Source organism: Pelmatolapia mariae, linkage group LG20 (assembly GCF_036321145.2).
Source record: "Pelmatolapia mariae isolate MD_Pm_ZW linkage group LG20, Pm_UMD_F_2, whole genome shotgun sequence".
Taxonomy (NCBI): Eukaryota; Metazoa; Chordata; class Actinopteri; order Cichliformes; family Cichlidae; genus Pelmatolapia; species Pelmatolapia mariae.
The window spans coordinates 16,106,486-16,208,852 of NC_086244.1; the positions used below are offsets into that span (position 1 = coordinate 16,106,486).

General features: G+C 40.2%; 3 protein-coding genes across 4 annotated transcripts in view; all 3 read left to right on the top strand.

Moving 5' to 3' along the window:
* Positions 1-1,137: 1,137 nt before the first annotated feature.
* dpm2 (dolichyl-phosphate mannosyltransferase subunit 2, regulatory) lies at positions 1,138-8,529 on the top strand. Its single transcript, XM_063463894.1, has 4 exons — positions 1,138-1,244; positions 5,333-5,422; positions 7,077-7,179; positions 7,262-8,529. The coding sequence occupies exons 1-4, from the start codon at positions 1,242-1,244 to the stop codon at positions 7,315-7,317; spliced, it is 252 nt and encodes an 83-aa protein (XP_063319964.1). The 5' UTR covers positions 1,138-1,241; the 3' UTR covers positions 7,318-8,529.
* Positions 8,530-31,681: 23,152 nt separating this feature from the next.
* pip5kl1 (phosphatidylinositol-4-phosphate 5-kinase-like 1) lies at positions 31,682-76,332 on the top strand. Of its 2 annotated transcripts, XM_063465367.1 has the most exons (10): positions 31,682-31,788; positions 43,961-44,164; positions 56,424-56,474; positions 56,563-56,717; positions 59,315-59,439; positions 67,246-67,280; positions 67,374-67,429; positions 67,764-67,876; positions 68,057-68,219; positions 74,437-76,332. In XM_063465367.1, exons 2-10 carry the CDS (start codon positions 43,961-43,963, stop codon positions 74,876-74,878), a joined length of 1,344 nt encoding a protein of 447 aa, XP_063321437.1. In that variant the 5' UTR covers positions 31,682-31,788; the 3' UTR covers positions 74,879-76,332. The 2 variants fall into 2 exon arrangements, with proteins under 2 accessions (XP_063321437.1, XP_063321438.1); XM_063465368.1 differs by lacking the exons at positions 31,682-31,788; positions 43,961-44,164; positions 56,424-56,474; positions 56,563-56,717; positions 59,315-59,439 and adding an exon at positions 65,969-66,691.
* Positions 76,333-100,550: 24,218 nt separating this feature from the next.
* The window catches only part of LOC134618831 (uncharacterized), a 3,237-nt gene continuing 1,420 nt past the window's right edge, over positions 100,551-102,367 (top strand). The window contains exons 1-3 of the mRNA XM_063464412.1: positions 100,551-100,873; positions 101,586-101,640; positions 101,857-101,910. Coding sequence (XP_063320482.1) covers positions 100,631-100,873; positions 101,586-101,640; positions 101,857-101,910 — 352 coding nt within the window. The 5' untranslated portion in view covers positions 100,551-100,630. The remainder of the gene's footprint in view (positions 100,874-101,585; positions 101,641-101,856; positions 101,911-102,367) is intronic.

The window sequence follows — 102,367 nt, forward strand, 5'->3', positions numbered from 1 at the left end:
TTGAATTTAACCTGGACAAGATCAACATAAGTCAAACAGTACAGTTGCCTACAATACCACCTTGGATACTCCCTGATCCAGTAGTATGTTTCGCACTATTAAACAAAAAGACTAAGGATAGGGGTTTTTACCCTTAGTCTATATTATTCACATACAGTGCAAGAATATATTACTCAGCATTACAGTTCTGTTAAAATCTACAGAGATGCATCAAAGAATACAGCCAACCAAAGCGGGATAGCCTTTATTGTTCCTGAATTTAATATCAAGGTAGGGAAAAGGATCAGTGATAGTTTATCAGTATACACAGGAGAAATGGTTTCAATAATGTTAGCTGCCCAGTTGATTGAAGATACAAGACCACTAAGATATGCCCAGACTCAAGTTCATCATTGGGCAGTTTGCAAGACAGTCACTCAGACTGCAGACCTGACATTCTGATACAAATTCAGCAAACATTATTCAGAGTTACTATGATGGAGCTTATGGTCACCTTCTTATGGGTATCAGCACATCATGGAGTTAAGGGAAATGAAATGGGAGACAGAACGGCAAAGGAAGCTACAAAGAGGCTGTTGGTGGATGTGGATATCAAAGTCAGTAGGATGGAGATCAAAAGTAGAATATGGCACAACATGAACTAAAGGCGGCAGAAGTAATGGGAGGAAGAGAGGAAAGGGCAATGGTTTTACAAAATCCAAAGGAAAACAAGAGAAATGAGAAGCACGGGAAGAACGGTTATATCTCGACTTAGGTTCGGACACACTGGTTTGAATAGCACCTTGCTTTTATTAATAGGGAAACACTGCACAGGGGAGTGTGACTGCATTAGAGAACATGTTTTATTGGATTGTTAGAAATTTGATGCTGAAAGAAGACAACTGATGAAAAAGCTTGACGATATAAAAGTGAAACTGGACTTGGTTGATTTATTTCGCAAGAACTGTAAAAGTGAAAGTTATCAAGACATATTTTGGTCTTTAAGGAAGACTTGTTTCGGAGAATTTGAATGTTTTTATTTTGGGGGGTCATTTCGGTCCACACTCCATACCAATTGGTGACGGTAGTGCACAATTATGCTGTTTGCCAACCGCCAATAAACAGAAAAGAAGAAGAAGAAGAAGAACCACGAGAGGGCATCAGAGACCATTAGATGAATTGTATCAACCGGATTACTCAACAGGAAGAAGAGCACCAGGATACGTCAGCAAATAACAACATTACCTGTGTGTGAGTGAGAAATGGTAAGAAAGCTGCTGTGATTACTTTTAAACAGCTGATAAACGAGCAGAGACAAATTAATACTTTAATGAAATTTCATCAGTTTAAGCGTAATTAGCTTCAGAGCTAATCTTTGCTGTGACATTTATTTCTTTTAGCTTCATGCTAGCAGTTAGCTTCATGGTTGGGGTAAAACTGATTATAAATTAACCGACCTGGTAACATTTTTCAGCACCGAATTTACTGACAGTGTTTTTTTATTCGTATATTGCATGTTTATGAAGTTAGGAGATCAAATATCTTTGATAATTATCAAATTGACTGAAACGGTGAAGGTTTGAATGAAGTTTGGTGCGGCTGCGCAGTGCCGTTGCAGCTTAAAGGGGATTCCCTCGATTGTCTCCTTTTAATGCATCTTATTGTGGAAATGGGGGAACACCTATAGGCAGCTATACAACGGGAGATGGAGAGACCAGTGTCGGAGTGCTAAAAAACAGCTCGAAATTCTTATGAGTTGTTGGAAAACAAAATCGCCATCACAATGCGGCTACCCCTCCGGCGCCAGCTGTGCTCAAGGCTGGAGCCGAACAAAAACTCCCTGATAACAAGTGTGTTGAGACTGTTCCTTCCCATTCCATGCAAGGCCACCTGGGTTGGCTGGTAGACTGTTTAGCCTGGCAGGGCGAAGGACACTGTCTCCGCTGAACTATGGACACGCACACACATACACTTACACTGATAAGCAAACACTCATCCCCCCTCCCTTTCCAAACGCCTTCGATGCTTGTTTCCTGTGGGGGAACACGGCGGGTCTACGTGCGGCGCTGGGAAGATAGCGACGTGCGAGGCGGCTGCTGGGTTCGCTTCATATTACTCCTCACCCAACACCCAACCCTATGGCTTGTTATGTCTTCACAATGTTGTGCTGTGGACATTTATGTGCTTTTTTGTGCAGAGGAGTTTTTTGTTTCCTGTTCTCGTGCTGTCCTACCATGGAAGCACAGCATGAGAAGGGGTCTCTTTTTTTTCCTCTTGTACTTTCCCATTGTGATGTACATTTCAATGTTTTTTTTCTCTCCAACGCTACCAATCTCCGACTTGTATCCCCATGTAATGTCTGTGTTGTGTATGTAAGGTCGGGGGGGGGGGGGGGGGGGGGGTACGTCCCATTTCAGGTCCCATTTCACCGCAGGGCAACCTGCATGTGACAAATAAAGCTTCTTCTGATTCTGACCTGGTGGCTGCAGATGCTTCTGTCGGTTTAGTTGTCAGAGTCGCAGGCAGCGTTGTAGCTCGAGCTGTTAGTTTAATTGGCAGGTGCTGATGGAGTTAGTGTGATGATGCAAAATGTATACACGCGTCAATATTATCCTAACACAACAATTAAGTTATTTAAATTTAAACAAATAAATAAACCATTAAGTCTTCCGTCTGGTCTCCTAGCTCTGTCTTTCTTTCTAAACAAAGACCCTCGAGTTTACCTGCGAAGATCCTTTTCACCTGTCAGCTGTTTAGCGCCTGCTGATTCAGGAAACACGCCCCCGTTACAGTTTAACGTGGGCAGCTGCTGCAATATAACGTGACGTCATCACAATATTGTGCACAAAATAAGTAAATGTAGTTTGTTTTTTCAGCGCAGAGCTGCTGGGGCTTGTTCCCCCTCAGAGTGACCGATCTGGATTACAGATTACAAACAGGATTTAAACGGATGGAGCGATGGACCACTTTATAAGCAAACCTGTTGCTTTAATGAGAATTTGGGCTGTTTGGATATGAAATAAATAGAATTAATGACCCACACTGTGTGGATTAGTACCCTTGTACGTCAGTAATATAGCTGCCACTGATCTGCTGAAACGACTAAAAATCATTGTGGTGGAATTAAGGCACGGCGGGACCACATATCGCACTTATGAGCCGTTTATTTAGATCACATCACACCACAACGCACACCAACCCCTGCGTCCCGGGGCGTTTATCAATATGCGTACTTGTGCGTACTTGCGTTCTCGTGTACTCGTGATACGTCATCAGTCGGAGACCAAGTACTGTTCCAATTCGAAGTACGCATCACGCCGAGAACGCGAAAAAGTCCCGGATGTGTTCTCGATCCGCCCGTTTTATCGAGCATGCATCGGTGTAGACTTGGGACAGCTAAATATCCCAGAATGCATTTCGTCCAAAACTCAACAGCGGACTCCCGGCACATCGTTTCCAACCCCCCCCCCCCCCCCCCCCCCCCCCACCGCTCGCGGACTTCTCACTACTCAGGTTAAAGAAACCCCAGCAGCTGTCTATAGTATTGAGTGTCCACTAGAATAGAAATAAAAGCGTTCTAACATCTCACCTGCTTGTTTTTATTAAGGTATGTACACGTATGTACATGTACACTATTTTTATTAATAGAGGTTTCACTACTGAGGTTAAAAATGATATATAAGTCACTTAGATCACTTCTAAATGTTAATGTTTGGTTTATTTCAGTGTTTTATTTGTTCCTGAGTAAATCGGTTTGGCTGTGATTAAAGTTAAGCTTCATAACATGTTACTCACAGTTAAATTAGGAGGGGACGGCAGTAAAAACTCCGGACCTGTGACATCATCACGCACGCAGGTGTTCCGACTGTACAAATCACGAGTCCGTGCTCGCGTTCTCGGCAGGTACGTACTCCCGTGCGTTCTCGGCGGGTACGTACTCACCGAGAACGCGAGTACGTACTCGCGTACTTGGGCATTGATAAACGGCCCCGGTGTTTTAACTCGGCGAGCGTGATTAAGGATGCAGTGCAGGTGCGTCCGCCCTCCCTGCACGGCACCGCAGACCACGCCCCACCACAGTCATCCTCTCAAGATGCGAGTATATTCAGAAAACACACCGAACTCACAGCTGAATTACAAAGCACTTAGCAGCTTATCAGTCAGATAAGAAACAGGACGTAGGTTTAAGTGTGTGTTTTTGATCTGCTGCTCAGCATCCATCGCTCCTCCTTTAAATCCCGTTTGTCATCTTTAACCCAGATTAGTCACTCAGAGGGGAAAGTGGCGGTCAGCTGAGCTGATCGGTGGTGTCCTGAGAAAATGTCAGCTCGTTATTTTTGTTAAAGAAAGACAGGGGTACGAGACCAGGCAGAAGACTTTATGATTTATTTATTTTTTATCAAAATAATTTATTTGTTGTCTGAAGATAATTTTGATGTGTGTATGCATTTGCACAAGCTGCAGATGGAGACTTTTTTCCCCAAGGTCTTTAATCTTGTCAAACTGCAGACCCACTGACAGACAGAGGAGACAAATCTGCCGATCCAACATCTGGAACACGGAGAGTAGAACATGTAAACAAATCTAACCAGTTAACCTGGAGCACCGGGGTTAGTTGCAGGTATAGTTGCAATGGTGAATTTAGATGATGAGTTGGTTTAGAGGTTGATTTAGTTGCAGATGAATGATTGAGTTGAAGTTGCTGTAGTGTCAGTGGTTGTTTTAGCTGCAAAGGTTGTCATGTTTAGTTGCAATTGACCTTGTAGATGGAGCAGTTGTTTTCGTGACCTCGTACTGGAGATCTTTTGATTCGAGATCTATTGAATCAGCGTCTTGTTGAGTTTTCATTTATTTGTTGATTGTTGCTCGTTATTTTGACTACATGACTTCCTTTGAAATGCGGGTTTATAAAAGTACCTGTAAATAAAGATAACTATTGTTACTGATCCAAATTTTTTTAGTAAAAGTTTACCTGCAATTTTTGTTGTTATTTACTCTTGTTGCTGTTTGACATTTATTTAAAAAAGGTAGAATCACAGTTTATTGGTCAGGATGTGATGTAAAGTCTTAATGAGTATTTTTAATTTGGCCAAAACTGACAATTACAAGGCTGATGTTTGCCAGGGGAGGATGGTGCCATGAAGTGTGCTCAATATCCAAGTAACAACAAGGAGGATCTCCTTTCCAGTTGTTTTATGGGAAATTTAGTGTCTCACCTCTGACGACAGCCTGACGTCTGGCTTTAAACTTTTAACCACATTGACATTAGTCTGCATAAAGCTTCAAACGACCACCAGTGCCATGCTTAACACCGACGTCCTCGTGCTCAGTTTTTCTGTGGATGTGTTTTCAGGCTACTGGAGTGGATCAAGCGGCTGGCATGAGTCTTGTTGTCTTCAGCCTCGTGCTGTTCACGTACTACTCTGTCTGGGTCATCGTCCTGGTAAGTTCTCTTAAGTTCACTGAAATCACATCAGTCACATGGATTGAAAGCCTTGAATACGGCTCTGACAGGTTGGAAGATTCATTTATTTCAGCCTCACTAAAACTGCAGGTTACACATATGGAAGCTGGTGTTTTGGGGGGGGGGGGTTAAATTGTTGTTTTAACTGTGATTGATGTTAACTAGCCTGTGGCACAACAAAGCAAATTCCCGAGCTGGCGCTACATAAACTACACCGGCACATGCTACAAGTCGAGCACCCAGCTCATGTAACTGATTATGTCACCCCAATCTTTTTATTTATTAGAGACTTCCGTGTATTCTTTGATTTAGTCCAGGTTCCAGCCAAAAGCTTTTAATTGGTGAGTTTGTTGGTTTGTGCACTGTGGAAGCCGTGAGATACAGTCGGTTAGAACAATCTCATTGTAGAGTTTATGTAATGTCCTGACTTTGCCGTGATCCTCTCACCATCCTTTTCTTTGTTTAACATGGCTCCAGCCCAGATGTAGTATAAAGGTCACCAGAGGAAACAGGAGAGACTGAAAAAGAACTTCGAATAACAAGCACATTAAACTAAAGTACACCAGTCTGTTGCCTTTGATAGCATTGTGATTCACTTCCATCCTATTCCACCTTCCCCTTTTTTTGATTTGCTTTTCCCATTCACATAAAAAAATACTGAACTAGATCTCCGTCTTGAGGGAATTACTGGTGCCGTGGATTACAATAACGCGTTACAAGTAACGCGTTATTGTAATCCGATTACTTTTTTCAAATAACAAGTAAAGTAAGGGATTACTATTGCAAAAACGGGAATTACTACAAGGCTAGACTACTGCAACTCCTTGTATATGGGCCTACAACTCTCCCTCCTTCAACGACTGCAGCTAGTTCAAAACGCCGCAGCTCGCCTTTTGACTGGCTCAAGAAAGTATGACTCTATTACTCCTGTCCTCGCAAACTTACACTGGCTCCCTATTAAATTTAGAATTGATTTTAAAGTTTTACTGTTTACTTATAAAATTTTAAATAATATGGCACCTGATTACCTAGCTGATCTTCTCTGCCCATATAGCCCCACAAGAGCACTAAGATCATCAGACCAACTGCTCTTAGTGCAACCCAGGTCTCGCTTGAAAACCAGAGGTGATCGTGCCTTCGCCGTTGCAGCACCTAGATTATGGAATACACTTCCTTTCCATATACGCGCATCGGATTCTATTCAGTCTTTTAAATCACGTTTAAAAACATACATGTTCGACATTGCATTTAAGGTCAATTAGGGCAAACTGCATCCGGATTGCATTGGATTATGTAACTATTTTATTGTATTTTCATATTTATAATTTTATTATACTTGATTTTATCTGTACTATGATCTTATGGAAAGCACTTTGGTGTACTTCGGTCTTGAAATGTGCTATATAAATAAACTTTGATTTGACTTTGATTTGGAATGGGGGGAAAAAAAAAAAAGAAATCCTGTCCAGAAACTAAACAGATTTTTTTTCATAGAGTAGCCTTCTATCTGCCTTTTAGTGCACCATTCCTCGTGTTGCTTTTTGTAGTCTCAGGTGTGGAACTGGGTCATGTGACTCGCAGACAGTAATTTTGACACCACATATTAACATGGTTGTTTTGGTCGTTTTTCCAGCCTTTCGTGGACAGCGATCACTTCCTGCACAAGTATTTTCTTCCTCGGGAGTACTCAGTCATTCTGCCTGGAATCGCAGCAGTAATACTGCTCATCTGTATAGGTCAGTCCACCATGAGAACTGCAGGCCAAGTTATCTGCTTATCTAATTCAATGAACGCTAATGCCTGTTATCCTCTCTGCAGGAGCCTTCACTGTTGTCATCATGTGGAAGAATCGCAAGCCAAAAAAAGTGGACTAATGTCATAAAACATCACCTTCTTGCACCTTACAACTAAAATCCAGCCCTATTTTGTAATAAATACTCCTCATGATCACTTTTACAAGTATTTTTGTTCAGAGGAAAGTTTGTCGGTCTTAATTCTGCATTTTAAAAAATCAGCTTTGGTGGCCCCAAGTGGCATCATTGAATGCACTGAAAGAAACTCATTGAAGAAGGGAAGCTTGAGGATTTTTGCCTTGTCCTTTTAGAAAATGCGACCTAATCTTCAGCTAATTCACAGTTATACTCATTGTATAACACTCATAGTTCTTTGTGTTATTGAGAAGCCTTTGTGCTAACAACTTCTCTCAAGACCATCTGGAAGTTTCTTGACTTTTTAAAGGTATTGCTGCGTGGACAAATGAGACTGTGAAGCAAGGTGGAGGGTGGAGCCACCTTGAGGTCCTGGACACCTTTACACTCAGTGAGAGATCAATGATTATAAAACTTTACAAAGACATTTTCAAGTGAACATCAAAGCAGGAGTTCATGAGCAAAAGCTTTTGAGAGATGGGGTGATGCAACCCAGCAATAACTCAAAGACGCCAATGAATAAAGTCCAGGGATGTTGTGGTAGGACCTGAAAGGGGCTGTTTGGTAGGAGGAATTGTTCAGAATTCCTCTTCATCATTGTGTAAGTCTCATACGAAGTTACAGGAAATGCCAAAGTCCTTATAGAAGCAATTCTGACCCCTCAGCAGCTCCCCCGAAGCACCTTTGAGCACTTACTTGGGCAAAAATTGAAATAAAGTTTAAAAAGACGACCCTCTAATCTGTTGATTTGTATTTCTGGGCACAGTTTTCCATTGTTTTTGTCATGTTCCTGAACACAGTTTTTCATCTGTCTACTAGTATATGTATTTGTATGTACAAAATTATTATTTTCACTTAAAAATTGGAAAAGTCTGCATGTGGAGGCTGGAGCAGTAGGTGGTGGAGCTGCTCACACACACTCAAGTTTGAGTCCCACATGTCACAGATTTTACAATGAATTTTAAATATTTGAATGATTTAAAATGCATTAATTATCATTTGAAACCACTTGGTTTCAGTTAGAAAAAAGGTCACCGCGTCCATGTCTTTGAGGTTAATTTACACTTGCCACGAGACCATGCTGCTCTGTTGTAATGAGAAACGTGATGGAGGATGTTGTTGCTAAACAAGCTGTTATTGTGTTTAATAAAAAATTTGAACAACACAGCTGTTTTTTTTGTTTTGTTTGTTTTTCTGTTGTGTGATCAGTTTTGTCAGGTTGTTTGTTTACAATTTTGGCTCAGATTGAAATCAAGGCACATTTTATACAGAAATCCTGATAATCTCACAGACTGTTTAGAAAGTATGGACGTAGCCAGCAGGACCCCTCTGGTGTGTTAAGCTCCGCCCTGAAGCCTCATGTTGAATGTTTTCACATGCCAGATATCAGATGTAACAGGACACACAGCTTTCAGAAAGTTCAGCTTTTGTTTCGTCAGTCTAAAGATTATTTTCCCAGAAGTCTTGGGGATCATCAAGATGCTTTTTGGCAAATTTGAGATGAGCCTTTGTGATCTTTTTGGTCAGCAGTGGTTTTCTTGAACTCTCCCATGTTGTTGCCCAGTTTTGCATTGTTGAATCATGAACTCTGATCTTACTGAGACACGTGAAGCCTGGGGTTCTTTAATGTTGTTTTAAGTTCTTTTGTGACCTTCTGGATGGGTTGTTGATGTGCTCTTGGAGTAATTTCAGTCGGCTAGTCATTTCTGGGAAGCTTTCCCTATTCCCAGGAATGTCTTTGTAACCCTTTACAGACTGATAGATGTCAGTTACCTTGTTTCTCATTTGATTCTTCTAGCCTGCTCACTGCGTCACACAGGATCTATTTACATGATTTCTTGATTCAGCAGGTCTGTGAGCAGAGATGGGCAGTTACGCGTTACTTGTAACGCGTTATTGTAATCCGATTACTTTTTTCAAATAACAAGTAAAGTAAGGGATTACTATTGCAAAAACGGTAATTAGATTACCGTTACTTTCCCGTAGGAACGCTGCGTTACTAAAGCCGTGATTTTTTTGCGAGAATGTCTCATGACAGTGACGTAAGCAAATGCAACGTTCGTGACAACAGCTGTGTGCAGATCAACAATGGATACTATAACGAGTGCGGGAGAGAGTATGAGCATGCAGCGTTTAAAGCGTGGAAGTACTGACCTTACTTTGAGTTTAATTCCGTAAAAAGTGACAAAAACATTAGCGTCCGTTGTGCGTGGGAAGAAAACTTCTTTTTACAGCGAAAAAAACCCCCCTAATCTTCCAAGCAAGCACCGAGTGCGCTACAACGTAATGGGAAATTCACAGAGAAACTCGCGGATTCTTCAACTGACCGCTGCGGCACACCTGCACCAGGGCAAACCTCCGCCTGCTATACAGGTGAAAATAGAGCAACAGGACCGCTAGTCTTTGATTTTATTTATTTTCTGCTGTGTTTTACTTGCATCTATTTGAAAGAGTGAGTGTAAACACAAAAAATTATTTTATTTTATGTGCTGGAATGTGCAGAAAATAGGTTTAAATGTTAAACAAATTTCTTCCAGTCAGAGAATGTTGCATATAATTTAATTTTTGCTTGATGCATAAAGTTAAAAAATTAAAACTAATAAAACAAGTTTTAAAAAGAGACTTTTCCATTTGATTACATTTTGCATGATGGATTATGCAGAAAAAGTAGAATTGGGCTGAAAGATCTATCGCTTTATCACCTATTCAGGTTGTAAATCGTGGTTTTAAAAGTAACTAAGTAATTAATTACTTTTGAAATAAGTAATCAGTAAAGTAACGAGATTACTTTTTGGGGGAAGTAATCAGTAATTAGTTACTGATTACTTTTTTCAAGTAACTTGACCAACACTGTCTGCGAGTAATCAGGCCTGAGTGTGTCCAGTAAAACTGAACTCGACTTTCCAAAAACTGTGATTAATAACAGTTAATTCATGATTCAACAAGAGGAGCACTTACTTTTTCACAGAGAACCACGTAGGTTTGGATACATCTTCTCGGTTAATCAATGAAATCATCATTTAAAAACTGCATGTTCTATTTACTTGTATAATATTAAAATTTGGATAATGACCTGAAACATGTAAGTGTGACAAATATGCAAAACACTAGGAAATCAGGAAAGGGACTAAACACTTTTTTTCACCACTGTAGTTGGAGGGTCAAAAGCACAAAAAACTTCATTGCAACTGCAAAGCGTGGGGAAGGCAGCATTGTGGTTTGGAAAGGGTCGAAGCAGCATGGTGAAAATTCCCAAGCTGATGCTACCTACGTGCCGCTCTTATCCATCACACCACATCTTACAGGTTTAAGACTTGCTCGTTCAACAATATGTAACCGCCATGCTTTTACTACCATTCATTTGTTTTGCTCTTCCCACTATCTTTTTCTTTGTTTACATCCTGTGTTGCTGTACAGTTTTACCTGTGCTGATGTGTCATTAGGGATCCATCACCTTTATTTAAAGGGCAACAATACATTTGGTAAATTGCGCAAACCAAACACAGTGGGCACTGTTTCATAATCATTTTAAACATCTTACAAACAGAGTCAAGACTCTTTGGAACTGATTTCAAACTTAAGACTTGATTTTTATCTTTTATTGTGTTGCACTCCTCTCTCCCCCAAATCACATTAACTCTACTGGAAAAGATAACATGGCTTTAACCCAACGAGTAAAAAAGTCACCAGAGGAAACAGGAAGGACTACATATCAGCATATTTATATTGAAATACCAGCTTGCTGTCTTTGTTAGTGTTGTGATTCACTCCATCCTGTTCCACTGAACATTGTTTTAATGTCCTTTTCCTATTAACATGAAAAAATACTGAAGACTTCTCTCATGAAAGGATGTTTAAAAAATTTTCTTTTTAGAATCTGAGAAATTTTTAACCTTAGAGGAAATTCAGTTGTATCCGCTCGTTTGTTCTCCAGTCCTCATGTTATTTTTGTAGTATTAGGCATCACATGAGAAATCCTGGGTCACAGGAAATCCACTCTTCTAACACCACTTATAAAGTTGCTTATTTTGGTCCTTTTATAGCCTTTTGTGGACAGCAACCACTTCCTCCAAAGTATTTCCTTCCTTGGAATTTGCTCATCCACATGTGCCAGAGCACAAACAAATACACATTTTGATATGAGACCAGACTGCCAGAATTTCAGGATATGTTATAGTTTGGTCAGATTGTGTTTGCAGATAACTGATTTCGATTAAAGATTTTTTGACGATGCAGAAATCCTGACAAAACATAGACTGTTTAGAAAGAACGGGCCTAACCACCTTGACCCACCTGTGTGTGAAGAGCTGTCGTGAAGCCTCATGCTGAAATATCTGGCCATTTCACTTGACTGAGGTACTAAAAGAATTTGCATCTTAACAGACCAGCTAATGGTCTTTCCAGACATCTGGTCATCTTTCACTTTTCAGAAAGAATGCAAGTTTATGAGACTTCGGGTTGAGCTGTCACACTTGGGGGCGGCCTCAGTAACTGAAAACTGAATCCAAGGCCAAAGTCCAAAATCTGAAGTTCCTTTGATGTCAAAAGTGAGTCAGTCCCCACAGACTCCAATGTTAAAATAAACTTTAATCATTCTCTGACTCATTCATCTGGATGGCAGAATTAGGAATGTCTGCAACACCTCATCTACTACCCAGACACTGGGTTTTTTCACTGTGTGTGATGTTTTGGAATCTTTGTGGTGTTTTTAAAGGATTTTCCAAATAATATGATGGTGTTTGTGATACAGACCAGAAGAAGTTTGTGCTTCAGTACTGATGAGTGAAATTATTAGTTTGATTAGTTTAGCCCTTCTTGGCTGATTTGTTTCAGCACTCAGACGGTTTATGAATGCAGCTTGGTGTCTATACCAGCGGTCCCCCACGGACCGGTTTATGTCCGACAATATTTTCACGGACTGGCCTTTAAGGTGTTGCGGAGAAATACAACAAAATAAAACCAGTACCGGTACAAAAAAATTAGATTTATTCATAACACACGGGAAAAGACCGAGGGAAACCGAGTTAATGATAAAAATGATAAAAAAAATAAAATAATAAAAACGCTAAAAACCCTGAAAACTTTGAATTTCACACCAGAGCCTCAACTCTCATGGCCTGGTACTGGTGGTCCATGGCCTGGGGGTTGCGGATCGCTGGTCTATACCATATGTATAGATGGATATAACTATCCACATGCGGTAACTTCTGGCTTCAGAAAACCGTACAGATGGTGATAGGTTCGTAGCATAAACCTATTTGCTGGAACGTTCAAGACAATTCTACTACACAGCAAAAGCAAGACACAAGTCACCAAAGTTCTTTGTGTTTCTCATGCATGAGGGAAAGAACCAGACAAGCGCCGTTCCTTTGCTTGACCTCGGTGGCTCTCGTCCGCTCCCTCGTAACACTGCTCTTTTATTGAGGTTACATGAATATGCATAGGCTCATTAACATAGGTACACATGTGAACAAAGAGTACCGTCTGTGTGCGTGTGTAGGTGTGTAGGTGTGTGTGTGTGTGTGTGTGTGGGGGGGGGGGGGGGGGGGGGGGGGGTCAAGATGTGACCCCATAAACGACTTCCCTAAACCTGCTGGTCTGGAAGTCCAGCAGTTCATCTAAACAAAAGGCACTTATACTAGAAAATCAGCTCTGTAGTTCTGGAAGGAGGAAGGGAAAGAAGCTCTTTAGGTAAAGTCAGATCAGCTGTGTGATTACAAAAGAGTGTCACACAATCCTTGGAGAAGAGAAGGTCATGGTTCAGCTCATGGCATGCCAAAACCATAAAAACATACTTCTACATGTCTGCTAGTCCTCATTGACCTTCTGAACCATTAGAGATCCAATTTAACCCTGGAGAACCCATGGGGTCGGCTCTGACCCCATGGGTTCTCCAGGGTTAATGGATCTTTCTTTAAAGGTGATCAACTTAAAAAATAACTGACTAACTAATAAACTACTGCCATATATGTGTCTGGGAATAAAAAGGGCAGACAGAGGAAAGAGATCTCTTGTCCATCCTTTCATGTTTACAGGCTATTTTCAAATTTGGGTAGGAGCTGCATAAACGATCCTAAAGCTGACTAGGCTTTCCATTGGAAACCCTTCTACACAAGCCAGACCTGTTCCCTATTTTTCAAATTTCGCTGTCATGAACTTTAACCTTTGACATGTTACCTGAGTCCTTTAGAGTATGAGGTGTAGCTTTTGGGGCCAGACCCCATGGTCTGACCTTGGGGTGAATTTGCTCTGACGTCTACCCCAGGGAAGATTATGATACTTTCTTAACACACAGCTGAATGCGCCACAACTACAAACTGCCAAAACTGCTGCACCCTTATGAAAGTGCTCACACCTGCTTATAATTGAGTAACCAACACATTTGATTATCAGCACTTGGCTTCTGCTTATTTCCTTTGGAAGCAGTAAGGGTGAGTAAGGTAATGCATCAGTTTTTTATCTGTTTTTGTTATCTTTCGTAGCTGTGACGCATGTCGATAATTCAGATTTTTTATAAATATAGCTGTGACATAGAGAATACAATTTTCAGGGAAAAAAAATTCCAAACATTTTGATTTGTGTGTTTGATTTTGTAGTTTCATTTTGCTCTTATCAGTCTGGCATATGATTCAGCCCATGGCTTTTCCCTCCTTTCCCTTTTTGTTGGTTATGCTTTTTTCTACAGAAGCTGACAAGGAAAATGATTCACAAACTTTTCAAGACACCACTGGAAAAGGCCAGTAAGTTAAAAATTTAGTAAATGATGTAAATTGTTTTAAATTCATGCCAGCATTTCACCTGCGTCCTGCTGACATGCTAAGGGCTTATGCACAGGAAATAGAGCAGATTTACAACAGTATAAAAGAAACACTTTTTTTTCTCCCACTTATTCACAGCTCAGGTGTGGAATTTCCACTGTGCTACATTTATCCAAAACACTTCTAAAATATAAGTTTTGGTTGACAATTTAAAAAAAAAATTGCATTTGACAAAAAATTAAGTTATGTGGGATTATTCTGAAGTGGTTCAGGCTTTACAGGGTTAAGCTGGGATTTAGGCTCCAGTTACATCAGGTTTACATCTTTCTTTTTCCAAGACACAGCCAAAAAGTTTATAACATAACAGGTTACTGCATGCACATCACACCACCAACATAACTAAACTAAACTTCCTACCAAAACATGATCTGGCATCTTGACATCCATCAGGAAAACAAAAAAGTCACAACCTGTACTCTCCTCCAAGATAGCATCTCAACCTGAAGGGTGTCACCTCAGTTAGAGATCCAGCTTTTAAAAACCATGCAATATAGGCCCTATGCATGATTCAGCTGTGATGGTTGTGAACATAATAAGTAAGGAGTGTAAGTGAGAAAGATTGGACCAGCATGACCCGGATTCCGGTGCTCCTGCTTGATGAGATTTCGTCATACAAATTCCCTAAGCCATGATTATTCATTATTAGAAAGGAAGAGTCCGGAAAAAATAATGACAACAATCGCAAAAATGTTTCTTAAGACGTAATTTTGGAGATCTTATCTCCTCTGGAAAGTCATCCTAAAGTCGAGGACAAAAGCACAGTTATTTACAATAAAGCTTGAACCCAGCGAAGGGTTGAACGTTTTAAAGTCAGTTCTAAAATGTAAAAGGAGTCATGGGAGAGAAACCAAGACTGTAGGACGTGAACATTTTCAACCAGTTGGACTCTCAGATTATATCAGATAGGAGGAGAGTTGCAGTAATCGTGCCTGTAGATGAAATGAAAGCAGGACTGCACGGCCTTGTCCCACTGCTCAGCATCCTGCTGCTGGATTCACGTGAACACTGTCAGAATGAGTAAACACACAGAGAAAAGTAACCACAGTTATGAAAGCACACATATCTGTCCTTGCAGGAGCAAAGATCAACGAGCTCACCACACAGGGCTCAGGTGGTAGAGCAGATCAGCTACTGATTGGAAGATTGGTGGTTCGATCCTTGGCTTCCCCAGTCTGCATGCCACATATCCTTGAGCAAGATTCTAACCCCAAGTTGCCCTCCAATGCATTCATCGGAGTGTGAATGTGTTTGAATGTTGGTTAGTTTGCACTTGAGTTTAGAAGCGCTTGTATGAGTGCGTGTGAGTGGATGAATGAGGCATGTTGTATACAGCGCTTTGAGTACTCCGGGAGAGTAGAAAAGCGCTACATAAGAATCAGTCCATTACACTCAGACATCTGAATGTGAGTGCACAGTAATCTCAGCACGTTCCATTTGTTTGGCAGTTCTGAAGGCTCGTCCTTTAAAACTAACACCACAGGCTCATTGTGTTGTGATTGGCTGCGCTTTGAGAGTCACCACCATTGCTAAGCAGTCATTACGTTCATGCACATTACTTGCATGCTGTGTGGTCAAATGTTTCCTGCTGTTGGGGTATTTCCCCTCTTTGCTGTGATCGGTGTCAGGGTTGTTATTTAAAAAATGAATTCTTACACAGAACAATTTTCTGAAAAGTAATGCACCACGTTACTTAATTACACCTAGGAGAAAGACATTTTTTATACTCCTCCTACACAACTTTCAAGTTACTCTGTAAAATGACCTGAAACTGATAATCACCATTTAATATAAACCTGAAGCTACAGTCCTATAGCAACACAAATATCTGTCCTAATGAGGCGTTAGGACAGGGCCACATAAGATCTTTGTCTTAGTATTTAGGTATAAACACAAAGCCGACAGCACAAAGCAAAGATGAAAACTGATGAGCCTGACTGCTCATCAGTTTGTTACCTGTGGAAGTTCAGGGCGTGGCTGCTGGGCTGGGTGTTAAAGTTTTTCATGCCCAAACTGTATGAATTGGTACTTAAAATTCAGCTGAGGGAGCACAGTGACTGTTCTGGGCAGGCCCGGACCCTGGAGTCAGTCCATAAAGCTGGCGCTGGATTGATGAGATTTGCCGACAGTAGAAGAAGTGGAGTTCTGATTTTAAGATGTTTGACTGAATAAGTGTCCTCTGTGTAACAGTGAAAGGACATGCTGCAAGCTCGGACTAACTCCCCATAATTTGCAGTGTAGAGCGCTAAGCTGGCTACTACTGCTGATCTGCTTGTAGGCTGAAACCAGGTTGTGGTTACTGCTGGGAACTGTCGTCTATGACTCATGACATATAACAACGAATAGTGGCCGGTGGTTTTATCAGATCTGAGAGATGTGTTAAGTGTCAGCTTACTCCACACACAAGCACATTTCCTGTGGGTAGATTTCCTTGGAGATTGTATCATTGCTTGGCTTTTGTTAGAAAAGGATATTCCACTTCAGTAAATTGTCCAATTCCAGTGATTAATATAACCTTCAATTTGGTCTAGACATCATAATGTGGCTTCATTATGTTCCATCACTGTTAGCAGTTGGCAGCACGGTGGCACAGTGGTTAGGACCGTTGCCTCACTGCAAGTTTGGCTCACAGCGATGACTACAGTGCTGCAGCCTGACTGCTCATCAGTGCCCTTGTTTAACTGATGAAGATCAGCCTCTGGCTGCTGGGCTGGGGTCAGCATGCCCTCAGCTGTGACATCACTCTGGGTTCTTCGCTGTATTTGTGTTAGCATTGGGTGTAACATGTTACTTTGTTAACACATTATGTTACACATTACATTTTACAGTAAAAGTGTAATGTTAATGTTAAATTCAGCATTCACAATACAGTTAGAACAATGTTGTTACTTGTGTTAGAAAGGTTCTCCAGTCATCTGCGTGCTGGGTCGTTATAAATTTGATTAATTGATTGGTTTATATGTTTCAGGCCATCTTGCACAGTACTGTGAAAGAAATGTAACAAATAGTGTAACAAATTACTTTCTGCTGGGAGTAATTAAGTAACATACTGCATTACTCTTAATAGAATAGAATAGAATAGAATAGAATAGAATAGCATCCCTTTTATTGTCACTATACACATGTACAATGAGATTCAGAGGAACTGTTACCAGGTGCAGAGATGTAGAAAAAAGGGGGATAAGGTCAGGTGCACCTTTCTTAAGAGTAAAGCAATGCACACGAACTGAAATCAGCAATACAAAACTGAGTATGGAAACCAGATATTCAGAGATTTATTGTTTAAAAAAAAACTTTGGCAAGGGATGACAGCACAACCAGCACTGATACAGACATGAAAGAGCAATGGCTCCTTTATACTCATGGGGATAATCTTTGTTTGATCAGTTGTCGGGCGTTTTCTTTTCACAGTCATGCAGGCATTTGCCTGATAATGAAGAAAGTCCATCAGGCCTTCAGCAATTATGGTTTGTTTTTCTCTCATCTCAAGAAAGTTACACATGTCTGTGTCCTCTGGAAAAGCTGGAGGAGGTGGCCAGAGAGAAGTTTAGAAGATAATATGTATTGTGTAGACTGAGTTTTCAGCTATTGACATATCAATTAACTTCTCTCATCACCACTCTATTAGAAGAAATATAAAATGCATTAAAATGAATGTTAAATGTAAAGAAATATTGTACAGCTTTACAAAGATTTACACCCGCACCTTTTTATTGTAACTGACTGGAAATGGCTAACTGCCTCGATGCATGCTCACTGAAAACGCTAAATCCAGATGAACAGAATCAACTTTTTGGGAAGCACTAACTGTGATTAGGTTAAAGGTGGATGCTCGTTAAATCCACTATCCAGGTTAAGTGGCAGTGTACCATCTTTAGTCTGTTATAAATATGTTACTCTTGATTCTCATTGTACTGTCTCTCTGAGGTACAGTGAGGTTATTGTGAGGAGATTTGACTTCCTAAAATCACTGCCCTCACTATAATAAAGCAGAATTTTTTCCATGCTTCTTCTCAGCTGACTAAATCAAGTGAGGTAACAATAGCAGTCACTGTGCCAACAGCCGATCTAAAAGCTTGACTGCTGTGGCTAAAGTACAGTATTATCCTCCAGGAAGCCATGTAGTGGTGAATTGGCCAGGCATTTAATTAGTGTAGATTTTGATATTACTTTCATTTTTATGTTACTAAAAGACAAGAGTGTGATGGGTGCAAAGTGCAAACTAAAGGACAGAAACTAATCACTGCTGCCAGTATGACATTGGCTATTTGCAAACATGTGCATAGACAGTGAAGGTTCAGTAAGGAATTTGTCTGTCAAACCCAAACAAGCAGCCAGAGCCTGCACAGTTGCAGCAATTGTTTCTAACCATTCCAGTTTCTGCATTGTATCATTGCTTGGCTTTTGTTAGAAAAGGATATTCCACTTCAGTAAATTGTCCAATTCCAGTGATTAATATAACCTTCTATTTGGTCTAGACATCATAATGTGGCTTCATTATGTTCCATCACTGTTAGCAGTTGGCAGCACGGTGGCACAGTGGTTAGGACCGTTGCCTCACTGCAAGTTTGGCTCCACTACCTGGTCAGGGTCTTTCTGTGTGGAGTTTACATGTTCTCCTCGTGCCTGCGTGGGTTCTCTCTGGGTTCTCCGCCTTCCTCTCACAGACATGCAGTTAGTGAGGTTTGGCTAACTGGTGTTTCTAAATTGCTGTAGGTGTGAGTGTGAATGGTTGTCTTTCTCTCTGTGTTAGCCCTGCGTCAGGCTGGTGACCTGTCCAGGGTGTACCCTACCTCTCGCCCAAAGGTAGCAGGGATACCCTGACAAGCATAAATGTTAGAGAATGGATGGACTGTTATCTGTGTTGGAGTTGTTAAACAAATAAAGGGATGTATTAGACATTGCTCGTCACTTTAAAGTAATGCATTATGTTACTTAATTACAGAGGCTACAGTCCCATAGAATCTCTTAATTTTAGTGTTAAAGTTTTAATAAAACCGCAAGGATGAAAATCTGCCCAAAGAGACTTCACAGCGATCACAGCGACGACTACAGTGCTGCAGCCTGACTGCTCATCAGTGCCCTTGTTTAACTGATGAAGATTAGCCTCTGGCTGCTATTCTTAATAGAATAGAATAGAATAGAATAGAATAGAATAGAATAGAATAGAATAGAATAGAATACAGGGTAGGCCATTTATATGGATACACCGTAATAACATGGGAATGGTTGGTGATATTAAAGCCCTGTTTGTGGCACATTAGTATATGTGAGGGGGCAAACTCCTCAAGATGGGTGGTGACCATGGTGGCCATTTAGAAGTCGGCTATCTTGGATACAACTTTTGTTTTTTTCAATAGGAAGAGGGCAGGGCTGGACTGGGACAAAAAATCGGCCCGGGCATTTTGACTAGAGACCGGCCCACCAGGATAGAGATTGAAAATGTGACGTCATTCAGGGGTAAAACCGCAAAGGATTCTGGGAACTTGAGGCAAGAGGTACTAGCGCACGCAGGCTTTCAATTGAACTCAGTTACACAGCGATAAAAAGAAACACAAAAAATGGCAAGAAGCTGTTGTATTATTAACTGCAATAGCCGGTCGCATGACAGCCACGGGAAGCCGATGGGTAAAGAGATCGTTTTTTTTATCGGATTACGTCGTTGAAGAGAAATTTTTTAAGCCATGTTTCCGAAGTAAGAGCCGACGGATGGTCTGGATATACCAAATATAACGTCTCAGAACACTCCAGCTCACATGTTAGTCTGTTAGGTCAGTGTTTTGTAGTAGTTAATACGTCATTTTTCTTAACATAATTGGTGATATAGGTTACAAGCAAGTCTGGCGCTGAACAGAAATTGTCGCGCTATGCTCCTTTGTGCATTGTGCATAAATAGTGAATTGTCCTGACAGAATATTGCATTTCGCTTCTGTTATTACCATGGTACATTGACAAAAACGTATACTTTTATTCACAGGATAAAACAGTTGTTTTGTATCACTAATTGCCCAGTGCGATTACAACATACAATATTATTGTCACTGCTACATTTCTGTAATGCGTACCAGAAATTATTTCCACTACTAATTAATTACCGTTGAGCTCAAAGGTTATATTAATAAACGGTTAACGAATGTGTATTTATGACGACGATTTGTGAGACTGGTAAACTTACCTTTGTTCGTACGATGGTCTTTCGTTCTACACAGTGCATTTCAAGGTCCTGTACCCATCCGTCGGTAAACTGTACCTGGGCTTGTTGCAGTGACCTGAAGTTACTAAAAACTTCATGAGTGTATGCACTCACTCCAAGAACCGTATAATTATAAATCTGAGCATGGTGAAAGCTGGGCAGCACGCTGACGTCTTTTGTCCACTCTGTGTGCTCCTAAGGGTCTGACCCTTTCACTCCTTTGATTTTTTCCTCGTATCTTTTCTTTGCCTTTTCGTCGAGTCTGTCTTTGTACGGACCGGCATTGTTCTCCTTAGTTTTGTACATTCCTTTTTTGTGCGGCAAAGAAAAACCAAGAAGGTATTGGAACCGGAGAATGAACGTTTTGCGGTGCTGCAAATGCTTGCATTTGATGCAGTACTTGGATTGTTTTGCCTCGAGTTCCCGGCATGCAATGCGCGAAAGTCACGTGATCTGTCAATCGCTATAGGAAAAACCTTAAATTAAGACCAAGAACACTAGAGGTGAGACATGATCATTAATTAATATTAAAATTAATAAATGACAGATTTAGTGATATTTTCATAAACACCTCCTTTCCTTTTTTTGTTCTCCATTTTCTTTAGTTCGTCTATAAGATTGCTAAACAAGGGGGAGGGTGCATCCGGCCTCCTCGGCTGTAATTGGTCCAGCCCAGAGTCGATCATGACCAATTGTCCAATCCAACACCTTTCATTATATATACCCTTCCTAAAAAAATAAAAAAAATAAAAAAAATCCATCGGCCCATAAAAACAAAAAATCGCCAGCGGCCCACCGGGCAAAGGCCCAGTATGCCCGATGGCCAGTCCAGCTATGGAAGAGGGTCATGTGACACATCAAACTTATTGGTAATGTCACAAGAAAAACAATGGTGTGCTTGGTTTCAACGTAACTTTATTCTTTCATGAGTTATTTACAAGTTTCTCTTTGTTCACAGCCATTGACATGTCGAAGAGGTTAACACGTGAGGAGCGGATCGAAATTGTGTTAATATCTGGTGAACGCAGTGACCGGGTCATTGCAGCAGATTTCAATGCAAGACACCCTACGAGACCACCCATCTCCCATGCTACAGTTAGCAAACTGCTTGCTAAGTTTCATGAAACTGGTTCAGTGTTGGATTTGCCAAAATGTGGACGTAAGAAAACTGTCACTAATGAAGAAACATTAGTGGCTGTCCTAGCTTCATTCAGCAAGAGCCCACAGCGTAGCACTCGCCGCATGTCACTGGAGAGTGGCATTAGTCGAAGATCCCGTCGGCGGATATTAGTTACTCACAAATGGCACCCTTACAAACTCCAGCTACTGCAGCATCTCAACGAGGATGACCCAGATCGGCGCACAGAATTTGCAGAATGGGCAAAACAAAAATTGGAACAGGACCCTCAGTTCACACAGAAGATTTTGTTCAGTGATGAGGCAAACTTTTATGTGAATGGTGAAGTTAACAAACAAAACCACCGCTATTGGTCTGACACTAACCCACATTGGATGGATCCCTCCAAGACTGTTGGAACAACAAAAGTGATGGTTTGGTGTGGTATATGGGGTACAATGATAGTGGGTCCATTCTTCACCAATGGAAACCTCAAGGCCACTGGATATTTGAAATTGCTACATGATGATGTGTTTCCCTCTTTATGCACTGAAGCTGGCACGTTCCCTGAGTTTTTCCAGCAAGATGGTGCACCACCACATTATGGGTGCCAGGTCCGAGCATTCCTAGATGAACAGTTTCCTGGAAAGTGGATTGGTCGTCGTGGGCCAGTTGAATGGCCACCAAGGTCTCCCGATCTGACCCCCTTAGACTTTTATCTTTGGGGTCATCTGAAGGCAATTGTGTATGGTGTGAAGATACGAGATGTGCAGCACCTGAAACTACGGATACTGGATGCCTGTGCTGGCATTTCTCCTGCGGTGTTGCTATCAGTGTGTGAAGAGTGGGAGAAGAGGGTTGCATTGACAATCCAACACAATGGGCAGCACATTGAACACATTATATAAGTGGTCAGAAACTTGTAAATAACTCATGAAAGAATAAAGTTACGTTGAAACCAAGCACACCATTGTTTTTCTTGTGACATTACCAATAAGTTTGATGTGTCACATGGCCCTCTTCCTATTGAAAAAACAAAAGTTGTATCCAAGATGGCCGACTTCTAAATGGCCACCATGGTCACCACCCATCTTGAGGAGTTTGCCCCCTCACATATACTAATGTGCCACAAACAGGACTTTAATATCACCAACCATTCCCATTTTATTACGGTGTATCCATATAAATGGCCCACCCTGTAGAATAGAATAGAATAGAATAGAATAGCATCCCTTTTATTGTCACTATACACATGTACAATGAGATTCAGAGGAACTGTTACCAGGTGCAGAGATGTAGAAAAAAGGGGGATAAGGTCAGGTGCACCTTTCTTAAGAGTAAAGCAATGCACACGAACTGAAATCAGCAATACAAAACTGAGTATGGAAACCAGATATTCAGAGATTTATTGTTTAAAAAAAAAACTTTGGCAAGGGATGACAGCACAACCAGCACTGATACAGACATGAAAGAACAATGGCTCCTTTATACTCATGGGGATAATCTTTGTTTGATCAGTTGTCTGACGTTTTCTTTTCACAGTCATGCAGGCATTTGCCTGATAATGAAGAAAGTCCATCAGGCCTTCAGCAAATAGTTTGTTTTTCTTTCATCTCAAGAAAGTTACACTAACATACCAACAGTACAGAGAGAATAAATGAGATGAAACACAATTTTCCCTCCTTTTGATTTGAATTAATTCCTCATAGCATAAAATCTAAAACCATCAGTGCTTGCACACCTGGGGTTTAAGTAAGCACCCTAAACTGAATCAGGCCTCACAGATGCCTCATACATGACGCACAGTGTGACTAATGAAGTTTCCCATATTCTCAAAAATCTGTCAAACTGCTTAAACACTGAACTTTCTTTGTGATTACATTTGGATCAGCTTTTGTAAACAAGTCATCAGCTGAAGTATTGTTAGCTATAAATGTAGAACATGTGTCACCAAACATTGTGCACACACCTCCTTTTCCAGCTAAGAACATACTAGAGAAAGAGTTAAACGCTTCTCCTTGAATCACTCAGACAAGCTTTTTCTGTATCTGTGGTGTTTGGAGAGTCATGTGGATGTTTTGTCAAAAAGGCCGAGTTGGCCGGAGCAAAGAGGCAGACCCAAAAGCTGACTCAAGCAGAAAGAATATTTCACAAGAAAAGCAATGTTTTTTTTGTTTTGTTTTTTTCTTTTTTAATCTTTTCACAGGAGACTTGACCACAGGGGCTGGAGGGCAAACTAGAGTCACTCTTCACTTGCATACCCACCACGGAAGCAGTGGAGACTGTCAGAAAACGACTACAAGAAGACAGCTCCTTGGAAGACAGGACCAACTTCACACCCGATCAGATCTGCACACTGTTAGACCTCTGCCTCACCACAACATACTTCAAATACAACGAAGGCTTCTACAGACAAAAACATGGCTGTGCCATGGGCTCCCCCGTGTCACCTATTGTAGCCAACCTTTACATGGAGGAAGTGGAAAGAAAGGCTCTTGGCTCTTTTAAAGGGAGAGTACCCAGCCACTGGTACAGATATGTAGATGACACCTGGGTCAAAATCAAGACACAAGAAGTGGACTCCTTCACTGCGCACATTAACGCCGTGGATAAAAACATCAAGTTCACCAGGGAAGACACAAAGGATAACTGTTTGCCTTTCCTGGACTGCGCCGTGCACATTGAAGAGAATGGCAACCTCAACATCGAAGTTTACCGGAAGCCCACACACACGGACCAGTACCTCCTCTTTGACTCCCATCACCCTCTGGAACACAAACTTGGAGTAATCAGGACCCTACACCGCCGGGCAGAACATGTTCCCTCTAAGTCTGAGGGAAAAAAGAAGGAACACACACACGTAAAGGAAGCACTCAAAACATGCGGTTATCCTAACTGGGCGTTCATAAAGTCAGCAAAGAGGCACAGAAAAGAAGATCAGACACCAGCGAGGGAGGATAAGAAAGACAGACGCAACAACATTGTTATCCCCTATGTAGCCGATGTATCAGAGAAACTCAGGAGAGTTTTCTCCAAGCACGACATCCCAGTGTACTTCAGACCCAGCAACACACTCAGACAGAAACTGGTTCACCTGAAAGACAAAACTCCAAAACACAGACTTAACAACGTGGTGTATGCTGTACAGTGCAGCGAGGAATGCCCAGACCTCTACATTGGAGAGACCCAACAGCCACTTCACAAGCGCATGGCACAACATAGAAGAGCCACCTCCACAGGACAAGACTCAGCAGTCCATCTGCATCTTAAGGACAAAGGTCACTCTTTCGAGGATGCCAATGTTCACATTTTGGACAGAGAGGACAGATGGTTTGAAAGAGGAGTGAAAGAGGCCATCTATGTCCACTGTGAGCGACCATCTTTGAACAGAGGCGGTGGTTTACGACACCAACTGTCTGCCATCTATAATCCAGTTTTGAGTTCCCTCCCCAGACGCGTTAATGCCCACTCACATCCTGGGCCATCTGACCTCAGGACAAGGTGGGGCCAGGTTTCACAATGAGCACACCCGAAACCCTGGCTGATTAGGTCCCACACCCGCTTTCACACCTTGGCTCATGTGATTAGAGGATCACCAGGGGGTCCTTTGTCCCTCTTTGGGGGGACACTCCCACTGGGTTTAAATCTGGGACTCTCGGCCATTTGACCTTAGAACTGCAGAAGCTTCTCGGATGAGAGGTGAAACGTCTTCAAGCAACTTTAATTAGTCCAGACGCTTTTCTTTGCTAACTCCTTTGACTACGATGACCTGGATGACTGAGAACCTTCACAGACAGTCACTGGTGAGGAGTTCACTGAAAAATGTTTTCCTTACTTTGTTCTGCAGAGTTGAGAGGCAGGTGAGAGGGAAACATCCAGGTAAGATATGCAGATAGAAGAGGATCCAAGGGAGGAATTCTTTCAACAGGTGTTTCCAGAAGCAGAGGGTCAGGCAGGTGAGTGACGGGGAAAATCCCGAGCTTTGAGAGCAAGCGGGCAGGTGAGATGTTGAGCAGCCGCTGATGTTGCAGGGATGTTCAGTAGGACGTTGAGCCAAGAAGGTATGGAAGCGTACAAGTATTGGTCATTAGGCATGGAGACTGCAGGAAAGGGACACAAATATTAACAATTTGATCCTTAGGCATGGAGACTGCAGGAAAGGGAGACAAAATATTAACAATTGGAAAAACAAATGTGAGTTCAGACAGGGAGGTGGATTTACCACAAAGAGTAGCAGACGACCTGGCGATATGGGCCGGTACAGCTTCACCTGCAAGCCATACCGGCCCATATCCTCCTTCACAGCATGAATCTTCTCTAAGGTCTTCCTCTTCTCCTCATGCCATGCAGCTCTATCGTCATCATCCAACTCTCCCTCCTCTGTACATGTGCAAACATTCTCAAGCTGGAGTCCTTAACTTTGTCTCTAAACCTGAGCTGTCCCTCTGCTGTACTCATTTCTAATCTTGTCCATTCTGCTCACTCCCAATGAAAATATTAAATAGGGGGTGAAATATCTTCATTTCGTTTTGTACTAACCTCGTATTTAGTATGTAGTTGTGTGGTTCACCATCTGCTTCTGTGGGAGGAGTGAAGCACCACAGTGTGGTGGCTTAACAAATGAGCAGATACATTTGTACTTTTGGATTTGGAGGATCAGTGACACAGAATGTGGTACCTAAAGAGTTAAATCTGAGGAGCCCACAAAGATACCTGAAGCTATAACAGCTCTTGCTAGCTTAGATGATGAACATTGGTGTTTGTCATTTCCCACCATCCCGCAACAACACTGTCCGCGTGAATTATTTGTCAGGATTTTGTTTCCTAGATTTTGTCTGCATCATCAGTCCACATGTAGTTTATCATGTGTTGTCAGTCCCCTCCCAGGCGTCATGAACAACGACGCTTCTCACGCAGGATAGTTGGGTGTTAACAGACAGCAAAATGACATCAAAAACTTTGAATTTGTTTCTTTGTAACTCAGAATGGATTTAATCACTGCGACTCTTTTTGGAGAGAGAGATTTACCGTCTAACGTGATTACAAATTCATGACAATGTTTTTCAAACATGAAGTGTAGTTTTGATCTTCTTTTGCTGTTGGTTCAGTGAATTTTGGTCAGAGAGTGATGAAACCTGCAGCTTCAGAATCTGTGAGATGTCGGCTTTCAGCACTCGACGGTGTGTCCAGGTCTTTAATCCTTTGCTGTTTTAGCTGTTTGATGGTTGTTGAAATAGTTTTGTGAGCTTTAACCTGAGATTCTGGCGTGTCTGGCAAAATACATCTATATTTAAAACTCGATTCAAGATTTAATGAATTGATATCACCTTGTTCAAACTAAAATTGTTTTGAATCGGGAAATTGATTTTTTAAACCCACGCCTACTTCTCACCATCATGCAGACACCTCCCTGATAACGAAGACACAGGAATCGCCTTGTCACCATGAACGCAGCTTGCAGTTTGTTTTTATTCCCGTCATCATTCCCGCTCTTTGTACAAGAAAGTTACACTCACATACTAAAAGTACAGAAGATTCTTTGTAACACAAGTAATTGTAACATAACTGCAACTCTAATGTGTTTAACTGAGTACAGCGATGTGATTGTTACTGTTTCACCGAAAAATGTAATGTGATTACAGTTACACACAGTGAATGGCTGTTAATACAAGTACCCACACAGCAAGCCTGAATATTCACCAGATGATTGCATTTAAAAAAAAAAAAGAATAAAGGTCTCAAACAGCACAGAGTCCAAGGTCAGCTTGTGGCTCCAGCTACCAGGAGTGTGGCTCTAAAGCTGCAGCCACCTGCATCAGACTAGTCAAAGTGGCAATAAGCCTTTAATTTAGTTTATAGATGCTTGTTATAGAAAAATAATCCGTGTGCAATTTTATAAATCTCTAAACAATTCATATTGTGTAGAAGCACGTTTATATCTGCTGTATAGCTGGACATGAGACTCTGCGGGCACTGCCTCTGTTTAAAGAAATGCAGTTTTGGTTATATTGTCCAGTCCCATTAGTCACTCCTTTGCTGTCAGATTAGAGAAAAAAAATCTTTACCTGAGTCCTAAAAAGTGAGATCAGCTGTCCACAGCCATTTCAGCTCACTGAACTTCATATTTTTTCCACAAGCTGGGACAGCATTTCTCCAATCCATGGATGCTTTGTTGATAAAATGGGTTATGAAACATTTTCTCCTCTGTTCTCTGTTCACAATCACTCCCTCTTCTTCAATTAAATCTGTAATACGCAGCGATTTTAATTGGAATTGGGTACATGGCACTCTTTTATTCCCCAGCCCAACATCTTCAAGCTTGTTCTGGCAGTTTGTCATGCGGGTGAGTGGCTACGATCTCCGAGGAAAAAGTGCATTCCCAAGGACACATTCCCTAGAATGCGTTCCCAAGGATGCATTGTCAAGGACGCCGTGAGTAGAGCTCTGGAGATGTGAAGCCTGGCAGCAGGGGAATAGAGGAAGCTGCACAGAGTCAGGAGGAAGAGGTGCGAGCTCAAGGCTAACATAACCGGCAAAACCAAAAAGATGAAGAGCTGCTGGGTTTTCTCCTGACTGAACCGTGGCTCAGTAACAGCTTATCAGACTCATTTAAACTGGATACATCCTCTCTGAGCGGATCAAGAATCCTGGCTACACATGAGAGGACTCTGAGCCCACAGACCATTAGGTTGGTACACTTACTACTCTGTTATTAACCAGTATTGTTCAAAATTGTTTGGTATTTGGCTTTTTGCAAAGGTGTCGGCTCACTAATTGTTGATCCAAAGTCAAATCAGTCTATTTCAGAGGATTTTTAACTGCTAGACAGACATCAGAGTGGAAAGACAGAAATACTGGGAAATTTGCAGATTATACCTGCAGGAGCTTTCAAGGCTTCCACTCTTCTGCGAAGGCTTCCTACAGGATTTTTGTGTCTGTGGGAATGTTGTCTATTTATCCAGATGAGCATTTGTAAGTTCAGACACTGATGTTAGACGCTTGCACGCTCCCTTCTGGTATGATCAAAGTGTTTGATGGGGTTGAGATCAGGGCTCTGTGCAAACCAGTCAAGTTCTGCCACATCTAACTCTGTCAGTCATGCCTGTTTGGACCTTTCTTTGTGCAGAAATCATTTTTTCAACCAGTTTCCACAAAGCTGAAAGTTCCAAAATGTCTTGCTGAGCATGATTTACAGGTGTGGACTAATGCTTTTGTCTATAGCGTGCTAACTTCTTCATTCGGGACGGTAATAAAACATCTAACACTTTCTTCTACTGCATTTTATGAACAGGGTTTGATACAGGAATGACATTTTTCCTTCACCGCTCTGAGCCAGTATCCTAAAGTTTCGATCGTTCATTGTGAAAATTCAGCTAATGAGTTGCAGTTCTTCCCCTCGAAGTGAAGGAGAACTGGTTCTGTTTGTTTGCAGTCTACAGTTTTCAAGATATAATTTTCAAATGTTGTGCGATAGTAAATATCAATAACGAACTCAAGCTGATTTAATTTGTTTGAAAATCAGTTCATAGTCAAGATCAAGGTCACACGAAATGTGCAAGTCAGTATTCAAATATCAGATATCAGTAAATCGGTAATATGACCTTCATTGTTAGCACCCAAAGTCAATGCTGACTGTGAAAAATAATTGAGTATAACATCATATGAAAGAGCATGGTGAGAGCTGTACAACACACTTTTTAGTCTAAGGAGCTTGGAAAGAAAAGCGTCTTGACTTCTTAAAGTTGCTTGAAGACGTTTCACCTCTCATCCGAGAAGCTTCTTCAGTTCTAAGGTCAAATGGCCGAGAGTCCCAGATTTAAACCCAGTGGGAGTATCCCCCCAAAGAGGGACAAAGGACCCCCTGGTGATCCTTTAATCACATGAGCCAAGGTGTGAAAGCGGGTGTGGGACCTAATCAGCCAGGGTTTCGGGTGAGCTCATTGTTAAACCTGGCCCCACCCTATCATGTGAATTCCTGAGGTCAGATGGCCCAGGATGTGAGTGGGCGTTAAGGTGTCTGGGAAGGGATCTCAAAACTGGATTATAGATGGCAGACAATTGGTGTCGTAAACCACCGCCTCTGTTCAAAGATGGTCGCTCACAGTGGACATAGATGGCCTCTTTCACTCCTCTTTCAAAGAGGCCATCTATGTCCACTGTGAGCGACCATCTTTGAACAGAGGCGGTGGTTTACGACACCAATTGTCTGCCATCTATAATCCAGTTTTGAGATCCCTTCCCAGACACCTTAACGCCCACTCACATTCTGGGCCATCTGACCTCAGGAATTCACATGATAGGGTGGGGCCAGGTTTAACAATGAGCTCACCCGAAACCCTGGCTGATTAGGTCCCACACCCGCTTTCACACCTTGGCTCATGTGATTAAAGGATCACCAGGGGGTCCTTTGTCCCTCTTTGGGGGGATACTCCCACTGGGTTTAAATCTGGGACTCTCGGCCATTTGACCTTAGAACTGAAGAAGCTTCTCGGATGAGAGGTGAAACGTCTTCAAGCAACTTTAAGAAGTCCAGACGCTTTTCTTTCCAAGCTCCTTAGACTACAATGACCTGGATGACTGAGAACCTTCACAGACAAACACACTTTTTATTTTTTCCAGTATGACTCCCTACGACATGACAATGACACCACAAGTTTCACAATCTCACACATACGATATGTAGTATCTTACAATACTGGACATTAGGAGACTTTTTTACAGCTTGTAGAAGCCAACAATTCAGTTCGTTCTGCTCCAGTTATCTTGGTAAAGGCCAGTATTTCCTGGTATTTGTTCTCTTAATGTCTTTGTATTATCTGAGATCCCAATCTCAGTGAGACAAACGGGTAAAAGCCCACATCCGAGACTTATTTGTTTTTTCACACCCTGAAATCTGAGGCAACGTTTGATCGTGAATATCTCAAAGACTTTTAAAGAAAAGGCTGAAAATTTCACTTGTCTTTCTTACCATCAAAATAAATCAGAATCTATCATTTGGGACAGATAAAAGACCACTTACTTTCATGTTAATACTTTTATCATGAAATCCTTTGTCACAAAAATGAAGAAAGACACATTTTATTCAACCTTCACTGCATCCTTGAACCTCCTCCGAGGTCATCCTCTTTTCCTCCTGCCTGGCAACACCATCTTCATCATCCTTTGTCCAATATATCCACTCTCTCTCCTCCGTACATGTGTCACCCTGATATTTAACTAGCATCCAAATTAGACTACTGTAATTCCCTGTACTCGGGCCTCCCATCTTCCTCTATCCACCGGCTCCAGTTAGTTCAAAACGCAGCTGCGCGCCTCTTAACTGGTACTAGAAATTATGCCCACATCACACCAGTTTTAGCCAACCTACATTGGCTCCCTGTTGAATATCGCATCAATTTCAAAATTCTCTTGCTTACCTTTAAAATTTTAAACAATTTGACTCCCAGCTATCTATGCAAACTCCTCCATTTGTATATCCCTAATAAGGCACTTAGATCTTCTATGCTACTGATGCAACCGAGGTCTCGTCTGAAGTTTAGAGGTGATCGGGCCTTTCCTGTCGTAGCTCCCAGACTCTGGAATAACCTTTTGATTCAAACTAGTATGCTATTTCGTGGCTAGTTATGTGTTGTTGTTTTTTTTACTCATATTGTTCATATTGTTTCCTGCCCTCCTTTTAACTGTTTCTTTTATGCTGTCTTATGCTATTGCTCTGACCGACTGTGAAGCACTTTGGTCAACTTTGTTGTATTATTATGTGCTATAGAAATACATTTTGATTTGATTTGATCTGAAAGAATGTGCAAAAAAAGAAAAAAAATGGAGAAAAAGCTAATTAAAATCCAATAACTCTGGTGTCTCCCAGTGAGAATCTACGTTGAAGGTATTGTATATGTTTGTATATCGTCTGAGAGGAGTTGGGGTTTCTTGTCTGTGGAGTGTTGGGTGTGTTTTCAGATGGATGAAGACTCGAGTCCAGTTGGCTGGAAAACCTCCAGCAGTGAGTCAGCAGAGTTTGCGCTGCAGTTGCATTCCCACCTCGCCAACAAACCTTTTATTTCTGCGCCTCTGCTCGCTTCGTATTGACTGCAGTATCAGAGCTGCAGCCGCTGGCGGTCGTGTCTGCCTCAGACAGTCAGTGCCAGTGTGGGTGTGACCGCTGGGTGAGCCGGGCTATGCTCCGATGTCATCACACGGTCATTCTGCAGGCTGACATGTGACACACACGCACTCAGTGAGTGACACACACTGGGAGAGACACGGACAGGCCGACCATCAGCTGCTGTACAGAGGCAAGTAAAATGCTTTGAATCTGATTGCTTCCATAATGCGTGCAGTCACTGCTAGAGATCAACTGTATGAGGGTTTCACCCAAGTTGCTGATGTGTAGTCACCTCCCCAGGCTGCTGTGTGCAGTTATTAGACACTGTCAGCTTTGTTTTTGTTACAATCATCAGATTCTCATTTAAAGATGAAATGTCCTCAATTCATTTTGAGTTGGCTGTCTGCTCACAGCCGTATAGTGACCAAATCAGTTGTTGCAACTTTGCTGTCCATAAAAACAGCATCAACTTCTGTTTGTTTGGAAGTTTCACCATCACGCTGTGACTGCTTTTGACTGTAAAGATGCCTCTGTGGCCATTAAGTGCCATAAATGTTGACCATGCATTGACCGCGTTAATGGCTTCCATCATGACATTAGTGAGCGGTTACTTCCCCATCACATTAATCGGCTAATCAATCCACGGCCGGATTTACTGGGGTTGGGATTGTATTCTGAAGATTGCATAAATCAACAAATGTAAGATAATGTGCACGCAGGATTATGGGCGTCAGTGTTAAGGTTGTTGTTTCAGTCTTTGGCTTGGATGAAGTTAAGTTCTTAATGTCATGGTCCTGGGTGGCTGGGTCTGTGACCCAGTGTTTTGTGTTGTTTATTATTAATAGTCTTCTCTTTTGTGTTATTTAGAGTTCTTAGTCTATTGGTTTCTCTCTGTGTTCCATGTTTGCACTGTAACCCCTTGTCAAGTCCACGTCTGTATTATATTTCCTGTTTTACTTTGACAGTCTGCATCTTATGTTAATGTTTCTAGTTTTGCTTCCCTTGTCTCGTCCTGCCTAATTACTTTCAGCTGTGCTCTCCTCCTGTGTCTCATTCCCCTCGTTATCCCTCAGTGTAGCCCCGTGTTTCTCTTTATCAGTGTCACGATCTCCCTCATATATGTCTGTGTGTTCTGTTTGCCAAGCCTGCCAAGTTTAATTTAGTTTTTCCCCAGTGTTCAGCAATAAAGCTAACATTTTGAGTTTCAGCTTGGCCTCTGCATTTGAGTCTGGATTTTGGGACCTTTCATGCCTCCCTGCACACAGACCATGACACTTAACAGGGTCGTACTTTATTTTGGCCACATGTTAACTAGGCAAGCTTTCATAACTGGAAGATGTTCCCTTTCATCCACTCATATTGGTGTCACAGATTTTCTGCAAAAATAAATAAAACTTTTTTTTAATAGACTAATTATTTATTAGAAGGGTTGGAAGAAAGGTTAGATGCTAACTGTACCAAAACCCTAATCCTTGATCATTGCCAGTGTCATGGTAGATGTTAGGAGTTTAAAACCCTGCAACACAATAATTCATACAGGAAAACAGGGAAAAGCCCAAACTAAGCTGTGCCCTGCTTCTCTGCAGGTTTTAGACTTTTAAAAGCCATCCAGTGGGGTGGATTGGGTCTTTCAGTGAGCGAGTTCAGGCCCTAGGGCCACGTATTTAACTCACTCTCAGAAAAATTATGGTTCTTAAATGGTTCTTCAGATGTCTTCATGGTTCTTTAAAGAACCATCATACGTCAAAGAACCTTTTTATTTTGTAGATGGTTCTTTAGCTATTACAAATGGTTCTTTAAAGAACAAAAGGTTCTTCATCCTTAGCTATCTAAGTTTGATGGTGTAAAATGGCATAAATATTTATTCACTATAATTAAAGTGTGAATTATACTGTGTGTTTTGTTTGTGTGCATGTGTGTGCGAAGGGGGAGGGCGGGTTACCTGGCAATGACCCTTTAAGAGCAGATGGTAGGAAACTGAGTATTCAAATAAAAGTTAGAAATACTTGCTTAAAAATATACTGGTGGCAAGGGTGGGGGGGCAAAGCCTAAAGAACCCCCCCCCTCCTCCAATATTTACTTGTATTTTATAAAGTCAAATTATAAAATACAAATAAATAACAATTGCACACACTTACTTAGTTTTGACAAAGCACACTGTTTAGATAAATGATGCGAGTACTTGCTCGTCACTGAGCAATGTGTTGCTATGTGTTTCGAGCCAAATGACAGGGAGAGAGAGAGAGAGAGAGAGAGAGAGTGACGTTAGAACACGTCATACTATGGCAACGTCCCGGGAGCGGACGGAGGGGGTCAGTCGTTGGGATACGCATGCGCAGACAGATTGCGCGAGCGACGGGCCTTGAACTTTCTAAGGGAAAAACCACTTTCTCACGGCGGGTGGCAACGAAACGGATAACAGTCTTCAGTACCTGCTGGTCTTTGAAGCTCTGGAAAAGGTAAAACAGTTTCATTAAAACCTTTTTACTCTTTTGTTTTTTGTTACTCGTCATTGTAGCTTGCTGTTAATGTTGTGCTAACAATAACGGTTAGCTATGTTAGCCGCTGACGTTAACGCAATTTAGTATCGGTATACAGAACTGTTTTCCTAACAAAACCACTGTTATAATTAAGTGAAGGTGCTCCCAACTAATTTGAACCTTTGGCTTCTAAAATATGTGGTTCTATTGCGTGCTGCGTACATAACGTAATGTCAGCTAGACCGATATTAAAATTTATACTATTGTTAAAGTCACTAAAATGGCGCCTAAAGCCTGTTTTGACATGAGCTCTGTGTCTGCTCTAGAAACTCAGAAATTCAGTAGATATGAGCCGTACATTAAATACTCACATGAGCCTGTACTTTGAATTCTTCAAGAGCAATGCATAAGTGTTTTGAATGAATAGAAATGTGATACATGAGAAGGTCTATAGGTCTAGGACTAGTTGAAAATTATGCTCCGGTCATTAGATGTTTCCAAGATAATGTCCTTTTGTAATATAGTTAAATTTTCTTTGTACATTTATCCACCATCATACATTAAGCCAGACCTTCCCAAAGTGTGGGGCCCGCCCCCTAGGGGGGGCGCGGCATGAAAAGGGAAACAAAACAAAACAAAAAAAACAACAACGCTTGGACACTGCTAGCACGGGGCATCTACACAAACGCAAAGCAGGAGATGAAGCATCGCTGAATATGTTTCCAAACCAACTTCATACTAAGCCAAAGACTAGAAAATCTGGTGAAGCATATCTTCCCTTTGGTTTCACCTGCACAAGTGCCAAGGTAGGTCTCCCTGCATAATTGGTTTTCCCTTCGTTGGGAGCAGCGCTCGGCTCTCCAAATCACGGACAAACAGTATCCCATATTCTTGATTTTTAGTTCACAAACACTTGTTGTAACGACTAACTACTCCTGGCATTTTGGAGATGTTAGCTCTTTATACAGTAAAGTTACAGTGGGATACAAATAATATCAGGCTCATCCTGCCACAATTTGTTCCCCCGGTTCAAATCACGGACAAACAGTATCCCACAGTTGTTTATGTTTTTGAACCCATTTTGCAGAGGGATTTTTTGAAAAATGTATTGATAGCAATGTTGAACATTATTACACAGGAAAAAAAAAACAACTACATGTAAAATAATTACACCGTGATGCCTCTGCCTTTCTAAATGGAGGGACAGTAACTGCGTGTGTGTATGTAAGCGTGTAAAACCTGCAGATAGTCAGATTAACAGTATTTTGTCTCTATCTGCCATTCTGCAATTCATCTCATGTAAACAATAACGTGCACACAGCGTGACGTGAAAAAAGGCACATACCTTTGACGTTGCGTGACGAACTCTGTATTCCTTGTCCACACGTAAACGCAAAAAAGAAGTTTTAAAAAATCTCCGTTCTCGGTGATTCGAAACGCCGTTTACGTGTGGACGAAACAGCTGCGTTTTCAAAAATATCCGTGTAGGTGCGGACGGAGCGTAAAAGAGTTGGTAGTTTATTTTCTTACTACCTGTAATTTATTGCAGATTACTTGTATTTGCTTAATTGTTTACTAAATGTTTGAGGTGTGAAATAAACCGCAAAGGAGCAAAATATGGGTGTGTGTGGTTGGAGGATGTGTTTGTGCATGCGCGCGTGCACGCGCGGGGGGTGGGGGGCGCGAACATTTTTCTTGTAAAACAAGGGGGGCCCAGCAAAAAAAGTTTGGGAACCACTGCATTAAGCCAAGAAGAGGTCGTTATACTAACAAGAAGTATCAACGCTGGGCCAAAGTTCAGCACGTGGTTAAAGTTTGTAATCCAGCCAGGGTGTAAATATCACTCAGCAGCCAGTCGCAGAGATGAAGCAGGCAGCATCAACACAAAAATCTACTCTACCCGGCTTAAATCACAAGACCACCTCTGACCGAAAAGCTGTAGATTTTTCTTGTTTGCACAAATTAATTCAGATTCACTAATTCTGTTCACAGCTCCAACAAAATGAGGAAGAGGAGGGGGAGAAAAACAATTAGATTGAATAACAGTTGGATGGAAGTCGAGGACGAGGAGAGGGAAGCTTAGGATGAGGAGGAAGAGAAGCAGCAGGAGCATCTTTAGGGATCTCTATGATGTCATCGAGGTTTGTTTCATTAATATGGTCCTCTCACAAAGAAAGATGACTTGTTTTAGTTCACCTACTTCCTGTATTAAATAGTGATGTGCAAAACGTTGTGGAAAACCACAGAGCAGGCACGTATAGTGGATCTGCAGGTAAATGAACATCAAGTCTCTCAGACTAAAATCTGTATTATACTTTTAGTCTTAAGACCATATGTTGTATATTTATCACCCTTATGATAAAACCCATGTCAGCCATTGGTTTATGGACTTTGTATTTTGAAGCCTCAACATTTGCTTTATTGCTATGTGGGTTTTTGTGAGCCTTTTGGGACCATATTAGGATGAGGGATCAGAATCTGGAGTCGTGCACACTACTGTTTCATTTAGCGTGTATCCATAAGATTTGTACAGCAGATCCAAGTTGTGCCTTAAAAACAGGAAAGTTGTCTGCATAGAGGAGAACTTTAATAGCAGGCTTGTACAAAGTGAGGCTTTGTGCTCACATTTGCTGCAAACTCTCGTTTTAATTCTGTCACGCTGTTTTGATGCAGAATTCAGTTGAAATCAGGCAAGAACTGGACTTGTTTTATTTTATAACGTGTTCTTGTGAATTGATTGTGTATCGCATACATTTGATTTGACTTTCTGCGAGACAACAGTCACAACAGATTCTGTTGATCGTCCGCTGGTCAAAAAAGTTTTACAAATACCTCCACGTGATCAAGCCTGGATTTAGAAAAGAATAGCAAAAAAAATCTGCACCTCCTGCTTCACATGCAATTTGTGTTTGTGTGTTCAGAGGCAGTGGCGAGAGGGGAGACCTCGGCTCATCCAGCTGGAGAGCCTGACCAGGAGGATTCGAACATTAACTCGGCAGACTCGGCTGCTGGCATTGGCGAGGGAGTGCGGCCGCCGCTGGGATGACATGAACGCCAAACTGGAGTCCATAACAGGTCGACTGCAGGTATGCGAGTCAGACCTTCTGAGGAGGATTTCACTTTTCTCTCTTCTTTATGATTGACTCTTTTCTGTCTCTCTCTCTCAGCTCTTTGTCTCAAAGTGGGAGGGGTTTGAAGCACAAAGGGAGGAGCTTGGTTGGCTGATATGCATGTCCACCTGAGTGAGGTTGACCAGCTGAAAGGAAACACCTGTGAAAAACTGAAACAACTGCAGGTGTGGGGTTGTTTTGATATGACATATATTTGATATGATACATATGTCAGAGACATTGTCCTAAACTGGACTAACAAAGGACCATGAGTCCAACATGAAACTTGCCTTACACAACGCTGAAGTTCATTGATCATTTTAATCATAAACTTGTTGTTGAAATATTTTTACTGAACATGCAAACATCTGCTGATGAAAATTTGTTGATTTATTGGTCTGTTATGAAGCTATTACTATTTCTAATGTGTTTTTATCACTTTCTGATGTTTTATTAATTAAACAATACATGTATTAATTGTTGTGTTATCTATAGATATAGTATTTATATATATTTATTTATAGTACAGTAAAAATATTGAATTATTACTGTTTAAATGACTAATATGTGACATGTATTAGTAGTGATGTTGTGCTGAGGGTTAAAATGCCTTTTTGTCTTTTGGTATACTACGAAATGGCAATAAACCATTAATATATGTCTATGCTGTGCTCGTATTTATTTTACCCTACTCAAATTCAATTTATTTTGAAAGATTTAAAATGGTTCTTTAAAGAACCATTTTTAAAAAGGTTCATTGAAGGACCATTAAAGGTGCCCCAAAGAACCATCAAGAAATGGTTCTTTGGGGCACCTTTAATGGTCCTTCAATGAACCACTGAAAGAAATGGTTCTTCAAAGAACCACTGTTTGAAAGGTTCTTTGTGGCACCAAAAAAGGTTCTTCTATGGCATCAGTCTAAAGAACCACTTTTGGTTCCAGTTGGCACCTTTATTTTTCTGAGTGACCTGTCTTAGCAGTGGGACATGGATTCTGTGCTAATAAGCAAACTCTGTGGTAAGTGCACCTGACCAGTTTGGACTGACAAGAGGGTAGAAAAAAATGCAAATCAGAGTTCAGTGAGTGTATTAGTCAGCAGGTAGGCATCTATTATGATGGGTTTATTCTTGTTGTTGCACCAAAGAAATCTTAAAATATCCACCAAGATCTTGGCCTGATCAGTAACACTGCATACTTACACTGTTCATATGAAAGATAATCAAAACATTTTAATGTTGATAATGATGGTTTTCACACATTTTTATATCCTGACTCATCTCCATCAGTTTAGCTGTTTTCATTGTCGTGCTGTGCATTACTCTGCAAAACATCACAAGACCAGGGAAATTAAAACTGACTCAAATCCTATGCTGGTGTTAAATTTTTTTTATTTGTTTCCTGGGTTCCCACACAACCTTCCACCTATCATCTTTACCACAACAATGGGCCTGGAAGCCTGGAATGGGTGGACTTCAAAAATCACCAAAACATGTATTAGTATTTATTTTAATCGAAAAAGATTCTATGTACCATAAATGTTTTATGGTACATAAAAAAAAACAGCTGGGGTAAAAAAAAAGTGACCTGACGGTTAAAATCTTTTCTATACTTGGGTTTATAAAAAGGGCAGTATGTTTGCCAAATCCAATCTCTGTCTGTATCGTTATTATTTTATTTAATATTTAATTCCTTTAATTTGTTTTATATTTTTTTATTGGCCTGTAATTGGCATGCACTTCTGGGTTTTATCCTTTCTATTATTATCATATGGCTGACGTTTTGCTCACTTGCGTTGCTTTGCCACACTTTTATTTTCATTGGTGAAAGTGAAACTCTCTGGAAGGGAAAGCTGCTATGAATTCCACTGGAACCCGTGTTTGTCACAAACAGCAACCGCCAACGTACGGAGCAAGTCCTAGCACGATCTAATAATAATTTATGGCAGGCTGGTGTGCACATCAGCTGCTGTGATACTGAACATCATTAATTTCAGGGATTTAATAACCGCTGCTTGCAAAGTTCAGACGACAACAAGCTGCTAAGACAGAGCCAAGGGAAAGTAAACCAGACAGTTAAACAGTCTGTCTGCAAGGTTTTCCAATAAAGTCTGTAGCAGAACTTCAGAGGAAATCCAGTGACAGATGTGACAGCTTGGCTAGTATTCTTTTCACGATGTGGGTGTGTGATCATGTTCGATTTTGGCTCCAGAGTCACCTTCTTTATTGGGGACTACCACTTCATTGTCCTCCTGTCTTCTGCCTATTCAACATGGTTTCATAGCAAAAATGGTCACAAAAAGTGACCTATTTCTTCAATGCAATTTCAAAATAAGTGACAAATTATTTTTTGGATCTATTTTTAATTAATAATTTATTAAAATGATAAAAAACTGAACATTATGCAATGCAGCTAAGTTGTGTTTTGTCAAAAAGCAGAAGCAAAGAGCAGAAAACAGCTGGCAGGTTTAAAGCATTGTTTATTGATAAGTAGATAAGGAGTTAAGGACTGATTTTTATGGTTTAAAGGCAGTAGGTGGGGAAATTCAGCAGCATAACGGCCTAGTACATGGAAAGTCTGTTTGAGAGGATACAAGAAGATGAGGAAGATGTGATTCACATGAGAAAGCCAGCGGGTGTTTAACACTCTTACATGAGTTGGATGTGGTGTGCCGACAAGTTTCCAGATAAGCAAGTTTCCAGATGAACCTTCTCCTTCTGTGGAAGTTTGGAGCAGCTAGCTTGGAGACGTGAAAGCACACTGTGTTACCACAAAAGCGGCAGGTAACAGAGGTGGCCTAATTTTCGCCATATAACGGTGCAGAGAACTGCTACGACCTGCAACTTGTTGTACTCTACACTTGATTACCAGATAGAGGACAGGTGTTGGAAGGACTGCTTCAATGGAGAAATTCCAGGCAGGGGGTGGAGCAGGAGATAGAAGCCATCACTGCAACTCCGCCTGAGGCTCCAAAGCAAGGAAAAGGTTAAGAATCAAAAGAAAAGACTTCCAGACACCTGCCTCGTGACATAAATCAAATAATGCACTCCCTCTCTACTAGCTTTCCTCTTGGGTGTAGATTCACACTTCCTACAAGTTTATCCAGATCCAAGTTTTAGGCTTCACTGGAGTTTTTGAAATCGCTCTAGGTCTAATTAATCTCCCTGGACCAGTTTGCCTTGGGAGACTACCTGGGGTTATACAGTTCATCAGTTTGGGGTGTTTGTGGTGGCTTATCAGTTATTTAGAGTTTACACTTGATTGTAATGGATGTTTGAAGGTTTCCAGTCTTGCTGTAATCAAGACTGAAACTTAGTTAATGGTTCTTTTAATTAATTGAATACAGCACTGTTTCAGTTACAGTTAAATAAAGGTATAAAGGTTATATCTTTTCATAGTAAAAAACTAATTAGTAATTAATTAGTAAAAACGCTTATCATCTACACAGCACCATAATAAAAAAATTGTTTGCAGATTTCAGGAGGTCGAATGTAAAGTAACAGTTTATTGCCGGCACATCCAGCTGCCAGTACTTATTGTGCTTTAACTTCCAGAAGTTGCTCAAAAAAAATGGATCGCCCGTGATTTATCTCCCAAGAGATAGAGACCAGCTCTACCATCTCTGCAGCTTTAATGAGCTCAACACTTAAACCAGTTCTCCACATGCTGCGCTAAATACTTTTTATAATGTTAGAAAACCCAGTCTACCCAACAGACAAAGTCTCTCCAGCATGTCCTGAGTCGGGCCTGAGGACTCATACCAAGACACTTAGAAGGCATCCTGATCAAACTACCTTAAGTCTTGCGTTTTGATGTGGAGGAGGAACTGCTCTACTCTGACCGATCTCTTCCTATCTCTGAAGCTGAGCCCATCCTGCCTTCAGGGGAGGCTCATGTCTAGCACACGTACCTCACCCTCATGCTTTCAGTCTGTACCCACAGCACAGATGTGGAGTGTAAATCAACCAGTAAATCTAAAGCTTTGCTTCAACGCTCAGCTCTCCACCACAGCAGATCGTTAGAACGGGTTCGGCAGATGCTGCATCAATCAGTCACTCTTCCACTCAATCCTTCCCCGGACTGTGAACAAGACCTCCTGTGTCTCGTGCTGCTGTTCTGCAGCCTCGATGAGCCTCGATAAGGTTTCAAAATAAGAGCGACAGATTGTCCACAAGTAAAATCACAAGACGTCGTTGTCCTCTTAAACAAATTAAAGATACATTCTAAACTTCTTTGCAGAATATAGCTGTTAACATACCTGGGTGACTAACAGACATGGGCAGTAATGTGTAATCCGATTACTTTTTTCAAGTGATGAGTAAAGTAAGGGAATACTAAAGCAAAAAAGTAATTACATTACTGTTAGTTTCCCCTAAGCAGGCTCCGTTACTGCGTTATTAAGCCGTGATTTTGTTTGTGTCTCATGACAATGACATACGAGTGTGCAACATCCATGGCAGCAACAGACGTGTGTAGATCAACAATGGACAAATGGAGTGCTGGAGAGAGTGCGACCATGCAGTGTTTAAAGCGTGGAAGTTCAGACATTACTTTGAGTTTGATTCCTTAAAAAGTGACAAAAAGATTAGTGTAGGGGGCGCTTTGAGTGTACTGGGTATCAGGCCCGTGTTATGGGTCATCTGGTCCCTGTAGTGAGAGCCTGGTTTGCACTGCCAGCAGTAAATCCGATTCATTGAGGGTGGGCGTTGGACTCCAGTAGGCCTGTCCTGTCGCTGTACTTTATTATGTATTTGTTTACAGAAAGTTAAAGCAAAAAAAAAAAAAACCCAGGAAACTTAATGAAGCAGGACACCTGTCCATTTTTACACCCTGTGAAATAATAATATGTCAGTTTCAGCATCAAAAGAGCCAAGTAAGGTTGAATGATGAATAGATTTGCAACGTTCTATAAACATCAGTTGCAACTTTACCAGATGATGTTCTACTAATCAATTATGTGCCAGTTATTAAACATTATTAAATATAATTTACTGCAATTTATTATTTTTTTACCAGTTAATAACGATGGTTATTACAATTTGTCACCATTGTTAAAGACATGCTGAAGCCGAACAGTCAGACCATCAAACAGCATCAGGAGAGGCTGTGATCAGACAGGAAGCTTTTGTTTCTCAGTCAAAGTGAAGAACAGAGAGAGGAGCTCAAAAGGTCCAAGGAGCGCAGCGTCATGCATGTTGCTATGGACGCGTCCAATGGCATGGCAGGCTAATTTACAAAAGGAAGGTAACGCTGTGATGTGAGTGCTGAGGCACTGTTTTCCTTATAAAGCACCAGCTGATAAAAATGGTAATCTCAGGCGGGTTTAAATTGCAGGATAAAGACTCTGTAATAACAGATCTTAATGTTGTTTCTAAAATGAAGGTTTTATTACTGGTGAAGTGACTGTTTATTTGAAGCCAAGTACAAGTATTTTAATGAAGTTATTTGTTTCTTTAGTTTCTTTGCAACACTGAGACTGCTCAGACTGACACCTCCTCACATGTAATCACATCATCAGGACCCACTGTGCTTCATTGGTCACTGAGCAGATATGAAGTTTTCCAGGAGTGAATTATAACCCAAACCACCATCTTCATAAAATAACACCAAGTGGTTTTTAGTGTCTATTTTCATTCATGAGTCACTTTATTAGATACACCTGTTAAGCTGAATGTTAATGCAAATATATAATCAGTCAATGACATGGCAGCAACTCATCATATAAAAAATGGTGAAGATGAGCTGCTGACATTCAAATTGAGCATCAGAATGGGGAAGAAATGTGATTTAAAGGTTTTTGGATATTGTTGGTCAGCTGGTCTGAGTATTTCAGAAACAGCTGAGATCTCTAGGGTTACAGAAAATGGTCAGAAAGAAAAATAGAAAACCTTGTTGATGTCAGAGATCAGATGAGAATGACCACACAGCAAGCAGAAGAGCTTCTCTGAAAGCACAGTAGCAGAGCAGATGGGCTACAACAGGAGAAGACCACCCAATGCACCATTTCGTTAGCTAAAAACAGGAAACTAGGACTACAATTCCCATAATGCTTATCAAACTGGACAACTAAAGCCTGGAAGAACTTATGAGTCTCAGTTTGTGCTGTGACATTTGGATAGTAGGGTCAAAATTTGGTGGAAACAACAACAAGAAAGGGCGGAGCCATCCTGCCTCTATCAAAAAAGCTGCTGCTGACCATGTCCACCAGTCAACCTTTCTACTTATCTTTTGGCAGTTGTTTCCAGCAGCATAAGGTAGTGTTTTTCTACTCAGTTTGAGCTCTCAACGGCCTTTCTTGCTACAAGTACCTCATTCACGCATTCACACATTTATACAAGTGCTTTTTTTTTATGCCTAAATGCTGATGAATGCATCATTCACCATCAAAAACTATCAGTTACTATTTATTCCATAGGAGTCTTTTTGTTTCTCTGAAAACAAAGGCTTAGTACTGAGTGGCTCGGGTGTGTAGAGCTCACAGGGTCAAACATTTACTGTAAAACACGGTTGACATGACCGTGCAATTAAAGTGTTTTTCTGTGGCATTCAGAGGAGCAGCATTATGGCATTATCCACAGCACAGCCCATGAAGCTTTTATCCCTTTGTGTTGGTCTCCATAGTTACTCTGTTAAAGACTCAACTGACAGTCAGCTGTCTTTTGTGTTAGTCGCTGGCCTCTCTGGCCTCCACTCACACTCTGATTTCTTTTCTCCTCTGCGTCCACAGTGGAGCAGTCACATTTTTTCCTCATCAGGCTGTTTTTCTCTATCTCAGATGGAGATGTCGACAGCCGGTCCGGGGATGTCGAGTCACCAGCAGCGCTCCATGAAGAGAAGGCGGTGGGGAGGTCTGAGGCAGCAGTGGAAACTTCTGGGCCTGTTTGAGATTGACCAACAGCATGAGTTCTACAGCCTGACCTGCATGATGAAGGAGGGCTTGGCTGCAGCCATCCAGAACACCATCGATAACGCACCCGCAGTGAGTAGCTGTCAGGAAACAGTGCAGCCACTTACACATATTAAAAAGCCGCCTGCTTTGTAGTGAAGTGGAGGCAGTTAGCAAAATAAGCTGAAAGGTGTCACTAACACATATACTAACAGTTACCATAGAGTAGTTGTGGGCGTTTTGAAAGGAGCCCATTTAGGTCTTGGGCACATGAATTTTACCTGTCATAAGTTTATGTTTTTGAAACTAGAGATCATAAAAAAGAGGGTTTGAGCTGACTGATAAATGGAAAATACTACATTCTCAAACAACTTCAGTAGTCCTTTTTTCCTCTAAATGGGACATTCAATTATAAACTCATTAGGAAAGTGATACTGAGGTCATAAATCAAGTGACTTCAATACAATCAGACTTTAAAAAAAAAAGAAGCTTGCGTCTCTCCCCATTAAAAATCACACACTCTTACTAGGGGTGCAACGATACTGGTATCGATATTGAACCGTTCGATACAGTGCTTTCGGTTCGGTACGCATGTGTATCAAACAATACAAAATTTTTAATTTATTTTATCAACTTTTCTTCTGACGATGCTGTCTGTGTTGAGCGCTCAGTGGATCTGCGTTCGACTACTATGCCTAGGCTGCACTGTCGAGCACAGATCCACTGAGCGCAGTGCAAGCTAGCAAGACAGAAGCTAAGCTCGTTGCAACATGGCAAATTGAACCTCCCCCACCCTCATTCAGATCTGGCCTTTGGAACTATTTTGGTCTTCATGTGAAGTATGACCCTGAAGGTAAGCGCGTCATGGACAAAAGTAAAACAGTATGTCGGATGTGCCAAGCAATGCTCAATTACATGGGTGGGAACTAGTGCCTTAGCGCAGTTTGCTCGTTAACGTGTTGACGCCGTCCAGCCCCACGCACGGGGCGATCCGCGGTAGCTCGTTAACGGAGATTTGCCGTGTTGTGGCGTTAACGTCATTTCAGATTAACGCTGACAGCACTAGTGGGACCACAATGAATATGACTGCACATTTACTCCGACATCATCCTAGTGCAAAGACAAGTGGAAGCAGACAAAAACAACAAGCACGCATGCTACAAACTTTACCCGAGTCATTTAGACAGCCGTTAGCACATGATTCTCCTTATGGGGACCTGATATGTTTAATATGCTGCTGAGAGTATACCCCAGAAGAAGCGTATAGAATAGCTTTTATTTTGGAAAGAGCCATTTCTCTGTAATAAACTCTCTTTTCCAAAGATGAGTGATTTCTCCATCAGATATTTTTTTTTATTACTTTGTCGTTTCAGCAACATTAAATTTAAAAACTGTACTTTTGAGTTAAAATATATATTTATAATTTTAATAAATGACAAATTAAAAAAGCATGAACATTTTTTTGTATCGAAAAAATATCGAACCGTGACACCAAAGTATCGAACCGAACCGAACCGTGAATTTTGTGTATCGTTGCACCCCTAACTCTTACGTACTAAAACATTAGCTTTACTTTTGTATATGAAAGATGAACAATAAAGCCTTTATGGCTGTTGTCATGTTACATGTCATGTGTCATGTTGTCAGTAACCAAAATTAGATGGTGAGTAGAGAGTAACCATATGGCTACATCACACAGACAAAGATACCTGTTAACTGGTGCTGAGTAAACTCCAAATAAAGATAAAATGAATATCAATAAAATTTTACTCATTTGCCTTATTACTTGTTGGATAAGACAAAGTGGTCCAGTTCTAGGATTTCAATTAAGTAAGGTGAAGCCTAGCAGCTACAGTCACCTTTGTCACATCCACCTCTGAGTCAAAGAGGCTGCACCTCTAAAATTGTGAACTTAATATAATCCTTAATGTTGCGGCTCCTCCAACCTACGGCCGCGGCAGGCTAAACATGAGGACACAGATGACTCGCAACAATAGACGCATACAATACGCTTCTGAAACATTTGCTCCTTTTATTTCACATGCAACTGTCCAATATACAAATCAGCACATGGTATTAACTATTAAACAAATGCACAGAATGCACAAACAAATAACTGCAACTCACAAATAACTGCGCTAATTACAATGCCAACTCACAACTTGGCCTATGGCATCAACCAGTGCACAAATATACCTAAACCATCAAGTTACAGTCTTGATACATCAAAATCATTCAAGCTGCACTCAAGCTGCGCTAAAGCTGCGGTCAACAGAAGGTTTTGCCTCATGCTCACCCTACCTTTCTGCTCATCAACATCAGGTGCTGTGAACAGGTGAGTGCAACCACATTTATCATCTACCACACCCATGAGACACGCCCCACACCCGTGCACCAATACAGTGAGTCCATTTAAACCAACCCACTTAGTCAAAAAAGAGCAACTCATATGGCTCCTACACTTAATAACATTTGGACTGGTGAGTTGTTGTACAGTTATTATAAGGGAAAAATGAGCTACAGGGACCAAAATCGTTCTTTATAACAGGCTGTAACATCTTTATTTCTGCTCTAAAGCTGCAAAGGTTCATATTTTAACAGTTTTTTCCTTTTGAAGCCTCTAGTGGACATCAGAGGAACTGCAGTTTGTGGTACGTCCATGTTAGCTCAGATTTCTGCTTGGTTTTGTGTTAGTAGCAGTAGTAGCAGAGTTAGTGAATCCTTGGCAGTATATTACTTTTTGTTTACCTTCCATAAATTAAAAAATAAAAGCAGATTACCAAACTGAAAATTCTCTCGTTATATTGCATTAGTGAGGCCTGATTATCCTTGTTGTCTTTTGTCTTGTCTGTTTAGTTTCATGTGAATGAGCCATAACCCCCCCCCCCCCCCCAACCACCAAAAAAGCCTTATTATCCATTTATATTATGCAGTTCTTCCAAAAAAAATGTGCTGCCTGTGTAAATGTATTGTATTACAAGTTGGTATTACATTAAAGTACCACCGAACTGTGACACTGGACTGTTGACACAATCTTCAGAGTGCCAACAAAAAGTCATGAGAGAGTGAATGAAAGCTGTTGCATAATATTTCTACATCGTCAACTATAATGTGTCACATGGCGTAATCAGACTACAAAGGTCATCTGTAATGGCATCTACAGCGACACCACAGCTGTGAAGGCATTGATTATTGGATTACTGCACAGAACCTGTGAGCTGCAAAAATCACAGCTTCACGCTCATTCCAAAGTGAGGAATGAGGGCTGAGGAATTTCACTGTGCAGATTCACACAAAAAACTAGTTCAGAAAAAAATAATTAACAGTTTAAAGAAAATATTTATGTGTAGCTCAACGGGTGGTGCAATGGTGTAATGGTGTTCTTGGTAATAGCCGAAACAAGGCCAGGCATTGTTGTTAATGTAGGGACACCAGAGCTACAGTGACTGAACAGCTTGTCTAAACCGAGAGACAGATGAAACCGCTTTCAAAAATATAAAATATAATATGATGAATGCTTACATAGCTGAAAAATATAAATGAATATTTTGTTGAAGTTTAGCTGATTAACATGGGCTAAAAACGGTTAGACTTTGAATATAAAAGGTCATTTTTGTAATTACCCTCTGCAAACCTGTACTATAACTTCCACCACAGGAGGGCAGTATTGTAAAACCGAGATCTGAAATCTAAGAAAATGTAATATTGTTGAGACTGAGGTGATGAAGTGTTACCTGAAAGCAAGAGGGTTAATGGTTTGACTGTCTTGCTTGGTACATGTGTTCTTTTGGTTTTCCAGCTTCTCAAAGAATTGCTCAATAATGCACAGAAAGTTCAAGAAAATCGAAAACTTGTTTCCACTCTGAGGTTGAGTGAGAGAAGCTGACACTTACACTGACACTTACATAGTGTCTCACCAATTCTGGGAAAAGGCGGATTTTGGAAACAAGCAAAAGGTTAAATACAAGGGAGGTTTAAATAAGTAGAAGAAAGAGGATGTAACTGATTCTAAATAAACGGAAAGAAAGACAGGGAGTGTGGATGATGAAATCCTCTTTTCTCTGATTCTTAGAATGACCAAAGTTTTAAAAATGAATCATGTTTTAATCAGTTTGACTCGAAATGAATGAGTCAGACCATAAAGTTGTAAGAAAGTGTTTACAGAGGTCAGGGCTGATGGTTCCTTGGACTTCTGTAGGACAGGAAGTCGTTTTTTGAATTTGTCCCTGGTGGCCTTTAAAAAGAATGCAAGTTTAAAGCATTTCTGCATTTCCTTTACTTTTCAGACCTAGAAGCTAGGTCCATCTTTTATATTGTTTATGATTCCAGTGAGTATTTCCTCACTGACACACTCAAACTGAGACTGGCAGAGTGGATGCTGTCATGAGTCACTGGGCCTTCTTACTGTATGAAGTCATGTTGCTTGTTTCTTTGCATTTTGTTGATCAATTTAGTCATTCTGAAAGGTTCTTTACTATGTGTACACACTACATTTTCCAATGGCTACCTTTTATTAAATGCACTGGAAGGTCAGTTTCCTAAATATTAATTCAACAGAGTTCGTTTTTCATGTGCTGCAGTTTGAGGCCACAGAGAAACGCTTACAAATTATAAAGTAATATTTTCCTATGTTCCTGCTCCCTCACTCAACAATCCTTTTTTTCTTTTTTTCATTCCCTTCATGTTGAAGTCAAAGTCATGGTTGCAATACTATCATCAGCATATAGCTGATTATATTATATCACTTTTGGAAAAAAACAAACAAACTTCAGACATTACTTAAAAAGTAAAAACTCGATTAAAAATTTTATCTAATTAATAAGAGGTGTTGTAAATAATTAATCTCTAAAATCTAATTAAATTAAAATCAAAAATGTTTTTTTAATTTAAAAGGGTTTTAGTATGCGACAGAATAAATAATAGTCATAGACATGAATATAGTAAACTCAAGCTCTTTTAATTTCTGCGGAAAAAATTAATAAAAAGCATTTAAACTGCATTTCAATTCAAAACAGAGAAACAAAAATAAGATCCCTGGCCAAAATTGGGCAGACTTAAAAATAAAGTCCTATTTGAAGTACCTTAAGTACATTTTCAAAATGGCATTGTCTTTAAATAATAATAATAAAAATGTCATAAAGTACATAAAGTGCAGTTTTTCTTCTTTAAAAAACTAAGGCAGAAACATAAAAGTTTATTTGACCAGGTTCACCTTTAAACTCTGAGTAACCGTAGCCAAAATTATTTTGTACATTAGGCTAAAACAGTGTGATCATTGAACGTTTTAGTGCAAAAAATAACAAACCCATTGGACTCACAATACCTGCATGCTTATTTATTGTCCGTCTCTTTCAGCCAGTTACTTAGACAAACTAGCCTGTTCACATAGGTAGAAGTGGCAGGACTCATCAAATACTGCTCAACTGGACAACCAAAGCAGCTGTGGTGGATTCTGCTCTGTACAAACTCAGGGCCCTGTTACACAGGGCTTCATCATCTGAATCAGGTTCCGAGGACAATGAAGAGAGGAGGCTCTTTGTCTTTGCTGGCTCCTTTGTGGTGGCATCTTTACACTGTTCCTGCAGCAGGGCCTCAAGGCTAGTCCAAACCTCTTCTCGCTCTCCCCTTGCAAGACACAAATCCTTAAAGCATGTGTCAAGCACAGTAGCTAACTTGAACAACTGATGGTTGAGTGTAGCTACATGTGGGGCTAGGTCCTTTGTGAAGGCAGTCTTAAATTTCACCATGTAGTTTGAATCATCATCAGAGACCTCCATGGTGTGATGCAGGTGGCAGAAAGCAGGTAAAACCACTGAACATGAGACATATGTTTCACCTCCACGAAGCTCAGTCACAAACCTGTAGTAGACTGTTCAAGAAAGTAATTATTAATCTACACAATAACTGAACTATAAAGCTTTTTGAAGAAACAGTAACAATAAGTTAAAAAATAGTTTTATTTACCTGCATGGCTCAAAGACAGTTGCCAGCTTTGGAGTTTTACCAGCTCTGATGGAGTTAAAATGACTAGCTTGTGCTTTTGTTTGTCTAGCGCAACAAAAACAGCCTCTTGATTCTTTAGTAGATGTGAAACCATATCCAGCGTTGAATTCCACTGTGTGGAAACATCCTGTATGAGTGGCTTTTTCTGTTGCCTCAGGCTTGTTTGCTCATGTGTAGTTCCTCCATACTAGCAGGGTTGTCTGTAAGGCATCTAAACCAGAAATAAAGAATTTTACTAGAAATAGTCTTTCAGCACAGCAGTTCGAAAGTTGGATCACCTGACGCTAACTGTTGCACATTTTCTCACCCCCTATCTTCTACCACTGATAGTGGTCTACAGTCCAGAGCAATTAATTTTGCAAGAGAATCTGTAAGTTTGTCCGATGTTGACTTACTAATTTTGGTCCAGTCATTTCATCAAGTTTGGGCTACCAACACCTTTTGTTACTACGAATGTGTTTAGGACAAATTAGCTGTTAGCTACCACTAACAGCTTTCACAGTTTCTGTGCTCGCTGCAACATGTTTTGCATTTAGATGCTGCCATAAGGTTGAAGTGCTTTGGTGGTATGCAAACTCCTTTTTGCACAATTTGCACAAAACCTCTCTTTTATCAAATCTTCCATCGGGTAGTGTTTTGAAATGAAATTTGCCTCTGATCAGTCCTAGCAACGCACTTTCTTCTGATTCTTTGTAGGTCTGATTTGTGCATCAGTGTAATTGGTATACCAGGAGATCATGCAATGACAAACTTTCCCCTTTGCTTGGAATGCAAAGTGTGATTAGATGCGTTATTTTTTTTAACGTGCTATTTTTTTTCAATTAATTAATCGCAAACAAAGCGTTAAATTCCCACCCCTATTAAAAAGCCTGTACTTGACCCACCTGTCTTAGGTAATTATAGACCTTAAAATTTGTAATTGTACTTGTAAAACAGCAGACTGGTCATCTGCAGAGGAATGGCTGTTCCAGACAAATGTATTAAAATTACAAAAATAAAAGAAACAATAAAATAAGTAAATTTGTCTAATGTACATAGTCATACCAAAGACAAAAACAAGTTCCCAGTGATGATTTCACAAAAACATTTGTACGTCTTTTGAAGTCAATTGAAATCAACTGAATGAGCTTCAAATCCTTCTTTAATGTCTTCTTTCCAAGCTCAGTACAAACTGATGGAACGGTGAATGTCCTGAGACCGCAGTCTATGAGTAAAATGTTTGTGTAACATGTACTCTGATGAATAAGAGGGCATTGAAGTTATTTTACTCAGCCCTGAAAATCTTATCTTAATGACCTTATAGTACTGTATCACCCCATTAGAGCACTTTGCTCCCAGACTGCAGGCTTACTTGTGCAATATGAATACATTTAATTGAATTGAACTGAGTTTACAGGTTGCAGAGCAACCATGTTACAGATGTGTTTAGTAAGTCTTCATCTGTTATTGTTTTATTTTTAGCTCACTTTCAGTATTTCAAGTCATTTCATGGAAACAGTAAACACAGAAACATATGATCTCTGAAATTATAGAAATTTCCATCTACAGTCAACAATTTTTTAGCAGTTCCTGTAAGTTCCAGTCTTTGTGGGTCATGGTTTCTGTTAGCTGTCCTCTTATATTAGTCGATGACTCAAAGAAGGAAAGGATCTTCCCACCGTATCCGATTAGCTTACAGTAGGTGCCTACTCATCTCAGTTGTAGTGCCTCACCAAAATGAGTCTCTCCATCTAATGATATTTTCGGTTGCGGTTGATTTAACATAGCAACTGCAAACTGGTCTCCCAGTTAGGAGCCCGGTTTGAGTAGAGTTCTTTTTTTCTCCTCTTGTCCCTGATATGTGTACTTTCATAGTTTTTTGGGGGTGCGGCCACAACTGCACCCTGCCCCCCCTCGGACACAAGCATTTCACTGCACATTGTACTTGTATGACTGTGTATGTGACAAATAAAATTTGAACTTGAACTTGAAAACATTAATTAGCAGTTACCTGTCAAGGGTTAGGGTAGGGTTAATGTTTTGTTTTAACCACACATTAAACAGGCATATTTTTGGAAATTAAAAACAGTTCTGAACTCAAACTATTCAGAGGTGGAGACTTCTTGGTCAATTGGTTGGTTAATATGATACCTCACTATAGCTCTTCTAAAGTAATTAATGGCTTTAGTGAGAACTGTCTCTGTGTAGGTTCTCATCCACTTAAAACTAGAGAGGGTGTCTGTCTCCCAAACCAGAAGCTGCTTCCACAGAAGCAGGGGCCTGAAAGCTGAAGGCTCTGCCTCCCATTCTACTCTTAAATATTCTAGGAATATTTAACAGCCTCCAGTCCTAGAGCGAATTGTTCTCAGACTGCATTATAAGGTCATTAAGATATGACAGAGCCAGATTAGTCAAGATTTTGCATATGAGGAAAAGGATTTTCTGTGCACCACAAACTGAAAGAATGTCCTGCAATTTGAGCACTTTGGGCCAGACAGGGTAGATTGGGGTTAGTAGGACCGACTGAAAAACTAAGTGAATGACTTTTAAGTGTGCGGTTGTACGTCAATATATGGTTCTACAAAAATGTTTGAATAAACATGGTAAACATGGTGTTTAGCAGTGTTGGGGAGTAACGGAATACATGTACCAGCATTACGTATTTAAAATACAAAATATGAGTAACTGTAACTGTTAAAAAGGTGGTATTCAAGATACAGTTACTTTGTTGAAGCCGGTGGAAACCCAAACAAAACACGCATTAAGAGGCTCTAATGTCTGTGTCTCAATCTCGCAGCTCATGTCACCTCTACTTGCAGCCCGCATAATGACGTGATGAAATATTTTTTAAAAATGATTGTTCAAAAAATTATTTAATATGAAGGCAATAGGCAGTGTTACAGGCATAGCCCTAAAGAATGTAGCCTCATGGGCAGTGTAGCCCAGTTGTAAGTAAACTATTAAGACTCAACTGTACACTGTGTTCCTGTTTTCCTCCAAAACAATAAGTTCCGTTGGAGCAGCCTTTCAACGCCTCTCTCTGTCTCTCGCTAGCAAAGTTGACCCAGACAACAAAGTAAAGCTAGTTTTCGGCTACGAGCCCGACACGGAACCCGATTACGGTGTATATTTTAGGACATCCAATTGAATTTAGGATTCATTTTAAACTCCTTTTATTGGTTTTTAAATGGTCTGGCACCTGCATATTTGTCTGATTTGCTGAAGCCCTATGTCCCCACTCGTTCACTCCGGTCAACTGAGCAGCTGTTGCTCTCAGTCCCCAAATCATGGCTGACACTGAGAGGAGACCGAGCATTCTCTATTGTGGCTCCAAAGCTTTGGAATAATCTTCCTCTTCACATTAGGCAATCGACATCAGTGCTGGTTTTTAAATCCAGATTGAAAACGCATTTTTATTCGCTGGCCTATGACTCAGTGGTTAACTCACTTGTAAAGAGGTCCCTTTACTACGGTTCGGAGCCGCTGACCTGTTTTATATACGCGTGGAAAAGTTTTCTATACGAGATCGCTGCAAAAAGTGCAGCCTTACCCTAATGTCAACCCTACTGGACACGATCAAGTCCAAATAAACACATACAGACCAGCTGGACAAACTCCTAAGCATACTTGAACATTCTCAAGAGGATGAAGAGCGGGTCCAGTGTTCCTCAACCAGGACCAAAACCACATTATTTCTTCTGCATCCAAGCTTTGACTAATACACACACTCTCCTTTCCAGTACCCTGGAACAGACTTTCCCAGAGCAGACTCTCGTGTCCCCCTTTTTAAAGATGGGAACCGCCAGTCTGATCGGCTAATCCAGAGGTGCAGCCCCAGATCTCTGAGCAATGCTGCAGAGGAATGGCAACCAAGTCAGCTCTATAACATCCAGGGGTTTAAGAAGCTCAGGGCAAATCTTGATTGCATTTTTTCTGGTAGTGTTAGTGTTTCTGCTTTATTTCATGAGACATTTTTTGAGTCTTTCATTCCTGTTTTTACTTTATGATTACCCACCCCTGTTGCACCCCTTACCCACCCCTGTTGCTTGTCACGTGCTTCATGATGTTGTGATGTGGACATTTATGTGCTCTTTGTGCAGAGGAGTTGTTTTGTTTTCTGTTCTGAGTAGAGGTCTCTTTTTTTCCCCCTCCTCATCTTGCCCATTGTATTGTACATTTCAGTGTTTTTCCATAATACTACTGGTCTCCAACTTGTGTCCCCATGTGATGTCTGTGTTGTGTATGTAAGGTCGGGGGAGTCCCATTTCGCTGCAGGGCAACTTGCATGTGACAAATAAAGGCTTTCTTGACTTGACTTCTTCTTGACTTCTAGTGGTGAACTTCAGGTTTGCATTCTGAGTTTTGGTTCCTGTCTTCGTTTTTATTAGCTATATCAGTGTCTCTCGTTGTGTCAGCATCTCTTCCTTCCTCTGTCTCATCTGTTTGTCTTTATCTTTTTCCATTGTTTTCTAGTTTCTGTCTGTTACTCTCTATGAGCTCCTGCTGTTTTTGGATTTCTGTTTGTCGTTTTGGGCTTTGTCACCTAAAAAAACACGGTCCATTGTTTGTTCTACATTCTGCTCCCCAAATTTGAGTGAGATCAGGGAAGTGAAGAGTCTGCTGCTAATGTGTTACCCAAGTACACTTTTATATACTGATCGACAAGACTGGAGAGAACACATTTTGACTGGCTCAGGTTAGAGTAATGGTTGAAGTTGGGTGCATCACCAATGACTATTTAGATTGCTCAGAGTGTTTTTGTGAAACTGCAAGTTGATGACCTTCAGATGAGGTGTTGTACATTTATTTTTCCTTTACAGGTTTATCTTAAAAGTTTTTCCATTTGGTTGTTCGGTAATGTCCGTAAAAAGTATGAACGTTACTGAACTCTTACCTAGGATGGGTAGCCAATGAGCTGCAGATGTTCCACGGGCAAAGTTACATAACTTTATGATCACACATTGTGTATGTTTGATGTGGAACATTCGCCCTGTTATTCATTTCTTTTTAGGCCAGAACAAGTCCAGTAAGTAAAATACACACAAATCAAGCTCTGACAGTGATGACAGGAGTTTTGCATACAGAGAACATCTCATCAAAGCAAAAATATTAATCCAGAGGTGCTGGAGGGTTGTCCTGGTTTGTAGATTCACAGTTACAGGTGTGGAATACTGCCTCCAGTACATATTTGGCACAAAAATGTAAAAACGCTGGTCCAGTCTGCTGAATATAAAGTGCTCTTTTTTTCAGATTTTGAAAGGCTTGTGTTTTGTTTTTGGTTTTGTGGTGAGTGCCTGTCTCATACTCTTAAAGCCTGTAAGTGAGATCTAAAATGGTAGGTTAAACAAATGGCAGTGATTTTCCTTCCTCATGTGAAAGTGTGTAAATAACACACCCAAAACTCAACAAAACCTTAAACCACAGAGAGCTCTGCAGTGCCCGCTGTGATGCAGCCATTTGCTGCTGCTTCACCCTAATCCCATTTAAACACAGTATGCTGGCTCAGCAGGTAGAAGTGTGGCAGCTCTGTTTGTGTTTCATCCACAGGGTCTCATGACATCATTTTGTTTTTGTAGCCCTTTGGTACAGACAAGTCTCACATGATACAGGTGTAAATGTGAGCTAAAACAGGCTGGTGTTTAGTTAGGGTCATTGGTGATCTGCTGGCGGTATTACAAGAATTTGTAATACAGACATTCTAAATAAACACATATTCAAAAACTAGTAGATTTTCCTTTCAAATAGACTCGCTAATACAAAACAAACAGGCTAGTAGGGGGACAGACAGCAGGGTGTGTGGTGCATAGTCTATTTAAAGCTGTGTGAGTACGATTAATTGCATCCTGACAATAACTGAATGAGATTATCGAAGGAGTACAAATACCAAGGCTCTTGTCAATGTTAGTGTATGCAATAAGAATTTTCCTTCAACCACGGTTTGACGGCTCCGAGCTGTTCCCAGACCTGATCATAGGATGCTGGCTCACGGCATGACTGCCATGAAAGCAGCCTGCAGAACCTGAGGTGGGGGGCTGCTTAAATGGTAGTCAGCATGTCCAAAAACAAACACATACAAATGTAACATAAATAAATAAAAATAGTAATAATGATATCTAAACCACTTGAATATTTTAACTTTAAGCTAATGTATACTAACTAACTTATATTTTATCCATCTTTAACAGTTGCCACACAAAGAAGGATTATAAAAGTAAAAAGATGAATCTAAATACTGACTGCACGAGTTTGAAATCACAGTTTTGTTAGGGCCGTATCATTACTACTGTACACACATAACTTTTAATAGGTCCATTTTGTCAGTTGTCCTGTTTTTCTGTGTGACTTGCTTTTGTTTCTTTTTATGCTTTAGAATGAACTGACAGATGAAGATTTCAGGTTGGAGGTCACTCAGATCCATAAGGTAGGAAGGATCCTGTGTGTTTCTCTGACAGCACTCAGATGTATTACTGTGCAAAAGGCTTCCCTGTTTGATTTCTGTTTGTGTGTAGGACTTCACAATGGAGACGTTTGCAGGGCCTGTGTTTGCCACGCTGCGTGGATCTTTAGGAATGACTGAGCAGGAGTATCAGCAGTCACTCTGCTCTGAAAATTGCTACCTTCAGTTCATCAGCAACTCCAAGAGCAAAGCAGACTTCTTCCTCACGTGAGTTACAACAAATTGGCTGATCATCTGCCAAAATGTACAAGTCTGATAAAGACAGATAAATCTAGCCAGGCCTGCAATAATAAGTAATAAACTTTACACACAGATGTGCCCAGTTAAGTAAATGCTGCTTAAAGGGGACTGATTATGCTTTTCATCAGTCAGTTATTTATGTTTTCCAATTACTTTTGAGTCTATGAAATTGTAGTAAAAATGCTTTAGTTCCACACATTTTTATCTTTTTGGAAATAAGTGTTTCAGTGCTTAAGTATGAAAGCTGAAAGTCTGCATTTGAACTGCATTGGTGTTGTTCTGTTTGAAATTCACTGTGGTGATGTCTCTGTCCAAATATTTATGGACCTAACTGTATATAAGCAGCGGTCTAAGAGTAGCTGTGTATCATAATCATCATCATCATCATAGTTTATTTATATAGCACTTTAAAAACACACAAGGCTGACCAAAGTGCTGAACAACAGAAATATAAGAGACACAATAAGAATAATAAATACGATAAAATAATAAACATAGTAATAACAATAAAATATAATTAAATACAAGTCAGTTAACCACTGAGTCAAAGGCCAGGATTTAAAAATCTGGATTTAAAAACCAGCACTGATGTCGATTGCCTAATGTGAAGAGGAAGATTATTCCAAAGCTTTGGAGCCACAATAGAGAACGCTCGGTCTCCTCTCGGTTTCAGCTGTGATTTGGGGACTGAGAGCAACAGCTGCTCAGTTGACCGGAGTGAACAAGTGGGGACATAGGGCTTCAGCAAATCAGACAAATATGCAGGTGCCAGACCATTTAAGGATTTAAAAACCAATAAAAGGAGTTTAAAATGAATCCTAAATTCAATTGGAAGCCTGTGCAGGGAGGCCAGAACCGGAGTAATGTGCTCAAATTTCCTTCTACCAGTTAAAAACCGTGGCGCAGCATTCTGTACTGGTTGCAGGCAGCATGGATAACAGTCTCCAAATCACGCTTTGAAAGATAAGGTTTGACCTTCAACAGATGCCTGAGATGATAGAATGATGATTTCACCACCCATTCACGTGTAATTGAGCTCTTCAGGTGAGGGGTCAGAGCAGCAAGGTCGACATCAGGGGTATCAGAGGTACAATTCGGGCCGAACAGAATTGCTTCTGTTTTACATTCATTAAAATTTAAAAAGTTTAGAGCCATCCATGACTTAACACTAAGGCAATCGCTAAGGCAATCAAGCAGGAGTCTAATTGGGGAGCTATCAGAATGACTGAAAGGAAAATAGAGCTGGCAATCATCAGCATATAGATGAAATGAGACTTTGTGTTTTCGAAAGATTGCACCCAGTGGCAGGAGATACAATGGAAACAGTAATAGCCCAAGAATAGATTCCTGTGGTACACCCCATCGCAGAGGGGCCGCAGGGGACGATGACGAACCCAACTTAACACAGAAGCTCCTGTTTGAGAGATATGATTTTATCCACAGGAGTGCCAAGCCAGAATTGCCCACACAATGCTGTAATTAAGAGATCAGCAGGTCATGGTCCACTGTGTTGAATGCAGCAGTCATATCCAGTAATATAAGCACTACATGTTTACCACAGGCCATCACTACCAGAGTGTCGTTCATAACCTTTATGAGAGCTGTCTCTGTGCTGTGAAATGGCTTAAAGCCGGATTGAAAAATTTCAAACATTTGAGAGTTATTTAGATAATCCATTAGCTGAGCGTGAACAATCTTTTCCAAGATCTTACTCAGAAAAGGAAGTTTAGAGATGGGTCTAAAGTTTGACATAACTGAAATATCTGAGCCTGGCTTCTTAAGTAAGGGATGAATAACTGCATGCTTAAACTCGCTTGGTACTTGACCTGACAAGAGGCTGGTATTAATTATGTTCAGAATATGTGGTCCAACAGTAGGACACCTTTTTGAGAAAACGGGGATGAACAACATCATTTGGAGAACCACGCAGTTTAGCATTTAACACAAGCTTCTCTAGTTCAGGTAGAACAATTGGTTGGAAAGCAATACGCAAATTTGAACAGGGAACATCCACAGCCGGGTCAACAGAAGATAAAGTGGAGGGTCTGAAACTGGCAGCCTTATCCACAAAGAAATTAAGAAACTTATTACACATAACCTCAGAAGACTGCAAAAGAACATGATCCTCTGTATAGAATTTATGGTATTATACAAAGCATGAGGGTTATGAGAATTAACAGCAATAAGGTGAGAAAAATAGGAGTTTTTGGCGGTCTTTACTGCCCTCTGATAAGCTTTCCAGCTTGTCTTAAGAGCTTCCAGAGAGATGTACAGCCATTATTATCATATTAACAATATGATAATACCGTAAATAATAGGGTAAATGTTCTTGTTGGTTACAGACTTTCGCATCACCTTCATAACTTGTATTTGGGTTTCATTATTTTAAATTATGTAAGCAAAGTTAGATGAATTAGATTTTTAAAATTCTTATTCTTTTCAAATTCTGATAGATGTTCAACTCAACTCAAAAAAACATTGTGATAATATCATATTGTTTTTTGAGTCCACGTGTGTCACTGATAAGAGAGAGATATACTGACACTGTGTTTTTCAACTTTTAGGAATGATAAACGCTTCTTCTTAAAGACTCAGAACAAAAGGGAAATTAAGTTCCTTCTGGGCAACCTGAAGATCTACATGGAGCACCTGAGGAAATACCCACATTCACTGCTGGTCAAGTTTTTAGGTACCACACACACACACACTGAGAAATATCTCTGTACTGTACATCACTCAGGCACACAGGTATAATCCCCAGCGCCCGGTCAAAATGATCTCCACATTAGACTGGATGCTTCTGTTCACAGTGTTACAGTATAGTGGGCACATTTTAAGAGTCCAAGTTCAAGAGATTACGTCATGGCCTAATATTTTTAATACAGTGTATAATTCTTTCTTATGAATTGAATTTTTAGCTCTGCAAATATTTAGTGAGTCATTTACACTCCACTGAATAAAATAAATAGCAGTGGTTATTGGGCTTCTCTTATTTTTGCTCTTTTTTTGGTTGTGGGACCCGAGTTGATAAAAAAAAATGGTTTGAGTTTATAGCTGTGTGTGTGCGTGCGTGCGTGCGTGCGTGCGTGCGTGCGTGCGTGCGTGCGTGCGTGCGTGCGTGCGTGCGTGGGGCGGTTTGGGATCAAAAATAAACCTGCCCCGGGGCCTACCATAGCACTTTCACACCTGTGCCAAGATACACAAATGATAAAATGCCACCTTGGATGACATCTACCCTGCACTCGTCCTTTGTATATCTTGGCACAGGCATAATATCTCTGTGGTAGTCCTATCACAGCAGAAAACACTTGCAGCACACCTACAGCTTTCTGATGAATGATCCTTTTTTTTCAGTGCAATGTTAAACAAACTCTGCAAGGGAAATTCCACCGAAAGCCTTTTACCTTTCACAATGACACATTTTTCTTTGTTGCAGTTTGATTTTTACCTCGTTGAAATTGCAGCAACAATTAAACAACAGAAATTAGCTCCCTGTTATAAAAACACCAAACAGTGGGCGAGTGAAAAGCAGAGGCCCGTGCTATACAGAAGGCGTGTGTAGGAAGTCACTTCAGGTTTAAACTTGGCTGGTTTTGATCACTGGTTCCCGTCTTATCTTGCTGCTGATGCATGCCTAACGTGCTCTGGAGCAGATTATGTTCGAGACAACAGATCAGCACAAACAAAACCAAAACCAACCCAGCAACTCCACAGAAAGTAGTGTGGCGTATTGCAAGGGGCGTAAAATCCCTTCAGCGTGCAGACAGTAAGAAGGTGTGAAGTCTGTCTGTAGTGAAAGAAAATGAGTACAAATATGAATTAGTAGAATCAACTTTATTGATTTTTCCCCTGTTAGCTTCAATTTGAAAAGTACTTTATTACTGAACATTGTGATTACTGGAACTGTCATCTTGAACAGCTGGGATTTTTGCTGCCCTTCTTTTCTGGTTAAAAAAAGGTTTATTAATATAGAAGTTTGTTTTCCAGTGTTATGGAGCAAAGCTCTTAAAGTTTACACAAAGTCTTGTGAATCCTTTTCCTTTCACTCGCACTGTGCTGCTTTGTCTGCAGTAGCTGTCACTTTCAGCGTATCATGTGTTTGACCTCTTCTGATTTTTCTAATATTAGTTTTATCCTCCTTTGTCCATGTATCTGATTGCACACGTGTTAAAAATTTGTATCTTATCTTAGGTTTGTGATTAATTGGCTTCATAAATACGATATTTATCATCTGTTGAGCCCACTAGTTTCCATTATTGTGCTGCTTTTAACTTGTATTAAGAAAAGAGGTCAGCTAGCTTCTTATTGTTTTAGGATCTCATGAGAAATGAAAGGAACTTCGTTTTTGGGTAGGACCTCTTTGTTCATAATTTTAAATATCAAGCACTTTTCTATGCAAACATAGCCAGTAAGAAGTGCCTGGAAAATAACATAATGAGAGCAATTTCAAAATAAAAGAGAAAGTGATTAAAAATGAAACTAAAAAAACAAAAAACAAAAACGATTTTTGTAACTAGTGAAAACACCAAAACTGAGAGAAATGTCAGCCTTCAATGATCGACCTAGACTGAACGCTCAGAGGGGAAATGTATGGAGCCCTGAAGGTGAAATCTTTTATTTTGTTTGTAGAACATAATGATAATGTTTGATGATAATTAATATCTTTTGTGCAAAAGTTTATTATGATGTCCATACAAAATAAAAATTCCCTTTATGGGACTTTATGGTCCTGTAAAAATGGGTGTTTTGTTCTTTTGCAGTCTTTTGAGGTGTAGGCCACATCCACACACAGATCTTGTTTTTCTTGTGTGTGCACAGTTTTCATTTCTTCTCTCAGCATCTTTGTTTTACTGGAAGTGTAAGAACGAAGTTCTTATGTTCAACCCCTGTTTTTTTTAGCTATAAAAGATCTGACATAGCACTTCTGTGGCCAAGCACAAAGGTCATGTGTCCACACCTGCAGTCAGCTCCCAGTATTCTTTGGAAAAAACCCATTTGTCAGATGTCTGAGTACTGATAAATACACAAGTTGTCACTGAGTATGGTGAATTTCCTGAGCAAAATAAACAGATTGCTGTGGCCGACTGGAAACCAAAATATGTTTCATAACACTACTCAGGTCACGGTGAGTAAAATCCACACAGTGGAAAGTTGAACTGAAACATGGCACACACTGAAAAAAGACCATGTTGGATTTACTTAATTCAATAGTGGACATTGGTTGCACACAATTGTTTTGCTTTGGCAGAAACTTAAACAACTTAGTTAAATCAACACAAGTTAATTATATTCAATAAACCTGTGCATTTTGTGTTGATAAAACATGATTGAAACATGTTTAGATGAAGTAAGTTGAGCCCTTCGAATATTTTAATTCTTCACAATTTTGTCACTTTATTCCAACACTATTCAATAACTTTCCCCTATACTACTTGGTCACTTAAATTCTACATGTTGTCTTCATATTACATAATGTTCAACAAAGTCTAGAGTCTGGTTAACATAAAAAGTAAATGGATTTACACGACTACCATCCTCCTATCTTTATCCAGGTTGCAGGGGGCATAACCCAGAAGTGATAGGGTAAGAGGCAGGGTACACCTTGGACAGGTCACCAGTCTATCACATAGAGACAAACAACCACTTGCAATCACATTCATGGGTAATTTACACCAATTAACCTAACTCTAACAACTGCATGACTCTTAACTGTGGGAACTAACCAGATTGTGGATTTGAACCCAGGACCTTCTTGCTCTGAGGCAACAGCATTTATTGTGGTTTAACCTTGACAGGTTAAACCACAATAAATAGTGATAGCATACACGTGGTGTGTGTGTGTAGTTGTCTGCCTCTTATAACTCCAGTGATTTTTCTGCAGTTTGAAATCTCGTGCGATCTTGTGAATTTCATGAGTTCAGCAACTAACCACTCTTACTAGATTGTATCATGTCATCTCAACAAGAACAAATGAAGTTGTTGAATTTCATATAGATCCTACATGATCTAATTTTTTATTTTATTTTTTGCTCGCCTGTCCTGTTTGGTTCTTTTGCATCAGAATTATTGTCTAAAGGCCAAGAAAGATGCCCAACGGATTTACTGTACCAAGTGGACCATCCCGGCCTTGCCGTATTGGTCCATTTGATTGACCTTTGTTTTTTTTTGTTTATTTATTTTATTTTCAGTTGTTACATACGGGACAGACATGACTGGGGAAAGGGAAAAGGAGAAAGAAAGACAGGGAGAGAAAGAAAGAAAAACAGCGGGGAAGAGGAACGATGATAAAGGACACAAAACAAAAAAGAGGTGTGGGGACAAAAAATACATATATCTATCAATCACCTGGATCACCTGTTGAGAGAGAAAAAAAAGAAGAGAAAACAAGCAAAAAAGAGAGCGATACAATAAACAACATCATCGCGATAATCTATGTGTATATAACAGTAAATACTAAATATTGGATATTATTGTGCATCACGTAGGATCGACAGCGCACAGTGTGCTTTAAGGTAGCAGCCAAAAAGGGCATAGTTTGTATCTGTGAACACCCGTGTGTACACCTGTGAGCGCGCTTGTATTCAAAAGGTTCCTTCATGTAACGATCTGCTAGAGGGTGTGGGGAGCCATAGCCCTGTGAAGCAGGTATGGAAGAAATCCAGGCTCCAGACATCCAGAGACCCTCAGAGCACAAGAGATCAAGGAAGACCAACAGAGGGGCAGCCGCGCCAATTTCCCAGAAAGAGCTGAGGAGAGCCCCAGATGAGGGGTCACCCAGCAGCCGTGGAGCAGAAGCCAGAGGGGTTGCAGTGACGTGACCGTGAGCTCCGCCGGCAGCCAGCTGTGCCAGAGTGGACCGAACCCCAGGCCCAGAGGCCGAGGGCACCCCACCCCCCGAAGGGGTCTGACCGAGCCACAGGCGCCAGGCCCCGACAAGCAGCCACCAGGAGTGAGCCGGTGCATACCTGAGCGCTCAGCCCCAGACACCAAGAACCACCAATGCACCGATGTCTGAGGGTATCAGTCACCGGCAGGGGGAGTGGTGGGGGGAGATAGGCCTCCATACCTTGGAGGGCCTGAGATGTCCCTAGAGAGGTGACGTCTGATATCCGACTTGACATATAGACACAGACAAACGGGCACACACAGATACGAACAGCTACATGATTTAATTACGTTCACCATAGAAATATGAAATTATTTTGTTCAAATTACAAGTTAGACTTTGTAAATGTAACAGCCATCCAAGGAAAGGCGGCTGCTTGACTTGAGTGAGATGGATGCCTTCCTCAAACCACGATCCGAAGCCCTCGAGATGAAATCACGTGCGGTGTCGTGAGATTTAACATTGCTATATTATTGATTTACTTCGCTCGAACATGATATGAACAATTTAATATACCCTCTCTGCATATCATGTACAGGGTGGGCCATTTATATGGATACACCGTAATAACATGGGAATGGTTGGTGATATTAAAGTCCTGTTTGTGGCACATTAGTATATGTGAGGGGGCAAACTCCTCAAGATGGGTGGTGAGCATGGTGGCCATTTAGAAGTCGGCCATCTTGGATACAACTTTTGTTTTTTCAATAGGAAGAGGGCCATGTGACACATCAAACTTATTGGTAATGTCACAAGAAAAACAATGGTGTGCTTGGTTTCAACGTAACTTTATTCTTTCATGAGTTATTTACAAGTTTCTCTTTGTTCACAGCCATTGACATGTCGAAGAGGTTAACACGTGAGGAGCGGATCGAAATTGTGTTGATATCTGGTGAACGCAGTAACCGGGTCATTGCAGCAGATTTCAATGCAAGACACCCTACGAGATCACCCATCTCCCAGGCTACAGTTAGCAAACTGCTTGCTAAGTTTCATGAAACTGGTTCAGTGTTGGATTTGCCAAAATGTGGACGCAAGAAAACTGTCACTAATGAAGAAACATCAGTGGCTGTCCTAGCTTCATTCAGCAAGAGCCCACAGCGTAGCACTCGCCGCATGTCACTGGAGAGTTGGATTAGTCGAACATCCCTTCGGCGGATATTAGCTACTCACAAATGGCACCCTTACAAACTCCAGCTACTGCAGCATCTCAACGAGGATGACCCAGATCGGCGCACAGAATTTGCAGAATGGGCAAAACAAAAATTGGAACAGGACCCTCAGTTCACACAGAAGATTTTGTTCAGTGATGAGGCAAACTTTTATGTGAATGGTGAAGTTAACAAACAAAACCACCGCTATTGGTCTGACACTAACCCACATTGGATGGATCCCTCCAAGACTGTTGGAACAACAAAAGTGATGGTTTGGTGTGGTATATGGGGTACAACGATAGTGGGTCCATTCTTCATCAATGGAAACCTCAAGGCCACTGGATATTTGAAATTGCTACATGATGATGTGTTTCCCTCTTTATGCACTGAAGCTGGCACGTTCCCTGAGTTTTTCCAGCAAGATGGTGCACCACCACATTATGGGTGCCAGGTCCGAGCATTCCTAGATGAACAGTTTCCTGGAAAGTGGATTGGTCGTCGTGGGCCAGTTGAATGGCCACCAAGGTCTCCCGATCTGGCCCCCTTAGACTTTTATCTTTGGGGTCATCTGAAGGCAATTGTCTATGGTGTGAAGATACGAGATGTGCAGCACCTGAAACTACGGATACTGGATGCCTGTGCTGGCATTTCTCCTGCGGTGTTGCTATCAGTGTGTGAAGAGTGGGAGAAGAGGGTTGCATTGACAATCCAACACAATGGGCAGCACATTGAACACATTTTATAAGTGGTCAGAAACTTGTAAATAACTCATGAAAGAATAAAGTTACGTTGAAACCAAGCACACCATTGTTTTTCTTGTGACATTACCAATAAGTTTGATGTGTCACATGGCCCTCTTCCTATTGAAAAAACAGAAGTTGTATCCAAGATGGCCGACTTCTAAATGGCCACCATGGTCACCACCCATCTTGAGGAGTTTGCCCCCTCACATATACTAATGTGCCACAAACAGGACTTTAATATCACCAACCATTCCCATTTTATTACGGTGTATCCATATAAATGGCCCACCCTGTAGTTTCTACACTATATAGTTACACTTAACTTTAAAGCATGAGGCAATTTTTGTTGAATACATGCAAGATGCTTACATAAATCCAAAGAGATGGCCAATCCTTTTTTTTTTTTCAGTGCACGCAGTGACATTAAATGTGACAGAAGACTGTTTCCTGGGTCCTTGGCTCAAACAGTAACTTTCTGTTCAGTACATCTTATAACTTTATTATTCCACTGGATGCAGAGGGCATTCATATTCAGAGTTCATAAACAAACACACTTGTGATAGTATCTACTTTTATTGTAATGCTGACATTACAATGAATGTAATACACAGAATACACACATACACAGAAAACCCCAACAATGATATGACCCCCTGTGAGCAAGCACTTTGGTGAGAAGGGAAAACTCCTATTTAACAGGAAGAAACCTCTGGGAGACTCAGACTCAAGAAGGGGCGGACATCTGCTGCAAGTGGTTGGGGTGAGAAGAGGAAGACAGGACAAAAGACATGCTGTGGAAGAGAGCCAAAGATTAATAATAACTAATTAATAATAACTATTTACACATTGTGAGTGAGAAAGGCGAATGAGAAGAACAATCCATGTGTTATTGCTCGTGTAACATTGGCTCTTTTTACTTGTATGAGTAACTTAATCTTTAATAATACTGCAGTACAGAACTTCAGTGAATAATTGAAGAACAGATTATGACAAACACATTTTTATGAACAATCCCTCGGATGAATGTGACTTGTCACCAATTCCATGCACCAGCGCCACATGGAAAACAAGGAGAGTGCCCTCGGATTGGCAGACTAAGGTGGTGAACCAAGGGATCATATACCTCAGCCTCCATAGGGAAGCTACACCACTGTCCTGGTATGTCTAAGTATCACAAGTATTGGATGTTATCACACGTGTATTTCTGGTGGACTCTCTTTCTGTTTTACCTAGAGTTGTGATTTGCATCTCATGGTGGTTTTGTCTTTATCTCCTGTTACCTCTGACTCTCTTCCACAGCATGTCTTTCCTCCTGTCTTCCTCCTCTCACCCCAACCGGTCACCACAGATGGCCGCCCCTCCCTGAGCCTGGTTCTGCTGGAGGTTTCTTCCTGTTAAAAGGAAGTTTTTCGTTCCCACTGTCGCCAAAGTGCTTGCTCATAGGGGAGCAAGGATAATCCATATGATTGTTGGGTTTTTCTCTGTATGTATTATTGTAGGGTCTACCTTACAAAATAAAGCACCTTGTTGTGATTTGGGGCTCTATAAATAAAATTGAACTAAACTGAATTGAACAGGTGACAGCGATTTCTCATTTGTAATAAACAGTAGAGTAGGTTTTAGAGTAAGAGGTTTTATGTTGCAAATCCCACTTAAAATAAATCCCACTTAAAATAAATGTCTCAATTGAGTAACTGGTTTCTTGTTTTTAGGTGTTCACAGGATCCAAATCCCACAAAGACGAAAGGTACAGATACATTTTACGCCTGTTCAGTTCTCTTGAGAATTACAATGTGAAACAAAGGGTTATAAAGTACTTTTTCCCATTTATCTGTTCCAGAAGTTCTTCATTGTCATGCAAAGTGTGTTTTATCCAGATGATCGCATCAATGCCAGGTAAGCTTACAAGCATCCATATGTGACAAGTTGAAGTTGACTATTGCTCAGGAACTGCAAACCTTCCGATCTCTTACCATCAGACTAGCACGTGCTTGCATGGCTTTGGATGCTGATGCAACAGGTGCTGTCCGTGACTCTCTTGTGACTTTTTTTTCACGCTTGCACTTTTTAAACATTTACTTTGTAGTGCCATATATGCATTATATACCAGGGATTGGGTTCACCTATACCAGGTGTACCTTGTTCCTGGAACTTTTGGGTCACGTTTCGATGGTCCAAGCCTCTAGCAGAACTTTGAAAACATCCAGTTATGCCTTTTTTGTGTTGTCAGGTATGACATTAAGGGCTGTGAGGTGAGTCGCTGGACAGACCCTGCACCAGAGGGAAGCCACATCATTGTGGTTCTCAAAGACCTCAACTTCGAGGGCCAGTTCATCACTCTGGGTAAGAGCATTTATGTATTCTGGGTATAAGTTCAAAAGGTAGCATTATTGCACCTTCTTCCAGGCCTGTCACTGCAGTATCTCACTGCAAATGTCATGTCCATGTGCTGGAGTAACAATTAAATACCAGTTTTTGTGTCAGTATTGTGTTTTTCGAGCTATGCGTTGTTTAATTGTTTAGACCAGCAGCGTTCCTGGCTCCTGCGACAGGTGGAAATTGACACACACTTCCTCCGCCAGCTCAACGTGTTGGACTACAGCCTTCTCCTTGCTCATCAGCCCCTACACCACGACGAGCGCCACCAGGGCCTCTCCTTTGCTACGTTCATCGTAAGAGCAAAAAAGTACGTTTTAGTACCCTGGTTTTCATTTCTGTTGCATTTAGAGAGTTCTGATCGCGTATTAATTTTGGGAGGATTCCAGCAATTTTAAAACACTGAAAAGTGCAATTGAAAAAAAAATGGTTCCCCTTAGCTTCAGAACTGCTTCAATTCTTCATGATTCAACAAGGTGTTAGAAACATTCCTCTGAGACTTTGGTCCATATTGACATCACACGTCACACAGTTGCTGCAGCTTCAATCCAAATGTCACAGCAGAAATCAAACTTCATCGAGGTGTGCTCTCCTGCTGCTGCATCTGCTTCAAGATTAAACATGTGTGTTCAGAGAGGGGTTTCTTTTGTTTATTTGTGTTTTTTTTATTGTTGCCTTCCTATCAGGTCAAAGCAGTCTGGCAATTCTCTTTTGTCATCCTCATTAACAGGACATGTTTATCCAGAGAACTGCCTGGCACTTGATATTTTCTCTCTCTTCTCAGACTATTCTCTGTAAACTCTAGATTTGGTTGTATGGGAAAATCCCAGCAGCTAAGCAGTTTCTGAAACTCTCAGATTAGCCGGCCTGGCACTAATGGCCATGCCTCATTCAAATTCCCTATCCTGATGCTCGGTTTAATCTTCAAAAGGTTTACGTGCCTAAATGCACAGAATTTCCGCCATGTGATTCGCAAATTAAACATTTTTTAAACATGGCTGTTAAAATGTTGGGTAACGCCTCGTGAGAATTGCACTGCATAGCTGTTTTAGGAAACCTGAGACTTCTGTCTCAGCCAGTGCTCTTTGAACTAACAACCACAGAAAGTACAGAGAGCCTTACCAGCAGACTGGGTTTGGTTTGTTTCTTTGCTGACATTACAATAAATATAGATAAATCTCTTGACACCAGATTTATCCATACAATAACAAATACCTGCAGTCATGACAACATGCAAGCATGGAGAAAGTGAAAGCACAGCATGACATCATTATGATCTTTAAGGTGTATGAAACAAAAGCTCCAAATGAACACGAAAACAATCAAACATGTTTTAAAATCCAGCTGATGTATTAACAAGGTTAACACAGCAGATGGAGCACTACAGACAAAATAAGAAAAAACAATCAGAAAACAACTCGCTGGCCGAATGTGCTGATGTTACAATCATGATTTTTATTTTCATTCCTAAAATAAAAGTGGAACATCAGGAGCATCAGACACCTCGTTCTAAGCCAGAAATTGTAATTTCCATTAGTGTGTGACTCATGCTGCGTCATCACGCACTCACATCCAGAGCAGTGGGCTGGGCTCCCAGACTAAGCTTCCTGCATAGGGTCCTGTTGCAGGATTCCTCCACTTAAGTTGTTTTTTTTTTCACTCAGCTTTAAATTAGAAGAAAACTGAGTCATTACTGGTTTTGCTCAGTTACAGACTATAGACACAGCTTCAGACGAATATAAAATTCAGAGACTGAGTCATGGCTGTCTTTTTGTTTTTGGCCCACGGGTGCTTGATATCTGGCTTCAATTCAAGCACAAGCCCTGAATCACAGAATAATATAATGCATATGGAGCTCAAATATTTACACTGAATATTTTGTATTTGAATTGCATGCAAACTATTTAGCTACCCCTTGATATGTATCTAACTTATATTTCATTTATTTGGGTTCATTAGAGTTGTTATTTTTGCATATTTAGGTTTCTCAAATCAATGTGTGTGCCTAATAAGAATTATAATAAATATTTTGATGTTCATTAGTAGAAATGGGCCTTCATGGTCAGTGTCTGAGGTCTTCTTCCCCAAGCTGTAAAACCTGCTTCATTTAGCCCTGTAAAGTCTGACTGATATGCCTCTAACCTCTTTGTTGCTTTTCTCTTGAACATATGTTTGCATGATGATATAGAGCCAATGGTCTAACTAATAATTAAACTTTTTGTAATTAAAATAAACGAGGGTTAGTTAGATTTGATTCCTGGTTGAATTTATAACTTTACTCGCTTAGAAAGAAATGAACAGATTCTAACTTTTATGGTACTTTAATTTTAATGGAGAGAGACAGAATATCAAAAATACCAAAAAGCCAGAAAAAAAACCTATTACATAAACTTTATAAATTGATTTGCATGTCATTGAGTAGCTCATCCAAATTTCAATTTGTCATGTTCCTAAAGCACCCCTGTCATTCCAACCTCTCCAACACTGTGATAAAGGATGTCAGGGACAAGATTGTAGACATGCTTAAGGCTGGAAGGGGGGAAAAGGCCATCAGCAAGAAGCTTGGTGACGAGGTGACGAGTGTTGATGCGATTATTCGGTAATGGAAGAAATATGAAATGACCATCAGTGGCCCTGGGTCTGGAATGTCATGCAAGATTTTGCCTCATGAAGGGAAGATGATCTTTAAAAGGTGGTGGATGACCCAAAACCTAATGACAGGAACTTGTTAATGATCTACACTACACTTGTGACATTACCAATAAGTTTGATGTGTCACATGGCCCTCTTCCTATTGAAAAAACAGAAGTTGTATCCAAGATGGCCGACTTCTAAATGGCCACCATGGTCACCACCCATCTTGAGGACTTTGCCCCCTCACATATACTAATGTGCCACAAACAGGACTTTAATATCACCAACCATTCCCACTACACTAAATGCCTTACCTCTGTGCTTGTCAACAAGGGTTTCTGCACTACTTCTGTGGTGAATCTTTGTAGACCTTGCGATGTAACTGACATTAATAGCTGACACCATTACCAGGATTCATGCTTTTCTGTGATGTTTTATGTGTTAATTACTTGGTGGTTGTGTCCCACAGCTTCATCTGTCCTTATACTAAAGTGATGATTGTTATTCTCTCACTGATAAAATTAAAAGCTGCAATGAAAAAGTAGCCTGAAATCCACAGCAGCAATCGACAGTACTGAAGAGCAGTTATATTTCCACAGCAATGCACGTCAGCTTTAGTGTATGTTAAGTGACAGGATTACAGAAGCCTCTGTGGTTTTTATGTACCTGTGGTCTGTAAGTCCTCAGTGGTGGACTCTGCTCTTCAGGTAATTTGTTTTGCATTTATAAAATGTTTTTTAGCGACTTAGCAATCAAAAATATAATCATTCTACCTAAAATACATTAGAAACATGACATTTTGGTTTACCATGTGAGTGGTAAACCAAATGCCTTATGCCAGGCTCACACTGTGCGATTTTTTCAGTCGCGCGATTCAGCTCCTGCTCAAACTGTACGATTGACTCGCAGGGGTTAGAAGTTCACAGGTCACGATGCAGGGTCTCACACTATACGGCCCGATGCTCTGATGCGACCTGAGTGCTCACACTGTGCGTCCATAAAATGAAGGTTATAACAGAAATTCTGTCGCTCACTCTCCCTCTCTGTCTTTCACTCACATAGACACGCACACCACCACCATCAACTTTGCTAAATTGCTAATTAAAAACATTGATCAGGCAGCTGTGATTGAGCAGCAATGTAAATCCAACTATTTTCACGGTTGTTGTGGTCGTGATAATTTTGTGAGGCCACATCGAAAAGGCTCGGGTGAGCTTGCCATAGTTCTACAAGTTGTGCCTCCATCGCTTGTGTCCAGATCACACGCTGCACTCCCGTGCTGCGCCGTCTTTTTCGCTGACATTTGTGTTTGCGCGTGCGCAGTGCGAGAAGCTGCGGTGACACCCTCACGACGGTCGCGAGGATTTCAAACAGGTTTGAAATCCTCACGACCAAGCGATTGATGATCGGGAGCTGGTCGTGAGGTGTTAATCGCCTCTCATTACCCCACGTATACTACACGATGCACGACGCACGATGAAGGCCAAAATCGGGCCGATCGCCAAAACGGTCGCACGACTCAAAAATCGGCTCAAAATGGGCCAAAAATCGCACAGTGTGAGCCCGGCATTACCAGCCCCAACCCTAAACCCAAATCAACATTCACAAGCATTGTTTAGTAACTAATTAGGTATGTAATCTCTGCATACAAGCCCCAACAGTAGTTTCTAAATCTGTTGGAAACTCCGTCATCAGTCTCTCCTGACATTTTTTCCAAAGTTGGTAGGGTTTGGTGTGTTTTACCGCAGCTGTTTAAGCCCTGACTACAAAGCACCATATAAAAGATTTAATAAAGCCAACTTTTAGTGAAGGTGAATATCAAGACCTCAACTATAAAAACATGAATTAGCATAGCTTCCAAAGAAACTGTGAATGCATAAATGTCTTACAGTTAAATCAAAACCAACAGGTCTTTAGCAGCCCATTTGCAGTTAAAGTTAGAGCTAGGGTTAGGTTCGCAGTTTTTTCTTTTCAGTTTCTGAAATTGGCACCAGTGCCCTGTTTTTTGAATTATAAATAGCTTCAAGTGCACATTCAGGACTGTGTGTCTCATTTAGACACTCAGACACTGAGCCATGCGTTAATTGCACACATTTCTGCATCTCTGCCATTCAAAGACACTGTGTATATAGTTTATTGTGTGAATGCCGTGAGGCCCGGGTTCAAATCCTGCTTATGGCAACAATTTTTTCAGTTAACAGTTCAACCTTTTTACCTCTTTTCAGCACAAAGTTCTGCTTCTTTACACCTTTTCAGTAGAAACTTTTACTTCTTCACCTCTTTTCAGCAGAATTTTCAGCTTCTTGGCCTGTTTTCAGCAGAATTTTCAGCTTCTTGGCCTGTTTTCAGCAGAATATTCAGTATCTTCATCTCTTTTTAGCAGAAAGTTCAACAGGTTCACCTCTTTTCAGCAGACAGTTCAGCTTTTCCCACCTCTTTTCAGCACAAATCTAAGCCTCTTCTGCTCTTTTCAGCAGAATTTTCAGTTTCTTCATCTCTTTTTTGCTGAACATTCAGCTTTTTCACCTCTTTTCAGCACAAATTTCAGTTTCTTCACTTCTTTTCAGCACAAAGTTCTGCTTCTTCACCTCTTTTCAGCACAATTCAGCTTCTTCTGCACAGTGCACATTTTTTCTCTCATCATATCTTTGTTTGGGAGTAGAACTGGTTTGGCTTAGTGGGATGAGCAGCCGCCGTGAACCCCGGTGGCGAAGGTTCGAATCCTACCTATGGCGGTTGCCGCACATCTTCCCTGCTTGCATGCACACTGCTTTCTTATCACCCTGCAGTGTACCCTTTCAAATACAGCCATCTTCAGCAAGCACTTCAGCTTCTACACCTCTGTTCAGCAGATAATTCTGCTTCTTCAGCTGTTTAGCAGATTCCACTACATGGCATTCACACTGCATTTTCGCAGGAAATGCAACTTTTTCTAGTTTTATGTAATATTCAGTACTGAACTTAAAACTTTTCAAGGAATCAATTTATCATTCAGTGTTTTCATAAAAGCCTTATTTTTTACACAAACGAGGTTTAAGGCCTGGAGAAGTTTGAAGCTTTTTGTCCTCCACAATGGAAAATGGCTAAAAATAAAAATGGGTGTCACTTTAGCCACCTCCTAATTTTATTAATTCTGTGCTCAGCTTTGAGTCTCCAACATCATTAAAACGTAGCCAGCTGCTGCTCATTTTACATTTTACGCTTGTGCCTTCACTCTTTCCCAACATGGTCAAATTTAATTCGGTTCCCTGTCTCTCTGTGCACCTTGCCATTTTGTGTGAAAATTCCATTAGATCAGGATTTCTGACTCAGACTATCCTGTCTGGCACCACCAACCACACCAAGTTCCAAGTCAATTTAATAAGCCCTTTTTTCCATTCTGATGTTCAACCAGCAGTCGTTTCAACCATGTCCACATGCCTTAGTGCATTCTTCTATAGGAGTGGTGGATGAAATATTTGCCTTTACCATCTTGACACCCATTAGGCCAGCAGTAACCAGTGTGGGATTTTAGGGTTGCTCTGGGTTGCTTTTATTTAGGCACATTTCTCAGAAACCAAAAGATATTACCTTTCAGATTTTTACTATATATTCCCTTAACATATTTTCTTTTTAACTGTTTCAAATATGAATAAATATTATAAAAAATGGTAGACTGTAACCTAACCCAAGCCCCAGGCTTAACCCTAAATGAGTCATCAGTTACCTGGTGTTCAGAATTTAATGCATGAGTATAATGGCGTGAGAATTCAATGTGTATATTCAGTCTGGATTCACTTGGTGCGCTAAACTCTGTTGTAATCTGTCTAGACTGGACTGAAAGGATTACAAAAGGGCCAATTAGGGTGTCCGTTTCAGTGACTCATTCTCATCTGTATGGCTTTTCTTTTCAGGTCTGTGAATCCAGGCTCCAGTCCAATCCATATGAATGCAGCCACAGTTCCCGGAACAGTCGTGGACGAGGACCCTGCCCTATCCTTATCTGAAACAGACAGCGGCTTAAAGACACCACACTCTCAAGCTGCATCAAGGAGCAGCTCTCCTCGAACATGTGCAAAGGATGCTGGGCCAGCGAGCGCTGAGGCTGAGCTGCAAGACTTCCAAGCCCAAAACCGACGTTTGCTGCCAAACTTAAAGAATCCTCTTCACATCATTGATGGCCCCGAGCAGCGCTACTTTGTCGGCATCATTGACATTTTCACAGTTTACAGTTTTAAGAAGAGGCTGGAGCATTTGTGGAAGAGGTTAAGGCACCCCGGTCGGTCCTTCTCAACCGTCAGTCCACAGACTTACTGCCTCAGGCTGTGTCAGTGGGTGCAAGACCACACCAAGTAGAGCCTGAACAAGAGGTGGAAACTCATCTCCACTTCTCACCGAGCAAGTCCAAATAACCAAAGTTCAAACGCATGGCGTAAAGCAGGATTCCTCTTCTCTCCAACCTTCTCATCATAAGAACTTCAGACATTAAATGTGGGCCTTACCTCTGAACCTTTAGCAGATACCAAAATGATTTTTACACACACATAAATTAGATTTTGTAGAAAATGGATGGATGGCTGATTACGAAACAATGCAATGAAACAGGCTGTACGCAAATAGGAATTTCATTATTTATTTGAACATTTTTTTGAGAAGCAGACATGGATTACTTCTTTATACTTCCTTAACCTGCCAAATAGTTTTAAGACAAGTATGCGTTTCAGCCCACTGTGTTCAAATTTTAGAATTATATTCTGGATTTGACGCTTCAAGCTGAATGTTTGGGGTATCTTAGCTTGCTATGACCATGAAACTGAGCGGAACTCTGTACTTGGGCCCACCCTAAAGCATAAGCTGCTTTATTCTAAATTTTGACTCTGAGTGGGACCATAATTTACAGACTAAACACCAAGTTGTGTTCAAAATGGCTTAAATTGAGTGACTCTGACCACAAACACATCAAGAAAGTGATTAGAGAAGTCATGAATCCAAAACAACACAGGGTTATTTTCTGATTTCTCTTCTATACATTCATACTTCTTTTTACAACCAGAGGGTTTTAAAAGTAATGCAGGTGTAAGGCCTTTAATATACAGAGACTGTGATGTCCTCTATCCAGATGTTATTGTTTCTATCCACTTTTTCTTCTGTCACTGCTAATGCTACCTCAGAAAGACAAATTTAAATACATGGGTGCATTAAAGGGTTAAATAAATACTTGTTTTGTGTTTTGCAAACCAGTGAGTTTGTGAAGCAAATATATTTGCAGCACAGGGAGCCTCATTCCTTAAGATCACAGCATACATGTTCTAGCGTCATGGAATAAAGCTGACTTGCAATCTTTTTTTCTTTTTAATATATTTTCATTCTTATTGACTTCTGTAATGTACAGGGTGAACCTACAGACCTTCTGTTTTTCCCCATCTACAGGGTGGGCCATTTATATTATATATAATAAAATGGGAATGGTTGGTGATATTAAAGTCCTGTTTGTGGCACATTATAGTATATGTGAGGGGGCAAACTCCTCAAGATGGGTGGTGACCATGGTGGCCATTTAGAAGTCGGCCGTCTTTGATACAACGTGTTAACCTCTTCGACATGTCAATGGGTGTGAACAAAGAGAAACTTGTAAATAACTCATGAAAGAATAAAGTTACGTTGAAACCAAGCACACCATTGTTTTTCTTGTGACATTACCAATAAGTTTGATGTGTCACATGGCCCTCTTCCTATTGAAAAAACAGAAGTTGTATCCAAGATGGCCGACTTCTAAATGGCCACCATGGTCACCACCCATCTTGAGGACTTTGCCCCCTCACATGTACTAATGTGCCACAAACAGGACTTTAATATCACCAACCATTCCCATTTTATTATATATAATATAAATGGCCTACCCTGTAGATGGGGAAAAACAGAAGGTCCATGGCTGTAGGTTCATGTCATCTTACCCTTAGATTTGAAAAAACATTTGAGAGAAACAAATTAAAAACAGGTAATTGAATTTTCTCTATAAATTATATTGTTCATGAGTGTGCTTGCATTTCTCAGAAAAACATTTTTTTCTCCTAACTCAGCTACGCCTATGCAGGGCCAACCCAAATACGCAGGGCCAAGCTGCTCTGCAATCAAAGTCCATTCCCCATGTGCCTTGAAAACCTCTGTACTGACGTCTTTGAGTAAACTGAATCCAAATTTCCATTTTGGAACAATGACACCCAAATAAATGAAAGCATAGGGTGATGTTAGAGAGCTAATAGTAAAAGAGCTTAGTGTAACTTCCAGAAAACCACTGCTGTTATTAACAGCCATTAAATTAACTGCAGTTAATAATCTGGTGTTTCCAACCAATGCCAATGACTTGAACGAACCATTGTTTGATAAAGTGGAAGTAAAAGTGCTGCATGAATCTGATAAACTGACTGGAAGTTTTTGGCACTGAAAGCAAAGTGAAAATGCCTTAAAAATAAATAGATGGAGAAAAAAAGGAATAAAAAGATTAAAAAAATAATAGTTAAATAATTTAATAGATGGGTTTATTAAACAGCTAAATTAATTGAAAGTGCAGCAAGCCGTAAAAAAAATGAGGCAAATGAATATTTTATGTAATCACCTTGACACCTATTTAGGGCTCTGTGCTTTTATTCTTCTCTTGGCTGCATATTCTCTTTGTATGGCTCTGTTTGCATTTAGTGTTGTGATGTTGAATACATTCGTGATTCTTTCTCTGACAGATGAGAATACAAAGATCTCACAAATGCATGAAGGACTTAATGTGTGCAAATAAAATTAAATAAAAATGAAGACATGGGCAGCAGTAATTCACCCAATGCAAACATACAGAACAAAAAACAAAAAACAATTTCCTTTCCCACAGAAAGAAGTAAAGTGTGCCCACTGAGTAGATGGGGAAGAGCAAAAAAAGTAAATACAGGAAGAAGAAACTGGACTGGATCACAATTTCACCATAAATTAACTGTTCCGGAGTTCAACTGTAACCGGACCAAGACCACCTACTCCGAAGGCTTTCAATGTGGTTGTTTTAGTCCACACCCAAGTTTGATTAGCATGTTGGTATCTGCACAAACTAACTGCACCATGGGACAAAATGATTGAGAGTTTGAAGTAAACAGTGCAATGCCTCATTAAAGGTGGAGAAACACCACCCTTGCTTCAAAATGCTTCTCACCAAAGTCACTGACAAAAAAAAAAACCTAAATAGTTATTTTGGCTACTTTCTTTCTGTGCATCTTTGCCAAAGTAAACCAGCCTCTGTTTCTGACCATGTAGCGTTACAGAGCAGTCACAGACTCAGGGGTTTAAAATGTGGCTGTATCTATTGAGAGGGCATTATTCCCCTATAATTAAACAGACTTCAGTTATTTTATTTTATTTATTTATGCATTTTATTTGAATTTCAATGTAGGTTGTGCCTAAATATTTTACAGGGAAGGAAATACAAGGTATAGCGTGAGTTATTTGAAGTACAGTACTATATGAGTAATTGTAGTTATTGCATAATTAAATTTACCATGTAATTTTGCAGAAAAGCAATATTTCACCATTTTTCACTGTCAGTACAGTGTGCTTTTTGAGGTCCTTATCACATTACATTGGTAAAATAAAACAAAAGTTAAATAGCAAACTATCCAGCATTCAAATCAATAATAAGGAAAAGGACCCAAAATGCAGACTCACGGAAGCAAAAGGTGAACTTAAATACAGCTTTAATGCCTGACAGCAAAACAGGCAACTGGCTGAACTAGAATACAAAATAAACTTGGCTGGCTGGCTGGCTGGCCACGACACAGACACAGAGGGCGTTTATCAATATGCGTACTTGTGCGTACTTGCGTTCTCGTGTACTCGTGATACGTCATCAGTCGGAGACCAAGTACTGTTCCAATTCGAAGTACGCATCAAGCCGAGAACGCGAAAAAGTCCCGGATGTGTTCTCGATCCGCCCGTTTTATCGAGCATGCATCGGTGTGGACTTGGGACAGCTATATATCCCAGAATGCATTTCGTCCAAAACTCAACAGCGGACTCCCGGCACATCGTTTCCAACCCCCCCCCCCCACCGCTCGCGGACTTCTCACTACTCAGGTTAAAGAAACTCCAGCAGCTGTCTATAGTATTGAGTGTCCACTAGAATAGAAATAAAAGCGTTCTAACATCTCACCTGCTTGTTTTTATTAAGGTATGTACACGTATGTACATGTACACTATTTTTATTAATAGAGGTTTCACTACTGAGGTTAAAAATGATATATAAGTCACTTAGATCACTTCTAAATGTTAATGTTTGGTTCATTTCAGTGTTTTATTTGTTCCTGAGTAAACCGGTTTGGCTGTGATTAAAGTTAAGCTTCATAACATGTTACTCACAGTTAAATTAAGAGGGGACGGCAGTAAAAACTCCGGACCTGTGACATCATCACGTACGCAGGTGTTCCAATTGTACATATCGCGAGTCCGTGCTCGCGTTCTCGGCGGCTACGTACTCCCGTGCGTTCTCGGCGAGTACGTACTCACCGAGAACGCGAGTACGTACTCGCGTACTTGGGCATTGATAAACGGCCAGAGAAACACAGGGCTTAAATACACAGAGGGAGCAATCAGGGAATGGGTAACAGGAGGGAAACACAGCTGGGGCAGCTCAGGCCTAATGAGACAAAGAAGCACAACCACACACATTAACATGAGACACGGACTTTCAAAGTAAAACAGGAAACATAACACAGACTCACAGGCAGGCACTGCAACAGAGGGAACAGAGACGTAGACTGACATAGCGATACAGCAACTATGGAACAGAACAGAAACCAGAAAGCACAACTCTGACAAAGAAACCAAAAGACTAGAAATGATAAATAAAGGCAAAAATCAAACTACAATAGTAATGAACACTCAGAACTCTGGGTCGATGACCCAGGCACCCCAACAGATAGATAGATATTTAGCGAGGCAAATTTAAAGCAAACACCAATTAATTAATTTAAAAAAAACCATGATACCAATTACACTACTTAAAATTACTTAAGCTGTACTTAAATGTAATTAAGGTTTAATTATTGCTTTGTTTCCTGTAAAATCCGGTTATTAAATCTGGAGCTGAGGATTTCCACTATGGCTGAGCCAGGTGGTGAAGAATGAGCCAAGATCCAAGGACACCAATCACAGCACACAACTGATAAGTCCTTAGCCGACAAGCATACCTGGAATAACTTGAATTCTGCCTGTTATTATGACCATAATTTACAAATTAACTTGATATTTCATGGGGAAATATTAAGTTATGGGTCATGGGGGAAGGTCATGGGGAAGATTATAGATATAGATTATGGATTAAAGGAGTTGAGGGCCATTTTCTCATAGACCTCTATACAGCTAGGAGTTTCTCTAGCTGGAGGACTCTACCAGTCTTTGCCTTCACCTACCAGACTTGGAAGCTACGTCAGTTTTTTCTGCATGTGTGGAATGATACAATGGAAGTTTCTTTCAGTTTTTAAAAGGAAAAATAGAAAAATCCAGAATCAGAAGCTGTCCTTGCAAAATTCCTGTTTAGTCCATGTGATGCTGTCTGACAAACTGTTGTAACAGCAGTCTGGCGAGGAAGGAGCGGCTAGCAGGTCCAGCGGGCATGTGGTGTGGAGGTTAGCCGGATAACTCAAAGCCAGTCAGTTAAATCAAACAACAGACCTTTATTCGCTGTCAGCAAAATAAGACCACACTAGCCAGGTCTCCACGGCTCTACTCGGTCCATACATACATGTGCAGAGATCGGTAGTCGCCGGCGCCAGCCTGTTACAACAGAACAGACACACGAGCAGCATGTAATGGCTGCCGCTATACTCACACACCCACTAGGAGACTCCCACAATTACTACAATAGTAGGGCAACTCCCCCCCCCAGTGGTGCTATAATACAAAAAAGGGTTGTTACACTGTTCCCTTAGAAATAAGACTTGCTTACATCACGCTCTTCAGATTTTTATTGATTTAAACCTTTCTGTGTGTGATGACACAGTTTGATTAAATGATAATGAAATGCAGCTGCTTGCACTCGTGTTGTGATCCATGTTAGGCTGGTTGGCTTTGTTGTCATGTCCTCTGATTTCTGTGTTCCCCTTTTATTGTTTTTATGTTCAGTATTTCAGGTTTGGATGTTGTCATGTTTTAGTATTATTTGACTTCCTGTTGTAGTTTGACCATTTGTTTTCTCATGTGTTATGTTCGCTTTTACTTCCTTTCTTCTTTCATCCCCTATGCTTACAGTTTTTGTGGTTTGTGTTTTTGCCTTTTTTTGTTTGGCTCTGGAATTTGGCTTATCAGCGTTTCAATAAACCTTTTTTTGTTTTTCTTTGTTGTTGTTGTTTTTTTATTCTTATTTTGGTCTGTATGCAAGTGTAGCTCTTTATGATACCTTTACACTCGCATTTAAAAGTCTCACTTTCTGGATTACAGAGATTGTAATTGGTTCTGTGGGGTTTTGTTTTGTTTTTGTTTTTTTGTTTGTTTTTTGTAATAGTCTCTGAAACTATTTTGGGTTCAGCAGTGCAATTTTAAAATCTCATAGCTAACATTAATTCACTAACAATAATACAGTTTACATGCCTGAGCATATCAAATTAAAGTTGACCTACTAATTACGTCAAGCCAACAAATGCACCATCAGCAACTTCAGGAACTCTTTTTTTTCTCACCTTTTCGTACAATTTTCAAAGGTTCAAAGCGTTTATTGTCATATGTACAAAGAAAAAACGGCATTTCTCTGTGTGATGAAATTCTTTCTTTGCTGCCACACACGCCGGTTAGGTTAATGTACAATTTTGTATAACATCAGCTGATTGCACATACATTTTGAAATCAGAACATATTGCACTGATTACTGTGAAATCAGCACAATATGTGCAATTATTTGGTGATTCATTATTAATCACGTCTATGCAAACAAAAGCACCGTCAGCAGCTTCAGGAACTCATTATTTCCTCCCCTTTTTGTACAGTATGTAGATGATTTTGTATGACATCAACTGTTTGCACAATATGTGCAGTCAGCTGATGTCTACATATTGGGTGATTTGGACGCTGTGTCATTTTCAAAAAAGGTTCCATTGTTCTTTTTCCCATCAGTATCGCATCCTCGAGCAGATGATTTGATGTCTCATTTAAAGGCCACAGTGCTTAGCGGACTTTAAATGAGCGACTAGTGTGCTAATCTCAACACACTGACAGTGAGATTATGCAACTTGATTTATTTTTTGTTCATGACTGTAAAGGAGGCTGTGCTGTCATAGCTGTAAACTGTCAACTGCATGATGTGATGTGAATAAAACTCTTAGCAGCGGTGAGATCCCACTCCTAAATCCCCTGTGCCGTTTTGAATACATAGCAGGTCTTTCTACTTTGAAAAAATAATTGCAGGCAATTAAATATCTTTATTATCGCTTTCATTTATTTACTAATTTTAGTTTTAGTTTTTTGCAAAAACAGAGCAATGGCAACCCAACACATGGAAATACAATAAAGAAAAGGACACGATAAAACAAAGAGGACTGATGTCATTTGAGTTTCTTTGAAGAGTTGTGAGGATCATTGGTGTTTGAGTTTTGCTCCCTCGTCTGCCTTCACATACATATAAACTTTAGTGACAGCATATTCTTAATCCACGGGGTTTAATAAGATGCACAAGCAACGCTATTGAGAACTATAGGCATGCTGTGTGGTTTAGTGGTCTTAGCAGAGGCGGACCCACCCACAGGTTTAAGGTGTAGCTGTAGCACAACCTCACATAAGTGAATTAGATATGAATGCAAATAATCGCGTACCTACTGCCCTCTGCATCGCTAAGAAAACTATCCTAACGAACTAGAAATCAAAAAACAGTTTGTGTATTACTCAGTATAAAAATTTACTTCCAAAATAACATTAGTTTGGAAAAAATGTCAGCCTCTTCAAAAAAAACCCCTACTGGATCAATCGCAATGATTTGTATGGATATATAATATAATATAGCATTGTTTGTATTATTTATAGTTTTCCTGTATATCTGTTGAGTAGCATTCAGTTTAGTATCAATTTTGTTTTCCATTCTGGTCTCATTTCTGTTAGCCTCTCTGATTTCACTTGTGTTTGTCTACCTGTTTAATATTGGCAATTATTGTTGCCTGTGTCTCACATGAAGTTTCACTTCCTTTGTTTCATTTTTGTCCTCCCACCTTTGTTGCCCGTACAACTGAGTCAGTTCATTGTTATGTCATTCCTCTTGGTCATGTGCTCCCTTCCTTTCTCTTTTGGTTTTGAAAAGTTCATCGCTCTCTCTCTCTCTCTCTCTCTCTTTCTCTCTCTCTCTCTCTCTCTCTCTACTGTAGCTTTCTCCTTATAAAAAACATTTTTATTAAACTTGGCATGTTTTCAGATAAAACCCTCCTAAATTTGCATAATAAAAATTATTTCCTATCAGTTATTGATTCATTTTCTTTCATTTTATTAAAATTTAGGATTCGATCACAACACCTCTGTTCTGTAACTGAGGGTTAGTGGGGAGTGTTATGGTCTAATTTCATGTACTTCATATACATCAGTACATAAGTTCACATGCCTGTTTAAAAACAATAAAAGTTCCTCTCAGTGACTGAGAGCTGTCTCACTGTGTTTTAATGAAGCCTTGTCTTCATTTTTGATGACCTAGGCGAGAGTAAACCAAGCTAAAAGTATTTATTAAAGCGTCTCGGATGTCATTTGGTTTTTTTTCTTTGTTTGCAAAAAAAGAGTAGGTCTCAATAAATTTTGTGATATTTTCTGTAATATTTTTAGGCCAGCAGTTTTCATTGCCTAAACTTAACTAAACAACAAGTTTTGTTATTAGCAACATATTTAAAAATAATTTAAATCATATGTAGAAAAACAGACAGGTTTGAGTCAAACTTCAAGACAAAAATACCTTTCAACCAGTGTATTTGAGAGTGGACTGGTCAGCATTCATGTTCAGAACAGAATAGCTCTTTAATGTCATTGTAAATGTACAAAGAAATTAAGGGCGCTCCACGCCAACTGTGCATGGAATAAAATATAAAAAGTAAGACAGCAGGAATAAATAAACAACAGGAGAAGTATACAATCAAGAGAAAGGCACACATTGGAGAGCAAAATGCTTGGAAGTGGTGCAAAAGGACTTGGTCTGAGTGCATTGTCTATGTGTGAGTGGCCTGAGTGATGAGGGTTACTTAGACCATGGCTCAGATTGGTGAGGTGGTGGACAGGGGTGGGGTGTGGGGGTATAGTGTTTGTTAACAGTCAGAATGGCCTAGGGGAAGAAGCTGTTAGTGAGTATGGAGGTTGCGACCAGATTGACCTGAGGCACCAACCAGAGGGCAGTGGGTGCTATGTTGGCAGTAATTTTAATAAACGAGAGCGCAACCAAGAGAAACGTGCCCTACAATGAGTTGAAACATTAACTTATTTATTCCTGCCTTTACAATTTTTGTCACTCGTATTGTGACATTTGTCTGTCCCTCACGATTTATGAAAATATTCTGGAGGCACCCCTGTTCTCAGTAATTGCCCCCGTGTACCAAACACCCAGGGATGCAAACTAATGCTCAATTCAGTATTGTTTATACAGAATTACAACTGCAGTCACGTCTAGGTGCTCTGTAACCCACATAGCAAAATTGGTATGCCCCAGATCTGGCCCACACAATGTGCTTACACATGGCCCACATACCGGAAAGAATGACGGCCCTTTGGTTCCCCAGATCTGGTTTGCCAGAGGTGGCCCACACATGGGCCAGCACATGTTCCAGTTGCAGACACACTGCTGGCCTGGTGGTAAATTCAAATTCAAATTCAAATTCAAATTCAAATTTTATTTGTCACACACACACAACCATACACAGTATGACATAGGGGTGAAATGCTTGTAGCTGTACAATGCCCGACCATTAAATGACAGAAAAAGTTTTACAGTATTTACAATTTACAGGTTACTACAAAATTTACAAATTAACTTAGAAATTTACAGTAAAAAAAAAATGTGCAAATAGCAGAAAGAGATTATAAAGATTATAAATTATAGGAAATGTGTGGTGGTGCGTGTGTTAATGTGATGTGTGTGAGAGTCCAGTCTTATAGTGATGTGATGTGTGTGGGAGAGTCCAGTCCTACACCTGGTTCAGGGCCCGAATAGCCTGGGGGAAGACTATGAGTAGAACATGAGTAGACTAGGTTTTGGATAAAATGTACACTCACAAACCTGTCAAACCTGCATTTGAAACGTTGGCTACTATAGCAGTATAGTATTGCAACATGGCATTTGGGTCTTCTAACTAAAATAGGAAAACAGGAACATAAATAGTGCCATTATTGCCAGTACTGGCCCACATCTGGTTGACATGGTTATCAGCCAGATGTGGTTGTCGATTAAACATTGTGACTACATGACAATCTGATAACCAGCTTAATTTAGTTAAACTGCTTTAGTAAGCTGTATTTGAAACCATATTTTTCACTTCTCTTCAAAGCTTTTCCCGCACCTCTTCTCCTCACAGTCATTATTATTCATCACGATGTCTGAGGGCTTTCCCTCTGATGTTGTCACAGTGATTCTGCTCTTTTCTTCCACAGAGGAATAGGGTGTTCATTTTGTTTCTGCCAAAGTATGTTAAAAGCAGTAAAAGAATTTCTTATTCTTATTATGAAAAAACCTCAATTATATTTAGATACAAGTGATAACACGTTTAAAAAGGGACATTTAAAAAAGTCCTATGGGACAAGGCAAAGAAAAGCTGAATTTCTAAAAATGCAAATCACTAAAAGCTTCTACGTCAAAAGCCTCTACAAACACATTTTTTGTTTACAATTCACGCCATTAAAAAAAAAGATTAATCCCACAGCATGTGTTCCCGTGGATGACGCTGTTCAGGAGACGTTAAAGATAAGAAAAGATAAAGCTTTATTAGTCCCACATGTGGAAGATTGGTTTGGTCATGGCAGAAAGTAGACAGTACAAAGTTAAGAGCAGCAAAAATTAAGAAAAAAACAACAGAATAGAATAAGTTATAACAGAATATCACGCTAAATGAGAAATTGCACTTGGTAATATTGCACATCAGGGAGATAAATATGGTCTCTCTGTAACCGTGACTTAGAAACAAGCAGGTGCGCATTTTTAAACAAAACTCACTCGTGTGGAGCTGCAGGGGCTTCCTATAATTCTCTTAATATAGTGCAGGTGAATATTGGGTTATATATCTGATAAAACAGTGAGGGGAGGACGTGCAAAAATTACAAGGCTCGTTTGAGGTTTCCCAGCCATAAGCAGATAGACCATTTACTGCACTGTCTGGAAAGCCTTGGGTACAGCCAGTCATGTCTGTATTACCTCATCATAATCAGAACACTAACAAACAAATCAGTACAATATACTGCAGTGTCTCTCGCCAATGGCAGCAACCTCCCTTGACAGTAATAATGCATTCTCATCACAATTCCTGATGTTGCTGCAGCTGTTCCTATTTAAAAAGACCAGAGTCTAAGTTTGGAGGGTGGAGATGGTGGTGGTGGTGGAGTATGTCCAGGAAACTTTTGTATTTCTTCCCCTCACATTCATTATTATTCATCACAATGTCAGAGGGATTTTCCTAACTCACCAATCCTTTTCCCCCACAGAGGATTACTGTTGTAATTTTTTCAATCAAAATGTGGAAAAAGAAATAAAAGAAGATCCTAATTGCGGGATAAAGTATCTCTTATTATTACCATAAAATGATTAAATTATCTTTAGAGACAGTTTTGCTTCCGTTCACATTTGACTTTCACTTCAGTCTGTGGTTGTTTTAAAAAGACTTTTGAGTGATTAGCACACAAAAGATTGCACAGATGATTGCACAAAGGATGACTCCAGAAATTCCATCTCTATGCAAGTGTTCTTGCTGACAACAAAGTACTGAAGCTATTGTTTGCTGTCCTAGCCAAAGAGGGCTTGGCCTTACTGTGACATGACAGTTTCTAGCATAACCGTTAGGGAGTGTTAGGAATACCTTCCCTTTTCTGATGAGTATCTGATTTTAAAAAAAAAAGGAAGAAAAACAAGCTCAGATAAAATCCCAATCTGCTACGCTGCCAGCAACAGACAGAGCACACAGCAGGGGATGAAGTCAGTCACCAACAGAGCCACATAAACTAGAGCTGGTGGAAAGGAAACTCATCTAGTAGCTCAGTGGTGGTGACCCATGCCAACCTTAGACACCTTCTAAGCTTAGCAGCTAAACCCATGCAACACCACAAGAGTCTTGCAGTGCAAGGCCAAGTACGAACCCTGAGTAAATATATGCAAACACCGTATGATAGCTCAACTACAGGCCCGCACTGCCCACCAAACCCTTCTCAAAGACCTTCAAGGCACCACACTATGCAACAAGAGCTTCTGCAAAGCCAAATACTATCTGCACTACTGCAAACTGAGATACACAGCACAGGGTAAAGACACACAATGCTGTGACAACATCCTACAAAACTCAGTGTCACCTGATTAGCTTACTGAGCTCTCAGTTTTGCCCATCTAGCAGAGGGGAGATGTAGCTAGAATCAGAATTAAGTTTATTCCCAGTTTATACACAAATGAGGATTCATCTTATTGGCATGGTGCACAACGTATTTAAATATATATAATATATACATCTCTAAGTAAATATTAATATAAATGCAGTACAAGAATAATGTCTAACAACCCACAGATATTAGAATATTCGAGTTTGGTCCACTACCAGGATAACCACCAATCACAACAAGAACAAAGCTTTATGGGAAAGGCTGAGCCAGCAAAAGAAGAGAAGAAAGTACCTCTAAAACCAAAATCACAATGTTTGAGTACAACTTATCGCAAACAAAAAGCACATATGAAATGTCATTGTGATATGACAGTTTTTTGGTTGGCTGGGAGTATCTTCTCTTTTTTTCTTTTGGTGGGTGGTAGGAAGAAAAATACAAATTCTGTTAAATCCACTGTCTGCTACTCTGCTACTTTCCCAGCAGCAAACAGCACAGCGAGGCAGTTCGGGAATAAGAGAGAGAGAGAGCTGCAGAGCTGGAAGAGAGTCAATTCTGGACAAGTTGACCATGTCTCGAAAATCATCCTGCTGACTATGAACAATTAATCGTGTGGAGGAAAGACGGTTCCAAATAAGTGCTAATATTACTGCACTTTTCCAAAAGAAAACATTCAAGTTCATGAGCCACATCAACCAAGCAAGCAATTATTTCTGAAACCACAAATCAAAAAAACTTCATAGCACCTTATATGAATTAATATTGCAGTTTGTGTTTGAGATTGAGTTTAAAAACACTTTAAAGACGGTCCTATTTTTTCCTGTTTTTGACTGCAAAGTCAAAGGCTATCATCACAGTTTTCTTTGTTGGAATCCGGGAAGTGGACTGGGTTTCTTTTTTTATGTTCAGTTTCAAATAGAAAAAGAAATCTGTTTCCTCGCTGACAGACATAACAACACTGCTTAAACAGAGAAACATGCATAGCTGGAATTCCTCATTCTAAAATCACTGGGCCAAAGAGAAAACTCGAGAGGGAATAATCATCCAACCATGCTGTTCTCCTGTGGTTTTAACAAAGACATCCTCATAAGAAATACGCAGAATTAACAAGCAAACAATAACCACTTCAGCGCTGAAGATGGACCACCAGTGATGGTGCTGGATGAGGAACTGGTGCAATCTGGAGCAGACTGAGTAAATAAAATCCTGAAATAGGAAATGCTCTGATGTAACAGTTTTTCACAAAAAACCATTTGATTAAAAGCTGGCTGGCTTGATGTAGACGTAGGCCTCCATTCATTATTTGGACTCCTGTTACTCCAGGTCTGTGGCTGGGACTGAGAAATTTATACTATGCTAATATATACTTAGGATGGCATTTTACTCGAATTCTGTGATATCTCCCACATAGACCTGTGTTTGTGTCCATATAAAGACCTCACAACAGAGCTGGGTGCAGTACTAGTTTTTCTTGCATTAGAATCGGTACTCAAATATGCATTAGTCTCTGTTTTCCAAACTGACCACATTCTCACTTATGTAAACTATGATGAAGTCAAGCTATGTCTGTGACGATGTTGAATTGCACATGAATGTAAGCAGGAGGCTGGGTAAAGGTTTGAGACGGTGGTAATCGGTCCGAGTCTACACATTCAGAGCAGAGGTTGACAGGACTTCTCCATTAGCTATTCTATTTAAAAATTCATGAACTATCACAAACATACATCTGTACCTTTATGCATTGAAAATACATACACCTGATACTTCATTAGGTAACATGGTGCTGTGCTTTTGGCACAGATTCAACAACATGCTGGAAACACGCCTCAGATGGTAGCATCATACAGTTGCCGCACAGCTCCCCTTCCACTGCGTTCCAGCAGTGCTTTATTGGATTAACCTCTAGTGACATTGGAGGCCGTTTGACATAGGACTCATTGTGATATTCAAGAAATCAGCTTCAGATGGTTTCAGCTTTGTGACATGCTGCTTCTAATCGCTGTTTCCAGGATATTGCAGGATATCAGCTTTGTGACTTTGTGCTGCAATATCTTGGAAACAGCGATTAGAAGATGGGTAAACTGTGGTCATAAAGGGATGGATGTGGTTAGCAACAATACTCAGCTAGGCTCTGGTGTTTAAATGATGCTCAACTGGTACTAAAGGGCCCAAAGTGTACCAGAAAATATCCCCCACACATTACACCTCCAGCAGCCTGAGCTGTTGATCCAAGGCAGGATGGATCCATGCTTTCGTGTTGTTTACACCAAATTCTGACCTGGCAATCCAAAAATGCTGCAGCAGAAGTTGAGTCATATGAGACCAGGCCTTGTTTATTTCAGTTTTGGTGAGCTTGTGTGAACTGAATGGCACCTGCTAAGGTAGCCCATCATCTTCAACAAATGTTGGTTATAAATAATACTCATTTTTCTTTCTGTTTCCTTTCTATCTGCTCAAAGTAGTGTGGCAGAGAAATGCTGCTCAGTGCTCACTATTTCCCCTTTTTAATGCCATTCTCTGTAAACCCTAGAGATGGTAATATGGGAAAATCCCACCAAATCAGCAGTTTCTGTAATTGTCCTAGCCAAGTCATTTATGTCTGCATTTAATCATTAATTATTATAAATGTATTGCTCTCTTCCACAGCATGTCTTTTGTCCTGTCTTCCTCCTCTCACACCAGCTGGTCACGTCAGATGGTTCTGAGCCTGGTTCTGCTGAAGGTTTATTCTTCCCACTGTCGCCAAAGCGCTCGCTCGTAGGGGATCATATGAATGTTGGTGTTTTCTCTGTTGTGTTCTTCTAGGGTCTAGCTTACAACATAAAGCGGCTTGAGGCTGTTGTTGTGATTTGGCAGTGTATAAATAAAAATTAATTAAATTTAAAGTCACCTTGACCCTTTCTACATGATATCCATGTATATCTACATGAGATTTGTTCACGAGCAGTAGAAAAGGTGTAGTTAATCCAGAGTCAGATCTGAAGTTTGTATGATGCATTTAAAAATGAGCATTACAGTGACAGTGCAAATGAAGACAGATGTTGGCGTAACATCCAACTTTAACTGCTAAATTAACGCCTAACTTTTCTGGACACTTGTGTTAACAAACCAGCCACATTTTATACACGGTGTCCATTAGTTTGGAGTTTGCTAAAAATATTTAAGCTCGCAGCTACCATTAGATTGGAGTGAAAACAAAGTTGTGAAAAGTAGCAGGGTCTCATCGTAGGAGGGTGTGGCAGGTTTTGTCTCCCCAGCACACCTGATCTGCATCTCCTCATCACCTGCTGGGGTTTAAGGACCATGACATTCCATCACTCCCTGTCAGATTTGTATGGTGCTATCCAAGCCTGTCTTCATTTTCTTCTTACCTCAAGACTAACCTCGAACTGCCGTCTTTCCTCATACTGTAGTTCCCTCCTGTTGTGCCTGAACCTGGGGGAGAGCAGCAACACACTATACATAACAGTAGGGATGGGTATCGAAAACTGGTTCTTGTTGAGAACCAGTTCCCACTGTTTCAATTCCTTGGAATTGTTTGGCATTTTTACAAACGATTCCCTTATCGATTCCAGTCGCCCCGAATGACGTCACCACGTTGCGGAGCGTCATTTACCTGGCAGGAAACATGGCGCCTAAGTGGCTCAAACACTCAAAAGTTTGGTTATACTTTACGAGAACGGATGACAACAGGGCAACTTGCAATACTTGCAAAGTCGATATTTCATTTAAGGGAGGAATATGGGCAGAAATCTGTGCCATCAGAAACTGAATTTGAATAAGTTAAATTTGAATTTGAATTGCTCAGATTGAATCTGAATTGTAACTTGAATAAATGCTTTTGAAAACTGAATTTGAATTAGTCTAATTTGAAATTGAATTTATGGTTTGAAAATGATCATCACTAAATTGAAATTGAATTTTATATATTGAAAATGAATTCATTTGCTTTGAAACTGCATTTTATCCTTTAAAAATTCAGCTCTCGAATAATTTCAGTTTCACTTCTCACCATTCAGTTTCAGTTCTACAATTCAATTTCAGTTCCAAAATTCAGTTTTTTGGGACTTACATCCGGTTCCGGTTCAAGCGCAGATTAATAGAACTACATTTTGCCAGCGGACTGAAAGTGTTACTGACGGGAATCTACAGCGTCTTGAGCTGAATTAAGACTTCAGAAGTCATTCGTCATGTCGAATGACCAGCGGATAAACTCTCAGGTTGGTAATAAATGTATTACGTGTATAAGAACAAGCGTCATGTTAACAAATGATAGCTGTACAGTAACTTTTATGCTTATTGTAGCTGTTAGCTAAAAACGCTAATTTAGCCTAGTTTGCCCTGGATTCAGCTTTGACAAATATGATCGACTGTTTCTAGTAGAATTCCGAAGTTGTCATCTTGTACCCTGTCAGAGCCCTGTATGCTTGCAGAGACCCCTACAGTAGGGAAACATGCAAAACAGCGTCCAAACCTTTGTATTTCAGCTTTATTTATGTCTTACACAGCATCCCAACTCTTTAGCTAACTTAATAACTTTAGCTAAAGTGAATAGTTAGTCTAATTCATTAGTGCAGCATTACTGGATCACCTGTTTGAAGTGATATAATATGATATACAACTATCACTGTGTTTAACTACCATAATAATTCTTAGGGTACTGAGTGCATGCTTAATTAGATTTTTTTTTAAACATACTGCTCCATTGCTATCTTTGACAGGCTGAAGTTGTCGGGTCACCTCCTAAATCGACCATCTTTTACAGGTGTTTTTGTGCCAGAAATGGAGTGTCCACTGAAGACTGAAGATACTGAATCTCTACGCATTGCCATTGATCCCTCTTGTGCCTTCATCTAGACAAGAGACATCAACTTAACCACTCTCACATGCTCTGTACCTACATCACCTTCCCTGACAGTCGTAGCTTGGCTCATCTGAGGGAATGTGTTATTTTGCAAAGTGCTCTCTAGGGTTCCTAAATAAAATATGGCATTGAGGTCATTTCTTTTGAATTAATCCCTTCTTCTGAAATATAAGAACCTCTCCTGGTTTTAATGACACTTTGGATTTTCTTACTTTCTGTTCCACTCCCAACCCCAAACAGATGCTGACACAGTAACATGGAAGAGGGAAAGAAGTTGGAAAGGACTACTACGAATAAACCTAATGCCTAACAATGAAAAATGTAAAATAAGAACAATAATAATAATAAAGATAAAAGATGACGTAACAAGTTTTTAGTTTTTTGTTTATTCCAAATGATCATCCAGATGTCTGTGACATGTGATGACAAACACCATAATGGAAGGCCTTTGTCATCACATGCTTAATAAACTCATATTTTTGCATATGCTGAACAGGCAGTCAGACATGCTGTAACTGTGGGGTAGAAAACTGCATGAACACCATACGGCAGGGGTCTCAAACTCCAGTCCTTGAGGGCCGCTGTCCTGCAACTTTTCCATGTGTACCTGTTGCAACACACCTAGTAGGTCATTAGCAAGAGTATAGAACTTGAATGCATGCTGAGTTGGCAATTCAGCCATTTGATTCAGGTTACAGCAGCTCATGAGTGAATGAACATGGTGCAATAAAAGTATTTTAGAAGTATATGTTTCCAAATACATATATTTACTTAAATTTACTTGAGTAGGTAGGGTTAGGGGCTGCCACCTCAGCATGCAGTCAAGTTCTATACTCTTGCTAATGACCTACTAATTGTATTCAGGTGTGTTGCACCAGGGACACATGGAAAAGTTGCATGACACCGGCCCTCGAGGACTGGAGTTTGAGACCCCTGTCATATTCCATATGACCGGTGTGGTTGAACTGCATGAAGACTCTGAAGTTTCTCTTCTCTCCTGGCAGGACAGGAATGTGGCCTTTTCCTGTGAGCCACCGTAAGGATGTACTTGGAGTAGAACTGGACTGTCACCGGCCTCAGGCTCTTCACCTTTTCAAAGACAAAGCAGTCATTTAGATAAAATATTAGATATTGTTTACCTGTAAATGCACAAAGAGAATTTAGAAATGTAATTATTGTCAAGAGTGAAAAAGCACTGATAGTATAATCTACAGCTGTGGCCAAACGTTTAGAGAATGAGAAGTGTTGTTTATTTACAAAGTTTGCTGTTTCAGTGATAGTTGTATATCATATTATATCACTTTAAACAGGTGATCCAGTAATGCTGCACTAATGAATTAGACTAACTATTCACTTTAGCTAAAGTTATTAAGTTAGCTAAAGAGTTGGGATGCTGTGTAAGACATAAATAAAGCTGAAATACAAAGGTTTGGACGCTGTTTTGCATGTTTCCCTACTGTAGGGGTCTCTGCAAGCATACAGGGCTCTGACAGGGTACAAGATGACAAATTTGGAATTCTACTAGAAACAGTCGATCATATTTGTCAAAGCTGAATCCAGGGCAAACTAGGCTAAATTAGCGTTTTTAGCTAACAGCTACAATAAGCATAAAAGTTACTGTACAGCTATCATTTGTTAACATGACGCTTGTTCTTATACATGTAATACATTTATTACCAACCTGAGAGTTTATCCGCTGGTCATTCGACATGACGAATGACTTCTGAAGTCTTAATTCAGCTCAAGACGCTGTAGATTCCCGTCAGTAACACTTTCAGTCCGCTGGTAAAACGTAGTTCTATTAATCTGCGCTTGAACCGGAACCGGATGTAAGTCCCAAAAAACTGAATTTTGGAACTGAAATTGAATTGTAGAACTGAAACTGAATGGTGAGAGTGAAACTGAAATTATTCGAGAGCTGAATTTTTAAAGGATAAAATGCAGTTTCAAAGCAAATGAATTCATTTTCAATATATAAAATTCAATTTCAATTTAGTGATGATCATTTTCAAACCATAAATTCAATTTCAAATTAGACTAATTCAAATTCAGTTTTCAAAAGCATTTATTCAAGTTACAATTCAGACTCAATCTGAGCAATTCAAATTCAAATTTAACTTATTCAAATTCAGTTTCTGATGGCACAGATAGGAGGAAACACTACGAATATGCAAAAGCATTTGCTCACAAAACACGCGATGAATGTCGTCTTTTTAATTCCGCTCCGGACTCATGAATCTCAACCCAGCAGCAGCGGTAACGTTTGCACGTCCTCTCCCGTTAATGCGGCAGGTAAATAATCAACTAACAGTGCATATTATGTTAGCGCGATCTGCCTTATTACAAAACCTGCCATTACTGTGCGCTGCATTTAGGTGACCATGATGAGAGAGACAGACAGAGTCTGGCTGGCACTCGCTGGCAGTTCTCGCTGCAGTCTACCGTTAGCGTCTCCTTTCAGGCCAGGATAGAAGAATGTCATCGAGCAGTGGCTAAGTTTGTGGTAAAAGGCTTGCACCTATTTGCCACAGCAGATGCCCCCGAGTTTCGGTAAGTGAATGTGTTTAATTGTAGGCAGGGACATTACTGGATATTCTTGTGTAATTGCTACCGAATAATTTATGTTATACTTTGTTATTGCTACAGAAGAATATTTATTTTATTATTTTACATTTACAATTTTTTTCCCGGGGCCCCTTGACACCCCATTGAAGAGCCATAGGCTGGATCTCTTAAGATCTCACTGTTGGGTTTGTAAGGCCATGTTACTCCTAAATTTCTATCTTGTTCAAAGAGAAGATATAAAACAAAGTTCTAAGCTTATCGACCTTAGTGTTCTCCTTTTTAAAAAAATAAGAATCGATAAGAGAATCAATAAAGAATCGAATCGTTAAACTGAATCGAAAATGGAATCGGAATCATGAAAATCTTATCAATACCCATCCCTACATAACAGTCACTAAATCAACAATAAATATACACTAACATAAAAAAACAAACAAACCAGAAAGTAAATAAGAATGTGTTTGCATAATAAATGCCAGCGTGCCCTGCTCAGCTAGAACTTGTTAAAGTAAGCAAGAATAAATAGGTTTTTAAAATTGTTTTAAAATGAGGCAGCTCTCACGTGAAAGGTAGATTGCTCTAAAGTTTAGGAGCCACCACTGAAAAGGCTCCCCTCTGCTTTTAAGCTGGGATGTAGGAACACTCAATAGCAGTTGGTTCATACACCTCAGTGCTTTGGTAGGTGTAGGGCTTCAAAAGTAAGGTGGGGCTTTAAGCTCTTGTGTCATTGTGATGGTTTGCATGCAGCTTCTGTGATATTAAAGGTCTCATATTAGCCTTCTTTGTGACACGTAAAAGCTTCAGAATTCATGAGTGGGGTCTTTTCTAATGGGTGTTATGCTAACCACAGTCCTTAATTCAGAGGAGGAGATCAACTCAAACTCAGTTTACTCAAACTGCAAAAATACAAACAAATTTCAAGGTTTTAGAACTCAGCAAGTAAAACATACAACTTTCCAAGTGATAAAGATTTAGTCTTGTGTGGGCCAAACAACCATTCATTGTACTGTGAAACTACAGTCTGTGTAGTAATGAGTCATAACCTCTGTAAATAAAGTAATAAAGTGATGATAAATGGGGGCAGAACCAAAGGAATTACCCTGCATTCTGAAGCTGCAGAACATCACGCTTTGTAAAAAAAGAGAAATAGCTTTGAAGGAGAAACAGATTAGTTCATTCAAATGAATGTAATACTTTATGTGACAGGCCATAAACATGTTTACGTGTATTTGATGATGATGACTTTTAAATGCAGACCTGCCAATCAGGACATGATTATTAACTCCTATTGTTCCATGTTTTCATCAAGTGTTCTCATCCTAAGGATCTGTGAAATACTGGTGAGTCATTAATTCCAAGTAATGTTTTCTTTTTTAGGTTTTCATTGACATAAGATCAGGCAGAGCTGGTTGCCTGCTTATTGGAAGGCTGGTGGTTCAAACCCCGCCTTTTTCAGTTTGCATGCATAAGTGTCTTGGGGCACTAAACTTTTTAAAATAGACTAGAAAGGGGGAGACTAAAAAGAAGTGTGTCTTAATCAGAAATATAAATTGGTGTAGAAAATTGGCACCAAAAACACTGGAACTGTGGCGCTACACATGGCTGCACGTGACTTTAAGCAGATTTGTAAATTAAATAAACAGTATAATTGTTTTTAAGCAGTTTAATAGTAAACAACATGCAAAATCTAAATCTAACTAAATAATTTTCTTTGTTTTGTTTTTGTTTTTTTGTTTGTTTGTTTTCCTGTTTGGTTCTTTAGCAATCAGAATTTTTGTCTGAAGGCCAAGAAAGATGCCCAACGGGTTTACAACTATAAAGTGGCAATTCAGCCATTTGATTCATGCAGCAGCTCATGAGTGAATGAACATGTTGCAATAAAAGTACTTTTAGAAGTACATTTTTCCAAACACTTACATTTACTTAAATTTACTTGAGTAGGGTTAGGGGTTACCACTTCAGCATGCAGTCAAGTCTATACTCTTGCTGATGACCTACTAATTTTATACAGGTGTGCTGCAACAGGGACACATGCAAAAGTTTCAGGATAGCGGCCCTCAAGGACTGGTAGAGGGAGTGTCGATGAGATGTTCCCAGAAAAGTGGAGTCTAAGACCCGACCGACATATAAACACAGACAAACAGACACACACAGACACAAACATGCATTCCCACCCTCATGCACACATATACAAATACTCGCCACTTACCCAACATGGAGACAAACAGAGATGGACACACTCACACGCCCCAAGCATACTCTTCACCCCTGGTTAATTATTTAATATAATTAAATAATTAAATTATCTACAGTAACATTCATGATTTGTTAATGTGTACAGTCTTCCTCTATAATGTTGGAGCATTCGATATTTTTATGCATATTTTGCTAGCTAGCTTGATCTATAAAAGGCAATTTATGTGCAAAATAATAAGAAAGTAAGGCTTTAAAATTACTAATGGAGTGCAAATTAAAATATTTGCATCTGAAATATGGTAGAGTAAAATCAGAAAGTAAGACTACAAAGAAATACTAAGAACATACATTATTGGAAAGTACATTAAATGTGTACATCAGTAAATGTACTCAAGTTACTTCCCTACTGGCCCTATCTTCCTTTTGGGCGCTGTTTGGAACTGTAAGATTCATGCCTATAGGTTGTTTACTGTCAGTTGATGAGTTTGTAAACTTGTAGCTTTTCCCTGGGGTTTGGTTTGTTTTCACAGAGAGAAGAAAAATCCAAGGAAAACCAAAATCCGACACTACAAGCCACGTGAGGATATTCAATCTGTGTGTGGGGCAGCAGCAACAAAAGGAAACAGAGGAAGAAGGTGCTGTGTTCTGGACTGTTAGGGAAGTGAGTTTACGTTCATTGCACAGCTAGTTGCTAGCACTGCAGACCTTTGCACATCTATAGTACCTTACCGGCATCAAAGGGGAAAAAAAGCATACGTGGCCGCGGGATGTTGTTTAGCTCGAACTTGCAAAGCACACCTGGTAGTTGGTTCAGATCGGGCTCAGATCACATTCACACCATAAACAAAGCACTGTGGAGTTCATTTGGAAATGCACCAAGACTATCACCTCCAAAGGGTCTCAGGGTGGTTGTTTTGGTCCATAACTGAGTGAGATTACTCTGTTCACATCTGCACTAACCAACTGCACCAAGAGGGAAAACAATCCCGAGTTCAATTTCAACTGACTCATCACTGCAGGTATGAAAGCATCCTTAGAGTAACCTAGTTCAGTGCTTTTCTTAGGCAGGGAGGTATTTTGTGGGAGCTAGTGGCACTCTATCCTCTCCTTTCACAATAATACTGAACATTTTTTCTTAATCTTGTCCACATTTGAAGTTTCAAATGATGTCACCTGTAAGGTGAATCTTGATATATGACAGGCATATCATGACAGATGCTGCAACACAAGGTCCCATCTCTCCCAAACAGCATCTGCCAAGACTAATAAATAAATAAAAATTATAATATATATATATATATATATATATACATACATACATACATATATATATGTATATATGTATATATATATATATATATATATATATATATAACTAATAATTTCCCAAACTAACCCAGATTAGGTTCATAGAAAAACCTAATTCGAGCATTTTAACAGTCAGTTAATAGTAACACCTAACAAAAAAGACAAAATTCACAAATGTACTCAAAGACATGCCCGTTTTAGAGAGTTTCTTAAAACAGAGGTAGCTTAGTCTCACAGCTGCACCACTAAACCATTAGATATTGTTTTGTGGTGAAAAAAACCCTTAAACTACCCAGGAGTCCCTATACCATAGATATATTTAGTCTCTTAACACCTACCAGGCCATAAGCACATCTAGGGTTAGGCTTCTGTTAGTCATATATTAACTCAAGCATTACAATTACAACAGTTACAACAAGCAGCAAAAGTCCCTTAGAGGTGCATAATAACTGAACACAAACACTACCCTCACAGTTTTTAAAACAAATAAATCCTAAAGAATTTCGGGGTGTGGCAGAACACAGTGTTTTCCAGGAGAGGCAGCTCCCTTCAGGCAATACCTGGGTAAATGTGTCATTACTATGACTTCTAGATCAAACCACGCATGGGTGGAATGCAGTTCATATGATTGCCATGGCCTAAGGATAGCCAATAAACTGACCTGTTGGTGGTTTGATCTTTAGGCAGGTATGCACCAACCTGCATATGAGATGTCTGAGATAATGACTTAGGAGGACTCATAGATAACTTTTGAATCAAACTGAAACCATTTTTAGCAAAGATGGTAAGGAGCCCTTTAGACCCCTGTTAGACGTCTACTCAACAGGAAGCTTCTCAGTGGATGATCACGATGAATTCAAGTCTTATAGCCTGAAATAGCCTGAAAAGACAGCAAGAGAGCATTTGAAACGGATCCATATTATGACTGGCTTTTGTTGCATCATCTTTATGTTTTCTTCTCAGTTTGCTTTTTCATTTTTCATTCTGTAAAGACATTTTCAGCTCACTGTTCCAAAGATTTTATTAACAGCAGTGGACACTAACTAAATCCTAACCCTAAGAGGGTCACTAATGACAAAGCCGATGTTGAGAGCTTTGAAAAAGGCATTTTTTTGCATTTCTGAAATAGTGTGGTCAGTGGACTGGTAGTTACAGCACGTTTCTAAATTATCACTCAAAGTGCTTTGTACTAACAGCCTCATTCACCAAACAACACACATATCAATGCAATGCTTTTTATTTAATGCCTGAGCACCTTGCATAACACACACACACAAACATATCTGGGAACCCAGGGCTCAGTATCTTAGGACATTCATGCTGACTGACTCATCAACCTTCCTATTAATAAATAACCTACTCTACCTCCTGGGCCTTCCTCCACACTTGTTATGTGAACCAAAGTGAAACTCATTTTAGCATAGATAGTTATGAATCATTAGAACGTGTAATCAGGTTGTATTCAGTCTTTGCAGGAGCCTTAACAGGAGCTTATCAATTTTCAACCAAATGCGGATTTAACTGCATGACAGCAGCTCATGGGCAAGACATGTAGGTTATTGTTTTCTTAGTCACACACTATGTTAATGTCATCTTACAAATGAATTCACTGGTATTAAACATTTTCTGATGAAACATTTCTAACTGGGCATTTCACTTTGGTTACAAAAAAAAAACTGCATAAAAAGGAGTGGATGCTATTGAAACCCAAATTTTACCCAGAACCAGTTAGGTTTGAAATTTTTTTAAAAAAGTAAGTGTGTGTGCAATTTCAAAATAGGGTGATCTAGACTTATATATTTGAAATGTAAGCCTTTTTAATCTTGATGTCTCTGTGTTATTTATCTGTCTGATAACAAAGAGTGCATAAAGTCTTTGCAAAACCCTGAAAAAACAACTTATCATTTGTGACTTTTTAACCACTTGTTGGGTTTAGGGTTAGTTTTTTCATAGACTAGAAGGCATTACCTTTCCCATTAAATCATATAAATTTATTTTGGCATCATTTTCCTGTTTCAATTAGGCAAACAAGTATACACAAAGGAGCAACCCTACCCTGTACTGTAGATGAGATAAAACAAACAAACAAACATCTGTTTTAGATGTGATGCAATAAACTTTCACTTTTTAATCTGGTTTAATCTCTTTAAGCTCTGACAGTTATGTATCATTTAGACGTTTGTTAAACCACAGATGAACAGAAAACTTGAGTAGGTAAAGGACTGGAATGAATTCAAGCCTTAAAAAAGCCATTGGCAGACTTTTTTCTTTTACGACTGCATGTCTAGGTAAACAGGGACTCTTCTTTAGCACCACAGCCTGAGTCATAACTGTGAAAAAAAATCTTTTGACTTGTTGGAATCAGATGAGGAAACAAGCTGAATGTAAAGAGCAACACATGACACATTATAACCGGACTCTAGTCTAGTGAACGTGGGTCAGTGTGGGAAGTGGTGTATGCTCCTCCTCACTCTCTCTCCTCTCCCTTCCTATCTGCATGAAGGGACAGATGAGGTAATTCCAGTTTTTTTGGTGTAGGCGTTTAGCTGCTATAAGAGTGTGTGCATGTATCAGTCAGAAGCAGCTTTATTCCTAGACCAGTCTCTCTTGTTGAAGACATTATGGGACAGAAAGTGATGGGACCCACCCTACCTGCTGGGGCTGCCTGTGGGGATGCTTTGATAAACGTGAGCTCAGACGAGTCTGTGCTGATCCTCATCAATCACTGCCGGGACATGAAGAGGCAGGAGGCGAGGCTCCGGCTAATCACTCTGCTCCTTCTGCTCGGCTGTACTGCACTGTTTGTTTACAGCACGTGTGCTAATTTAGGGCAGCATGGAAAATCTGGATCCAGCAGAGACGGGGTGAGTTCTTTTTTCCTTGGAGAGCTTTAGTCTGTCTGAAGCAGTGATGTGACAGACTTACCTTAGCAGGAATGTTGACTGCAATTCTATCAAACCTTTTTGCATTGCACTTAAATCATAAACGCATTTAGGACAGATTACGCTGTCTAACTTGTCTGATAAAGTCGACTCATACAGACATTGATAGATGTGCCCAGATTGTAGTATTTTATTTTGTGGTGCTATATCATTGATTGCCGTATGTGAGCACTTCATGACAGATTTTATTTTAATGGTAAGGAAACTGTACTTACAGTTGTGGCTGGTATCACTGAAAACACGAGAGCTGTTTTGAGTGAGCTGATTTGCGCCCGATCCCTCTGAGCAACATTCCTGTGATTCTTGTGCTCCCTGGATTCGAGTTTCTAGTATTTCAGCTTCTTGGCAGACAGTTACGCAGGTTTTGCTCCAACAACAGTGTGTTGCTGATTTATATTACTGTTTTTAACTGTAGTGTTAAACACATGTCCACCAGTTAAAGTTATTTTTACGAGCACAAGCCTGCTGTGGGCTCTTTTTCTTACAGGTCAACATAGTTTAATGAATTTTGTGTTGCTGGACATAAGTTTTCAAATTTTTGCGTGAATACAAATTTTTAAAAACAGACCATCCATGACTGCAAAGCTCTACACGACTCAAGGTTTTATTAAAGTTAATTCTCCTTTATTCACAGAGTGCAGAAGACCAAACTCCAGCCTACTCAAAGCAAGAGAGAGGGTGCCCTGAAGGTATGTCATGTCTTTTACTCTATTTTTAATTATATGTGTTGTTACTGGGAATACATTTATTTCAAGCTGCTCTGTTCTCCAGTCTTTTTGGCTAATCTCCCATACTGTACCCGAAAGAACACACTCACGCTTGTGTTTGCTTTATGCAAACACTTTCTCCAAGATATTTTAACAAGGGAAAACAACTCATTTCAGTTTCTCTCTTCTTCTGTCTAGTTCCACATGCAGAAACTGTTCAAAGGCAAGTGGAAACACAGAAAATTCATCTCCGTAAGTGTCTCATGTTAGTTTACACCATCTATGTTGTGCTTTCCATGTGTTTATATGTAACTGTGTGAGGTATTAAAGAGCTATCAGAGGGATATGAACAAATCCTTAATTGCACACAGTTATAGATTATAGAATTATAGCTATAGATTGAGGGGGAGAATCCAGCTGTGCATAAATACTTGAAAATCTGCGTGAAAAGCATGAAAAGCTGTAATGTCCTTAAAGGTTAGACGAGCCTCCGGGCTCAGAGGCTGCTAAAACAGATAGAAACACAATAGAAAAGGTTGTGCTGTTTCGTCAGAATCAGAATCTTTATTGTCATTGTGCTTTAAGAACAATGAAAATTGTATGCAAACCCTCTCAGCGCAAGTGAAAAGAGCACCCTTTTAAGAGAAACAAAAAGAATACATAGACAAGAAGTTAAAAAAGGATCTCAGGATGTGAGTGATTCAGTGAC

Coding starts and splice junctions, on each gene's coding strand:
- dpm2 (XM_063463894.1), top strand. Junction 5,423..7,076: donor CTGTCTGGGTCATCGTCCTG/GTAAGTTCTCTT, acceptor TCGTTTTTCCAG/CCTTTCGTGGACAGCGATCA. Junction 7,180..7,261: donor AATACTGCTCATCTGTATAG/GTCAGTCCACCA, acceptor TCCTCTCTGCAG/GAGCCTTCACTGTTGTCATC.
- pip5kl1 (XM_063465367.1), top strand. CDS start 43,961: ATGGAGATGTCGACAGCCGGTCCGGGGATGTCGAGTCACCAGCAGCGC. Junction 67,430..67,763: donor GATGATCGCATCAATGCCAG/GTAAGCTTACAA, acceptor TTGTGTTGTCAG/GTATGACATTAAGGGCTGTG. Junction 68,220..74,436: donor TTCATCGTAAGAGCAAAAAA/GTACGTTTTAGT, acceptor TTTTCTTTTCAG/GTCTGTGAATCCAGGCTCCA.